The sequence below is a fragment of the Sprattus sprattus genome, assembly GCF_963457725.1.
Source record: "Sprattus sprattus genome assembly, chromosome: 5".
NCBI classification, from domain to species: domain Eukaryota; kingdom Metazoa; phylum Chordata; class Actinopteri; order Clupeiformes; family Clupeidae; genus Sprattus; species Sprattus sprattus.
Genome location: NC_137924.1, coordinates 14,379,594 through 14,495,843, shown reverse-complemented (window position 1 = coordinate 14,495,843; position 116,250 = coordinate 14,379,594). Strand labels below are relative to the sequence as shown.

The 116,250-nt window shown below is 43.1% G+C and overlaps 2 protein-coding genes across 4 annotated transcripts; both read left to right on the top strand.

Annotated features, from left to right (window-relative positions):
- Positions 1-8,751: 8,751 nt before the first annotated feature.
- galnt13 (polypeptide N-acetylgalactosaminyltransferase 13) lies at positions 8,752-40,167 on the top strand (the record flags this gene model as incomplete). 3 transcript variants are annotated; one of them, XM_080838185.1, is made up of 12 exons in its annotated part: positions 8,752-8,893; positions 15,716-15,884; positions 17,562-17,728; positions 19,863-20,070; positions 22,232-22,402; positions 24,528-24,645; positions 24,934-25,114; positions 29,266-29,405; positions 33,002-33,100; positions 33,203-33,337; positions 33,705-33,734; positions 35,410-35,595. In XM_080838185.1, 12 exons carry the CDS (start codon positions 8,752-8,754, stop codon positions 35,593-35,595), a joined length of 1,746 nt encoding a protein of 581 aa, XP_080694311.1. The 3 variants fall into 3 exon arrangements, with proteins under 3 accessions (XP_080694311.1, XP_080694313.1, XP_080694312.1); XM_080838187.1 differs by lacking the exons at positions 33,705-33,734; positions 35,410-35,595 and adding an exon at positions 39,818-40,167; XM_080838186.1 differs by lacking the exon at positions 33,705-33,734.
- A 12,557-nt stretch (positions 40,168-52,724) lies between these two features.
- kcnj3a (potassium inwardly rectifying channel subfamily J member 3a) lies at positions 52,725-68,930 on the top strand (the record flags this gene model as incomplete). The annotated part of the gene is made up of 3 exons (XM_080839888.1): positions 52,725-53,402; positions 53,924-54,140; positions 68,323-68,930. The coding sequence occupies 3 exons, from the start codon at positions 52,725-52,727 to the stop codon at positions 68,928-68,930; spliced, it is 1,503 nt and encodes a 500-aa protein (XP_080696014.1).
- Positions 68,931-116,250: the final 47,320 nt, after the last annotated feature.

Here is a 116,250-nt window from a genome sequence, read left to right as displayed (position 1 = left end):
AATGTGAAGCGGGCACTTCTACCCACGACAACACCATATGTTAATTAATAAGAAAAGTGTTTGAGAATAGAGAGAAGCCAACTCAACTTATGATGTTACGCCAAGTCAAACATTTTCAAAAGATGGAGTTACTATTGCCTGTTGGTGTACAACTGGTGCAAACATATATACATTTGAAAGGTATCTCATATTTCCCCTGCAATAATTAATTATAAAAGGCTTTTAACAATGGTGTCATTAGAAACCTTCATGTAGACCCATCTGAAATCATCCTACAAGAGCTGAAGTTAACGTCTCCATTAATGATGCTTTTACACTCACAACCAACTTGCTCTACAACAGCATGAACCTTCTAAGATGTTTCATGGTTTGACGTGAGTCCTGTGATTTGACTTGCGAGTTTACATTCCTAACATATGTGTTTTCTGAGTAAGGGAAAATTAAATGTATATATTTCAGTAAAGTGATATCATTGCCTCCTGAGAGCACATAAACATGAATGACTACATTCTGAGCTAAATGCGTAGCTCTGTCTAAGTCATTTGGTGTTGCTTCTCTTGGTCACAGTATTTGTTCACTCTAACACACCATCTTACTCTCTCATCATGCCATCAGGAACAATGGGCAAGAAAACAGTGACGGACCATCAGATCGATTTGTCCACTGAGGCACAGGCACAGGCGATAACTTGGGACAATTTAACTGTGCACTCACCGCAGGTGGCGTGTTGGCTGGCAACAGATGTGCTGTCGATATACTGCTACCTCCACCACCTTGCATTCAAAAGGCAAGTCATACATGTGAAGGTTTTAGAGAAAACAGTGATAGTGTAATATTTCTTTTTCTGGAGAAATCAGAGCCTCTAATAAAGTGTAAGCTTACCCCATGGTCACACATGGTCATGCAAGTTTATGTTAACATTTACAAGGAGCATTTTAAAAATTGATTGTGGACTAAATATTTAATTGTTTGTGGTATGCCAAAAAACAGTCAAATGACAGCAAAAGTATATTATTTTATACAACAGTTAAATGTAATCAGCAAAATGAATGACCTTAAAATTAGGAGAGCTCAGAGCTGGCTAAAATACAACCAAAACACTGTTTAATTTCTGTACACCTGTCATTATCAACACTCTCAGTCTGTGAGAAAGCAGCAGTGCAATGCTAGATTGCTTGCGTGAGAAGTCGAAATACAAATTAATATAATGCTATATTTAAATGAACAACAAGCTGAATGCCTAGGCTATATTACGTGACCAAGTTCTTAAAACAATCATGACAGGTTTTATTAACTTGAACATTTAAAAAAATCCGTGCTGTGCGCATTTACAATTTTGAAACTCCTACATTAAAAAACGTAAACTTATAACAATACGCTTTACATATTCAAACATTCATTAGTTAAGGTATTGTTTACAAATTAAATGCTCTTGAGAAAAACGACCTCTTGGACAATTGTGAGACAATGTCCGCGCGTGCACCTGTGTGTGGTCGGCTTAATAGAGTGGTCCTCCATGTCAGCTGAGTTTGGCAGTCATGGGTGGAAGATAAGAGTAGGCTACATAGCCTTGATTAGTCCACATTAATTACTCTGAATCAACAAGCTTTGGCCAGAAAAAGTATGGAAGTTCAACACGTCCTCCGCATTAGTAAGGCGAATATCAACCTACAATGTTCAAAGTAGGCTGATAGGCTCCGATCTCTGGACCTCCCATGACCGACTGCCGGAGCGATTAGAGTGTCACATCCACAATATGATCTCGCTAGTATGTTCCCACAATTACGGCCTCAACTTCTTTGGATGGTCTGCGGTCCGAAACTAAAAAGTTGATCATACCTTCAGACTTGATGAGGAGATTGCAACCCAAAAAGAAAATACCAAAAACTACAGTGAGTGAGAGAACGCACATTACTGCGATTTGGACAACTCGCATATAGAAAAGATTTTTTTCATCCGGAGCTGTTGCCACAAATCCATTGTCAGTTACCACTGATGTAAAGTTACAACATGATATTATTTCCTCAGTGCGGTTGGACAAAAATCCACCATCCGTGTAATTGAAAAGTGTTGAATTCATCTTCGTCTCCAAACTCTTACGCGACTAGATGACTTGGTCGTTCTTAGTTTTCACGAATTTCACCAAGATTTATTCAGTAAACATCATTTCATCTTCTTCGTTCAAATAGATCAAAAGATGCCAAGCAAGTAACAAGTGTCCAAAGTCAGTTAGGCTGTGTTGACTATCTTGATCTGCGTTCCTTTATCCGGATTGAATCGGCAGGGTGGCGCAAACAGTTCAGCACTGAACTTATGGTGTAGCAACCCCGTTTATTATACCTGTTTGGGTGAAACCATTCCCAGGTCTAGGGAAACCGATGAGGTCTGTCTGTAAATTCAGACTGATTCGGTTTATGTGTTACAGCGCCACCCAGAGACAATATGGAAGTTTGGCACCGTTGTCATGAAAGCATGTTGAAGTTAATTTTAATCTTGTTCATTTTATTACTCTTCACTGTAGATCCCTCTACAGTCAGTCAACATAGAATAGGTGTTCATGTTAACTTACTGTTAACTTAACCTCAAATTTATACCACAATTAACATTTTAATTATTTATCATAGGAAAAACAGTGAATATAAATGTCCCATTCTGTTGCACTGCTCAATATTTATCAGGGCTCTCAACATGCAAGTTATTCTCAAAAGAGACTGACTCTGCAGACTATTATGTGTTCATCAAACTGGCCGCTTTGCCCTAACTCTTACTGTAACAAACAAGCTCAGAGCTAGGCTATTTTAACCCCATTAAAGAACACCTCTTTACTGCCTGCCATTTACCTATGACGATGTCAAAGTCCTCTATGCCTGCGTGTTCTCTCATTTATAAACCCCTTTGTATCTGTGTTTAGTGTAGGCTATACATTTTTGCATCTTCATGTGTTTTCACTGGCAAAAGAATCAGAACAAACACGTATCACTCAAGTACAATATATATCTACTAGTTTCTATTGCGTAGTCATGTAGTGCTTTAAAATGTAAAGTCTTAATTTCCAAAGCAAAAAAAGAATATTGTATAAGGTGTAACTACATGCTAAGCTGAATCAATAATGTGTGAATGCATTAACCTATAAAACTACAACAGCCATAGGCACATCACAACAGGCGTTGACCTATTCCAGATAATAGCTATGTGTAACCATGTATTTGTTGAGTATTTTAGTCTATTATGCGTTTATACAACCTGGCTAAGATGGCTTTGTAGAGCAATTAGTGATTGAGGATGAAAAAAGATTATGGCTTTAGTGCTACACTATAGTGTATTATCATGGTATGAAGTATGGCATTAAAACAAAGTTAACAGAGGTAGGAGCACTGAGTAAATTAAACCTTCATGGCTCCTAAGGGAAATTGTGTGGTAGTGACCTATATATAAGATAAAGCATCATCATAAATACCACACCTACATTCACTAAACAATCAGTAGAGTATACAGTAAATGTGACAGTGCTAAATCTTTGAGTTTCTTAAAGGGGCATCATTTGTTTTGTTGCCCCGCACAAAAGCGTCCTCAGACTCACCATAATGCTGTCATTGTGAAAGGTTAGTGAGGTTGCACTTCACAGTGTTTTAATACTTAGTTTTATATTTTATGTCAAGAGAAATGTAAAGAAATGTAGGCCTCATGAAAAGAATCAGATAGGCAATCAAGATGTAGAGCTGGAAACATTTGTGTTATTAAACAGGACTAAATTACATATTACGCACCTTTACTGGAGGTTTTCACTCTAACATACACAGACAGACAAACATACAGATAGATAAACTTATATTTGTTCTACGTCCATACTGCAGAACACCCATCCTTTGCTATTTGCCAGTTAATGAACAGCAGGGGGCAGTGTTGTCTCTTTTAAGGACCAACTTGATTGACTGAATTGGAAATTCAACTCTCTCTCTCTCTCTCTCTCTCTCTCTCTCTCTTTCCGTCTGTCTGTCTGCCTGTCTGTCTATCAGTATGTGGTGGGTTTATTCTAAGACACATGTACCCTAACCATATAAAGGATAGATATGCGGGAAGATTGCAAACATTTGAAGGTATAAGTAGGAAATCAGTATTTTCTTGACACACTGTCGGCTACGTGTATCTTTTAACTTCTACGCCAGTTTTAACTTCTTATACAGGAAGACCTAGCCTATATCACTGGTTTGCATCCACAGAAGGATCACATAACCTATAGGCCTAACATGTTTTTTTTATGGCTACATGAAGTTACATCGAAAGCTCCATCCCTGATATAAGGACATAATTCTGTGGGTGTGTGTTTGAGCTTTCATGTTAGAAGTCTCTGATGAATGTCCCAGTGCACAAGTAGCCTTATCTCTGAAATCTAATGAACGTCGAAGGTTTTTGTGATTTTATCTTCATCAAATAGGCAATATAAAAAAAACATTAGTTTTGCATTTATTCACCATTCATTCTTAATCTAGGTTACACAATGCAATGAAAATATTGCAGCCTTCTAGTACGATGAAACTAAGAAAGCTCTATTTCTGATTTAAAAAAAATACATTGGACCATTTGTGCAATTGCTCAGGAGAACAGCCTACATTTACCGACTATCCGTAGCTCCTTTACGTGAGCAGTCTCTTGATGGACACAAAAACCGACCAATCAGGTTTAATTATACGAGTAGAGTGCAGAGCTTTCAGTAGGCTCTTGCTACATCATCTAAACCCGTTAGATGTAGCAAACCTACACTGGGGGTAGAACAAGTGCTGGGTGATATCTTTTTTTCTATTACATATCCAGCCGAAAAGTCGGCGACAGGCGATTACAGTGCCCTCCAAAAAGGATAGTGAGAAGAAATCGAAATCAATCGAAAACCAAGCCTGAGGAAGTGCAAGCAATGAAGCTGGTTTGGACACAGACATCATCATCTTGAAACATAGCATACTCTGATAAGATAGGACCGATGGCTATAGTGTAGCGGTGCGACCTGACGTCGAGGTACATTTCACTGATAATTGCAATATAGCAGACCAAAGCAGCGCTGTTCGTGAATGTTTATGCGATGCACATGATTCCACCGGGGTGGAGAAAGATCCAGCGACCCCTTAAAGTGAGGTGTTAAGGATATATTTGGGCTGCTAGCTAGCAAGCTACCCTATGCAACACGTTGCTGACAAGCAAGACTTCAAGGTGTCATTCATACGCTACCTTTATTCAGTAAGTAGAACCGTCGTTTTCATAAAGAGTCTATCCTCCGTTGATTGATCTGGCCTGTCAACATCATATCGTGTGATATCACCAACCTAGCCTGCTGCAGTGAAACTCCAGTCATCTCTGAAACCATTTCTGCCCGAAAATAATGCGGTATACGTTGTCAGGGATGTCATTAGAACTTGGCCGATCGAAGTGGGGTCTTGTCATGACAGTGTTGTGAATCAATTGTTTGCACTGTTGTTTGCACTGCAATGTTGTGGATATAGTTCGACTTTGTGTATGTGTGAGAGTGGTAAGCCCCTCAACCTCTTTAAATAGTGTAACGTGTATGCCTGATGCTTGGGTTGGAAAGTTATGGCATAATGCGTTTTGATTATGTGTGAATGATGAGAACTGCAGCGTCTTGGAAGTACACGGTTCATTTGAGGAATATCTCTTTTAGTTTCTTTACCAGTCGTGATTTTGCATTATCATTGGTGAAAAGGTCCGGTTTTGTATCTTGGTGCGTATCCTGTTTTGTGCTTGACGGGACAGTAAGCCTTGGAGGTTGACTGGTTTTCTTGAGTGTTGGACGGTGTTTCCAAAGATTAGACTTATGCCAGAATGACAGTAACCTACTGTTGACCATTCTATTTAAGGAAACACAGTGCTTCTTGCCCAGTGTTGCTTTCAAGTGTAATCCTTTATTGACCACTGCAAAAGCTGTAACTGAACTGAAACTTTAACATCAAATAGCAGAAGTAACCACCACAGCAGAACTAAGACAGAAACCAAGCACAGAAATGAAGTGACTTCCTCTTTCCCTACACGCCTCCATTTAGAATTCCTACACTTTTATCATTTTAGATTCAAATCAAATCAGATTCAAATTTTTAGATTCCCATGTAATGTAACGATTAACATCAACTTAGGTGTGCATTCCTTCCTGAGGACATTACTATTTAAAAGCTTACAAAACATTAGGTCCTGCTTCAGAACAGTTATCAACACTCTTGTCATAAAAGCAGGACATCGTTAGGAGTCTGCAGATATTTTCACAACTTCGAAAATAACCTGTGTAGGGGATGTTGTTTCTCTGGGACGGTTTGTTACTGCCAACCTTTGTTTGTGCTTCCTGTGAATGTGGGAAAGCCAGCCACCTTCCTCACGACAGCACAGTCCTACTAGGAAGCCCTTTTCTTATCAACACAGCTTTGATAACGAGGGTGCCCATGAAGTACAGACGCTAGCAAGAGCAAAGCCTGGAATGAGGATGTCTGGCTGTAAAGTGGTCAATAGTCTCTGATTCCTCTGTTGATTTTCGATCGTGAGGGGAAGGGGAAGGGGGCGACCTTGTGTAGCTCGCCGCTCATCAGACAGGAAACGCTCATCCTTGCAGATGGCTGTACTAATGACCCAGCTTTTGCAGAGGAGACTGCAGGTGCTGCCCTTGGCTGTTGCGGGGGTACTGAACCCCAATGGCTCTGCTCCTCAGAGAAGCCAGATGGCCCCCGACCACGGCATCAGTCGAGCAGGAGTGTGGGGTTTACACCCAGTTTGGTCTTAACATGACTCCAATATTGTAATTTTCCCCTGGGATCTTGTTTTAGGATAGAGGATGTGAAGGTGTTTTAAAATGGCTTTTCCTGCCTAAGGAATACTAATGCCTTTGTTATTGGTATGGCTCAGTGGAACTTATTCTCTCAGGATGTGAATTGTAATTGCAACCACAGTAACACACGGATAAGAATGTGCTGAATAAAGTTGTGGTTCTGTGAATATGCAGCAGCTTATGTCCTTTCGGTTCTCTGACAGGAAAGAGGCGGCTGCATTGTTTCACTTAGACTGTCATTTGTGGCCCAAGTCTTGGGTGGTAAGGGCCTCTCCTGCAGGGGTGGAGGGCTGGGGAAGGGGGGGTGAGGTTAAGCACGTGGTGTGATGTGGTTGAATGATAAGGAAATCAGATTAATGGTCCACTCCGGCAAACCCTGGGGAGAGAATGGGAGAGTAGGCAGTGCAACAGCAGCAATGGCTTACTGTTCTCTCTGCATCCCTCGCCTCGATGTTTTCTGTGTACCCCTGATGCATCGTCCGCTCCCAATGTGTTTCAAAAAGCCATCGTAGAAATTTCTAGGTTGACATATTATCTCGGTTATTTTTTCCTCAGGTACGTTTTAAGGACAGGAAGCTCTTGTTTGGGTTTGGCCTGGAATTATTTCATTTTTAATGAAGGCGGTGAACTTGACACAGTCTGGTCTGATGGGAAATCTCCAGGTTATCAGTTATAATGAAGGCACTCGCTCAACCGCAGTGAGGTGGAAAAACACATTTTCTCCAACTGCAGGAATAGCCATGGCAAAGTCTTGAGACAGTTTTTCAGTCTCTCACAATGAAAGCGAAACCCCTTTTGTGGTTCTCTGTTGTGGCCACAGCGGTCGGGAGTGCTGAGAACAGCCAAATCTTTTTGGCAGCTGAGGAGAAAAAAATAAGACTGGAATTAGCTTTCCTGCATTGTTTTTTCCCTGATCTTGTTAAATAGTCTCTAAGGCCCAATCCCATTTCTCATCTCTACCGCTACCCTTACCCCTACCCCTTCGCCTTCGCTTTTTCAAACGGAGCGGTAGCGGAAGGGGTTGAAACGCTAGCCCTTCGAATTGGGATAGCACTTCAACAATTACGTACGTCATCAGTACGAAGCGTTGGCTGTTACGTTACCGGAGAGCGACAGCTGTCACTCACCAGACATAAACAAACATGGCGCCTGCAGCTGTTATTTACACAATGCAACATTTCATCAAACAAGTTTTAAAATCATGAATTACAAAGAAAATACTTTCATTTGTGTGATGCTTTCCCTGCTGTTTCCGACATTTTTAAATGGACTCGCGCGATGTTTGTTCTTTAATGATCACGGGTTCGCAATGCATTGAGGGAAATCAGTCTACCCCTCCGTTTGAAGTGTGCCCTCGGAAAATCTCCGTTTGGAGCGGTAGAAAGCGCTTCCCCTTCCCCTACCCCTCTGTCTTAACGTGAATTGGGACAGCCCTACCGCTCCACATGAACGCGCAAAACGGAGGGGAAGGGGAAAGACGAAGGGGTAGCGGGAGAAATGGGATTCAGCCTAAGTGTGTACGTTTGATTTTTCTCTCACTCAATTTTTCCTCTGTCTCTCTATCCTCTTCCTCCATCTCTGTCTCTCTCCTCTCCATAGTGGGATGACGTCGCGGCGTCGCCTCTGTTCTCTCGCCCCGCAGCAGCCTCTCCTCTCCTCCTCCAGCCTCGCCCCCACTCCTGAGCTCTCCCTGGGCTCCTGACGCCACTGGCTGGCCAACCCTCCTCTCCTCTCCTCTCCTCACCTCTCCTGTCCTCTCCTCTCCTCTCCTCACCTCTCCTGTCCTGTCCTCTCCTCTCCTCTCCTCTCCTCTCCTCTCCTCTCCTCTCCTCTCCTCTCCTCTCCTCTCCTCTCCTCTCCTCTCTTCTCCTCTCCTCACCTCACCTCTCCTCTCCTCTTCTCTCCTCTCCACCCTTCTCCCCCTGAGCTCCAGCATGCGGCGCTTCGTCTACTGCAAGGTGGTGCTGACCACCTCGCTGGTGTGGGTGCTGGTGGACGTCTTCCTGCTGCTCTACTTCAGCGAGTGCAACAAGTGCGACGACAGGAAGGACCGCTCGCTGCTTCCTGCCCTAAGAGGTCAGAGCCCCCCGCTTGTCACGACATCCCGTGGAGAATTAAACCCCCCCCCCTCGCGGGCCACGAGGCCTGTTTACTCAGAGCAGGTCGCATGAAAGGGGGCAGGGAGTACACTGATTTGCCCCAGTGTACAAAGATCAGAAGTTCAGAGCAGTCATGTAATAGGGGTTGGTTGTTTTTAGTGAGGGGCCCCCCTAGGCTAAACAGTGGTGGTAGTTCAAACAATGATGTTATCATTTAAGAGGGCCCTTTGAACGCTTGACCCTGTCCTTGGAGACCTTTTATATGTGCCAGAGATGGGAGGATGGAGTCATGATGGCAGTAGAGTGATACAAGTGATGACTTAAAGCGGGAGACCATTAAAGTGGAACATGACATCCAGGAAGCATCATGAAGGAGAAAGGAGAAGAAGAAAAAAACACACACTTCTATTGAATTCATTTACAAAGGAGGTCTCCTAGAACTCCTTTATTTTCATAAAGTCTTTTTCACATCCATTACATGTCTATTGCAGCTCGCTGCAGGAGCACCGGAGCAATGGTGTCATTGCAGCTGTCTCCGCTATTAGTAGAATATTACTTTCATAAGCTACGTAACAGCATCATGCAAAAAAGTGATACGAGCGCATAATCATATATAGTTATAAATGCAGAGTCAGAAAGACCCTTGAGGTTGTGCAGTACATGTAACATAAATAGTATGCAGCTCTTGTGCAGTACATTTAACATAAATAGTATGCAGCTCTTGTGCAGTACATGTAACATGAATAGTATGCAGCTCTTGCTTTCATCCTTTCCTCTCTCTGTCTTAAACCGAACGGCTGGCCATACTCTCTGATTACCAGTGTAATTGGTATCTTTAAGTATCCGCTCTTGCAGGTAAATAGGATTAGGAGGGTCAAGTTAAGCTGCTTCCAAGGTTAGGAAGACAGAATGTAGGTAGAGGGTGTTGTTGATGTTTGTTCTTGGTTTTCTTGTATGTTTATATGTAATGGTAGCCAGTCTTATTTGAAAGACTTCCCATTATGTAAAAGGGAACTCCTGTTTGTTCTCTGAATCTCACACACTGCAATGTGGCAGTTGAAATCGAACTATGCCAGTGAAGCTTTTAGGGAATTAAATGGTCAACTGAGGTCTAAGTAGTCATTCTGCCCAGAAAAGCAAGGCTTTAGCCGTCTGTGACAGTCTGTCAGCTTTTCACAATTTCGCTTTGTTGTGCATTTGTACATGGCTGAAATCTTGTTGAATTGTCATTGCGATAGGTTATTTAATCATGATGCACTTATTTGTGCTGTCTTGGTTTCTTGCGGAGTTAGGTGTTAGGTTAGCTGTTTATGTGAAGGCACTACCTTAACCATTCTGGGACAGGGACCCACCGGTGGGATATTTTTTTCACATTGTCAAAACTCTGCAAGTTTTTGTCCTACAGACATATAAAGACAACCCACATGAACCTTGGACCCTTTTCTTTTAAAATATATAAAGTTCGAAAATAAAATATAAATAAGTACTTTGTAAGAAGAATATAGCTGAGCTGATGCACTTTTCAGTCTGTCAGTGAGTTTTCTGCTCCTAAGGACCCACCCATTAGCAAATGACAGCCATTCATATGATAAGTAATGGTGATTCAGTGATCTCCATTGGGCCATGGTGTGGCGTGAAAACCTTTGGGGGAATTGAGCCACAAAGACATTCCAGGGCCATTATGCAATGGCCATTGTCTTTGTCTGAGGTCTGCCAGGTAACTCATCAATATGCATTTGTAGGGAGACACATTTGGGAGAGAAACAGGTTACTCTGCTATTATAAATATGTAGTAGTAAAACCACACACAGTTTCTGAATGCTAAACTCACATATGTATAGCCAACACCTATGTTTACAAGTTTCAGAGTTCAAAGGTCTTAGCTCGAAATCTTTACAATGTTTTTTTGTACAAATTCTGAGCACCTCTGAATAAAGGTATTTATAAGGGTGATTTAACATTTGATTTAAATACAATTTGATTGTACTACATTCCTTTTACTCTAATGTTGTTATTGCTGATGTCCTCTATAACATAGTCATATAAGCCACTTGTGCATCAATACTTTTAGCCAGGGGAAATATACAAAAACATCAAGGCATGTTAGACTTCCTAAAAAAGTCAAACCGGCCTCTGTCCCTGAAGGGTTAAAGCAGCAATACGGAGTTCTGTTCCAAAACTAGTAAGATAACTAACTAAAAGGCATGCAAAAAACACCACCACCAGCTGACACTGATAGAAGCTTTCCAAAACACTAACTGGTGTCTTTGGGCAGTTCAGCTGGCAAAGACATTCGTGTGAAAGCTGTTCTTCAATTTTTGCAGGGTGTACCAGCCCGTTACAAATAACTACTTAGGGCATATCCTGGATGGCTAGGCGGGAAGACACAGGTGTTTATCTGTCCTTCACATGAACATATGCTATCAAAATGAATTTGAGGATGGTACCTAAAATAGTTGCCTATAAAACCATATCTCAAAATGTGTCATTGTTGCATAGTGTTACTTTAAGATGTTTGGATCCAGATACATTCAGATATGTTCATAGTTTTTAAATAATCTGACTTGCAACTGTGAGCAGTTAGTTAAAATACTGTTGATTGTTATAGCATTAATACTTCTAACAACTAGAAGGGCACTTAAAGAGCAGAGACATCCACCAAGGCCAAATGCCGTATGTCACAACATTACTCAAAGTGAAGCTACATTTGTGGATCCGCCCCCTGATTTGGATCCGCTCCAAAATATAATGGGTTCTTCCTTGGCCCAAGCAACACCTTTCCACCAAGTGGAAGCAAGACAGACAGACAGACAGACAGACAGACAGACAGACAGACAGACAGACAGACAGACAGACAGACAGACAGACAGACAGACAGACAGACAGACAGACAGACAGACAGACAGACAGACAGACAGAATTATTTTATCATTCACATATCTTTTAACTGCATAGCAGTAAAGAAATTACCATCATCGTCTCTCTGAGTGTGTCTGTCTTTAATATGAGACTCGAGAGTGTGAATTTGGTGACCCATAATTTCTTTTGACAGCATCTTGATGATTTCATAGAAACAAAATAGTGCCAGCACAGCCTCTCAGTGATGTGCTTTTTAAAATGAGCACTCCGTTTCAGATTAATCGTGCAATCTTACGCAGTGTAGTTGAATTGATTGCACAGTTGTGGAAAGGTAAGAGTCTCATTTGCAGCATGTTTCATTCTGGACTGAATCGATACCCTCTCTCCCCTTATTGCTATTTGTGTGGGTTGATGGATGCTTCAACTCCCCAGTTGTCTTATTTATTTTTGAGCAGTTTAAAGTTTGGGTCTGCTTAGTTTCACACTGATGTGGGATCAGTGTGCCGGGGAAATGTTCATGGCTGCGGGCCAGGGCATGACATGACATTAACTTTTACAATGTAGCCATATGCCTGTATAGCCTCCTCTGACGTGGACTCTAGGAGACTGAAACGTTTCCATCGCTCGATGAGAGGAGCTCTCGCATTAGCCATTAGACATCTGTATGTATGGCTTGCCATTTCAACCATAATTACCGCCATTACAGTTTTTTCATGCATGCTGCTGACAGTAAAAACCTGTGTCTGCCCTTCAGGACATCCTAAACATTCCTTTCAGGATAACCAGGAAGATGTTCTCCCTGATTTAACTCGGAGCATGCCCCTGTTTTTTTTTGTCTTGACTGCACCATGGGCATTGACTTTAGTACCCCGTCTTGTCACATTTTCTCTTTGTCATGTGGCTACGTGGTGTCGATGTTTGCTGTTTTTTTGCATATGGCTCACACTGTTACAACTTGCTTGCTTTTGCTTTTCTGTGCTGAGCTGTGCTGTGCTGCGCTGTGCTGTGCTGTGCTGTGCTGCACTGTGCTGGGCTAGGCTGGGCTGCGCTGTCCTGTGCTGTACTGTGCTGTACTGTGCTGGGTTGTGCTGGGCTGTGCTGGGCTGTGCTGGGCTGCGCTGTCCTGTGCTGTACTGTGCTGGGTTGTGCTGAGCTGGGCTGTGCTGTGTTGGGCAGCCTTTAATGGCACTGCAAGGACTCCTGGTGAGATCAAACCATTCCTGCACAGTGTGCTGCAGCGCTGGGGCCTGACTGATGAGAAGAGGAGTGGAGAGCCGTGTTGGTCGCTGCCACGTTCACACCACCCAAGTGCTCATGAGTTATTCCTCTTACAGTTCACAGTCAGCTTCACGAGGGGATTGTTTAGAGAGATACAATCTCCTGCATCCCATTGTGTGTTTATGGCCCTCTTGTGTCGTTAACCGGCCAGTTGGACACTAGCATTTATCTGAGTTGGTGACTTTAATTTTTCATGCAGTCAAGACTTTGTGCTCTATTTTTAATTCCGAGCTCCTTGTAGTCCAGACGTAAAACACTTGAACTAGATCTTGGAGAAAGCGAGCTTGCCTCCTTGACTGATGTGGCTGTTCGCTTCGAGAGGGCCAGGTATTTAAAATGGATGCAGTGTGAGTGTGTTTGTCACAAGCCAGGGAAGGAGAAGTCAAAGGGCTGAAATGTGAGAAGAAAGGCCCAGCACGCGCCACACACACACAGACACACACAGACACACACAGACACACACAGACACACACAGACACACACAGACACACACAGACACACACAGACACACACAGACACACACAGACACACACAGACACACACAGACACACACAGACACACACAGACACAGAGACACACACACACACCAGAGAGCCTGACATTTAGCAGCTACCGAGATCCAATGATCAACAAAGGTGTCTCCACCACGGAACAATGCACACAAGTGAACAGTTGTCATAGCAGCATCACACCAAGACCGCTTCAAAAGAGTACGGGGAAAGCAGATTTAATCTGTAAGATATATTGCCCTCATCTGAGTATTATTTGTGCTGATGGTTTCCCCCCTCACATTCACTACCCCAGTTACATTAAAGCACCATTTATCTTCAATCATTACCATTCCACGTTGACTGGTTGCCGTGGCCTTGTTTGTCACCTCATTGTTCAAGTGTGTTTGTGTGTCGGTCTATGTATATCGATTGTTGGACCTGCCATGTTGTATGTCTTTGTAATTACTCTGCAGTGGTTTGAAGCTGGGTTGAAACTTTCTGCCCTTGCTACCATTCAGCGTCTCTCTCAATCTCCGATCCACTTTAATCCACAATCTGCGATCTCGGAGGCAGCGATGTAGATTAATATATGACCTGTCAGGAGTGCCGTCTCCTTGAAGGCATTATCAAACATCGGCAGGCAGCGAATGCATTTTCCGTCAGGGACATATACTGTCACGTTTATCACAGTGATGATGGAGCAAGACCTCAGCATTGTTCTTCAATATGTGCCTGTGTACTAGGAACTGCTTTAATCCACGATTGGAAAAGACTGTGCTGCTGTAAGTCTGTGACAAACCGTTAAGCCTCCGATGTGTAATTGTTGTGGATTTGGGAAAAAAAGGAACATGGCACAGATAGATTTCTTTTTTTTTAAGCAACTGTTATTCTTTTTTCATGTTTGAGGGTTTGATGATTTGGCCTGGTTTACAAAAATCTACTCCCTGGAGGCCTCCGCGGCCTGTTGTCACACAGTGAATTAACCCAAATAAGAAGAAGTCTGCGCTCTCACTGATATCGGCCCATTGTCCAGTTGTCAGCGCCGGCTTGTGAGAGCGCCTTGCAATCTTCCTGAGTAATCCCGATCATCCCGTGCCCTCGGACCATGCGGTCTTAAGCCAATGTCCTAATGGAGAGGGGGCCGTCCAATCCGGCTGCGCTCCATGCGTTGCACCCCTGTGTCAGGTCCCCTGTTGAATCCTCTTAACCTGGACCTGCCGCCAACCTGCACGGCTCCCCCACCCCACCACACCCCCCCACATCAGCCCCCACCCCCTTCACCACTATGATCTCTGCTCATTTAAGGGATTGCTCACCAGCTACAGCCATCAATCCATCAGCTATTTCTCACTGGTTTTAACATACATACATACATGCATGCATGCAAACATACATACATGCATACAATTATACATACTTACATGCATACATACATGCATACACACAAACATACATACGCATACATACATACATACATACGTACATGCATAGATACATGCAAACAGAGCCAGTATGATGAGTGCAGTACATCTGTGGCACACAGGCACACAGCCACAGATGTAATAGATTCCTCTTCTCTCATTACGCATAGCAGCAGCAGCTTCTTGCTGTTGCTCTCAAGTTGACCCGACTCCACTGGTCCAACCTCCATCTCCAAGGCCTTGATTTAAGAAACTCTTGGTATCTTCTGTCACAGTTAGATCAGTCAACGGGCCAGGGATGTACCCAGCAGCTGTTTTTTTTTTTTTAATGTCGAGAGTAGTCGTTGCTCGCTTCTCTGCTGACACTGTGGGCTACAGTAAAGATGTACGATACTGTAAGTCTCGGCCCAAGGACGTCGCCACATTCTCGCTGACACATTCTATAACATGGATCAGTGGTTCAGAACACTATTCATTTTTTACTTCAAACCCATGTCACGACTCCTCATAATTTATCCTCGAGAGGCCAGAAGCCATCTCTCTCTCTCTCTCTTTCTCTCTCTCTCTCTCTCTCTCTCTCTCTCTCTCTCTCTCTCTCTCTCTCTCCCTCTTGCTGAATGTGACTGTTTTTGTTGGAGTAAGAATAAGGTCAAGCCGGGGTCAGAATGTGTTTACATACAGCAGAGGCCTACACAAAATGCACGTCTTACATAAAGTCTTGCTGATGGCATTACGTTTTATGTTCTGCAGCTGTGATATCCCGCTCCCATGAGGGTCCTGGCGAGATGGGCAAAGCGGTGGTCATCTCTAAAGATGACTCGGAGAAGATGAAGGAGCTCTTCAAGATCAACCAGTTCAACCTGATGGCCAGTGACATGATCGCCCTGAACAGGACCCTGCCTGACGTGAGGCTGGACGGGTGAGTGCGGCAAATGAGGCAGGGCACCCTCAGACGCAGGAACGTCTCCGAGAACCACAAAGCCACAAGAAAGGGAGTGAAGAGAGTCTAAACAGAAAAGAGAGATACAGAGTCACTGTTGTCCAATAGTACTTTCCTAGTGTTTGACAGAACTTTGCAGAAATAGTTTTTAATGATCTTTTAATCCCTTTTTTTACTTACTGCAATCCATATAATGTGACTCATATAGACGATGGGTAAACTGAAGGAAATCCACAATGCACTAATGCACTAAAAGTTTATTCCCAAAGGCATTCTTTTTTTAGATGCCACTTTCATGTACAGAATGCCTTTTAAATATAACAAATGAGGTGTAATGTGGCACATGGCACCCCATTTTAGTCCTTTTTGAAAATGTCTCCCGACACATCATAAATATACGCAGTGCGTCTTAAAAATGTTCTCGTTGTGCTTTCATTGCGACGAGCGTAGGGGCAAGCATCTTTTATCAGTCAGTGGCGCTGGAATGGGAAAGATCTGTTGTTTTCCGAAAAACCTAGGCCCCATTTGAGCAACATAATGAAAAGCCGGGGAGCTATTTGGGTGAAACATTACTACATTCATCTTGCCCCGCTGATTTACAGAGACCCACCCCGCCCCCTTCCTGCGACACACCACTGTGATTCATTTTTATGCACTCCCTTAGAAGCATTTGTTAACATCTGTTTTCAGAGGACGGTGCACACCCCACCATTTTATTGAGGATTTCTTTGACCACAATTCACCCGATTCATCACTAGCTTCCATGTTTTGGGACCGTGGACTTGTTGGAAAAATACCCAGGCAGCACATTGTAGGTAATCACAAGCGATAAATCCAACTCGTTGTTTTGGTGAGAAGCTCTTACGGCAAATAAATGGCGAGTCTCAGGAAGTGATTCCACCGCACCCCGGGCAAGCGGGGGCACAGAAGAATGGTGTCATTGCAGATCTAATCTCTTCCCGTGTCTGTAAGAATCAGTGGGTAAAATGAAATCAAAACTGAAAGAAAAAAGAAACAAACAACGCTACGAAAAGGTGTTGTCAAAGCACAGTGAGGGAGATCTGTCATTGGCTAAATCCGTTGGTCCATGGACACAGAGTGAAGAGGTGTGGTGATACAGAGGTTGCCCTGCCGACCCCATTCTGTCATCCAGGTCAGCCATTTTTGGGATGGGGGGACAGGGCAGCGTCGGGGGGGGGGGGGGGGGGGGGGAGGGAAGAGAGAGAGAAAGTAAGAAAGGAGCGCCACTGTCCTCCTCCTCACTCCTTGCTCCCTTGTCCCCTCACACATCCTTGGTGGCAGCCTCTTCTCCGCTGCTAATGCACTCTCATCCTTTATTCAGCAGCTGCTGGCGACAGGCGCCCCCTGCTTTGTGTCTGGGTGGTGTGCGGAGGATGGATGCACCTCCATCCTCGGGTTGTGGAGGCACAGTTGGTGCCATTAAGTCAAGACGTAGCTTTATGGCTTTGTTGTTTTGTCCCCAGATCCTCACAGTAGCCCATTATATGCTCCTCTCAGTGTGTGTGTGTGTGTGTGTGTGTGTGTGTGTGTGTGTGTGTGTGTGTGTGTGTGTGTGTGTGTGTGTGTGTGTGTGTGTGTGTGTGTGTGTGTCCTGAGGCTCACTTTGAACTGTTGTTGTTCTTCTTTTTTAATCAGCTGCAAGACCAAGGTGTATCAGGACGATCTGCCCAACACCAGCATCGTCATCGTGTTCCACAACGAGGCGTGGAGCACGCTGCTGCGTACGGTTCACAGCGTCATCATCCGCTCTCCGCGCCACCTGCTCGTGGAGGTTGTGCTGGTGGACGATGCCAGTGAGAGAGGTACTGTCATGCTTAAAAGTGACCGGGTGCCAAAAAGACCCCGGGTGATGTAATGTTGAGTTTCGAACGGCTCTTGAGTGACAGTTGCTATGCCAATGCTAGCAATATGTCACCCGGGCTCTTTTTGAGGGCCACAGGCTGGCGCTGCATTAAATTCATCATAACGGGATTTACTTCAGGGCATCTCGCATTGTACTTCGCTACCTGAGACCACCTTGCTTGTATTTGATAAACCAACCAAAACCACCATGTGCTTGATGTTTGACTGTGGTAGGAAAGTTGTTGAGTCGCTAGTTTGTTATAGTATCGCCTCCAGGCAGTTCCTCTCAGCCACCCCTCCTTTATCAGTCCCCTTGCTAGCATTACTGAAACTGCCCTCCTCAAAATCACTAACGACATACTCCTCTCTGCTGACTCTGGCTTCCTCACCATCCTCATCCTCCTCGACCTCAGTGCGGCATTTGACACCATCAACCACTCCATCCTCCTCTCACGTCTCCAGCACTCCCTTGGCATAACTGGTACTGCCCTCTCCTGGTTCACCTCCTATCTCACTGACCGACACTGATTCATCTCCATAAATAACTGAAAATCCTCCACCTCCCCTGTTACACACAGTGTACCCCAAGGTTCCGTGCTCGGCCCCCTCCTCTTCATCATTTACATCCTTCCCCTTGGCCAGATCATCCGCCGCCACGGACTTGATTTCCACAGCTATGCTGATGACACCCAGCTCTACCTCTCTTCAAAGGCCATCACCCCAGTCACTCACTCCACTCTCACCATCTGTCTAGCTGAAATAAAATCATGGATGCAAAAAAATGTCCTCAAACTCAACTGCAACAAATCAGAAATACTTATAATCGGCCCTAAACACCTTACCCACTCAGCCCAGTCTTTCTCCCTCAACATTGACGGCTCCATAATCACCCCCTCCACACAGGTCCGTAACCTTGGTGTCATCCTTAATCCCACCCTCTCTTTCTTGCCCCACGCCAACCACATCACCAAAACCGCCTTCTTCCACCTCAAGAACATTGCACGCCTCCGACCCTCCCTGTCCCTGCCACCACCCAAACTCTCATTTACGCCCTCATAACCTCCAGACTGGACTACTGCAATAGCATCTTTTACGGCTCCCCAACCTCTGTCATAAATAAACTTCAATATGTCCAGAACTCTGCTGCTCGTCTACTCACCTCCACACGCCGTTATGAGCACATCACCCCGGTCCTCCAAAACCTTCACTGGCTCCCGGTCAAACACAGGATCATCTACAAAATACTGCTCATCACCTTCAAAGCCCTTAACAACCTGGCCCCTCCCTACCTCTCAGACCTCCTCCCCCGACACGCCCCTACCCGTTGCCTCAGGTCCTCCAGCGCAACCACTCTCAAGACCATCAGGACTAAGCGCCGGACCTGGGGTGACAGGGCTTTCTCTGCTGCTGCTCCCTCCCTCTGGAATGACCTCCCCATCCACATCCGTCAGGCCCCCAACATAACACTTTTCAAACAGTCCCTCAAAACTCACCTTTTCAAACTCGCCTTCACCTTATAATTTCCCCTGCTCCCTTCCCTCCCCTACTCTTATGTCCAGTTTTTCTTTTTTTTCTTTTTTCTAACTTGTAGTTGTCTGTTTGTTTTGGTTTGATCTGTTGTCTTTCATACTTTTCAGTTGTGTTGTGTTGTGTTGTCTTGTTTGCTTGCCTTGTCTTGTCCTTTTTGGTTGCTTTGTAAAGCGTCTTTGAGTATTTAGAAAAGCGCTATAGAAAATTGAATTATTATTATTATTATTATTATTATTATTATTATTATTATTATTATTATTATTATTATTAGCATTAGTTAGGAATGTCTTTAAATCAGACCCCCTCTGTGTTGAATACCGTGCTGACACCCATAGCTATGACTCGAAACTTTGATCTTCAAAATACTTACTTAATCCTCTTCGCCCCTTCTGGAGTATAGGGCCTCAATTAATTGTCTCCACCTCTTTCGGTTCAGAGCAGTTTTCTTTGCCTCCTGCCAGGAGGTGATCTTCAAAATAAAAACACATTTAAAAGGGATTGATCGTGGGCATATATTTGCTCTGCCACCAACCCTGTCTCTCCCTGCTCTATCCTCTACCCCAGAGTTCCTGAAGAAGAAGCTGGACGACTACGTGCGGAACCTGGAGGTGCCGGTGCGGATCCTGCGCATGGAGCAACGCTCGGGCCTCATCCGGGCTCGGCTGCGGGGGGCGGCGGCCACCAAGGGCCAGGTCATCACCTTCCTGGATGCCCACTGCGAGTGCACCGTGGGCTGGCTGGAGCCTCTGCTGGCCCGGATCAAGGAGGACCAGTAAGTGGGCTGACCTTCAGTTAATATCAATGGCTGTAAAAAAGATTAATGACAGTGTGGTGTCATGCACGTACATTCTGAAGAAATTAAGCCAAACTTGGTGGGCCACATTGGAAAAATTGGAGCTAGAGCATGCAAACCAAAAAGAAAAATCGTCTAGTTCTGCCCAAGGATTGACTATATTTCGGTTAATTCGGCCCCCTTTCTAAATTCCCTCTGGTGGCTTCACCACCACCATTACAGACCTTTTGACTGAATGTACACGGTCCATTGTTTTACAGTCATAGGTTCAAACCTACACAGCAGAGTTGGATGTGGGGAATACAACATGGCACTGTCCTTCTTTAGATTAAGTGGGATAACAGGGAGCTAGCAAAGCTCAGGTAGTGTGCTCACTTTCTCAGTTGGCTGCAGTATGCAGTATGGACCACATAGCTTAGCTGCCTTTAATACACCACTGAAATATATACAGTCCTACATGTATGCACGGCTATAGTAAAACACAGATGCCCCGCAGTTCTTCAGTCTTTTGGAGAAAATGTTATATAATGGGGTGGTTTGTGTAGGGTACATTATTTGCCGTGACTTCCAACTGTTGGAAGAGGACATTCTGTGCCTGCACATTATGACTGGTGCAGGTGCAAAGAGTACATAGGGAGATTTATTACTCCCCAATTACCCCACACAGGAACAGCTGGAGAAGTTGACTTTGGTGAAATGCATGTCAGGCTTTTGTGTGAGCAGCGTATGGGTAATTTGCCTCTGTCCCCTTTGTCTGCCAGTGATGGGGATTTGCATTTCTATTGTGGTTCTTTCAATTTAAAAAGTTGCATGTCATTTTAGCAGACACTCTGTGGTGCAGCCAGCTGTGTGTGTGTGTGTGTGTGTGTGTGTGTGTGTGTGTGTGTGTGTGTGTGTGTGTGTGTGTGTGTGTGTGTGTGTGTGTGTGTGTGTGTGTGTGTGTGTGTGTGTGTGTGTGTGTGTGTGTGTCTGTCTGAGGAAGCGTGAGCGTGAAAAGAAGGTGTGTGTGTGTGCGCGCGTTTGCACACATGCAAACGATTCTCTTGCGGAAGAGCTGTCCCTTTCTCTCACAGCTGAAGGTGAAATGTGACAGCCTGTTTTGTCACGAGAGCATCTAAACACATCATTACAGACCAGTGAGCAAACAGACTCTTGGTTATTGTGATTCATCTGTCGACGGCTACTTCAGAGGCTGCAAGATACAAAGAAAAAACCCAAAGCTGTTTCCCCCCCACTTCCTATTGTGCGGTTTGTGAGTGTTCCAGTTTATCTCTGTTTGAGACTGTCAGCAGCTTCTGATCCTGTTATCCATCATAGTGTGATGACGATTGAGGTGGTGGGGGGTGATTGTTACGAAGATGATGATGATGATGATGATGATGACATGAAATGAAGTGCAATATGGCCGTCTTATCACACTCCCGTCAGAGAACTTGTAAATCTGCTCTGAGAGTGACATAACGGCAGAACATTATGCCAGGCACGCCGCGACTCTGCCATACATAATCCCATAGGCTGGCTGACGGCTCCAGTCATCAGTCTGTGGGAAACGTCTGCTGAGCCCAGATCAGGCTGAACAGAGTGGAGTTGGGCCGCCTTTAGATGAAAGACCACACCATTGCACACTTTGAGCTCATTTGTGTAGGGAAATATGCAAGCCAGCCTCCCTGATACGGGCAGCATCAGATGGTGCTAATATTAGCTTTGCATTGATTGCAATCAGGCGCTTTGGGGGTATCGCATCCTACCTCAGGTGTCAGAGTAATTGGCATTCCTGTTATGAAGTTTTAGCAGAAAGACGAATCCATAATGGTTGCCATATGGGCATTGTACAGGCAACTGTAGCAATGTTCATAATGAATAGGAGAATTATGCCAGTCATGTATTGTGCGGTCAGCACTTAATGATTTTCTCATTCTTTCCTTCGTGGTCTAGAGAAGAATAGTTTGCGGATTGTCTTCTCTATGAATGATTCAATCTGTTGGAGGAATGGGGAGGTATACCTCACTTCACTGGAACAGAAAAACTTTTTTTTGTTAGGAATTGATTTACTGTGACTGCTTGCAGGGTGTTTGTCAGCGTGTCTGTGAGTCCGAATATTAAGCTGTTCCTTCTCTTGGTTCTCTCGTGCTGTTTGCAGGAAGGCTGTGGTGTGCCCCATCATCGACGTCATTAGCGACGAGACGTTCGAGTACATGGCCGGCTCGGACATGACGTACGGCGGCTTCAACTGGAAGCTGAACTTCCGCTGGTACCCCGTGCCCCAGAGAGAGATGGACCGACGCAAAGGGGACCGGACTCTCCCAGTCAGGTACGATGGCCGTTCCCGAACCGCACCTCCACCGCATGTCCTCTCCGTTGAGAGCCGAGATGACTCCACAAACGCTGGGCTGGAGGGAGATGGGGATATACTCATAAATATATATTTTATAATATTATATAACTAATAATAATATATATAAAAAATTCAGTTGTGGTGCTACACTAAAAAAAAAGTCCTCGACAAAGTCTGAGTTGGGAGCTCACATTCAAAGTAAACACTGGACACCTCTCTAATTCACCTAGAAATACTTCTTTAATGGTTAAAAAGGAAGTACTAAAATGACTAGAATTTTGTATGTCATTGCACTTAACTGAGAGGGTCAATATATTTCGTTGACTGTAAAACACTGAACAGAGAGCTATAGAGTCGTATCCAAAGAGGATTCTGCAAGGAATGTCAGCCGATCACCTCCTCCTGACCCGGCGAGGTCCTGGAGGACAACAAGCGCACGAGAGCCTGCTTACTCATCCCACGGCCCAAAAATAGACTTTCCACTGGAAGGGGAAAGTTTTTATCAGATTTCTCCAGACCGTCTCCCTGTCGGCTGTACCATGACAACCTAGTATCCCTTTGGGACGCAAAACAAGCCGATTGTGTCATTTTCTGTCCAATAAACTCGGACGTCCGCCCGCCAGAGGGCTGGCATTGTTTGCACAGAGACATTGGACTCCGCTTAACAGATGTGGTTGTTATACTCCAGCACAGCTTGTTACAGGGGCAGGGGGGAAGCAGAAAATAAACATCAGGCAAAGTGATGGGAAAGGAAGATTAGATTGGAAAGATTTACCTAGGCCCGTGTGCACGTGTGTGTTAGCAGCCACAGGGTGCACACATTCAAGCATGTCTGGACTCATCCAATCCACCTAGATTAATTAAGATTCACTGAACCAGGGGAGAAATCTCATCTTCAGTTTCCTGTAAATGTTCTTTTTTCACAGGCAGAGAAAAAAAATGGAACACATTGTAGGTGTTACTTTATAGGAATATGGCTCCTGAGGCCCAGCTCACTGTATCTATGTCTGGCGGGGAAAGGAAACTGGGCTTAGCACTAATCACTTATTCCAGCAGCGGAGTTAGAGTGTAATCACCAGCCGAGGCAGCGCTTATGCAGCAGAGACTTCTCTACCTTCCAGGGATCCTCAATGAGATTAAAATACTCTCTTTGTGTTCTTTTGTACGTGTGTTTGTGTTTGTGTGTATGTGTTTTTGTGTGTGTGTGTGTGTGACTGTGTGTGTGTGTGTGTGTGTGTGTGTGTGTGTGTGTGTGTGTGTGTGTTCATGTCCACATGTGTCCATCCTTGCCGTTAAAAAAAGCTCATGCTGATTCCTCTTGAAGTGTGGCTGCGGCGGAGCGAACAAAAGAACAGCGCACCGTTTGGTTCAACATCATTAATCTCATTCATCGTATGTGGCAACTAGCGGAGAGGCGCGCCGTCGCCCCCAACAGCCCTGGCCACTGTGATGTAATTGTGCTCAGCACCTGGAGCAGCCAATCACTCAGCTGTACACAAATCAGATTTCGGTAATGGCCACGGAGAGAAGAGGAGCGCTTCATTTCGGGAAGACGCCGCTCTTCATGAATCAAACGGCGACGACACGACCACAAAAAGAGATAAAAAATGGCTCTCCAGATGTGAAATGGCGTAAAAAAAAAACGTCGCCTGCGTGCCCGGCGGCTTCAATAGTCCTGCCGCATCAGCAGAAGAGTCTGTTTGTTCCGTGGGACGGCTAGCAAAGTCACGGCGTGATTGATCACCCTCCGCTGGAAAATTAACATTAGCTGTCCATCAGAGGAGAGCAGGTTAGAGATTATAAGTCTATCTTCAGAACCCAGATAGACCGAGCCCGTCACAAAGGGCTTCTTGTCAAGTCCCAGTGGCTAACAAATATACACAGGATTTAATTACTTTTGAAATCCATTAAAGGCTCAATGGCAGACCCTGTCACACTTGAAGACCGAAGGCCTGTAATGCGAGACATCGCATAATCTCTGACTATCTATGACTTTTCAGTCGTTTTATTTCTCCTCTCTCTCTCCCTCTGTCTATCACCCTATTTTCCTCCCTCTCTTCCCCCCTTCTCACTCTCTCTATCTTTCTTCTTTCTCTAACAGAACACCTACAATGGCTGGAGGCTTATTCTCCATTGACCGCACGTATTTTGAAGAAATTGGCACCTACGACCCAGGAATGGATATATGGGGAGGGGAGAACCTGGAGCTGTCTTTCAGGGTAAGCTGCACTACCTAGCCCACCTCTGGGGATTGGGTCATGTATAATAATCGCTGAGGTCAGGGGTTAACCTCTCAAATGGCGTCTGTGGGGTGGGTTATGTGAAAAAATTTGCCAAAGGTCAGGGCAGCTTCAGTAGTGTGTCTGTCCTCTTGGGGGATGGATCCCTGTAGACGAGGAGAGGTCAGGTTGTAAAAGAGCTCTGCGCTCGACTACTTCTCCCTGACGATGTCACCGAGATGCCATTCGCGCGTCTCTTGACCCCTGGTTGCCCCCGTTTCTCCACAGATTTGGCAGTGCGGGGGCTCGCTGGAGATCGTCACCTGCTCCCACGTGGGTCACGTGTTCCGCAAGGCCACGCCCTACACCTTCCCCGGGGGCACTGGCCAGGTCATCAACAAGAACAACCGGCGCCTGGCTGAGGTGTGGATGGACGAATTCAAAGACTTCTTCTACATCATATCACCAGGTACAGTTGCTTCTCTCTTATTCAGCGTATTGTTTTGACTCTGTTATGATCTCTGTGCTATGTTCAAACTACTGAAGACAACTCATTTAAATAATCGGAATACATAAAAGTCCCACAAGCTCTTAAGATGCCAAGGGCTTCCTTTATGTTGGGGTACACCATGTGCCTGTGAAAGAATGTGGAGAAGCGCTGTAATTAAAACAGAAGTCAGGCTTTATTCACTCTTTGCTTGATCTCATTCCAAATTAGTTACCTCATTTATTTGGCTCAGTCGAGATTCAATTATGAATACCAATTTCTGTTTTGTTGTTGTGGTGTTTGATTGCGTATACAGTGAGGTTAATAGCCTTCGTGGAGGTCCCTAAACACACATAAACACGTATACCCACAGATCGGCCTCAGCCTGTCAGAGAAAGCTTTCTGTTGCAGTGCCAAGAAGTTAAAATGTGTGTTGACAGCATCTGTGTATCTGCTGGGGCAAATTGAGTGTGTGCATATGTCTGGGAGTCTGTCTGTGTGTGTGTTCATTTGTGTGTGTGTGTGTGTGAGTGTCTGTTTGTGTGTGTATGTCTTATAGAGAAGGAGAAAGGGATAGAGTGTGAGAGTGAATGAGTGTTAGCAAGCAAGTATGATGCGGCGGTGTTGTTGTGTAAAAATAGCTTTTTCAGCTGGGCAATTTACATCTCTGAAGGTGCAGGCGCCAGAGCCTGTAATTGCATTAGCGTTTAACCGCCTCTCTCTCTCTCTCTCTCTCTCCGGCCCTGTGAGCTCCAGTGGAGACCTCCGGGCACGTGACCAAGCCTGCCTCCATCCCGGCTCACCTCATCCAAACAAAAACTCTAGAACTTTCCATCTCGTTCCAGCTCGTTTGTTTGTTTTCCTTTTCCTTCTCTGTCCCAAGGCTCCTGGAGTCATCGCCACAGAGGCTTGCGGAGGGGGAAGGGGGGGTGATTTAAAGGAAAAGAAATGTCCTCCTCTTGGAGGTCTTCCCTCCGGCTTAGGCTGCATGGCTCAGGTTGATGGACGTGTGCTGCCCTGGCCCATGCATGTCTCCCGGCGGGTCCATTTCCTCTCCGCGTTTTTCCCCGCTGGAGAGTGTGTATGCATGGGATGCACTCAGTGGCCTACCTCTGCCTCACCAATGCCGTTTGTCATGTTTACACACATAGGAGCCAGCGAGGTGGCGAGAGAGCGAGTGAATGAGACAAGCTTTCAGGGGATGGAGGTGTGTGTGTTTTTGTGTGCAGGTGTGTGTGTGGGTTGGGGGATCACAGCCGTTCCAGGCTTCAGTCTTTCGGCACAGGTAATCTTTTATTCATGGCAGGCATTGTGCTAAAGTATCTTTTTTTCTGAGGGAAGGGATGGAGTAGTTGAGAACTGCCGCTCACATATTCATGAAAGGCCTCTTTTATGGTCTGGTCAGGGGCCTCACGGGAGCGGCACACATCACAGTCCCTACAGGCCACTCTTCTAGAGCTCTCTCTCGGGGGGGTGTGTGTCTGGTGTGTGTGGTGTGTGTGGTGTGTGAGTGCGTGTGTGCGTGTGTGTGTGTGAAATAAAAAAACACTGGCAAACCGATAAAGAATAAAACAAACAGAGATACAGAGTGAGGGAAACAGAGTCGAGTGTAGAGAGAGATGGTGTGTGTGTTTGTGTAGCGAGAGTGAGAGTGTGTGTGTGTGTGTGTGTGTGTGTAGCTAGAGTGAGAGTATGTGGGGAGAGGGGATAGAGAGAGAAATAACGAGAATGCCAGCATCCTCTTCCTACTAGCGGGGTAATGTAATTACTCTGCCCATTACCTCTGCCATATCCTATCAGGGGGTGTGTGTGCGTGCCGGGGCGTCCTGTGCCCAAGTCCCGCTCTAATCTGGTCAGCCGGTGGAATTGGAGTGGCCAGAGGGCAGCTCTGGTAGTTCCTGAAAGTGCTGCGCCGTTGAGCTTGGGAGACCCACAGCGGCCTGATGGATGAGGGGCCCAGAGAGGCGTGTGGAGGGAAGGGGGGGGAGAGGCTGGGGTGGCTGGAGCTGGATCGGAGGGCATGGGGGATGAGAAGAGGGGTGGAATTGGGGTGGCAGAGGGGCACGGCACCTGGACCCGCAGTGCTCCTCTTCAAGGCTGGAGTCAGCTGCACCACAGGGGGGATACTTTTTTCACTCACACAGGCATCAGAAGTTCTCTCTTTCTCATACGCACACTATATATATATATATACACACACACACACACACACACAAACACACCTACCCACATACACACCTTAGGGATAAATGAGGGATTTCAATCAAGCAAATTACCTGTGTAATGTGATTTCCTCCTACAGTTGTCATGCTAATTATGGAATGAAACAACTGTAGGCAAATCTTTCAGGAAAATGTGCACACTGCCTCTGATGTGGTCCTAATTTGATACCGTTTCATTTACTTAGGCTTGATGTGTTGTGATAAGCAGCAGTTTTTCAAACCTGTCATGTACTGACAAACAAAAAAATACCCTGCTGTATCTCTACAAAACGGGGTCTTTTTGCTTCACCCTATTGCATGGCAAGATTGGAAACTGTGGTGTGGGCTCCTGCAGACGGTTTGGCTAGACCGCGGGAAATGCTTCTGTAACGCTCTCATCACACGGTTCGCTGCAGATCACACAGCGTTTCGAAAAAAAAGAAAAATGTTTTTCTGATTACGGCTGGAAAGATCACACCGCAGGGTTGCGGCATCTCAGTCCCTGTAACCTAGAAAACAAAACCACAAGGCGAGCTGGCGAACATCGTCGGTTTCCCCCCCTGCCGGTTTCTCAGGCTGCAGCTTTAACAGATAGCGGCTCTGGCCTCGTCCTCTGTGTGCTGCTGGCACGCAGCTGTTTTTTTTTAAGGTGATCTCTTTTTCACTCTCAATCCATTTGCTCACCTGTCAGCTCTCGCAGCATGTCCTGCACAGACGCGAGTGCACTCTGGGACTACTTGAAAGGGGAGCCGACAGTGTTTTTGATAACATTTTTCATTGGAAGTTGAGTAGGGTGGGGGTTGATGCCCCCACTAGCCACTGGCATGATGTACAGGTGTAACAAACCTGAAAACGGAATAACCGGCAGCACACTGCTAAGAGTTTTAGCCCTTAATCATTTCATGATAAAGAGGGTCCCTCTAGTGTTCAGTTAAGGTATTACATCTTTGCAATCTGTCATGCATTTCGCATACACAGAGGCTTATCCACATCCATCCACTCGGTGCACACTCTCTCCCTTCTCACTCAGGTAGAGTCTTGTTAATGTGGATTGTGTGGAGGTTTATTAAGCAGCTGTATCTCCCACTGCTGGAGCACTGGAGGGCACTGAAGATGACTGGCTATCAGATACCGACAGCTCATCCCAAGGCTGCACTGTGAGTGAGTGATGAAGGTGGAAAATGGCCGTTTGCAGCAGGAGAGAGTATTCTTCCCCATCCCGACGGTGGCCCCAGCGTGAGGCTGTAATAGCTTTTGGCAGGTCGGGGGATGGGGGGGCGTAGCGCTGTGGAGCCCCAGAACGTTGCATTATTCATTTACAGGTGGCGCAGTCAAATGTTTGGAGAAGCCTGAGAGGAGCCGTGGTGGTCGACAGCCACCTGAGCTCACCAGGAGACGAGGCTAGCCGTGAAGCGCCCACTCTAGTGTGTGAGGCTAATCCCTCTCTGCTTTGGGGAGAGCCTTCAGCCTACAGCCTCTCTGCTTTGGGGAGAGCCTTCAGCCTACAGCCTCTCTGCTTTGGGGAGAGCTTTCAGCTTACAGGATTTTGGGGTGGGCCCATAAGTAAACATTCACGTCACGTAGTGGAGGCAGCTGAGAATCATGGCTAGTGTACGTAATGCAGTCTCACAGACTTCAGTTCAATTCAGTTCAGTTCAGGCCCCGAATATGATTGCATGCTCACAGATGCTCTTGAGTGAAAGAGTGTGCATATGTTTGGCTGTGTTTGTGTGAAAGCACCTGAGGTTCAGGGTTTACAGTGTACGTAATGCAAAACTTACAGATCACAGGTAAGTTAAGGCCCTGACTATGAATGCAGACTTTAACTGAAAAAGAGTGTGTGTGTGCCGTGTGTGTGAACTGCGCTTGTGCAGTAGCCGCGGGCCTGGACTACAACCCTAACATGAATGTTGTGGTGTGTTTCCCCTGCAGGCGTGGTGCGCGTGGACTACGGAGACGTGTCCGCCCGCAAGGCCCTGAGGGACACGCTGCAGTGCAAGCCTTTCTCCTGGTACCTGGAGAACGTCTACCCCGACTCCCAGATCCCCAGGAGATACTACTCACTCGGAGAGGTACGCCACCGCCACCGCCACCTTCCCACAACCCACCACAGCTAACACGCTGTGACATTACGGATATGTTCCACACCAACACACACACACACACACTCACACTCACACACACAGACACACACTTACACACACACTCACCCACACACACACACGTGGCCCCAACGCTGGGCGCTGGACACGCTGTCGGCCATGCTAGCCGAGATTCATCAGGATCAAACAGCAGTGACGGCGCACGCACAGAGGCTTAGTGAAGCAGTAGGTGTTTAGCCATGGATTCAATGCCAAGGTCAGCGCTTGACTGAGCGAATAATCTTCAGTGAACACTCAGTGGCACGCAGCTCAAGAGGTAGTTGACTATGGGCCCCTATTTTTACAGTGGATGTTTTTCTGCCCTAGAATGTAATTTGTCCAAACATGCGTAACGTGTGATACAGTTTCAATGTAATAAGCTAAATTGGTCTAATAAAATACACTTGCAACTTCGACTAGAGGTCAGCTATATTTTAAAATAAAAGGTTATGAATAAATGTAAAAGGAATAAATAAAGGAAATAAAGGTTTTTGGATGGAAATCCAAGTAGGTAAGTTTTGTAGGCTACTTTCCATCTCTTTCCCCAAATAGCATATGTACGGTGTGGTGATGCAAAAGGAAGAACTTAAGCTTTTACTGCAACAGCATATAGGGTTTGTCTCAGGTAACTACAGTGTTCGATGTTAATTAGATTGAAATTCTATCCTTTTTTTTTTTTTTACTTTTTACTCCCAGAGGCCACTAGTGACTGTATGTGTAGGTATACTGACGTTATGGGATATCCCAGAGGCTACTGGTGACTGTATGTGTAGGTATGCTGGTGTTATGGGATATCTCAGAGGCAGACAAAGAACCTGATGCGTACAGGGGCAGCAGTGACTGGACAATTTTATTGGCTTGATGCTATAGAAATAAAATCGATTGTATTGTATTGAATTGAATTGAATTGAATTGAAGATATGGGAGGTTGCAAGCTTTGTTTATGTTAGTGAATTTGAACACTTGGCCCAAGCTGGATGCAATCTCTTTCTGCATACTATAGTGACTAAGAAAAGAGTTCTTTTGTAGAAAATGTGCGTAGCATTTCGTCTTCTGCCTTAGTATAATTGGACTAGAATAGAAATAACAAATGTCCTTATTGTGTATTCAAATAATAGATGACATTTGTGTACTGCTGACAGAGCATTTAATTCAAGTCAAACAAATTAGACGACCGCTTCCAAGATGCTGGAGACTTTCAAGGGGTTTACCAAAACAAACATTTTTATTCTTTTTTTTTTTTTAAAAGCCTGCCAAGATGTGTGTTAACTTCTGGCATTTCTTCTTCTGCCTTAGTCTAATTAGACTATAATCTGTGAATAGAAATAGCAAATGTCATTATTGTGTATTTACATAATTTTTATAATGCTGACAGAGCAATTCATTTTTATGACAAATAAGACTGCCTCTTTTCAGATGTTTTAGTGTCTTAAAGCCCCATTATGCAACAATTATACTTCAGAATTAAGGTTAGGATAAGCAGTTTAACCTTAAAATAACAGCTTAAAAAAAATTGGGTCGCTACAATGACTTTTAATATGGAGAATCGCCTCCGTGCCATTGCGATACAAGGGTGCTTAGGCATATAACTGCGTTCTGTAGTTTTGCCTGCCGATGCTCGCCGACCTGACTTTGATTACCTTCTGCCGATCTAGTAAGTAGCTTATTTGCCGTCTTGCTTTGTCTTGTATTGCACTTGCTTGATGTTTGATTGTGTAAGGACAGTCGTTGAGTAACTAGTTTGTCATAATGTCAAAGTCAGCACATTTCAAGAGATTTCGTTAGTTTTAGCTGCTAGCATGCCGTTCGCGAATAGCTATTGTTCCGTTGTGCTGCTTTAAGGGATTTAACCCTTTTAAAACAGATGTTTTTTTAATTTTGAAAAACCTGCCAGGATGTTTTAACTTCGAGGATAACTGAAATAGATGAATTGCATTTAACCATAACACAGGTTTGCTCCTGGTTTCTTGCTAATACAAGAATATACAGGCATAACTCTTAAAGGGAACGTAATATTTTTTGGCCAGATAGATAAATCAGTCTTGGGCAGTGATTGTATGATATTGGTTCATTCAAATGTTGCTAATCAGAGAACAATGTCACCACGCCTATATCCAAAATTAATTCCAGAAAGTTTAATTTATCACCCAAGTTTAAGACTGTTTACATTTACGCCAGCCGCTTTTGCCCTCAAAGAGACGGAGGGAGAGAGAAGGAGGGTCTATGTGAGAGAGAGAGAGGGCGTCAAGAGAGAATCAATTGAAAGAGAGGGGGAGAGGAGAGAGGGAATAAAGGAGAATGTGTGTGCTGGAGAGAGAGAGAGAGAGAGAGAGAGAGAGTGTGTGTGTGTGTGTGTGTGTGTGTGTGTGTGTGTGTGTGTGTGTGTGTGAGAAAGGGGGAGATAGAGTGTGTGTGAGAGAGGGAGTGCGTGTGTGAGAGAGAGTGTGAGTGATAGGGGAATGAGGGAGAGTTATAGAGGGACAGAGAAAGATGGTATGTGAGAGAGAGGAGGAGAGAGGAGGGGAGGAGAGAGAAAGAGGGTCTATATGAGAGAGAGGGTGACGAGAGATAGAGACTCTCTCCTTAGCGAGAGGGGGAATGAAGGAGAGAGTGAATGAGAGAGTGAGAGTGAGAGCATGGTCATGATTAATGGTGAGTTTTGAGAAATGAGCCTGTAATCCCCTCGAAGTTAAATTCTGCTGAAGCGCCGGGATTTTACAGCCTGCAACGTGCCGCAGTAAAACCTGCTCATTGCACTGCAGCCACTGCAGTCTCTCTCTCCCTCTCCATCTCTTCATGCTTCCCTCCCTCCCTCCTTCGCCTCTCTTTCTCCTTTCTCTTTCATTCTCTGTATGTCTGTCCATGATTCACTCACTCCACGGCTCACACCACATTCCCTCTTTAACACAGAATCCATTACATTTTTATACTATTCAATTTGAAATGCTGCTGCCGCAAGATAATAAGTGGGGGCATAAAACACAGGGCATGCCCAGCATTTAGGCATATATTAGTTTGATATTTAATGGCCCATTGGAGGGAGGATTCATTAAGTAACAGACCTGTTGGAGTTGGTCACCGTGTTATGGCTTCGTGACGTGACTATGTTCAGTCATTTGTACTTCCAAACAATGGTTCCCTCAATTAAAGGCTCCGTCACTGTCTCGGCTGTGAAATGCTCTTAATAGCTCTGAATGGGACGTTCCATTGAGCAGGAGTTCAATTATGTATTACATATCTGTTCATCTGTGAAGAATTATTAGAGTTGAAAGTGAAGCACAGGTGCCTTTTTCCAAATCCATTCTGCAAGGAAACTTTTGATGGCCTGTCCCCAGAGGCAGACTGACATGTTGTATGTCTTTGACTGTATCCGCTGGTACTGATGTAGTGGGTGGATGCTACCTATCTGTGTTCTCCTTTGTACGTCGCTTTGGATACAAGCATCTGCTAAATGACTACATTTAAATGTAATTAAGTTTGGAGTAAGATCCCACCTCACAATCCGTCCTGTTCCTCTCTGCTCCTAGATCAGGAATGTAGAGTCGAACCAGTGTGTGGATAACATGGGCCGCAAGGAGAACGAGAAGGTGGGCTTCTTCAACTGCCACGGCATGGGGGGAAACCAGGTGAGTGACCCCTGTCGGAGCGCCACGGAGGCAAGGGCAGGCAGGAAATGTGTTGTTCATAACCATCACCCAATGCTCTTCCGCTCTTTTGCCCCTCTGCAGGTGTTTTCTTACACCGCCGATAAAGAGATCAGGACCGATGACCTGTGCCTGGACGTCTCGCGCCTCAACGGACCAGTGGTCATGCTGAAGTGCCACCACATGAAGGGGAACCAGATGTTTGAGTATGAAACAGAGGTATGGCTTTCTCTCTCTCTCTCTCTCGATATATACTGTATGTATATATACATATCACAGAAATACAGCCACTATATGAAGTGGACCCACTCCACTCCATTCTGACTGTCTGAAGGACTGTCTGCAACAAATGAGGGTAGCAACCTTGTTGCTTTGGAGTGTTCTCGCTATGATAGGACATCACAGGATGATATCATGAGCATCACTCATGGAGCTGCAAGGCTATTTTAAGCCACCAGGTGGTGCCAGGTGCCTGTGGCTTTTCCTCAGGCAGACTCAGGCAGACTCGAGCCTTTGTTGTGCAGAATTCACCTCAGGGTGCCCTCAAACTTACCAGCGTTTGATTCTCTCTCTTTTCTGGGCTCAGTATGTGGGAAAGTGGGAGTATGATTTCGAGGTAAGTTGTGCAATCTGAGGTTTTGTGCAAACCCCCTGTGTTCCTTGACTTAAGTGAGCAGTTTTAGTCGATGTCTTAGTTTGACTTGTGGTAGTATGTAATCCTAAAGTGTTTGTGAAACGGGCTCAGTTTGTGGACAACTGGGAGTATAATTTTGAGGTAAGTTGTGCAATCTGAGGTTTTGTGCAAACCCCTGTGTTCATTGACTTTTAGTGAGCAGTTTTAGTCGATGTTTTAGTTTGACTTGTGGTAGTATAGTATGTAATCCTAATGTGTTTGTGAAACGAGCAGCTCCATATGTTTCCATGGAGGTATAGGCTTACGATTATCCCCTAGTGTCACATGACTGTGGTCTGGTTGTCAATAGTCTATGGTGGTAACTGTGAATAGAGTGTAGAATGAAAGCGTTTGTATATCTCTATCTTGACATGTATTATCTGTGGATCCAGTGGCAGATGATTCCTTCAAAAGCCGACATTGAGAGAAATGAGAGCTGTCTGTGGGGCAAAGGGAGATGCATGAAGGTAGCATCAGAAGTCCAGAAATAGCCGTTGATTTTAATAATAGATTATTTACTACAAGGCGAAAGGGAGGGAAGGAGCGTTCTATTGGGACATATTTTTTTAATGTAGAAAAAGCTGTATCGCCTCCCAGTGATTCTCTTATCTCTGTCTCAGGGGCTCTGAACCTGCCTCCCCTTATTTCCCCTTTTCTAATGCAGTGTGGTCTATTCATAGGCTGGAGAGAGGGACGACTGAGAGTGAGGGTGAGGGAGAGAGCAACAGGGAAGATTGGGGGGTTAGAGGGGGAGCAGAGGTGAGAGAGAGGCAAAGAGGGGAATAAAGTGAGGGTGAGAGAGGCAAAGAGGGGGAATACAGTGGGTGTGTGAGTCTCTCTCTTTTAGACACACACACACACACACACACACACACACACACACAGAAAGAGAGACACAGAAAGAAAGAAAGAAAGACAGATATAAAGACCGAGAGAAAGAGAGAGAGTGAGAGATAGATAGAGAGAGACACACACACATGCAGAGAGATGTAATACAGTGAGAGGGAGTGCGTGAGGTCCTGCTGCAGCAATGGTGGGCTTTTTGCTCCATGGAACATGTGACATTAAATTATTTGTGGATAAAGAAAAATGTCTGACTCTCATTCCTGCTGTGCCCTCACGCTATGAGGGACTATTTTGAGCCGTAGGTGGCTGTGGAGGCGGCGGCAGCTGCGGCACAGGTGACAGCCACTCTGCGGCTTTTATCCCATTTGCGCCACATTCAGCCAACGTTGGCCCTGCCTGCCACTCAGCTTCCAGTCAGTCATGTCCCTTACCTGTCAGTTATCTCCCTGGCCTTTGTGCTCCAGTCATTATCCATCCTCCAGCCTCCCAGACACGAGGCTCCAAGCCTGCCAAGCACAGACACAGCTGGTGTTAGTGTCTCTGAACTCACTCTCGGCCCATTTTCGATCTCATCTGGTCCACCCACCATCGGCACTAGCTGGATATTGTTTTCTTCACAACCATTTGGTGCTAGTCTAGTTCTGAGTAGCTCATTTGTTTGGTTGTATCATCTCTCATTTATCATTCACCTCCTCCCACACCCCCATCCCTCTCCATCCACTCCACCTCCATGGTGCCCTGCTGATGGTCCCACGCTCCATCCCCGGCACAGAAGCACACTTTCATGCACATCATCACGCAGTCGTGCCTGACCATCAGCCGCCTGGAGGACGGCACCTACGGGCCCACGGTGGAGTACTGCAACGACAGCCCCCTGCAGACCTGGATCCTGCGCAACTTCAGCCGGATCGAGGTCTTCAGAAAGCTCTATTACAGCCCCACCGACTACTTCCTGTAGCCGCCGCCATTCAGAGCGTGGCAGGTACAGTGGGAGCCTAGCCGCAGGGCAGTAGTTGGTTTTAGCAAGCTAGTCTTAGCTAACTAGTTCAAGAACGTTTCTTGGCAAAGAGTGTGAGTCGGTTCGTTTTTTGTAGGCTTGTCTTGGCAGACTAGTTGTCAGAGTGTATCAGTTTGATTCAAAAATGTACTAAAGAAAGGTTTTGGACAAACTGTTTGAATGTTATTTTCTTGCAATGTAGCAGTTTTGTGTTTGTAGTGCACTCATTAGCTTTTATTTATTTTTGTGAGGCTTTTTGCCTTTTTTCAAATAGGACCGTAGAGCTTGACAAGAATTAAGTTGGTAAGAGATGGCAGGGGGATCAGGAAATTACCCCAGGTCTGAATCGAACCTGGGTCCCCGTGGACACTTGGACCCGTACACAGTTGGCATGCTCCCTTGTGCCCACAGCTCCCCTTGCTCATGAGCCTAAACATCTTTGATCGACATGTCAGTCACAGCTGTCCAGTGTATTTATTTACTCCCAGAGGATTGTGAACGTGCCCGTTGTAGGGCACTTGGGGGTTGTCCTGGTTGGTGAAAGTGAGCGTGCCAATAAAGCGGGTCGTCGGCTGTTTACCAGCTATTACCGCTGACCTTTGGGGATGAATGCGGGGAGACAGGAACACGGGCAAGTAAAGGGAAAGCAATAACGGCCGCTCTGTGACAGGCTCCCCGTGCCTCTGTGTTTACGTACCTCACTATCTGTCAGACCTTTCCCGCCGCCCCCCCAGCCAGCCTCAAATTAAATTTCATTTGACATTTATTCTGTTACGTAAATATTTCATTTTTTTTTATGTGAAAATTCGGCAGCGGCGTTGTGCGGTGAGTGGCGGTGGCAGGGGTACCTCGTCTGAATGGGGGGCTGCAGACAGTTTTTAATATTTATTTGTAGTTGATTATCAGCGAGGACGATTGGAGATGGGGCTGGCCTTTGTTTACGAGCTCTTTTGAAGTGAGCGCTTCATTGTCGGCGGGCTCTTTCATGGTGATGCCCTCATGGAGATGGAGGGCGGCCGGGTGGACCAAACCCGGCAGCTGCAGCGCCATGTGCCGCTCAAAACAAAAACAACAAGATCTCTCCCTCTCTCTTTCTTTCTCTCTCTCTCTCCTCTCCCTCTTTCTCTCACACACTCTTACATTCCCCCTCTGCCTATCTCTCTCTCTCTCTCATACTCATGCTCCCTCTCTCCCTATCCCTTTATTTCTTTCTCTCTCTCTCTCTTATTGTCTGGCGCCTGGATCTCAATTACGCCCACTCTCTCGCTCATTCTCTTTCGAGGCTTTTGTTTGTTTGCTTTCAACCTGTATCTCATCATCTCTCATTTTTAGACTTTTCACTTTGATTTTTTTCCCCTCTTATTCACTAAGTCACTTTCTCTTTTTGTCATGCAACACACACACACACCCTGTCTGCTGGTCTGTTTATTTGTGGCAGCCCGTTTCATGTGAAAGTACCCTGCTGCTGGGTGTAGGTTTCAAACCCATTGTTATTTGGACTCGGGCGGATATTCTGTTATTTCCCTTTGGAAAATAATTACTGTGGGTTATATAGCAACTGTGTTTGTGAAGCTAATGTTTCCATCAGGGTTTTAGAATGTATATCCCGCAGTATGACGTTTTACACACAGAAACTAAGTGACACAGGTGTGTGGGATCAATGGATGGCGTGCAGTGGATGGATGTCCAACTTGAACTTCATTACTACACAAATGGGGCTCGTTATGAGAGTCGGGCATGTGTCATCAGGTTCATTTGAGTTCGTGAGTATAGGAGGTACAAGTGCTCTTGAGTGAAGGCCCAACGTATTGAAATGATCTCCATTTAATTAGTCAGATTTCAGACACACGCATACAGACATACACACACAGCTGTGTCCAGCTTTGTCCAGGAACACAAGCACATAATGGGACTTAGCTGAAAGAGCATAAAAATCCTAATTGCACACTGACCCAAACCCTGCACATTTTAAAATCTCATTAAAAAGGGGGCTTCATATTAGTCCCCCCCCCCCTCCTCGCATCCATCCTTACTTTCCTATGTTGCTGGTGTCCCAACTTACACAATAGCCTTGGCAGCTCTTAGTCCTCTATAATGAAGGCAGTGCAGGGAGGAAGCATATCGCTGTCATTATTTCATCATTCCAGCCAAATAGCACGAGTCACCCACCACCATAATCGGCCCACTCTCTCGCACACCGCTGAGCGTGTCTCCATGTGATTTATGAGAGCTGGACTGAGGCAACTACATCACTTCTGACATGTTTTGTCGGGTATGACGGCTCTAGTCAATACGGCTACAATTAATGGCGCCAACTACGAGGCCTGAAGGCATAATTGGTTTAGATGAGAAGGACGTAATAATGAGTGTGCTTAGCGTGCTCGCTAGCCTTTCGCCCAGTATTATATATATCCATATTTTCCTAAAACAGCTTTCTTTCAAAGCAGGCATTACAATCATGGGCTATAGAAATGCATTGTAAAACATGACTCCGGTTCCCTCTTCTAATGTATTTCAAAGCCTAACCTGTAGCTTTCTTTCCTGCTCTCAGACAGTGGCGGACTACTCATGTAGAACCACTGCAGGATGCTGCAGTGGAGCGCCCTGTGCCGCTGCTCCCCAATTCACTCTCTCTCCGCAGCCTGTGTGGTCCACGCAGCATCAGCTGATGGGGTGGGGGGGGGGGTGGAGGGGGTGGAGGTGTGCTCCGTCTGCACGGATCTGTTTAGGGCCAGGGCGCAGTGATGGACTGCCCTGCCCGCTCTGCAGCTGTCTGGCCGTGGCAATGGTGCTTTGTCATTTCTGTGCATAGACAGTATAGAGGAGTTTGTGTGTGCGCGCGTGTTCTTGTGCTTGTGTGTGTGTGTGTGTGTGTGTGTGTGTGTGTGTGTGTGTGTGTGTGTCTGTGTGTGTGTGTGTCTGTGTGTGTGTGTCTGTGTGTGTGTGTCTGTGTGTGTGTCTGTGTCTGTGTGTGTTTGTGCTTGTGTCTTCCACACTTATTAAACATCATCCTCTGTCAACACGCCAAAACATGGTGGCGTTTTCTTTTCCGTGAAAAATGATCTCACTGCCCCAAAAGCAAACAGCATAAATATCCCTATTCACACACACACAAACACTCTCTCACACACACACACACACACACACACACACACTCTGCTGCTGCTGCTGTCCCTCAGTCTCATCTGTGATGAGAGGCCAAGAGTGTCTCGAGGCCTCGCAATCGCCACAGCTGCGTAAAAAAAGCATTAGCAGCGTATTATGTTCCATGTCCTTTTATGCGTCTCTCCAGGCAGCGCTCTGATAGGCGACTCTTAATTATTGCCACGGTTCTGGTGATTAGCAGTGATCCTTAAATTGAGGGGCTGCCGCATTCATTACTACGGGCCTCCAACTTTTTGATGAGCGCAAAAAAAAAAAACGAACGCACCCGTAATATTTGACATTTCGTTGTTCATGCATGCACAGAGAGTGATTACTCCCTCTGTGAAACCATTAAGAGTAATCATCGCTTGACAGTTGGCTGTTGCTGTGGGGTGCATTATTTTATTTATTTATTCTTTCCTGAAAGCTTTAGATAATGTTACAATTGCGCGTGCAGACAGAGGCCACTCAAGACAAAAGGCCGTTCGAGGCCATTTTGAGAAATCAAAAGAGCCTTCACATCGACTGTGTTTCCAAAAAGATGCCAGTCACCCCACGGTTGGACGAATTACTCACCAAAGTTCTCCATTATCATACTGTCACTCTGAAGGGTGTACACATGATGTGGCAAAAACCTTTGCTCCAGGGAAGGATGTGATAATATGTTTATTATATGGAATTAGGTGAGTTCTATCAAATCGTAAGAGGAGGTTGATTTTTCAGCAGTCTGTTTATAGCATTCCAGCCAGCTTTAGCCAGAGGTGATCTCAGTGTCTAAAAATACATTCAATGTTTAAACCAATGTCTGACCAGAAAAAAGGTGCTGTTGTTGAAGTGATGTGAAGTGTTGAAGGCCCTCCTCTTTCACTCAAGCTGCCCCATGTGGACTGGACCTGTTGACCTTTGTCATAGCCTCAATGTCTGTACTGCACTTAATCCGTTGTTTGCGAAGTGTTGTTGTTGTTGTTGTTGTTGTTGTTGTTGTTGTTGTTGTTGTCGTCTTGTTTGACCCTTGACCCTTCCTTCACCTCCTTTACAGAGGCTGACCCTCCTGCATGTGAACAGCAACCAGTGTCTGGACATGCCCTCGGACGAGGACAAGATGGTGCCCACCCTCAGAGACTGCAATGGCAGTCGCTCGCAGCAGTGGATCCTAAGGAACATGACCCTCAGCCAGTGAGCCGCTCTCACTCTTCATGACTACTCAACCCTGAACTCTGACCTCCAGCCTAAGGCTGGCCTCCCACCCCTGAGGGACAGCAGGCCCTCAACGTGTCTACGATGGTGACTCCACATCAACCAACCACACACCCATGATGCCATTAGTGCTGCTGCTGCTGCTGCTACTGGGACCTGTATCCGTATAGGAACAGGCCAAAGTACCTTTTCCTTTCCCCCCTGTAGTGCATGGCTTAACCAGCCTATGTGTGTGTGTGAGTGTGTGTATCCTTGCGCGAGAGAGTTTGTGTGTGTGTGAAGAGCTCTCGTGAGGACTTCATCCTGCCCTGCCTGCTCAGAGACTGTTAGTCAAGCCCTTTGTGCTCTAGTCACCCGGAGCTGACCAAACAAGCATCTGTTGACACTCACAGGACTAATGCTCTTCTCCAAAAACCCACAGCAAGACTGCATTACCCAGAGTGCTCAGCAGATCTAGCTGTGGGACCTTTTGCATATCTAGGGATCATGCATTCACCTTGCATTCTGCACATACTTTTCACACAAGTACAACAACAGCAAGGGACCTATCAATTAATATCACACCTCACTTCCCTTGTCCACATCTGTGATTATCAGACATTTACAGAAATGTAACTAATTCTACTGTACACATCAACTTAAGGATTGGACTAATGTTTGGAAACCGGTTGTCCGACTTCGACTTGTAACCAGATGTTTGCAGAATCAGTGGGCATATTACAGGAGAACCGGCTTCTTGTCTGCCTGTCCCTTCTGAGAGACAAACCAACAGTACAGCAGCAACAATGTTTAAGAGCGGAGTTTATGGTGTGGGAAGCTATTACTGTGGAGGTATTGACTTGTGCTGTATTGATTTTGCCTTAAGGAAAGTTTTGAGTTATCGTATCATAAATAGGAGCTCATTGTGAGGACCATTGAGAGTGGAGGACAGAGCCACTGTCGCTACATAGAGGTACTAGACATATCTCTAGCCACTGTTATTCAATTTTGTTTGTTTGTTTGTTTGTTTGCTTGTTTTTTGGTCATTCATGGGTCAGCTAAAAGAGCTGTCAATTTACATTTGGTTTTAGTATGCAGATTTTTATATTAATCCTGTTCTATTTGTGTCGTTATTGTTTGTTTGCAGAAAAGATGTATTTCCCTAAATAGTTAAGTAACATATTTATAATGAAAGGTCACTGAGACTTAAGAGATGTAAAGATTGAATGATTTTAACAGATGTAGGTGGGAGAAAGTGAAGGCTCCATGATATAATGTAGAAAGCTGCTGCCTCACCAACCTGACATTGCTACAGTTCTTATAGCCACTCGCTCAAGCACATACCAGACATTCAGTATACGAGACATTTCAGTATGACTACCTGGAGAGAATATCCTTGTTATTCAGCCCTTGGCATTCTAGCCTTGACTTCAACTTCTACTGTACTTTTATTTATTATTTTTGTCATTGTCAACCATATGGTGCAGCTGGCATATTGTAAATAATATAACCAAAAGTTTTTGAACACCATTGTACATACACAAAAAAGATTATTTTTTTAAGATGCGACTTAAAAGCCCTATTGAAATTTAGAGTGTAGACCTTTGCTATATTTAAGTGCACTGGAGCATTCTGTCATTATTAGCAGTTTGGTTGAATACACTGTATCACTGTAAGAGAAACTGTCTTTAAAACCCCTTTAGTATAACATTTCATCTGACTATTTACAAAATTTCACTTCACACAATATTTTCCATGCATCAGCAGTTCTTGGTGGCTTTATGTAGGAAGATGGGATAGATTTAATCAAAGTTGTATTGTTTACATGTAGTTAATTTGAGCAGCTAATTTATTCTGATTAAGATTCAGTTTATAGTCATTACATTCAAATGGACTAAATTGAATAAACTAAATAGAATTGATAAGGGGGCGTTGCTACTAAATGAATGAGGAGGAAAAGCACTCAATCAAAACTAAACTATGACCCGTGCTATGGAATGTGAATATTTACAAAGCGGCTCTCATGGGGTTTTAAGTGCATGGTACAAAAAACATAGCAACATAGATTGCCTTTCAACTTTGAAATGTGTAACTTTGTATTAGTCTTGAAGTGATGTTAATCTGTTTGTACATTTTTTGTAAGGCAAAAGAAAATAAAAAACCCAGGAATGGATTGAGTGTGTACTTACCATGCACACTCCAATGAATTCTACTAACAAACTGAACTGTGAGCTACAATAAATCACTGTTGATGAATGTAAAGACTCAGTCGATTCTTTGTGGTGACTGAAAAGGAGGCGGTTGAGTATGCACTACTGTTGTGTTGTTATTACCTTCGGTTTACCCACACCTCTTTACTGGGCATGCCTCACGGCCATGGGGCCCAATAACCGCAAAAGGATCGGCTACTGAAGAGGTGATTCTTTCTTGCTCTGATTAAATGCCCTTCCAGGGTAATCAGTGTATTGAACCCAAGTCAACACAGTGACCTAGCTAACAGGCCATACTTGATCTAGAAAAAGGCCATTAATTGTATTCTGTTGGCTCCTCATTGCTTCAAATCCAAACCTCAAGTAGATTGATTTGATTTTTTGAGCCTGTAATGTTTGCAGACACTATTATGTGTGTATGCACTTTGTCTACAATATGCCAGTCCACTCAATTTTCACTGTTTATTTAGTAGGTGCCACTGGGTATACATTCATATTAAACCTGTGTCACGCTGATGGATGAGAATTAAATTGCAAATATAGACTTTCTCCTTAATGTGTCCCTCTCTCAGTAGGTACCTGTCAGCAATGAATTAAAAGCAAAATTGCACACAGGTTCGACTTAACACCTGGCTTTAATTGCATTTCATCCTTAGTAGTTTGAAAGCATGTGTGTGGGGGGAGGGGGGTATTTTTCCCTAATAAATATTTGTAAACCTCTCCAAGGCAACCACTCCAGTGTAATTAATGACTCCTCACAGGGCGTGATCTCACTCAGTCCGCGGCGCCCTGCAGCACCTCTGCGCTGTAGGGGCACAGCCTGCAATCAGCCGTCATCACACCGCAGGGCACAGGGACATGGGCACAGCCAGCACACACACACATAGGCACACATGGAAATATGGGGGAACTTCACACATATACACTGAAGCACGAGCCAAATACACACACAGATGCACACACACACACAGATGCAGAGAACACTTTATACACACATAAGCACAAGCAGTACATACATACACACACACACACAGAAGCATGAGACACATTTATAGAAAACATACACAAAACTGTGAAGAACAACAAGCAAAAGGAAGTCCTACACATAATCCCAAGGGAACATACACACACACACACTCACTCACTCACACAAATACACCTCACATGGGCACATTGACACCTGGTCTGGCAGCCCATTACGGGGCAGGTGGTTTAAAATAACACCCTAATGGTGTCCTTATCTGATGCTGCTCGCTCCTGCACGGCTGACCTCACTCACCATGGAGACGGAAAGTTAACGCTTTGGAGTCCTGCCACGGCACACCGGGGCTAGGGACTAATCTCTTTCGGTGACAAAAAAAAGGAGAGAGAGTGAGTCGGGGGACAGGGCAACCTGGAGGAGCCCGAACGGCAGCCAGGCAAAAGGCTTCGCACTGATTTACACAATGCCACATGCTCGGATTTCTCCTCCGAGTTTAATAAGGCTCCTCATGCTGAGGTGATTTTTCATCCTCTACCACAGGACCTGTCTGCTCAGCTCCAGCCACAGTAGTAGGTGCCCAATAACAGCACAGGCAGGCAATCTCTAACTTCTGGAGAAGAAAGTCAAGACTGGCTCGTTCTCTTGCAGCAAAACTCTCATGCACACAACTTTATTAGACAGAAAACCTTTTTCCCTCGCTTGGAGAAATTCACCCTGCTTAGAGCCTAATTCCTACAGAGCCAATTATAATTGAAGAGGCTTCCATCAGGGCTCAGTGCCGCATAAACTCATATAGAAAACCAATTTAAAACAGACACCCTTAGAGACAGACTCGATGTGCTTAGAGCCCTTCACACCTCACACACTTCTGTTGTGCTTGTTTCTTTTCCTTTCTATAAACAACACTAGACAACAAGACCTTCTATCCTTGTGTGGCGGGCAGAAGAAAGGGTTGGAAAGAAAAGGGGGAGAGAAAAAAACACAAGTGGGAGTTCAGGACTCGGTGCACAACCTTGTTTCTCATCTCCCATGTGTTTGACCGTGAGTGGATTTGACTTCGTGCTCGCTTGCATTTTCTGGTTTCATTGTACCGGGCCGAGAAGCCCTGTAATGGAGTCTAGGGATGGTAATCAGCACCCTGGATGGCCCTGTATTCCATCTCCGTCTGCCGCTCACACACACCCACAGGAGGAATCCAAGCCTAATTGTTGAGGGGGCTTGTGCCTTTCAGATACCGGCGCTTCTCAGAGACGGGTGCCTCTTTCCAGGTTTCACGCATGGTAGTTCCAGGTGACGGATTATGAGGGGCGATATCCACGGCTGCCTCTTCACGATTCTATATGGCATCTGGTTGAATGGAAAGAGTCACAGAGCACGTATGTTAGGCCCCCACCCCCATCCCCCACCCTCGGTGAAAACAAACAGTCACCGTCACAACCATATTACTACCTTATTGTGACCGTTGGGGTTTCAAACTGGAAAACGTGCCTTATTTTGAAAGAGAGATTTATTGAGTATATGTATCTGTGGCAGGGGTAGTCTTCTAACAGTTGATACAATATGCAGCATTCAGGGATAACTACACAGTAGGCCTACTGCAGCCGCTCAGTGTCATTCCATGTCCACTACATTTCTGAGAGCTGTAGAGATCGACCCTCGGCAAAATTACACACCAAGGCCGCCCCAGTGGCATCTATCTCTCTTTGCCTGAATGTTTTTAGTACTCTGAACCTTGCTTCATTTCTGCTAGCATTGTAATGGCTTTCCAAAGCCAGCAGATGTAGCTGATTTCCTCTGCCTTCCTGGTGTCTTGCTGTCCAGTTGGCCCTGTCAGGAGGCAAGATGGATTCACTTGTCAGCAGCTGCTCGTTATCTGCTGCTCACGCAGCGAGACTGAATTACATTACAGATAGACCTTTTGGTGTCCTCCCATGTTTTCTAGGACAGGACAGCTCATCTGCGGGTGGACCCTGTGCTGGACTTGTGCTGGGGGATCAACACCAGGAGACAAGCCATCACTCATCACATCAGCCCTTTACACAGCTCCATTCAGTGATTGGAAATCAGTAACTCAACAAATAACATTCCTGTATGGTGGGTTTTTAGGTTTTTTTCCCAAAGAAATTCCCTGAATTTTCTTCAGTAAGTGAGATTAATGAAGACTCGACGTTTCTAAAGGCTGATATAAAAGTTGGCCTCGTGCTGGGCCTCTGATGGCAGTGATTACGGAATGAGATGGCAAATTAGGGATGATCCCATGAAATGATTGGCTGAGCGTCTTGGCGAATGACCTCAAGTGCCATCATTGTGGCAGAAATATAGTGCTCAATGATTGCATTTCCTCTGTCTCTCTCTGATTAGATTAATAAATCAATTCAAGCTTCTCCATCCATACCACCCCCCAACCCTCCAAACCAGGTCTCGGGTCTATTTTTATGGGTTACACAAGAACATCAAAATCCCTTTCATCAGTGTCTGAGGAGGAACTGTATAATGGCTGGCGCTGAGGCTGGGAAGGACTGTGGCATCTGCTCTCTGGATTTGTCAGAGATAAGCGCAATTTCCCCCCAGAACGGCAACAGCAATCTTTCAAAACAACGTGGACGTTATCATCATCAGATTTCGATCAGATTTGTGGGTGAAAATTGATACTCGCTCTATTGCTGTTGTCCGCCGAAGATTGAAGACAGACAAACATTGTTCTTCTTTCCTGTTTGCCCTTTTCTCTGACAGTATTAGCTCATAATTGCCATGCAACCAAGCTCATGTGGTGTGCTGCGCAAGAATATAATGACTTAAATGCTTCTGCCACTAATAGTTTTTCTGACAGGCAGAAAAGAGAGAAGTGAATATTCCCAAACTGCTGGTCTGTGAGTAAGAGGGCTTGCTCAATTAAAGCAATTGTTCCATCCGGGTTATGGAAGTGTCCCTTGTCACTGATCTTGCCGGAGGCTTGCCATAAATAGTGTGTTCCCTTGTACCATATGCCACTGTGTACAGAACAACAGATCGCCTTTGATTCTGCCTTCATTTGATGCTAATGAGGGAAACAGTTAGAGGACCCTACTCTGTTTCCTTTCCGTGATCTTAAAATGATCTGAAGTGAGAGAGCAGTGACCCTTGTGAGCAAGCTCGAGGAAATGTGGTGAATATGAAAAACAGAAGGAAGACAGCGTTCTGTGCTTTCTAACTATTCTGCTTTCCAGTGCATGATGTCTTCAAGCGCACAGCATTCAGACTGTCATACCCTGACAGCAATAACTGTAATTTTGCCATTACCATGTATTGGGACAATTGACATTAAGGCACACTGGGATAGAAGTACCAGTCGCTCTCTCCTGTGACTCATCTGCCACATGCGCACAGACTGCTTGTACAGAGACATGGTGTGAAGAACATATTTACCTACTGTGCCAAATATTTAATGTGATTGCTCAATGCTGTACTGTTAAGTCTTATTATGTCCGCCGCCGCACCGCAGGGTAGTCATATAGTGTCAAAGTTCTTTTTTCTTCCATTTTCTTTTCAACAACATCTCAATAATATATACTAAGGCTGTGTCTTATATCGAGTACTTTACAAAGTACACTGCAATACAGTGCGTAGGGCACACTAAGCACTTACATATGTAGTGTGTTCTGAGACTGATTGTTGTGTTGTCTCAAATGGAATACTGACGGATGCAAATGTGTGAGCCTTTTACCCATAAATCTGTGTGCCAGCTCCCTCCTGGCCAACTGGACATTTTAAGCAAAGATGGCAGGCCAAATTCCGATGAAGGCCGTGTTTTGTATGTATATGTTAAAAAAATGGCGATTTTTCGTTTCAGTTATTGTATCCAGTAATAATGGTTGAAGTGATTTGCGAGGTGCCAGTCAGCCAACTGTCCGAAACTGAAAAGCTGCCAAAAGGGCTCCTCCTCTTCCGCCACGTAGCCAAGATGGTAACCGTTTAGGGCTAGAAGAGTCCATCGTTTTACACTGCATTTTTGGACCGTTTACATTGCGCAATCTGGGTACTGGTTGTGTGAGTGTAAACGCTCTACCTATGCCCTGAAAAGTCAGTGTTTGAAGTGCACAAGTGCTCGATATGAGACACGGCCTTAGACTTCACCCATCCACTTGAAACTTGGCATGATTGTAGCTTCACATGACTGGTACGGAATATACCATATATTTGTTTTCAACAGGTTGAAGATTGAATTTTCAAATGTCTCCGCTGTAAAGTATGCAGGATTTAATATTCGGCCATCATCAGTGGAAATAAACTTGGCAAAGTGCCGTATCTCGAAACTTTACTGAAAGCAAAACTAAATTCATGCTGATGCCCGTGAGTCAGATCTGCTCCAAAATGTAAAGGGTTCTTCCTTAGCCCATGCTACACCTTTGCACCAAGTTTCATAAAAAGCGTAATACTGCACACCAACAAACAAATGTACTGGGGTTAAAACACAACCTCCTTGGCAGAGATAATTATATTTGCAGTCTTGCACTTGACTCTTACTTGCCACTAGAACGACCATACATGTAACTTTACCACTCTAAAGTCCCACATGCTATTTGAGACAAGTGACACATTTACATTTTCATTTACATCAGTCATTTAGCAGACGCTTTTGTCCAAAGCGACGTACAGGGGAGAGAACATTCAAGCTAAGAGCAATACATACCTGCTGTAACAATAATTACTACTTTACATTAGAAATAGAAAAATGAAATAGAAAGGAAAAAAAGAAGTGCAGGAATGTAACTGCTGTATGTGCAAGTTAAGCACTAGTCAAGGTGCCAGTTAAGAAGGGAGGTGCTCTCTGAAGAGTTGGGTCTTCAAAATCTTCTTGAAGGTAGAGAGGGATGCCCCTGCTCTGGTAGTAATACGCAGTTCGTTCCACCAACGTGGAATTTAAAATGAGAATAGTCTGGATTGCCGTACTTGCACAGACAGCAGAGCCAAACAACGCTCACTAGACGAGCGCAGCATCCTGGGTGTAACATTTGCCCTTACAAGAGCATTTAGGTAGGTGGGAGCAGAACCAGCAAGCACTCTGTAGGCAAGCATAAGTGACTTGAACTTAATGCAAGCAGCTACAGGCAGCCAGTGGAGTTCAATAAGTAGCGGGGTGACAGGTGCCCTCTTCGGTTGGTTGAACACCAGACGCACCGCTGCGTTCTGGATCATCTGTAGTGGTTTCACCAGGCAAGCCGGCAGGCCTTTTAGGAGGGTGTTGCAGTAGTCAAGGCGGGGAACTCACCTAGGTTTGCACCAGCAGCTGGGTGGCATACTGGGTTAGTTACGGCCTGATCTTGCGGATGTTGTTTAGCCCAAAGCGGCATGACCTGGAGACAGAGGCAATGTGGGCCGTGAAGGTCAGTTGGTCATCAATAATGACCCCGAGGTTTCTTGCTGTCTTGGATGGAACAAAAGATAAAGAGTCAATATTGACACATAAAAGTCCGTCGACAGTTAGTTACAAAAGACCTACTAATAACTGTAATTTAACACACCAAACGGTTTGCCTAGGTTTTCTACTGGCGTTATTTCAATCACATTTTCAATCATCACCAGTCACTGTTATGCATGGTCCACAGTAGGCAACATGCCAGCTCCACAATTCACCTGGCACACACTAGGAAGACAGAAAATAGATGTTGATATTCCCTACAATAGTTTTATTGTCCAGTAACTAAATCCATACACAAACGAATAGATTGCTTGGCAAGCACAAAAAAAAAAACAATAACCAACCATAGCCAAATTAGAACATAAATCATAAATCATAAATCACTTTATCCCTGTTGGCGATGAACAGGAGCCTAGCACGCCTGCCATACAGGTTGCAAGTTTGAGTCGGTGAGGAACTGTGCTCGCTATACTATGTAGGTTACATTGGTGCCACAGTCCCAGAATGAAAGTGTGGTTTAGGGGGGTGAGTGTAATGGTAAAATGCAGGTCCACTGCTGTGCAGTAAACCTCACTCCCTGCTACCTGCCTGAGGTTGCAAGTTTGAGTCCAGTGCAGGGCTGTGCTTGTCTGCACAACAAAGGGTTCCTGTGCAGCCCTATCCCTACAGAAGAGATGCTGAAGTGGTGTTAAGTGACTGTATCAGCATAGCATAGTATAGAAATGTCTCTGTTCATCCATATATGCGTGTTCTTTTATAGTTTGTTCAACATAATTATGTCAAAATTGCCTGTGCGCAGCTTTTATTCCCATGCCTGATCCATGTTGTTATTTTAGAAGACTCTACTACTGTTGACCAATCACACTTTCTTGCGGAAATGCATCTCGAGTTCAACTTTTCACATTGTTTTGCAAAAGGCCATTAAGTTGGAGTTGGTGGAAAACATCTGAGCTGCCCGCTTCTCATTAATGAGGGACAAGAGCACCGACTCCATGACCTCCATCACCTCAGACTCATTATAAAATCCCACTGACGGCAGCAATTGCCCAGCACTCAATGGTTCTTTTTTTTTTACGTGGCTGTAATCAAGGTCTGGCAATTGGCAGTGTGCGCTCTCCTGCAGGATGTGAACAGAACAATTGGAATGCTTGTAATTGGAGATTGGAGGTGCACCAGAAAAGAGAAAAGAGTAAGAGAGAGAGAGAGAGAAAGAGTCACATCGTTATAGCAATTATCTTATCCAGTATTCATCTCTAGATTCTTTAGCACACCTGGCAAAGGGCTGATCGTTAGTATCTGTGCGCTTTTTTACATCGCCGCTGCTGGCTGAATGTTGTGTCAGAGGTGAAATGTCATGAGGTGACAGCCTGTAGACAATGGCTTAGCTAAGAGTGACTGTCTGAGAGTGAGGGCAATTTCAGCCGCCATCCAAAACAATTATATAGACTTTTAGAGGCCTACTTAAAAAAAATCAAATTGTTTGGAAAAAATGTCAACATCAGGTGAAATACAGAGAAAATCCTTGAAGGTTTAGAAGGACGCTGTACAGTGTGGTACCTTGGCATGAATTGTGCTCAAACTGTGCTCAGTTCAGCTCAATTCTACAAAATCATACAGAAACAACTCCTTAAATCTGAACATAAAACATCTCCAAATTACTATCTCCAAATTATAATATTCTGCTGAAAAGACACACAATTGCCCACAACATTGTACACACACACACACACACACACACAAGGTACATGTGAAGATGTGAATGTGTGTAGATTGGCCACAGCAGATTCCCTTGGGCTGGCAGACAGTGTGCCACGAGAGCCATGAAGAAGAAGAGTGTCAAGGACCGAGCCAATCTTCCGTATGCTAAGGGCCAAATCTCATGCAATATGGACAGGATCCATGTCATGCTCTGTCATTCCCTTAGTGCACAAGCTCTCGTGGGAAACAGAGTTTGCAATATGTGTTGGCCGGTGTGTGTATGTGTGGGGGGGGGGGGGGGGGTGGTGGTGGTGCTGGGGGGTTAAGATCAGTTAAGATTATGAACAATATCACCCCGTGGGGAGGAGAAAAGCAATCTCGATGTAAAAGTGAAGAAATCCGGGCGGGAGGGCAGCGGAGAGGGGGTGTAATACCCCGTCAATGGATGTGACCGCGAGGGATGGTGGGACGCAGAGATTTCAATCACCTTCACCCCGGGCTGTGACACCCAGGAATCGCTCGGCCCTTAGCACATGTGCTTAAACCTTCTACCTCCACTTCTTTGTGACATTTCTCAGCTTGGTTGGCAGTTGGATGTTGTGGATGAATCATAGTGTTGGATGAGAAATCAGGGCACACAAACAGTGAAGCCGATGAACTATTAGAAACAATAATAATACTCTGATTGCGAGACCAATGTGTATTTCATGTCCGAATTGGTGTGATTACACTTAAAGCCATTTTGTTTTTTATTTTGTACCTGAAATAACTAGAATTCACCACTCGGTCCTCTTGAGAGTGCTATTTAATTAGGTGTCATTACATTCCCAACTGTTTTTATGATTACAAATAACTGATTAATCTTAAGTTAATTTAAGGTGACCTGCTTTCATAACATGTCTATCACTTTGGTCTATGAGTTGTGACATACTGTTGGTTACAGATGAATGATCACAGCCAATGAAAAATCTGCAATTAGAGAGAATCACTATGGCATGTATTATGCCAGGTTCACTTCACACACAAACACACACACAGACACACACACACACACACACACCTTTACAAACTATGCTCAATTTTTTTTATTGAGAGAGCAGGATCAGCATTTAAAATAAATACAAAATATGTAGTTTGCCCTTTTACATATAGTTCTAGAAAATGCCATATCTCAAGAAATAGGATAGCCAACTGTCATTTTACTTATCTTAAAAAGAGGAAACCTAAAGTGTTTCATTCTCCTGTTGCCAAGGTCAGCAGATAGCCTATCAAATTAACCAGGTGGCCAAACACAAAAGCAGGTGGCAGTAGATGAAATTGCTTTTGGAATATCGGATAATACATAGTATCAAATGTTAAAAGAAACAAACCCTCTAATCACCTCAATACAAATAAATAGACAATGGTTTGTCTTTTGTTGTCTATTGTTTTAATCTGGATTGATCTGACAACAGCAACTGGGAAACTAAAACAGCATTGTTCATGTGTATGAGTCATATATGGCTAATTGTGATGTGATTAAATCGTCAGATAGCAAAGAACAGCTAAAATAGAAAACAGAATCTTGACTTCGCCCTCCACCTCTCCGGTCTAAAACTGTATCCCACCCCCTTCCCGGGAAATAGTGTCAGTAGGTAGGCTTCGACTGAAACCACAGACAGCATCGCATCTTTGTATGAAGCGCACATTGCGCAGAAGAGGAAACCTATGGGAAAACACAGCAGCCTTTCGCCCTCCCTAGATATAACATATTTCCTGCGAGAAGACTAACGCCTTGAGCGACTTGAGAGAGAGAGGAACTGTGGAATCAACCGGACAGTATTTTTTTCTTTTTTTTTTCCAAAGTCTATTATGTTCTTCAGGGTGGTTTAACTGTATGCAGATCCTATCTCATGCGGACTAGACAAAGCAGCAGGAGGATGTTTGTGAACTGAGTCCTGTCCGACACCAACGGTTTCAATCTTACACATGTACGGACCTTTTAAAGAGCATTTTATGTGCTCTTTCAACACAGTCCAGTTATTGTCTAATTATTACGCAGCAGCTACATTGGATATATGGAGTGCTGAAACAGCTGCAACTTTCAACTCGAGGTCTGGACTTCTCAGTGAATCTCTAATGCCTACCTGCGTCGTTCTGAGCTGGATGAGAATTGAGCATCGCACCAAAGAAGAAGCCAATTGATCACAAACTATAGCCTCCTAAATTACGACTGGCTTGTCACTGATTTACACCTGTTTTTTCACAGCGTTAATAGCCTACCTATTTGTCACAAAATCAGTTCCGTGATAATCTTGTCATGTGTCGGTAAGGCTATACTTGTGGCAATATATAGCTAGGTATTCGGATCCTTTCGACTGAAATAAATTCCGCATAACAGTGAAACAATTGAAGGAACCACAATTAACACTCTGTAGACCAATTTAGTGGACTGCAGATATTAATCTTCGAGATTAATCCTTTCTTCCGTTGTCCTCATAGTATGTCTGCACTGAGAAAGAAATTTGGTGACGATTACCAGGTAGTGACCACCTCATCGAGCGGCTCTGGCTTTAACCAGCCAGCCCCAGAGAAGAAAAGGAAGAGGCAGCGCTTTGTGGACAAGAACGGGCGATGTAACGTCCAGCATGGAAACCTCGGTGGAGAAACCAGCAGATATCTCTCAGACCTCTTCACCACCCTTGTAGATCTGAAATGGCGTTACAATTTGTTCATTTTTATCCTTACTTACACTGTGGCTTGGCTGTTCATGGCCTCAATGTGGTGGCTTATTGCCTACATAAGAGGAGACCTCCACAGAGCTCACGATGACAAATACTCGCCATGTGTCGCCAATGTTTATAACTTTCCATCTGCGTTTCTTTTCTTCATTGAGACTGAAGCCACTATAGGCTATGGCTATAGGTACATTACAGACAAATGTCCCGAGGGGATCATACTCTTTCTGTTTCAGTCAATTCTTGGATCAATAGTCGATGCATTTTTAATCGGTTGTATGTTCATTAAGATGTCTCAGCCCAAGAAAAGAGCTGAGACACTGATGTTCAGTGAACACGCGGCCATTTCTATGAGAGATGGAAAACTCACTCTGATGTTCAGAGTCGGTAACCTGCGCAACAGCCACATGGTCTCAGCACAGATACGCTGCAAATTGCTCAAAGTAAGTTTAGTTCCTATATCTTAGTGAAATGTGCAGTTTTTAATTAAATCAAATGCACTGATGAACTGTTTATTTATGTAAAGGCACATCAGTTTTGAAATTGAAATACCCAAGTTACATTTTGCTCATGATAACCCTTTCTGTATTTCAGTTTAATTATCTGAACATTATAATGGACAATTAATATATGAAGAACACATAGGCTACATTGATTAAAGGAAATGAAGTAGGCCACAACATGGCCACACATACAGTTGTATGCCAAATGTCAAAGTTTTGCATAACATTATTAGGATAAACGCACTTATTGATGTGTGCGTGCACTTTCAGGAAGGTTAGGTAAAGAAACTATGTTCACTAGTCTCAGCGTGTGATATTAACCTTTAATTGAATTATCTCCCTCCGTCTATTCATTGATAATTGATTGCTGTGATTGCCTACAAAGACAAAAAGCTGTCACCACACTTCACTGAGTTGCAGGATTTCCACCGATATTTCATCCTTTCTGTACGCTTCCCCAGTCTCGGCAGACGCCCGAAGGCGAGTTTCTTCCGCTGGATCAGTTAGAGTTAGATGTGGGCTTCAGCACCGGGGCGGATCAGCTCTTTCTCGTGTCACCGCTCACCATCTGTCACGTGATCGACACTAAAAGTCCATTCTACGAACTCTCCCAGAGATCAATGCAAACGGAGCAGTTTGAAATTGTTGTCATCTTGGAAGGCATCGTGGAAACTACAGGTAAGTCAAGTCTCATCTTAGATATCACTTTTGAGTGCCAAATGATAACAAGTCTAAACACTAAAAACAGGAGTGGTTCCATTAGCAGTCAATGCATTGAAAAGTATTTAAAGGGCTTGAAATGAAGCAGATCTGTTTGAGGCCTGGTGTTTATTTTTGGGTACTGACTGATATGATTATACCAGCCAGGGCATTACATTGACACTTAAATGCATTTCATTGATCTGTTTTTATTGATCTATGATTGAGGGTACTGTCAACACATCATTCAGTATGGAAAGACTAGACAACAGCCTGATGACATGTTGTTCGAAAGGCTTGGACAGTTTGTCAGGATCCAAAACTTTCTCTCACAAAGTAGATTGCACAATACAGGACCCTCTGTTAAAATAAAATGAAGGTCCTGTTCTTGGTGGCCAATTAGTACTTTATGGATGATATTTTTGGATAAAGGGTATATGTGAAAGGATATTTTCATCTTTCAACTTTAAGACCCTCAAAAGTTTTACCACTTCTTTTATCATTGCCAGTGCTGCTGTTAGGACAATGGCTTAGAGTCTGACTGTATAATACCAGAGGTAATGGAACAGAGAATCTGCTGTCAAAATGAAGCCTTCATAAGGGAGAGATTATGAGCACTGTTTTCAGAGAATGTCACCATAGGAGTGAGGGCATACTTTTACACCACTGAAATGGCACTAGATCTTAGTGTACCGAATAGACACTGGTGACAGGGAAGACACTTGAAAGGAATGAGATTTTTATTATGATGCCATGCAAAGATAACCTACTGGGAGAAGCTTTGATGGTAGTTCACAAGGTTTGAAAAGGCTTCATAGCCTTCTGAGTAAAGTGTCATTGCATAATTTGGGACGACTGGGCATACTATGGTAAAGTAAAACACTCCAGACTTATGTGCCAAAAAAGAGGACATACAAAATAGAAAAATGACAAATTCTTAATGTTCAAAGCATCAAAACAAAGTATCAAACAAATTAAGAACATGTATCAAACAGGTCTAAATCCGTCTAACCAACCGGAAAAATGGTCCGACCTCTCACTGAGAGAAACAAATCAGCTCTCCTCATTTCATGCAGCTGTTAGCAAAACCTCCTGACCCCCACTGACATCCATCCTGCATCATTTAGACATTCAGCCTCTCCTCCCGACACAGGAGCTAATCTTAAGGCCAATTACGGCCCAACTCTATCTGGCAAAACCCGTTCGGAATGAGCACCGCTTGAAACGGTCAAACTAACAAACAAACAAACAAGCAAACAAACAAACAGACAAACAGACAAACAGATCACTAAAGCACACAAACAGAATCATTATACACATACTGAGAATACATTTAAATCAAAATCAATCTCAATAACATCGTCCAGACTTAATTATAATACTCAATAATATCTAGGTTAAGTCTAAATGAAAGTAAATCATTACCTAACTAAATCAATACAGTGCGATGTGGGGTGTTAGAGACCCGCATCACCACCACATCATGCAAATGACAAGGACAGTGTAGTCAGTTTTTTATTAAAAGAAAACAAATGTATCCTTCAAATAAGAATACATGTGTGAGTAGTGCTATTCTTTATTTTGATTTGTGAGTTGTGGAACCAGTTGGAACATGTATTTGTGAGACTTTGTCATATTACTTCCCCGGCCTCTGTCAATTGTAACTTACCAATCTTGTGTGAATAAAGAATGAAGAGGCTGGTGGCACGCGAACAGTATAATGCTCAAGCCTGGGTTCCAAGACTTCGTTTCTGGTCATTGTAACTCTGTTTCCATAGCAACCTCCCCCTTTTTCCTTGAGCATTCAAGATTTCAAGCTGAACAGCTAAACTTGGATTTATTTAGAAACCCAACGAAACCCTGGCAAGTGTTCTGTGTCTATGTGTCTATGTGTCTATATGCAAGGGTATATATTTAAGGCCTTTAAAAGACAGGCGTGAAGCCAGCTTGATGTAATGTGACATTTTCCCTTTGATGGGGAGGAGGACAGCTTAGGGAGGGAGGGAGGTTGTGGAGCGCTGCAGTGCAGGGCTGCAGGCTGGCAGCTCAGACACAGAGAGCTTGAGACAGCATCGGAAACGCGCAGGTTCTTCAAAGTGGCATGGCGTTTACAGGTTCATGATATCTGAATTTTAAGGGCAGCTTGTACTCAAGCAGAGATCAAATACCATTTAAAGCAGGGGATTTTATTATTAGGGAGTCTGGAGTCACATATAGTGTATAGTTTTTTTGGAGTATTTTGTCTTGTTAAATTAACTTCACATTAGCTGCAATCCAGCTCATTATAGGTGTTCCTTCCCAGGGCAATTTGAACAATAGCCTATTTTCTTCATTCATACTATCCTTTAGCTTACAGCTGGTGACCCATCAAAACTAAGCAGGTTTCAGACTGGTCATTGGCTGAATTAGAGACTAAGTATGGGCAAGCTGAGGTTGCTGCTGAAGGTGCCTAGTGTCAGTGGAGTACATTTAACCTTAACCTGTCTGGGTGGGTAGATTGGCAACTGGTTGCTAGCCCTCGGAAGAGGTGTAAAACTGAAATCCGAGCTCTCCGTGGTTGTAGAAGAACACCTCAAGATGCCTATTGTAAAGTGTGTGGGTGGTGTCCCTGGTGTTCTGGCAACACTTCCTTCAGTGGCCTCTTTCATTATGAAGGCCTCCTGGATCATCTCTAGTGCAACCAGTTGGCAATCATCGTGTCATCTCTCACCTTCCCACTTCCCACTTCCCACTTTCCCATCCAATGTGTGGTGAATGTAGTGGCACACCATGGCCGCCATGGTCCCATCCAGGTGGGTGCTATACATAAGCTTCGGGGGTAAGACTAGTCTCCCATTACATTATATATAGCCCTCCCATATGATGTATCACTTTGGTTATCAAGAAAGCTGTGACACAGGTGTAACCATACATTTCATTCATGTGCTCCTTTGAGTCACAGAGGCTCTTCAATAGGGAGGGCTTGTCCAAACCCAAGTACATAAAGAAGCGCAAGTAGGAGTGAAAGCCCGGATAAATTATTTTGCAGGTGATAAGACTCTGTCAGCTGTGAAATGTAATGCAGAGCAACATTATTGAATCACTCTGGCGAGATTGCGATCATTTCTCATTTTCGGAAGTTAAATTACTTGCACTGCAATTGAGGTCCCCCGACTTTGAATGGCATGGCAATTATATGCATCTATCATGCAGTTTTGTGCTGTGGTCTCATCCCTGTTCCCAGCAGTGTGATCCACTTGGTCGCTCTTTTCTCTTTTCTTTTTATTGCGAAGTAAGCTGGGTGTGTGGATCTGACGGATGTACTGAGAGGTTTGTCAGCAGCATGAACGAACCACCCTGCTCAGCAGTCATCAGTGTTGTCTGTCACTCTGTGCCATTTTCCCCGTTACAGCAGAACTCCCGACACTTTTACAAGGCGGAGAATCTTTTCATATTGATGTGGACTGCAGTCGGCAGGCCGTGTGTTGCTGAAAGTGCTACGCACATCAGCAGAAATTAAACTTTCTTTGGCGTCCGTCTGTGTGACCTCTCTGAGGATGGTGTAGTTCTGTGAATACAGTCAGAGTGCTGTGAATTGGGTTTTTGCATATCATTTGCATAAGTCTGCATCGGCATTCTTTTTTTCTTCGTTCGTTCCCTCGCTCCCTCTCTCTCTAAGTAATTATGCAGCAGAACCACCATAAATGTTTGATTCTAATAACTGCTCTGTAGCCACTCATTTGTGACAGAGTGTGTCCCACAGTTGATTTTTTTTTACGAGGTGCTGACACGACAAACACATGAATAGTATAGCTGAGCTCTTCAGAACTTCTTTTCATTTGATTACATGTTTACAGAGGCGTGACCAAAAGGGCTCCCAACCTATTTTCACATTTGTAAAATTGTTGGGTTATTCTTTGGTGGTCTCCCGGCTGTCACTCTTTTCTTCTCTTCTCTGCTGTGTAAAGCCATAAAGAATCGGAGAAGCAGACGCTCGAGATAAAATGTAGCCGACTACAAAATCTTGGAGTTAACAAAGAGACGGTAGCACTCTGATGCTTTCTGAGAAGGATTTGTAGAACTAACAGAGTACTGACAGGGTACATCCACCTCTCGTTTGTCTTAGGCTCAGTGGACATGCTTAGTTTTCTTTCAAGTGTAAGGCTTCTCCAGTTAGTTACAAGAGAATATGCTTGTTTTTTGCAAAGACTGATTGTCTGACTATTATTTTGTGCGTGTGTGTTTGTGTGTGTGTACGTACGCGAATGTTTATGTGTCTTATTTTCAGCCAAGATTTGTGTGGGTGGTGGGATTCTATATACAGTACTCTTTGCTGGAATGAATTCAAAGGATTTTTCCTGTTAATATGTCTGCATGTGTCTGCAAGGTTGTCCGGTGGAGCGTGCATTTTGGACATACTTCTTTGCTTGCTTTAATTGGGAAATTTCGAAGAAGGGGGAGTGAATCCTCATTTTAAATGCAGTACATTTGCATCAGCCTTTCCTGTGAAAAAATAACTAAATGAATTACAGCGACTTGTCTTTTTTTATATGATGCAATGAAAACACTTGCATTTCAGTCATTTAAAAAACCATATGCTTTCTCCTTCATTATGCCACTCCGTTTGCATTCTGGACTGTGAATTCTGACCTCCCCCGCATGTGGTAATCCTATGAAGAACTCTGCTCTGCTCTTTGCTGTCGCACTAAATTAAACTGGAGCATGATGGTTCTGAATGCCCACCTGCGCTTTGAGGAATTCTAAAGCAATATGAATCTCAAATCTCCATGGGTATCAGAGCTTCAACCAGCTCTGCTCTCGCAGGGGAGTATCTAATTGGAGTGTCTAATTTGGGCTCACACCAATGCCCAAAAGTAGTCCCTCAAATTAGAGACAAGAGCACAAACAACAAATTGCAATCTGTTTATTGTATACAAGACGTGTATTATGTCTAAATAATGCCTTTTTCAGAAACAGTATGGGAAATGTTTATATTATGTCTAAGAATGTGATTTTGTTCAGACGTTGGGTCTATATTTAGCTGCATTGTTTTGTCTCTGGAGGTGGACTGCTGAAACATGATCTGACACCCTCCCTTGGGTCGAAGGGCGAGCTCTGGCTTCTGCCTCTCCATCACTGCCTGCCTGCTCTGACAGTAGAGTTCCCTGGACGATGTGTGAATAGCACTTTGATTGCCTGATGAGACATGCCTCTCAAAGTGTGAAACCTTATTTTAGGGAATAGCTTCTCTCCCTCCTGGATTGATACAGGTCCTGGTCCCCAGCACACGCACGCGCGCACACACACACACACACACACACACACACACACACACACACACACACACACACACAAACACAAACACACAGAGTCTCATCTCTCACTCCTCTATAGCTTTCACAATCATTCAGACCCTCTTTTCACTCTCATGATCCAAAATCAGTTTATATTTCTCTCAGCAGATGAAGGCATTGGAACACTCCACAAGGCATGTCGTGGCCAGGGCTTGATAAGGGCTCAGCCACAACTGAATCCAAAACAACAAGGCGCCGGGACAGATTTAGCTGGGCCATGCCCAGGAATCAGCATGCATGCCTGGTGTCAGGCCAGCAGACCCGGGGTAAATAGCTGTGCAGTTGAGCCCGTGATATGGCTGGGGACGACAGAAAGAATAGACTTGCCCCTGGACAGAGAGAGCGTGAGTGACTCTAATTCATTCTGAATGATTACACTCAGAGCGTGTCCTCCACTCGGCCCAGCAGTTCAGGGAGGTTAATGTGGGTTCATGGGGGGCGGTCAGGCTTCTGTGCAGGTGAGGACGGGAGACTCCAATTAAGTCTAATGTGCGGCGGGTCAGAGCATGACAGAGCTGCGTCTCTCCTCTCCAAGGAACAGAGCCACCGTCTTCACATCCGCTTGGTCCCCTAAGCATTTTAAAGTTCACAGATATCTATCCAGGTTTTCAGTCATGTATTTATTTACTTATTAAGTTAGTAATTTTGTCATGTGCTGTCTGCTTTAAAAAGATAAAATCAGCCCCTGCATTAAATGTTTAAGGTCCACGTATTGGCTCTATGAGAGATTACAATGCGAGGAATATTGGACACCGAAGTCATTGCTTAATCAAACAATACGTCGGCAGGAAATAAATATTATATGAAGGCACACCACATCATTAAGGCAGGTTCCCGATCCAAAGGTGTGTTATCTGTGATTGACCGCCATCCTTGGGCTATACTGGGAAACGAGCCCTGGTGTAGTTCCCTGAGGGAACCAGGCGGTTGGCATGAGAACAATCGAGCGAGTGTCCTGTGCCATAGTATATGCTGCTGTTTCAGGAGCTGCTGGTAATGGCTGCCCAGGTTAAAAGAATGACCAGAATTAAACATTAAACAGAGCTGTTTGTGCTGGCACACCACTCACAAACACTTGCCCCAGAAGGCCACGGCCTCTCTCTCTCTCGCTCTCTCTGGGTCATCACAGTGGCCGGCCTGCGACACACATGTACAGGAGCTGGTGGAGTATTTTTATGGCCTCCCTCCAGTAATTGTGCTTTGGGAGACAACTCCTCATAATTGACATAGCGATGAACTGGCTCTGGCATCAAGGATTCATTACACACTCTGGATGAACCATTTGCTGTTCCCAAGGGGAAGGGGGGAGGTAATTGTGTCTTTAGGGATTTGTCATGACTCTGCTGAGTGGCAATAAATCAGGTCGTGGAGTAGTCGTCGAGCTACTGTGAATGTTTATTTATATGTGCATTCACATTTGTAGTATTGTTTGTATATATATATACTGTATATATATAAATACATATAGAGAGAGAGATAGATATATAGATAAAGATGTATATTCTGGGTGTTGTAGCCAGCCCAAAGCAAAGGAACCACACAGCTGCTAAGCTCGAGGACTATTCAGAAATAATTGGACCCAGAGTGTAGGTGATGGTTAGAAAATCCATAGGCAATGGTCCACCAACAATGCTTCTTTGAAGTGATGGGGAAGAATTGCCTCTTCTTAGGGTCATGAAGACCATATTCTGATTGTTTTGAAATACTGCCATTTTCTTTTTTCTGGTTCATATTACAATAATTGGAGTGAAGAAAAGTTTCATTATATAAACTGGAAAGGAAGTGACAGTGTTTTTTTTCTTTGCAGTTATTGTGTTAGATGAAGAGTATATATGTTTTTACAGAAAACAAAAGTAAAAAGATGAAAATTGAAATGAATGATAAAAGTCAAAATAGTAATGGTAGTTCAATGAATGACAGTCAAAGGTGCAGCACTCTCAGGCTGACAACGTTTCTAACCTTAGGTGAATACACAGTGTCAAGCCCAGGGGATGTCTGTTTGGGGGGAGGTCTGTTATCATCCAGTGATAAAGGTTCTGCTTTGCTTTTAGCGTTTGGTTCCTGGCACTATTGATTGATCTTGTCTGAGTGTCCCTGAAGTCTACATTAATCGATTGCAGTCTAAACACACAGGCACATGAACGTCTTGTTCTCAGGAGATGCCTCTTGTGAGATGATCCTTAGAAAGTGTGTGTTTGTGTGTGTGTGTGTGTTTCTATTTCAGTCTCCATGTCTTGCTTCAGACAGCATAGTCTTCATGACAGACTGTGAGGCACTCAGTGGTCAGTCCTATACTTGTACCTATTCTTACAGGCAGCAATCCACCCTTGAGTAGCGATGCAATTTCTGCCCCATCTCTAGTCTTCCACTGGGCCTTAAGGCTGATAATCAGAGGGACTTTAGGTAATCGCCGTCCCCGTTGTACTTGCCATTTTTTTCTTGTGTTATATCGCCTCTCCCTCCCCCCTCCTATTTCTTTCTTTCTTCCTTCGTCTGCAATCATGACTTCATCCAGACCTATAGCGTTGCCTCTCCCTGATACTCCACTAGCCTCTTGCCTGGTCTACCTCCTTGCTTGTGTTATTGCCGGAGTCCCTTAGAAGCTCCCCATCCCCCCATACTGGCTCATCTGCACGCCTGTGGGGCTCCTCTCAGGCGATGCATTTCCTTCTACGTGTAGCCCCCTTACTTAGGGCGGAATCCTGTATTTGCAATTCCCCCATAAGGGGGCTGCAGTCTTTGGGTGGTGCCATTTTGATTGAGGACTTGGGTGCTATTGATTAAAGGCGAGACTGGTATTGTAAGTGGTTGATCTGAATGCTTAGCTGGGGGAAGGAATCCAGCCAAAGCAGGTCTGTGAGAGGAACCGGATTCCAACAGCTAGGCGATGGTGGTCACCATAGAAACAAATGATTGCCTTTGGAGATCTGAATTGTGGGTGTAATGGTAATATTGGTAGGGGGGAAATTACTCCTAATACACATTCATGCGCAAGTGTCCCAGAGTAGTTGCACTTGAGATTTCTCCATAGAAATGTCTTTTTACTAACTCACTGTAAGTGTTTTTGCAACGTGGTGGATTTTACAGACTCATTTCCATTTAAAGACCTTAGGAGTCCTCACTCTCCCACCCTCCCTGTCGCTCCTTCGCTCTCCCTCCCTCTGTGTCTCCCTCTCTCTCTGCTAATCTTGCACAACGCTGCCTTTTAATATTTAATTTCACAGAGGCATGGTTTGGTCAACTCTGAATGTTTTTTTCTCAGCCGCTCTTCAGTAATAACTTTAACGAACAAGAGCTTGTTGTTCCTGTGGAGGAAACAGGCTTTTCCTCAGGGCTAGGCAACAGAATCTGCTTGTGATGGCCGCACACAGGCCACGCTGGTTTGCAGCTGTGCGCAGAGTTGATCGTCCAGATCCACGCTGTCTCTCTCCTCCCTCCTTTTCTTATTTATAACACTAGAGCCCGACCCAGGGTGTCTTTCAGGAATATGCGCTGACAGCCTCTTACTGTTGTCTGTGTGTGCGTGTATATATGCATGCTTGTGTATGTGTACTGTATGTGTGAGCATTTCGACGTGTGAACATGTATGTGGAGATGTCTAACAGCCACTGATCCCTGTGTCATAAGACTGAAAGGAGAGGTCATACATGACTCTAAAAGCCCACCACGGTTTCTCTCTCTCCTTCACACTCTCTCTCTCTCTCTCCATCTCCCTCACACTCTCCTTCTGTCTTTCTATCACACTGACTTGCCTTCAGGAGTTTAAGCACAGAATTATGGTAATCTCAGTATCACCGGTTAGCCTTCACTCGCAATGGGATCTCACGCAAAAGCACATGTACATCAGGATTAGCCTCATGGGAGACAGTGTTTTAATTGTTGTAAACATGAATTCAAATCAGGCCCTTTTTTAGTTTGGGTTGGGATGGGGGGGGAGGGGTCGGGGGTAATGCATAATGCATGGGCCGAGCATTGGAGCAGTGAGGTGAACTCACTCGGTGACAGGCGTGAAGGATGTCAAAGCCATGCTGGAAAAATGGATATGAACCTCCACGGTTTCCATCAAGCCTCCGCTCTTGGAGAGCCCCCAGTCAGGCTCTCTCTCCCTCTCTCTCTCTCTCTCTCTCTCTCTGTTTTTCTCTCTCTCTCTCTGTTTCTTTCTCTTCCATTCTCACGCGCCTCTGTGTGCCAGTAGTCCTGCCAAGCTGCCGCAGAGAAACCCTGCCAAGTCCCCTCCGTTCTCTCATCCCTCCTCCACTCCGATGTATATGCAATCCTCGCCGCATACTCGCAAATCACATATGGCGTATGTCGTCTTCCCGCTTTACGCCCCACCAACCCGCATTAATGCCAGCTAATGCAATTGAAGTGTTGTTGTCCATCTTGCAAGTGAACGTTTCAAATGTGATTATTTCCAGGTAGTGGCTATTTACGAGCCATTCAGGGAATCCTCCCACATCGGTCTTTGCCGTGATGGTAACACGAGAGGTGCATCCCCTACTCTAGTATTAAGTCATCAGTCACTGGAGTAATTCTAGACATTATACATTGTCTTTTGAACAGAGGCTTTGGCGATGGCTGCAAGAAGTGCTTATGTGAGATACAGACTGTGCAGATGGCAGCATCGTTTGTTGCTGTTTGTGCGTCTCTAGTAGTAGAGGAAGAACCCCAAAAGGGTTTTTTGTCTTCCTATAGACCAGTTGGTGTTTGTATATGCCTCTATATGTGTTTGCATGTATAAATCCATGGGTTTATTTGTGTGTATGAGTGTGTGTGTGTGTGTGTGTGTGTGTGTGTGTGTGTGTGTGTGTGTGTGTGTGTGTGTGTGTGTGTGTACAGTATAGTAGTTCAGTTTTTATTTGTCTTTTGATATGCACACAAGTGCTCTGAAATCCCATTTTTGGCGTGGTCTTATATATGATAGGTGCCTGCTGGGAGAATTCGTTGTCATAGAAACTCTCCGTTGTAGTCAGGTGTGACTTATAATTACATAACACACAGGCGTTGTTTATTTTTCTCATCTTATATTATCATATCATTGCCTTTCTGAATTGCACCTCGATACGTGAATGAGGATTTAAAGCCATTTTGTCATTTTAAAAGTCATAGTGAAAGTTGAAAATCAGTACATCCTTGCATTTGAGCTCCCTCATTATTTTTCCATATTGTAGTCAGATATAACTCAAAAATAAAACAGAATGTGGACGACTCTTCATAAAGATCATAAGCAGTTTTAATCATTTTCTGTGACTCCATTCTGGAAACATGGTCAAAAGTTTCTCTTTGTCTCTCAAGGCAATGCTTGGAATATCGCGGTTCATAGCAAGCAATAACTGCTTATTTGTTTTGCAATATATGGTATATTATCTATAGTATAGATAACCGAGTTTCAATTTCATGTTATGGAAACAAACTAAATCAACTTTATATAGAATTTCTCATATCCTCAATGTGTCAATCCCCCATGTATTCTGGCTCTTCTCTTCTAATGGTATTTTTCTGATGTTTCTCAGTGGTGCAGTGTACCCAGTGCTATTAATATTGAAGAGCTGAGTAAAACATGGCTGTGTTGGCAAATACTGAAATAACAGGGACGCCGGGCCTCCTGCATGGCTTTTAAGGAAACAGCAAGAAGCCTCTCTTCCAGCCGGCAGTCTGGAGTCGAGGAAATCGGCATGATACAAATGACCACGCACAACTCTCCCAGTGCTTATCCTCAATTGGTTTCTCAGCCCTGAATTCTTATCGGCTCACACTGCCTTAGTCATGGCGGGAGCATATTTCCATATGCTGAAAGCACTCACATCTAGCTCGTCCAATAAAGCAGAAATCATCGGCAGAAATACCCTGGCAGCACTCGAGGCTCGGTCGCACACACATCTGCAACTGTCACGAGCTGTCATTGCCACATTGTTTCGTGACCTTGAGAGTATGGTCAGGCCAGAGCAGGATGTCTATGAAGCCTACTGAAGCACAGTTTGCTGTCTCATTACCAGACACTTAATTATATGGACCCCTATTCACTTAATACCACTCAAGCATTATTGACTAATTACAATGTTTGATGTATGCATTCCAAAGCCTCTTTGTGGCTAATGGGTATGAATGGTCCTTGCAGCTGCTTGAGTGCCGCTGGCTTGTAGTTTTTTTCCACTGAAGAAAGTGAAAGGTGGTCTGAGGTTTGTTATGTTGACATTTGCGTGGTCCTTGTGGGTCAACGAGTATATTATTTGAGATGCACCGACACGGGTGTCTAAAATTAGCAAGCTAACTACATAACAACCAGTAGATTTTTCCAATAGATAAGCCAATAGAAACAGCACTTTTGGAAAAATGTTTGATGTGCTCTTATTTGTTGTTACATTTCCACAAGGTTTCCAACCCCAAACACATTATGAATAGCCTAGTTACCATAAAAAGCTCTTAAAAACGGTAAAAACAAGCAACAGGCTTTAAATATTGAATGAGGTTGGTGCAAAAGAGCTTCTTCAATTACTTTTTCAGCCTTGCAGTCAGTGGTTGTAAATTCTGTTACAATTCTGAAATGTTTTTGATCAAGTCACTTCAGCTTGTACTTGCATGACAGGTGTCATGCTCACATCAAAGTGTTTTGCATTTGTTTGGCAAGTGGGAGCCAAAAATAGCATGCCAGGCCCTCTAATTTAAGCAATGCTGAAAGTAGTGTCCTGGCTTGACACCAACAGCAGCACAACTGACTGTTTGTACTTAGATGTAATACAATTCAAAGTTCACACTGTGAGGATCAGGTACTGATAGGTCAGTCACCAATACTGACCTAATAATATGCAAGTATGAATAACATAATCAGAATTATTACAATTACACGCATAACAGTGATTTGTAAATAAGTTGCTGTATTTCACATTAATTTAAGAACCACAGATAGCGAATAAAGAGCGGCTTGTTCTTAATACAGTGCGGTAGACGGGGTTATGCCACTGATTTTGTGTTGCCCCTTTATTAGTTAAAGAGCAAACTAATCTGGTGAAAACCAGGAAACCAAAGACACATCCCAAAAAATCCCAAGAATTCCCAATACGTTATACAAAGTCAATGACACTTCTTGAATCTCTATTGCTCATAGCTTGACTGTTCTCTCCCCTGTACGTCACTTTGGACAAAAGCGTCTGCTAAATGACTAAATGTAAATGTAAAATGTAGTAGAGTAGACCAGATAACCTTGTAACTCTGATCCGGTTGCATTGTCATGCTTGCTAAAGTGGCTCTTAAGGAGAATCGAAGGTATCTTCACCGGTAGACAAAAACACGATGCCCCTAGCTAATTCACTTTGTCCTTGTAATTTCTTAAGCACCCCTTTTTCAGTTTCTACTGCATGTGCACTGTGGTAATGACTGGTCTCCACATGAAGGGTTGGAGTCAGACTATTGGTCCGTTGACAGTGAGTGAGTCAACAGAGAGTTGAGACCAAGGGGTTGTTGATAGGTTTTTGCTGGCTTATAGATGATAATACTTACTGTCTGTTTTTTAAAACGTGCTAAAATGTGCTATCCAAAGAAAAGTGCAACCAAATTTGCTGAACCACCGTCAACTGCCTGATTTAGCCTTGCCTGTTCTCTTTTATTGGCTGATCCTCTAATTCATAACTGTCAGATTACCAACAGGGAATACAAAGACTGCATTGAGACTTTTTGTAAAGACACTTAACAAATGGCTTCAGGCAATGTCCACTCATTTCCGGTCTGTGAATACCCAGCGGGGTTTATTCTTGAGAGTAAATCATTATCTTAATCTGTTGTCTTTTGTAGTGACTTGCTGGGGAAAGGATATGGTCAGAACTAAGCGCTAAAAGATTAAAGACCTTATAATTGACCATAGTCAATGCCAAACACATCTTACTCCCAGCCAAATAATAGCCTATTATGGATCTCTATTACTATACTGTGTATATATATATAAACATACAGTATAACTTTAATGTTTAAGTTGATTTATCGTTGACTTATTCAAATGAATGAGAATAGTGTAATGTGGCAGTCCAATACTGTTTTAAAAACACATTTAATTGAAATAGCATGTTATCTACAACATGCTGTACCTATGGTTTACTTTCATTATGGTGGTTTCAAAGACCTCACTCAAAAGACCACCACTTAATATGCTATTTTAATTAATTGTTAATGCTATAGAGGGGTCAATAGTACTCTGTTCTTTTTCATTACCCAAGTGTTTGTTGCCATGCCTTTTTCTCAGTGGTATTAATTAATCGATTAACCGCCAGTGTTGGAATTGATTTTAATTAATTATTGATTAGGCATTATCCAAGTGTTAAACCAGGCTGTGTCTTTTTTATGAAGTGATTTTCCTAATTATAACATTGCATGAGTGTTCATTTCTCTGCATTATTTTTAAACACAAAAATATTTGTTGTGTTGACTGGCACTCATCCAGTTGGGAAGTAGATCGGCTCTTTAGTTCCATTTTCAAATCAGTTCACAAAGAAAAACACTCAGTCTCTCAAATTACAGCTTGTTGAGTTGAAATGTAGAGTGAAGCATATGACATGGAGAAGCCCCATGCAACAGTGTGGAGGAAAATGAGAAACTGATTTAGTCATTTGTGTGATAAATAGATTCATGCATGTAAATTATTTATTCACATAAACACTAGATTAGAAAGCTGTCTGCATATTGGAAATGACTGAATGTGTGAGAGAGGGTCTGGCAAAGGTCTGGATGATGAATTAGAGTCATTTCAACAATTGATTTAATTGAGCTGTTCAACAAACAGAGTATTTGTTGTTGTTTTTTGTCTCTTTCTTTTTGTCAACTTTCGACTGTCTTGACAGGCATGACTTGCCAAGCGCGGACGTCGTACACGGAGGACGAGGTCCTGTGGGGCCACCGCTTCTACCCCGTCATCTCCCTGGAGGAGGGCTTCTTCAAGGTGGACTACTCACAGTTCCACGCCACCTTCGAGGTGCCCACGCCGCCCTACAGTGTGAAGGAGCAGGAGGAGGCGCTGCTCATGTCCTCGCCACTCATGGCACCCTCGCTGTGCAACAGCGGGGAGCGCAACAGCCTGGACTGCCTGGAGCTCCTGGAGGACTCGGAGAGCGCCACCAAGCTGCCGGCCAAGCTGCAGAAGATGACGGGACGCGAGGGGCTGCCCAGGAAGCTGCTGCGCATGAGCAGCACCACGTCGGAGATGACTTATAGCCTGGGCGACCTGCCCATGAAGCTGCAGCGCATCAGCTCCGTGCCCGGGGTCGCCGAGGCCGACAAGCACATGGGCTCGGCCAAGACGGCCAGGATGGGCGCAGACCCCATGAGCCAATCGGTGGCAGACTTGCCGCCCAAGCTGCAGCGACTGGCTGGCGGTGGCGGAGGAGGAGGCCGCATGGACGGCCACTTGCCGCCGAAACTGAGGAAGATGAACTCGGACCGCTTCACGTGAAGACGGGACCTAAAGGGGTAGATGCACTCCCCTGAAACACTTCTAAAATATTATCCAGGACAATGTTCTTATTTCCCAAAGTGATGCACACTCTACATGCACACACAACATAAACCTTATCTGTAGTAGGGTCATTTACTAAAGCACCATGTTGTTCCTGGATGCATTGTATGTATCTATGCGGTGAACAATTTCCTCTTGATTACTTCAGGTTCCATGTAATTAGCACAATCTGGCATGTATCAAACACTAAGTGCATGTTGTTTATATTATTATAATATTTCTGTTATTTATTTCTGGCATGCCTCTTTTGTATATATTAGTTCACAGAGATTATTGCATTTAGTCGACGAACTTGCCAAGAAACTGGGGATCAGAGAGTATACACAAAATGTTGTGTTTGCAGCAGAAGAAAATCAGTCCGTGAATAACACTTTTTCAATCCGTGATTATATTGTTTATCATGAACATATTTTCTGATGTTTTGTTCAATGCATGTTCTAAATTGTCCTAGCTAGACAGAGGTAATATGTACAGATGTTTAGCCTTAAATATATGACATTGTTTATATTATATGCTGGTTTCCACAGTTTCTTCAAGGCAGATTTTTTTGGTACTCCATTTATCAGTGATAAACACAAAAATATTGTTTGAGGTTCAAAGAGAGGACAAAACTGTTCTTGTTACAATTCAACTTGCATTCTACGTCTATTACACTGAACCTCACTGCACAATATGAAACGAATGCTGAGGAATATTACTCATACTGAACACACAGGATTCAAAGAAAGGCCTCACCTCTTCGGCTTTAATCATTCCAAAGCATGAGCTCTACTTGCGCCCGGGATCAGATCAAATGCGTGAAATGTCATTGTTTGATCGACAGTGTCGCCACAGTTCCCTCCCTGTTATTTAGCATTCCACTAACCAACTGCCATACCAGAAAAATCACAGGAAATGAAACTGTGCTAAGGATTTGCCCATCTTCCCATCTTTATTTAAAGAAAGCAATAATGGCAAAAATATTTATTTATGTTGACATACTACAGCGGGGGGGGGGGGGGGGGGTTCTGCCATCACAACCACAGCTTACCAGTAATTCTTCCTTCCTATACTGAAGTAACTCTGTTGGATTGACTCAGTTCACATACTATCAAGTTCTCATGTGTTGCCTTGTTATTTGGACTTCCTGACAAAGGCATATTTGCCAGTGCCATTTCCTTGGTGAGCCCCATTATGAAGCCGATAGATCTAAAAGGAATGTATATACACCCCATATAATAACATTCAGTAAACAGGTGAGGTCCATACTCTTCTTTGTATTTATATAACTTTCCCGAGGCTTGCTTGAGCAAACCAATGAGATGGATCAGCATATTAGCGCCCCTGAGTGCTGTTATCCTCCGAAGGCTTCAAGAGGGGCTTAAATCCCGTAAATGCACCTTGGATGAGTGCTCCCCTCCCCAGAGCCAATTTCTCTTTATCACCAAGGAGATCTTTGCAACCAGTGCCACTCGCCATTATCATCTGCCTGGAGAAGGCTGCTGCTGCTGCCTCTGTTTCTTGCTCGTTCGGAGGCCTGCATCTATCAGAGCCCACAGCAGTAAATCCCACAAACGCCACGGCTGTCATATGACACATGAGGTGTGTGGAAATACCAGTGGACCCCCCCCCCCCCATTTCCCTTTCTTTCGTTGTCTTTTTTTTTGTTCCAATGTTCCAAATGAATAAATATATAAATAAATAAAAAAGCCATAAATATTTGTTTGCCAGGAGACAGAACTATTTAACACCCATAAAACAACCCACAGCAGTCCTAGATTTTGTCTGTATATTTTTCTGGTGAGAGGCTTCAAGGCAAGTTCCACAGCTGGCCTGTGGTGGGTTGTGGTGTGCAAAACAAAAAAGCACAAGGTTTGACAATGTAGTTGTTCTACTCGACACGTCAGTAAACTAACCCTTTATATCTTCTGTAGGCATGAATGTCAACTTTATACAAGGACAGCATACCTAACTGACTGTCTGATGTACACTGCATAAGTACTTCTACTATACCATTATACATCCGTTGATGAACCTTCCAGAGCAACATTAGGTTTTCTGCGTATTACGTAACCTGTGACCTGCTGCTGTAGCTGAAGTCTACTGTATATAAGGTTGTCTACCCAGTTCCCAGAGAGGCAGTGTCATTTTACTGATGACTTGTAAATGTACTATTTCAAATAAACACCTCTATTCTCTAGTCTCCCTGTGGCATGGAACATTTTTTCTGTGGTGGTTTTCATTCAGTGAGGTGATGCTATTACATTAGCATGCATGTGACACACTTGAGTTGATCTACTTTCACATTTTGTAATTCTGTTTTACCCATTAATGTTATTGACTCCTTTTCCACTTGTGAATATTTTCATAAGGTGTTTGACTTTCACACTATAATCCAAACAGACTCTGATAGCTTTGCACACATTATGCTCACGTAAACATCACCATTGACACCCCATTGTAATTAATTAAAGTTTCACGTCCATACGTGAAACCTCACGGGGCCCAGACAGCACTTAAACAAACAGCCTGTCCTCGTTTTTTTGTTGTGTGCGGAATGGCAGATATGTGCTCTCACTCAACTGTTTACAATTACGTGTGGTTTGTTTTCATATCACGAAAAACTGAAGGCATTGGCTAGAATATCAGCAGCTAAATTTAGACTATTGACTTATGTCAGTCCAGTGTTTGCTCACGTCTCTAGATTGGTGAATGACAGATTAACAGGCACAGCATGAATGCCAAATAGCTGCATTGCTGATGTCCTAATTCTCTTTCACTCTGTGTCTCGCTTATATTTGCTTGCCCTTGAATTAAATACTCAAATCCGGGCTAACCAAAGCTCTAAAATAACTTTGATCCAGATATTAATGGCCTTCTTGAGGACTTGCGTGTCCTAGCTCTCCGCTCAGTATTGACTTTGGTCGGCATTTGCTCCTGACTAAACAAGACTCTCAGCCAGATTAAGAACCAAACTGCCTGATGCATGTAACAGTATTTCATACTCTTCAAAGTTGACCTTTAGTCTCATCTTTTGTAACGAAATACACCTACAGTACATCAAAATTCAACTTTGTCCCCCTCTGGTGTGCCTGAAATCTTTTACCTCTGCTGAGGCTTTTCAGCATGTTCTGTTCTGTGTTGAAAGGGGGCCCCAGACCACATGCGAGTCCTGAGTCCTTTGCTTATCTGTGCAAAGATGATCTGATAAAGCCTATCAATCGTGTGAAAGCACGGCCAATTCTGCCTCTTCAGAATGCAACCCCTTCATACTGGCCATCGCATATCCATGCCACATCTTTCCCTGGATGGCCAGGGTAGAGACGATATAAATCAGACTCGCGGAGTCCCCTTTTCACCCATGTCTTTCGTACATAGATGGATTAGGACCTGGCGCAGGGGACATTGAGTATTTATTTGCGTTAGAGTGAAAGCACTGGTCTCAAATTAACCAATGCTGCTAAGTAGACTGCTAAGCCCAACAAGAGTGAATAATAATTAATGAAGAGCCGCCAATCTTAGCGGATAAACACACAGCTGCCGGCACACCTACAGCGCACACAATCATGCACGAGCACACAATCATGCACGAGCACTCACACACACACACACACACACACACACACAGATGTTAGTCTGGAAGAGATGGAACCAGCTGAAACTGCCTTTCCAAGTAGGCCTACTGGAGCGGCGAGGCGTATGGCAGGCATTTGAAGACTAATTTGAAGCCGTGTTTGCATATATTCCTCCAGCCTGAACAATAAACTGTGCACGTGCATATGTGTGCCTCCTGAAATGTACCGTGCCATTTTATTAAAAAAAAAAAAAAAACATGAACACTTTGAAGACGGCCATTATTTATCCTGCTGCTTTTGTATCATTGCAGCTTGGATTGAACACTCATGAGTCATTTGGCATGAATATGAGTAAACACAATGAGAGCAGGAGGAGGAGAGGAGAGGAGAGGAGAGGAGAGGAGAGGAGAGGAGAGGAGAGGGAGCAGAGGGCTGTTTGTTGATGCCCGCGGCAGTGGCATTGCATAGCAGGTTGCAGGTTCATGATACCTAAACACGAGACAAACAAACTCCCGCAGCATCAGAGTGGCAGTGTGAAGGGCTTTTGTGTGTCCACTGTCGTCAAATGTCATGCTGGGTAGATGTCCATTCTAACAGCACCTATTAGGATGAATGTGGGGTCAGGGCAATCCATTTAACGTCTTCTCATCTTAGCGAAGGGATGCATTTAGTCTGGAATGGTTTTATATTTAGTTATTACATTTCTTTTGTAATACTTTTGAGACTGCATGATGTGCCTATGAAGAGAGGCACAATAGTGCGCTCTACATTACAGAATTTAACCCTATCACATTTCACACGACACGATGGAGAGCCATAATACATTAAAATGAACAACAAAGGGATGAACGGAAAGAGAGCATTTTAGCCTTCTGTTGACAATGTAATGATAAATGACATTTGCACAGCTCAGGATAAATATTGGATAATTTGGAAATTGTTTGTTTTTTCTGCCCCTGTCTAGTTCACTATTGTGCATCCAAGATAGAACAACCCACACAGCAAGAGAAAATAGCTTTATCCATTACTTTCAGGCCATAGGCCTCATTTTATCTTCTGAATGCTAAAAAATAAACAAAAGGCAGAAAACAGCAATATTTGAATTAGTTTGTTGCGAATTACCCTTCTTAAAATTTTGTAAAGTCTATTTTAAAATCTATTTAGCTCTTTATACATAAATGTTTGCATACAAAATTATGAAGCAGATGAAGCATACATAATCTATAATAGGAATAATGGTATGTGTCTGTAACTATCATTATGTGCTTCATAAGCCCAGGCTGGCAATGGGAAGATAAGACACAAAACACATAATCCACCTCAGCGGCCTGGCACAGTCTAAGACATAATTAGAAACAAGGTCAAAGGGATACACACATATCCATACGCACCAAGGAAAAACATTGCTTTTTTCCCATGCTCATTTCTGTCTTTTTTGACACAGCGACGCAAACACACACAAAAACATTCCCCAGACACACGTACAGAGCCAGATGCACCCTTGCCTCTGCGGTGTGAGAGGGCTATTGTGTGTGTGTGTATGTGTGTGAGAGAGAGCGAGGGGGCTATTGTGTGTGTGTGTGTGTGTGTGTCTGAGAGGGCTATTGTGTGTGTGTGTGTGTGTGTGAGAGAGAGGGCTATTGTGTGAGGCACAGACTGCACCTGAGTCAGGCTGGCGTCTCAGCTCTAATCCCCAGCTGACCTGAGCAGCCACAGACGGAGAAGGACAGGCCACACACACACACACACACACACACACGCACACATGCACACACACGCACACATGCACACACACATACACGCACACACACACACACACACACACATACACACACACGGGCACACACGGGCACACACACACACACACACACACACACACACACACACATGCGCACACACACACACACACACCTCTCTTTGGAACTCACTGGCCCCTGTCTGGTTCACACCTCTGTGTGTGCTTTCTCCATATGATGTACTCTGCTTCACTTTATTGGATTGCCGTGTGTGTGTTGGAGTGCGAGGGGCTTGTGTGTGTGTGGCAAGATGGAGAATAAATACAGGCATTTCACTCAAAAGCACACTCTCTCCAGGGCTGTTCTTTCAATAAGTCACACTTTTGTGGATGTCTATGTATGCATTGTGGTTCATCCTTGGTGCTTCTTCTTAGAAAACAAAATGGGAGGTTTAAGCTGTGATTTTTCACCCTGACTGTTTCACTTCCATTTTCTTAGATGATCCATGCAAGCACACAGTTGTGTATTAAGCTGATTTCCATTTCCATTTCCAAACCATTTCCTCAAGCCAGCAAAATTAGGACAGGCCTATCATATCTGTTGCCCTTAGGGAGTTTTTTTGCTGCTTGAGTCCACAGAAATGACATCACTTTTGTTCACCCATCTGTTGGCTGTATTCTTGGGGAAATGTGCTCGTTCGTTCGCTCGCTAGCATACTGCATTCTACATTCTGAGAGCGCCTTGTAATTGAGGAGATTCAAGCCGCGCCACCAGGACTGAAATAAAACAAGCTCACTCGCAGATAATCTCTGCTTTCTAAAAATAACCCCCTTTTTCATATGGGGGTGACTCCGACGCATCTCCCGCATCGTTTGCTGAGCGTTTTCAGAGATTACGTGGAGCTTCACCCCTATAGTGATTTAGTTGATAGGTTCAGACTCGGCATTCACCTGAAAGAAAGCACCATGTTTACACATATATATTGCTTTGGACCAAAGCAACCTTTACATTTTTTCATGTTTGTCAAAAATCAGAGAATGACATATTTTGCTGGCTTTACGTGTAACCGGCCTGTTTTTTTTATTATTCGAAAGAAGAAAAATGAGTAATTAATGATGCATTTTAAATACTTCATGACAGGGTTTTTTCCCTAGTTACCTAGCAACGGGAAGCTGCTATCTCATTAAATTATGTTCTCAAACTTATGAAAGGACCTGGAGTTATAGCCCCTAATTATGATTTGTCAAAATGTCAACAGTGTCCAAATGGGACCTTCCAAGTATTTCAGCTTTGTACATCCAATGAATCACATCTCTTTGCTCCATAACATCAGATGCTCTGAACAGCACCGGAGGCTTTGTGCATCTGTATTTTGTTCTCTGCTTGTGGGTGAACAAACACTTGAGACGCTGTTCTGACTCCGCTGTAAATGTACTGGTGTCTGCGACCACCTCTAAGATGAAAATGTTTCACTGGTTGACTGACACAGAAATCGAGGCTCAGTATAATCCTCCCACCAGAGTGTTGCCTCAATAGGCCTGTGTATCCAAACCACTGGTCCCCCGCATCCTCTCATCTCTATATCTTCCCTAAACATTTCAGCATCTATTCTTTACTTTGGCTTGTTGTGCTTTAAACGTCTGGTATACTTACAAATAAAGATACAATCTTAATGGTCGTATTTTTGCCTTTCTCTGAACACAGCCTGCACTGAAGGCTGCTGAGCTGCTTCAGCAGGCTGAGGCTGAAAAGCAGAGTTCCACTGTTGCCACATCAACCTTACGAGTCATGACTGCTCACAGATCCCAAGGCTGTCCCTCTTTTGAGAATACATCATGTGTTACAGACTGCTAAAAAAATAATGAACAACGGTTCAGTCACTGGGGCCTTGTGCCTCCTTTAATGGGGGAGCCGTGTGCTCTTCAGGGGTTAAACTCTCATATGAGGTTGGGTGAGTGCTCGGCAAGAAGACCCGGCCTAACCCCACCTGGATGCAATTTTAATGCCATCCAAAGGGAGGGAAAAGGAAAAAGCACAGTGGATCCACTTTACCTCACCACAGGAGGAAACTTCCTGAACCTGTGTCAGTGGGGAGCTAATTAAACATCATGCTTTTGCACAGATTAGCGCCTCCTTTGTCTCATGCTCTGCTATTCAGGGGGAAAAGCGACAGGAGGAAAGAAACAGTTGTGTCACCTGCCATGCAGTCAAATATGGAGTGACTAAAAAAAGAGTTTCGTTAACCTCTGAATACAAAGATACACTGTAGGCTCAAATTGAAATAATCAGTTTATGGCAGACCAACCATACCAAATTTTACAACAATCAGAGAATCATAGAAAATCTAATATTTATAGTGATTATGAAAAACAACTCTTTAATAATAATACCTGAGAAGTGTCTCATAAAGCTTGTTGTATGATGAACGTTGCCCCAATACTGCAACAGAATAGCATCTAAATTTAGAGGTCAAAATGCATTTAGAAACAGATGCCTATTCCAGTTTCCAACTCTGTCCTATTTTTATATTTAGAGTGGTATTTTTAAACCTGGGCAGAACAGCACTGGCTGCGTGGTGAAACAGCCTTAATGAGGGTGGAATTAGGAGATAACTTGGAGAGAAAATAACTAGCTTGTTGCCGGTGACACATTGCTGTCAGGCACACACAGGAGGTGATGAGCTGCTTGTCACAGAAAATTAATAGTCGGGTTTCTGTAAATTTAATTTCAGCGGAGTTGCGGAACCCAGGGCATGCATAGACCAATTCATAATCAAGAATTTCAATTGGAGTTGTTCCACATTGTCAATTCCCTCTCCTGGCACATGCGAACGTCACAAGGCGTCTCACCCCAAGGTGCAGCGTATGATTGAACATGTGAATAGAAAATGTGGCTGATTAAATTTCAGTAACATGGCCACCGCACTCAACTCAACTGCTGCCTTCAGTGGAATCAGGTGAAGGAAATGCTGGCGGTGGCACGATCCCAAAGGAATCGTTCTCGTTTGATTGCAGAAATTGAGCTTACTGATGCAAGGTCACTATTGATGTCTTGTCTCACACCTGCACACCTTGCCGCCGAAGCCATTGATGAGGCATTGCCTCTGTCGCCGTCAATAAGAGACAGGACTCTGAGCTCAAAGGAGGCGCCACTGACAGAAACGTCCAGAAACTTCCAGAACCTTTGAGACCCACAGGCATCCCCTGGGTAGTGCTGGGTCAGTGTTTGTTGTGCAGATGCACTTTGCACAGAAGGAAGAAAGCTTAAGATCTCTGTTAAAGCAAAGGTACAACTTCAATTGTCAGCGCAAGTTCAAGGGTAGCTGAAAATCTAAAAATGTTTTGAGAACCAATATACATGAGTTCTCTAAATTAATCAGCATCATGGTAGCATAATTCACTAAGGAACACATTCTCATCAATGTTTGCTATAGATTATATCATGTGGAACTGATGGAACAACTGAGCAACAGCTGTCGTTTAAAACAGGATATTTGGCATTGCATAAATCCATAAAGGTTTAATTAGTACCCAAACACGTCCATTAATAGGATCCAGATCAAGCCAAACTGGGCCGTGTTCCCACACGTCATAAGGGCCTGGTGAACTAGATCGGGTCAGGCCCATGGAACTGAGCAACGGTGAGGATGGCCACTCTGGCTGAATCATCTGCCGGGGAACTGATTCACTCAGAGTCTGCCCAGACCATGCCAACCATCTGCTCTATTTACCACCAGGTCTCCAATGGCTTGCTCGTGTTTTATTTATCTGTGTTAATCACTTCACGGCAACACAGTGGACCATATTTATTGAGTGAGTGTGTGTGTGTGTGTGTGTGTGTGTGGGGGGGGGGGGGGGGGGCATGGGGTAAAGGGCATTAAGGGCAGGGGCTGCCCCCGTTTCGGGCCACTGTAGATAACCTGTTTGAATGAGCTGCGGCATAATTCTTCGTTTGACATTTCAACCGAGCGCTCTTCCCCAAGTATCACTGATACAGTGGGTTTAATTGACACAATAAAGAACCTTGAAATTAGTTCCTAATCCAGGCTCAGAGGAGAGGTGCGGAGTCAATTTAGTTCACCCACACTTTGATACAGCTGAAAGACGCGGGTCGAGGAGCAGTCTGAGGACACAGCCGACTACATATTTTTTTAGGTTAATATTGACACTGCTTTATTCTCTGAGCTCTAATATCATTTCAGCTAATTCAGAAAGCAATGGGAACTCATTTAATCACAGTATTGCGGGTCAGAGTGCACCTGCATTGTAGTTCAGCTATTGATTACATTCTACCGTAAGAACATTCCAGTTAAATCTAAGGCGAGCTGAAGGGCAAAGCAAAGTACAAAAAAAGTCTATTAGAATGTAATGAAGACAAAGCCTTGGAGTGTTTTACGGGACAAACATCATAATTTATTTTTTTCTTTTGGATAACACTGAAGGTCACTGATGCTAATTTGGAACACCTCTTTGTAAAATGTGCCTATGTTTGCTGCCATCAACACAGGATGTTCGCTAAGGAAAAACTGGGGTCCCTGTGACTGCCTGAGCCTCTGGGCTAGGGGGTAAAACTGTGAGTTAAGGTGCAACCAATCAGGATGAGGAGGCACCACTCAACCAATCAAAACATCAATGACTATCAATGATGTGCCTAATGCACATCCGCATGCATGCAGAAGCTGAGGGACTGCAGGGACTGTTACATGGGAGGCAGGAGATAGAGTAGAGGATAGGGCCAACAGCGCAGTAGACCTACTAGTGCTGGCATTTAACACAGCCTTACTCTGATACTCTGCACAGACACTTGTGAGCAGTGGTGTAGTCCAGGGTATACGCAGGTATACGGAGTATACCCACCTATTTTTCAGTCAGCATTGAGTATACCCACTTCTCAAAACAGGGCGTTTATCCTGTGCTGTATGGGCTGCTTAAAAAAATTAAGAGTATACCCACTTCTCCAGGGACCACTACACCACTGCCTACTAGTGCTGCCGTTTAACACAGCCTGACTCTGATACTCTGCACAAACACTTGTGAGATGAAGCATAGAGGGTCAGCAAGGGCAAGAAGACAGAGCAGTCCAACAGAAATGAGCATCCTCATACCAAACCAAGGACCATGTTACTTGCTGTGTATTTCTTGCTGTCAGTTTTTACCTTGAGAGACATAATGCTCGGCCATCTGGGAGGATGGCCTCCAGTTCATTTCTGAAAGATCATTTGTTGCAAAATGTTATGAATGTGCAACAGATAAAGGATATAACCCGATTATGTAACCTCTCAAGATGGCAAGGCTCCTTACTCTTTACTGACTTAAAATTCCCTATAAGTCCCTATCCAACTTACAACAGGAGAGATGGAGAGAGAATGTTCCATAAGTCAGCCTTCCGTATTTCTGTTAATGGTTATATTACTCCAACATCAACCACAGTATCGGAATCATCAAGACTGTGCAGTGGAATATCAGCAACCACATGCTGTCACCTCTATACCACGTTCACCAGGGGGTACGTTCTCCTGTGTGTGTTTTTCCTGTCTCTCTAGAAATGGCATGGAGAAGGATAACATCCCAATTAATCCTTCCGCTGGCTGCTTCAATGTGATGCTAAACTGTGCTGTTTAGAAACTGTCTCCAAGGCAGAGATGCGATCCTGTTCCAGATCAAAGCCTGCATTAACTTTTTGTGTCTTAAAAATTCTCATTGACGGGCCGATTCTGGACGTGTCCTTTATTTTATAGTACCTTATTCAGCAGCAAAGGATGTACCTACAACCCATTTGTTGTCAAATCTCCATAATGAGCTTGACTTGAAGCTGTTTGAGATGTTCATATGTCCTCTGTGTAACAGTGCTGTGTGTGTGTGCAACTAGAAATGGGCTAAATAAGAGGTGAAAACTGCTGTCTTTAAAAAAGAACCGAATAAGCGTTGCCTTTTAAATCTCTTTGCATTGCACAGGGACTTTAATGTCACATTAGACCACCTGCTTGTGATTTCCAACCTCAGATCCCGTCAACTGACCAAAAATAGAGCAGCCTGTCCCCGTAGATAATCACAGCACTTTTAATGTCACACTAACGCACCACGGGGGGAGAACTTCTTCACTCGTTTTGTCTGGCCCAGATACGTTTACTATTTAAGTTAGCCCTCCCCAAAGCCAACTGTGAGAAACACTCTGTGAATTATTTACATGATATCCATGATCAATTTATTTCTACGATCAGTGAGCAGCTAACGGGTCTCCGAATGAGGAATTTGGAGGTCTGCTGTCATACATGAGGGTTTTTAACAAGGAACAGACTAAAAAGACAGAGGAGAGAATAGAAATGTCAGTGTCAGTGTTTATGTACAAATCTCAGACTTAGAGATATATGTATAGATAGTCCTAATTACTGGTAAGTATAATGTATGGGTAAAGCATCTAAACTGTCGAGCGGAGAGAGTAGTTCATGTGCTTTCAATGTCAGATATCTGTTTTGGGCTCTTCCCAAAATGTTTCCACGTGCTGGATTTAGAGCAGCAGATTTGCACAGTGTTAGAACACTGGGGGTGGGGGAATTGCCACAGAGGCAACAGTGCGATACTATCATGATATTTGGGCCACGATACAATATGATTGCTATTCTTTACATTTTACGATACACCACGAATTGCGATCCGATTCTGCGATAGATTGCGATTTATTTCTCCCATGTATTACATTTTGTATACTGGGAGTCTCTGCAGCCACCATGACATGGTACATTTGTTATTGACTGGGACATCCTTTCAAATGTCCGAGAAGAACAGGACTGTGGACTTCAGAAGCAATGTAACAAAATCATAATATTAAAAACAGACAAATATGATCGAGAGATTAAACTGTATCCATTTTTTCTCCCCCCTCTAAAGAACGTAGTGCAGAGTCAGGTTACATTGTCATACAAAGATGGGCATTTATAGTTCTGTCGTCTGGTCATTGTGACGTGTGGATAAAGTATCTTAAGTTTCTCATGTTGTCCAAAGTGCTAGATTCTGGAACAGTAAAGTGCTAGATTCTGGAACAGCAAAGTGCTAGATACTGGAACAGCAAAGTGCTAGTTTACGGAAGTCACAAAGATCTGGTTTTAGATTCTTCGAAAACAAATGTTCTCTTACACTCTGTTGGATGAAGACCAAAAGATATTTCATTTAATGCTGTACACTGATGTAGAACAACCTAGAACATACTGACTTGACTTGCGTGGTATATTTTTTGTGTGTCAAGGGCCACACTAATCCTTTCCAAGAGCTACTGCAAGGAGAACTGTCATACCTTAGACAGGCTGTCTCAAACCTCAATCGTGCTGGTCGGCCAGAAAGACGGTCAAACCAGCAGGATGGATGTCTGTGGAGGTGACACTGACCATCATTAAGGACACTGAGGCAAAATGTCTCAGCTTCTTTTCCACAGAGCTTTCAAGGCTCCTGAGAAACCCTGGGAAAACCACAGGAGCCAACTATAATTTGAAACAGGGTCAGCCTTTTATGTAGACACACAGGGAGGCGCATGAAAAAAAGATCTCTGTTGAATTGTCTCCAAGGGTGAGTCTATCACGAGGACATATGGGCAAAATCAAAATGTTAGCTCTCATTGGGAATCAGTACATAGACTCCCGTAGGTTATCTGCTAACATTCCAATAACATGGTTACAATTATTATCTTACCACAAATATCAAACAATATGGCATCCATCTTGGGAAAAAAATGAATATACCATCATGGAATCCTAGAAAGGATGAACGGTGTATTCATGTCAGACTGATGCTGCAAGGACAGTCTACCCAGTCCTCCTGGTGCTTAATGCCATGCTGCAGAATGCTCATGAATTAATTCAGAGCTCCTGGCAGAGGGATTTGTGCAGCACGCAGAGTCAGGGGAGAGTTGAGAGCATGCTGTCTGTAGTGAAGTAAACCAGATGGGGGACATCTTTCCCACCTCAGGGAAAGAAGTATATATTAAAAAAAGACTGCCCCAGAATGAAATGGGCAGAAACATAAAATAATACACCATGGTTGACATTAGCAGTTCGACACTGCAGTCAAGAAGCAATCAGCAAGCTACCGGATGTGAAAGCATGAATAAAACAATATGCGATTGTAAAATGCTAAAGGCAGAAATGATATTATGCTATAGAAAGTGGAGTATCCCATAGTGTAGTGTGCGCTACAAGCACAGCTAATTGCTCTCTGAGTTTACAGGACAATTTGTACAGTATGCCCAATGGATACCTCTCTGTGTCTTCTCTTTGCAATTAGAAAAGTCCTTGAAGTCTGGATTTTGAACAACCCATTAATCTGAGAGAGATCATGCATAGAGAAACGCCAGAACTCAGGCTATTACAACCACAGGGAATGTGCTGGCCAAGATGCTGACATGAAAACCATTAGCAGTGATTGTCTGTAATTAGCATCTGCATTGGGGGCTATGTGAAAGTGAGAGACTGATACTATAGTAGCAATGCTCTAGTGATTAGCCTGTGGTGCTACCTGCTGCTAAGCGCTCAGCAAGCTGCATCTGAGCTGTGACGAGACTGGATCTGCCCTGATATACACACAGAAGGAGAAAAACACACTCAGTCAAGGGAGGCAGAGGAGAAAAAACAAAGAGGACCTCATTCACTTGATAAAGAATTCTCCCAAACAATTTATGGACCTGATACTCTGGCCGGGTGAAAGATCACGAGAACAGTTAATCTGACAGATACATTGCACCTCCTAGCATATCAACCACCAAAAAGATAAACACACAAAGGCATTCGATAATTACCATTTGCCTTGTGCTGATAATGCCATGTTCATGATACCATAGAATAGCACATTCCACTGGGAGCTTCCTCCTATATTCCCACTTGGCAGATGTAGTGAGGCATAAAGTAATGTCCCTAGTCGATCTGGATTCGTAGAGTATGACCAGAGTCTCTGTTCACATAAAGGCAAAGTCATAATTCAAACATTCCTGTCAATATTTCCTATCCTCTGAACGGAGTGTGCTCATGCAGTGCAGAATTACGGATTGGGAACCCTGAATTGAAGTATGTTGTGAAAAAGATCCACTTCCTCTCGGCAGAAGCACATTTGTACCTGGTCAGATAGCAGCATCCACTTAACTGAATACAGGGGTTTTCATTTTCATTTTCAAAGATCAGCCTGACCAAACAAACAGAACATCCATTCAGTACTAATGTACTAATGTTCTCACCAACCTTTCTGAAATGAAGTATGGTTTGTCAGTAACATTAGGTGTACCAGGTTGGGTCCAGATCAGGCCTAAAAGTTAATAAGTTGCTGGGCCTGAGATGTGTAAATGTAAAGCTCATCTAATCTTCCCGTTTTTTAACAACAAAGTACTAGAGACGTCAAATTAAGGTCTAAAATGGTCATCTACTGTCCCCACATCCCTTTGCCACGCCTATGTATCAGCACACCAATCTGGGCTCTGTTCATGTTAATACAGCTACTTATGTATACAGAGAGAATACGACACGACTGTTAACAGAAGGCAGATGATGGTGAGGAGTGTATTACGTGCTCCTTTGAACCTCGACTGCTGCCTGCAGCATGCAAAATGCACGCGGCACTGCGTACAACCCCAGCTCCGAGTTTGAGCCTGAAATCTCAGTGGCAGAGGTCCAGGACAACAGACGTCACCGTCGTGCTGTCAGCACGAGCATACACTGCCTGTCAGCCACATGATAGGCCTCCTTTTTATCTGACATAAATTTCACAGCCTGACCCGCTCAGGCAACAATACGTGTCACATCAACATCCATCGCCAGAAGGCGGCCAACCTTTTAGTGCTCTCAGCTTCACTGAACACCCCCGACAGTGTCTGATTAGATGGTTTAGCTTTATTTATTGTCAAGCTGACCTGGCTCATCTGTCTTTGCGCTCCATTCATACATCATTCAGAAACAATTGAACCCCTCCTATTGGGGATAGGGGTGGTGGTGGTGGTGGTGGTGGTGGTGGGGGTGTGAGTGTGGAGAGAGCTCCTCTGCAGCAGGTGGAGGATAGAAGTTTCAGAGACACATCTGCGACCCCCCCCCCCCCCCCCCCCCCCCCATCTCATCCACCATTTATTAAAGCAGTCCTGCTTGGGGCATAGCTCAACTAATGGAATTATCCAGGTCAACCCCATCCATCAATACCCAATTAACATTGCAGAGGGCTGATCTTAACATAAACAGAAGTGCCAGGTAACCTGCAAGTCTGCAAGAGATCATGCCACCAGTCACCACTCAATGTGTTCTGCTGCCGGCTTAAATCCCACCACATACAGTCCCTTTCTGACATGCAATGGCCACCTCTCAGGTCAGAGGGCAATAGTGGGGGACAAGGGAATGCTAATGAAATGTGGGTAATAATAATAAAAAAAAACATTAAAAACCACACACATTCTTTCAGATGTGCATGAATCTTATAGCAAAGACTACATGGAAATAGCTGTGTTGATTATTAACAGCACCCATGAGACGCACAAGTACAGTACATTCAGGAGGCGTTGCTAGGAAACGCTACTGGCTGGTGAGTCAATGAGCGAGCCACTGCTGCTCAGGCAGTCACAATGGAACAGACAGCACAGCATCCGCGCAGCAATTGCAGCCCGGTCACTGCAATTATGCTAATTAATACAATCTTCACTGTCACTCTGAGCAGAAAGAAAGATGTCACAAAGCAACACCTCCCACTTTAATCTGGTGGATGATATCTGACTATAGGCCACTGCTTTTGTGACACACATACACATATAGACAAACACACAAACACACAGCTGTTTGTGCACATACTCATATGAATATAAACTCTGGTCGAGACTATAGTGGTAAAAATGAGATTCAGTTCATGGCTGAGTTGTACTTTATTTTTGCGCAGTCAGAGCACTTTGGATTTATCTACAATTTCACAGACATGGTTGTCCTGAATAAACTGACTTCCTCCAGCAAGTAAGAATGACAAAACTACTTTGCAAATGACTGTGTTATGAAATGGATTGTTGACCGTCTTGCTACATTACAGAAAATATTTTTTTAAGAGATGCTCACTCCACACAGCTGTAATGTACCAGTTACTAAAATCAAACTATTGTTACACATGATTAACATTCCATCAACAGATTGACCCAAGCGTTCACCTGAGAATCGCAGCTCCCTCTTCCTGAAACTTTACTCTGTAATGACACCTGTTTAAATGAAATCACATGCATGCACACACACTAGAGGAAAGTTAAATAGGAGAGGCATGATTGAAATCAATTGTGGAATTGTGTTTGCACAAATGGATGACTAACACATTGTCACATTGTTGCAAGATCAATGTTACACAGAAGTGCAAGATTGGAAAGCTTGAGCAGCTGTTCTGTGGGATCAAGCTTGTGATGAACAGACAAACCTATCAAGTGTGTGGGTACTCGTGAACCCATACGTGTGTGTTGAGTGTCCTGGGCATGTCAAGGTGTGCCTCTCTGAATGCATGTGTGAACAGTGTATAGGTGCTTACATTTCACAGACGGATTCTGTGTAGCAGTTAATGGAGCATTTCTGATGAAGCATTGCTGATTAGGTCTGACAAGTGTTGCAGATGTCGCACCTGGCGTACAGGATGCTGAGGTCACTCTCCTGTTTGGGTTTCTCACCTCTCTCCACCAACCAATGAAACCTCAACGTGTGACACCAGAAACTTGCTAGATTATCATCGAGCAAAGGCTCCAAATGTGTTGTTTTGGGAAGTACATTGAAATGACAAACTTGTCTCACATTTTCTTCCTTAAGCAGAAAGATTCTCGCATTTGCAACTTTCAGTCAGACAACAAATGACCCTGTTCAGTGGAATAAGCAAAATGGCTATTCATACAGGACTGCAAGTAATTCACAAAATCCTCCCTTGGACGTGTCTATGTATTTTACTATAGTCAGATGCTCATCTTCAGCCAACATTTCCAAAGGCCATCGAGTTCCAGAAGAGATAAGGTAGATAATACCTCAGCTCAGATAGAAGCACTCCCCACTGCTTGAGCACATACAATGACCTCAGAGTAGAGTGCCACAATAGCACATCCAATCACACCAAAGTAGAGGCGATTCCTCATAGTGTGCTCAGCCATTAATTGTGCTGTAGTCTCTGGAAATACAGTTCTTGGAACAGCTTCAGAAAAGGTAGTGGAAAGAACATGTGGCTTGGTAAACATACAATGTGAGCGAAGACGGTAGCAACCTGAGAATTCTGCGGACAGAATTAATTAAAATGTATGACGCGCGACGTGTAAACAAACGCTGGGCAGTAGCAGGTGGCTTCTCGTTTTCCCGGTCTGCAATATTTTGTTTCACATCTGGGGAAATGCACTCCGCAGAAGTGAAATGGTTGGGGCACTAAGGGCCTATTACCGCACCTGCAGATTGGTCCTTCCCTGTGCAGCAGACTCTGGGATTTACACTCATGGGAAATAAACTAAAAGCACAGAAGAAGGCCATCTGAGGCATTAATTATAATATTAATTTCCATATTTTCGCTACTAATACAATACGTGCCATTCCAAACATTGCTTTCATGGACTTATTTACAACTAGCCTTAGTACAGCGGTTCCAACGTGTGGGGACCAGTGCCTTGTGTTACAACCAGCTAAACAGCTACAGGACAGAAAAAACACTGAGGGACACAATTACATTATAGGCTACAAATGAATACCTCTGCATAAGCCTATACCTAACCTAAATACTAAAGTTAAAGTATCAGCTAGCTAACCACTCTAGTAAGTTCCAACTCAAGGCTTTCTTCTCTTCCTTTCCCCTGCTCTGTAAAGCCTCTTTGTGGGGAAAAGAGCGTCTACTTAATGGCTAAATGCAAAGTGGTCTTAATGAGTGAAAAACTGTGAGTGGATGAATGCGCTGTCTCGCTCAGCGCCAATCTCATCTCGTTAATAACTAATCTCTGACACAGTGACTCTGACACGTTAGGGAAGATCTTACATTGTGTGGAGCCTGAAAAAAATACTGTGTACATATATAAATAAATATATAAATAAGAACAGGTAATTAAGATCACTCTGACCTACGCTGTGCACTTCCCTACTGATGGTGAGCTCATAATGCTGTCAGAGAGGCTCCCTGGGGAACGTGGGCACGAACCAAAAACGCACGACGGAAAGGCTGAACGCTGAAAAGTATGTGAGAATTTTCATCCACACGTGAAACACAGGGTATAAGCCAGTTACCGCCACCATTCTGTTTCTCTTTTTGCTTCAAAATGCAGGACCTCTCATGTCGGTTCAGAGCGCTGGTCATTTTTTTTTTTTACAGGGAACAAGTTGAGATATTTTTGTAAATCGCAGGCATTGTTTGAATTAAAGCAGTCTTACTCTATTAAGCAAACTAACATAATGATTTAGACAAGACTTATGATAGTTGAAAACCAACTTTCAGTTCTTGTCACATTTTGAAGGTCACAATACCGTACACAGCACAGTTTATTGTTCATTTCAACCCCATGAGCAATGTGCAATTGGAGCTGGAAGTAAATCTTTAGCCCTCTTAGAAATTGGGGTTTGTTAACACCAGCTCAAATAAATAGGTGATGCTTACTAATAAGCTAATAAGCCAATGCTTATAGGCATGAAATGATGCATACCATCGAGGTGCAAGATTTCTGTATTTTCACACACTCAGAAGGAGTTGATTCATTCTTTGACATGTACAAAGGACAGAATTATCTGAGAGATTTTTCCAGGGCCTTCATAACAGTGTGACAATTTCACCCTCTACTGGGCAACAGAAGAACTTTCTTTTTCTACGGTGAATCAATCACTCTGTCTGGAAATGTATTGGAAATATAATGGTGACTAATTGTAATTGTACCAAATTAGCAGACTGGTTTGATTTCAGTAAAATTATTATATAATTGGTCCAGGAAACTATTATGATTCCATTGTCTGTGATATAGCAAACTGGACTCAAGATATTCATACGGACCTATTCAGTGTTCATTGTTTTCAACAAGTGACATCTGGTTTGACAAATAGGGTTGACGTACATTATTATTACTATTTAGGCTCAATTAAATGCATTGCATTACATTAACACATTTCAAAGGAAGCATGAAAGCAAGACGTATGCCTTAAAGATTAATTAGAGAGTCTGCAAGCATCACAGAACACATCATTCTATAACTCATAATTCAGAGAAATAGAATGTTGTATCATGACATATACTGCCCCTAGTGGCTCCCAAAAGTATTCCATGTCAAACGATTGCATTGTTTCTTACAAAGACACCCATTTTAAATGCCTTTAGTTTTTTGACAAATTATAGTCTGGACATTTTTACTATGATGAATTTGGTCTGCCAGATTTATTGAATGAGCTATGGAGAGAGGCTGATGCAATTACATTCATGCAGTCATACAGTCATGTAATTTCCAACATGTATTCAAAATGCCCAGGACACACAAATGAATCCCTATGAAGGATCCCCAGGTAACACATTGAGCTAAATAAAAACACAACACACTGAACTGAATGAATCATAGGGTTGAAGAGTCTGATCAAATGCCCTCAGCTTTTGTTATTTAGATTTGTTTATTTATTTATTTAGTTTGTATGCTCTTTTTCTTTTAAAAATCCTTTATTTTTCTATGTTTTTAAATGCACTTTACCCATTATGTTCTTTTATCTGCTCATTTGTAAAGCACTTGGCATGAATTGCAAATATTAATTAATTGAGCTATATAAATGAACTTTCCTTGCCTTATCTCAACCTGCAGGCAAACCAACAGTCACCTTCTGGTGTTAAGCAATGACTGAAGGCCCTGTACACAGAAAACAGTCACTTTTTATAGACTGTCGACATCCAGCTTTCACAACAAACCAGATGAATTCACCTCATCTGTTACCAGGCAACTGGTACTGTTAAACATTTTAAACATTTAAATACCTTCCTTTCCCCCAGCATTCTTCTAATTTCTTCAACCCCCTTTGTCACTTTTAACAAATCATGTCTTGACACCTTTGTACATACTCAGGATGGGGTAAGTGTAAGGCTGTATTAATGTCAGGAAACTAGCACTTTAAAGCATGCCTTCTTCTCTGAAAAGGGAGTGAAAGAAATACTAAGTAACAAATTAAAAATATATGTTTGGTATAAAGTACATACTTCTCAGAACAATAAATACAAGTCTTGTTTAAAAAGAAACACTAAATGCTGAAATTATACTGCAAGGTTACATCAGGACACCAAGCCTCTAACTTCTACTTTTTTGCTGACGGCTTTTTTCCTGGCAGGTCTGTGAAAAACAAGATGCTCAGCTTTTGGCCTTTAGAGTCAGGTGCTTGTTACTTGCAGGATTGATATCGAACGCGTTCCCATTTCCACCCTGTCCCCTTACGTCTACCATAATTTCCAGACTATTACCTGTCCACAGTCCACAGCTGCCAGCGAGGCTAAGGAGCAGAGGGCTTAACAGAAGAGGCGGCGCACCAGCATCGGTCAATGGACCACCAGCCCAACCACGGCCTCCGCGGGAGCCACCATCAGCATCGGTCAATGGACCACCAGCCCGGCCACGGCCTCCGCGGGAGCCGCCAGCTGCAGAGGCAGGCCCAGCACACCTGTGCCGTCCTCAGCCCCATTGGACACCACCGCTCACCTCACTGTCTGTCTCCTTCATGGCCAGGCCAAGCCACCCAGCCAGTGCCTCCTCCTCCTCATCTTCCCTCCCCCTCCTCATCCACTTGTTATTACCCTATTTCAGTATCAATAGTATCATCACTCTTCATTTCTTACTTTCTTTTACAATAGCAAATAATATTAAATGTTAATTTAGTTCTTAATATGATCTACCCATAGGAAAGTAGACTGTAGCTGTCCAAATCAATAGCTGTCCAAATCCAAATTTTAAAAAGTATTTTCAAACCAGCCAGAAGAAAAGGGAAAAGTAGCTGGGGGGGACAAATATGCACTCATGGCACAGAATGGAGGTAGAAGTTTTTACCATTGAAGATATTATGAAATTACAAAATGGGTGAGTTGAGAGTGTTTCCTGTTTTATATTCTTTCTGTTAGACGTGTGACAATTGAAGAAACACTAACCCACCAGGAGAGGGCGGTATTGTGCCGTGGGTGTTCTGTCCCCTGTGTGAGTTTGGTGCACCCGTGCCTGCATCATGTCCAGACTTGCCAGTTAATGCTGATGTGTGTGTGTGTGAGTGTGTGTTGTTTTGTGTCATTTCTGTTAAATAATTTAAATTTAAATTATCATGTCTTTGTCATATTGTCTTTGTTATTTTTATTATTTAATTATCTTGTAAATATTGTAAATAGCTGTAAATACACACTCAATTATATACACACATATCATCTAAGAGTTACAACTAAGAATTATTATTTATTAGTATTACTTTCAAGGGAAAGAAAAACAGTATGTAATAAAGATAAAGTGGAAATACAGAAGAGGAATAAGAGAACGCCGCCTTCGTTGTAGTTCATTCTGTTTTCGTTCATGTAGAAACTAAATTATAGTGCTTTATGAGTGCAGTCATTACTGTGTAAAAATTGTTACATATGCTTACGTCAATCATTATGTGGCATATTGAATATTTTGTAACCCTAAATTAATGTGTTTATACCAAATTCTTTTTTGAATAAGTGTTTTTTGTCTCTCCTTGTTTCATATTACTCGTTACTTCACCTTACCCCTCCACCCTTTCAACATTTACATGCAATTTGGATGTTGACTTTTGGGGGGCAACTCCCACTAGTGGTGTACTTAGGATCCTTCATTCTCAACGTTCAATGTAGGGTCATCTTCCTTTATCATCACTTTGTTCCATTTTTATTATTATTACGTATTACTTAGGGTCACATGGGCAATTTAGTTTGCTATTTGTGGTTTCAATTCACTTCCCGGTGGTTTAATAATTTATATTATGGCTTTCAGCCATCTATTCCTCTCAGTGGGTGTATACTGAGAGTACTAGTATAATTTCAAAATAAAACATTTGCATATTCTTTACAGAATTTTCTATCACTTTTTAAAACTTGTTTTACTGTTTATTCAACAGAATAAGTTACGCCTTCTCTGCTTCACTCACACACATTGCATGCTCATTCTCACACCACTTACTCAACTATCATGTTAGACCATAACAACCAATTTGCCCTGCCTTCTGCCACAGTTAGTGATTTTTAGTTTTGCTTAAACATTCTCATTCTGTGTTCACATTGCATAGATATTGTTGTTGGTTTTTACTTCCATCTGTCTTGCTCAGGCTTGTAGGACCCTTCACACATCACACATACATTACATAAAGGCACATTTTCCAACATTCATCTTCACATTCATGTTCACAGCAGGAACGAGACTATCTGGGGGGGAAGAGTTCAAATGCTACAGGAGAACCTGAATTCTCAAATAAGCCCTTTGAATACTAATGAGTTATGTCTCAGCTATTTGCTCTTACTGAGACAAAGACAGAGTACATAACCAGGGACATGGGTTACAGAGTAAGATTATACAAAATAATGTCAGCACTCATGTCTGACACAACCGGAAAACAGTAATATTCATTTCCATCACTTGTCAACTGTCACACTTGTCAACTGTCAAACACATCATCAGTCTCACAAAACAAAATCGGCTGCCTCAAGGTTTATAACTTCCTTCCTCAAAGTCTCTCAGGATAGCAGAGAATAGCACGACCACCACCGTTTTTCCTATACTCACACCACCGCAGACACACATGGGTCTGTTGTGAATTACCTTTTAAGGCAACACTCTACTTTAATTATTAGCCCTCAGGTTATCACAAATTCAATAAAGAACCTCAGTCTGTGATGGTAGACTGGAAGACTTTCCGTTCATTCTTCCTTGCCTTACCCTACCCTGCCACCTCACATGAAGGGTAGGTTGTTTGTTTCTGACACTTTCTTCAATGTTTAAATGTGCTGAACAACCCATTTTCAAACCATCAACCCTAGGAATGCTTAAACTCTACAAACAATGAAGACATGCTCTGAAGCAGTTCTCAGCTGGCAACCCTCATCAGGGGATGGACGAGCCAATTTCCCAATATACATACTATTAAAAGTTTTTTTTTTTTCCATTTGCGTCACACCTGTATGGCCCTGCTCTGCAGAGTTGAATTGATTACGGAGATGAGCGAAAGTATGTTTGCTTGCCAATAGTGTGTGCTTTTTAATAGCCTGTTTTAGATTGTTTTCTTTAACTATTTCCGGTCCCATTCATTTTGTTCATTTGCCATTTTCTGACATACATGAGCCCGCTGTAGGTAATAATATATTGTACTGTATGTTAGGTTTGTGCAGCAGGCTTCCTATACTGATCTGATTTTCCTTTATTTTTCGCCAGGATGGCTTAATGGCAGCTTCCCCTCTTCCGGGTTTGTGTTCCTAGACCTTGACTCACACAGGTAATATGGGTCTTGAAGTTATGGTGGTGCTTTACTGGCCACTGGTAACATTTCTATCAATATCTAGGTTTTTGTGTTATAAGTGTGGCCATACATTTGTGGCTGTTTTACTGGGCTAACTGGTAGCTCTCCTGCCTATGGTTAATGGGTCAACTGGTATTAAGTCTGATGTAGTCTCTTTGGACCTGTTTCCAGCGACAGTAAGTGTAATAGCCTGAATTTCTGATGCAACACACTGTCTGGTGGTAGGGGGTGATTAGCTGCTAGAGATCATTTTCACGGTGTGTGTGTGTGTGTGCATGTGTGTGTGCATATGTGCGACAGAAGCCACACCTTATTCACCGATTTCTCATATCTCGCAGTTGCAGTGTACCGCACGGTGTGGTTAATCCTCTGAGCAGTGTCTGAGTGAGTGGCTCCAGTCGGCTTTTAACTGATCAATTAAATACATCTTTTGTTCAGTATTAATCATGTCTCCCGTCTGTCTGCTATTGTGCCTGCTTTTGTGTAGCCTAGGTGGTAGATTTCTGATATGGTAGGGGGTAAATGATCCAAACCCCAAGACCACCCAATAACATACTCAATTTTAAGGATTGCTCAACCCAACAAGCAGTTTTAGCAATATTTGAATAAAAAAAACTATCTTCCAACTGGACAGGTTGGCAGTGGATTCTTCACAGGTACAAAGTGATAAAGATCCCAATTAATCATTGCTTAGAACACTATCCATGTTAAAATTTTAAAAATCAATATTAACGTCAGATATCATTACCTTTTTCACCAATGCTGCCCCCTGCCCTACATGCCACAAGCGGCCAAGTCCCCTGGGGCTGGATGGTGTAAACCCCGGAGGGACTGACACATATTCTGCTCCCTCTGCGGTTTGAGAGGCCAGGCCAGCCCAGTCCCAGTGAGGGTAATCACCTCAGACGAGTATACCATCCTCCTGCAGGAAAAGAAGAGGAAGAGAAGAAACAGCAGAAAAGACTTTCAGCAGTGGCCACAGTTGTGGAGGACCCAGAACAGTATTTTTTGAGTTTTTACAGTGTGTTACATGTTTGTATTGTGTATATGTAAGGTCTTTTAAGAAAATTATGTATTTTGTTAATGCCTTTTTTGTATTGATATTGCTATGTGGTTTATCCTGTGTGCTGTGTGTTTCTTGTAAGTATCTATAATTAATACCATGATGCCTTTTCCCCTTGTTTGGTTAAAATGTAGGCTATGTTTCCTCCTGGAGTTTTTTTTCAATGTTGTAGGCCTACCCAATCCTGTGTGAGGAGGAGAAGTAGTTATTTTTATTGAGGCTAGTTGGATTTTATGAGGCAGGAATTGGAAGTCTTCTGCCTGCAACAGAGAGGATGATCAGAGTTGTTCACGATAGACTGGCAACGACGACACCTGGGACTCAGCTCATTTTAGTAGCAAGCGTTAGCTTACCTATTAAACTTCGTCTATGGTGCTTGCTGAAGAGAGGCTCGAGGGGAGTTTTGGCGCTAATACTAATTTCACCGTCAATAGAGCTGAGAGCTGAAGTTATTAGCGTCCGTCCAAGAGCTTCATCCTGTCTGTCAAGCGCCATGGACTAGCCTACTGAATTCGTGATTAGCCTGGTACGAGGTTTACGACTGTAATAGCGAGAATGAACTTTTTTCCCCATTTTTTTTTGGATTTTATTCTCCAATGGAAGTACAAAGAATTCCGGATTTCTTCACGTGCACCAAGGTAATGGGCCCAAATCTAGTCTTGCAAGCTTGCTAACCTGAATAGAGACTTACCGAACTGGTTTTTGACTTGTGTTCAATAAATGTGTTTTTACATTGTATGCAGTGTTAACTTCAACTTACATTTTATAATCTTTTTTTTGTTTTGCCTTTCCTTAGCGGAGTTTATCACGCCATTTGCGTTTATTGGGTTGCTTAAATACAGGTGAAGAGCATTGGGTTGCAAGAGTTCTCTGATACTTTTCAGTTAATCACGTAAATGTGTGCTAAGGTGACAGCAATTATGTTAAACTTCTAATTTCATATTGTATGTTTCCATAATGGCTAAACTTTCACTGATATACATTTTACAGACACTTTTTTTTTTTTTTTTTTTAAATGTGTACATTAGAGTAACACTATGCAACAAGTAAACACTTTTTGAGGTATGGTTTTATGGGCAACTAGTTTTGATATAATCCTCAAATTAATTTTGATAGCATATCATGTGAAGGACAGATAAACACCTGTCTCTTTCCCACTAGCCATCCAGGATATGCACTTTGTAGGCCTGTGTTTCTTGCAAAAACGAAGAAAAGCTTTCACAGCATGACTTTGACAGATATACTGCCAAAAGACACCAGTTAGTGTGTTTCTATCTTTGACAATTGGGCTGTTGGTAGTGTTTGTAAGGTTTTTGCATGGCTTATTGCTGCTTTAAAGGGAAAATATATGTCGCTGCCGCCTGCAGAGTGTGCCATTGAATCACTATTGTTTAACTAATGTTACTGGTAATAGGAGCTCCTTTTTAAATTCTAACAAATTCAAACTCATTCAAACAAAAAGTTCAGCTGTGTTGTCACTGAATATTGAAAAATGACTTGCCCTCTGTTCCAGGATATTTTTGGTGTGGCTTCTCAGACTCCAACGTCATGATCCGACCCTCACAGCAGACCGTCCTCTTGGATTAAGGTAATTTTGTTGATGCCAAACAACTTGCAATGTATATTTGCATTCTTATCACATAGTCTGGAACACATGGAAACACACTTTTACATGGAAATGACAACCATTTAAACGAATGAGTGTATTCAGTCAGACTTAATAGATGTTCCCCCAAACTACCAAGAAATAATCAACATAATAAAACAATATAAGCATAAAAACAAACAGAAATCTGATGTGAGGCAAACGGTAGTTAGTTCCACTTGCCTTCAGGGCCACAACAAAACCTAAAATATACATAGACCTGCAAAGTTCTGCAAAGAAATATAAATGGGGTTTCTTCCTGTTATGTGGCTTGAAAAGAAGAGATAATCAGAAATCAGAAGACTTAAAAAAAGAATCAGAAATCAGCAATTAGAAAAAGGAAAAGTGAGTGTGCTTTGGTGGTGGCTCAATGATTGTGTGGCTTTCTATGTGATGCTGCAGTAATACTGTAATATCAAACTATAAAACTGTTCTGTTCGTTATGGCTGTGCATTATGTCTATCTATGTTGGGTTCAAGATGCACCTGATTGCTTATTCCAAACATCTGGATCACACATGGATCTTTGACTGAGGTATTAGTGTGTAGAAGCCAGCAATACTTACCACTACACAACAGAACAAAAAACATCCCCAATGAATTCATTTTCAATGGGAAAAAAGTCATTAAAATAAAACCAGCAGAAATATCAATTAGTTGAGATCAAGCACATTACAATGCATTAGGATTGACCTGTTAGCACTGCAATGGAAACCGTGGGAGTTGAAACGGGTCCAAATAAAACGAAATGATAATAACTAGAGATGCAATTCCACAAGAAAATGCGAAGTGCGATTGATCAACAGCTGCAGCCCCTTGCCCAGCAAATGACAGATTATACAGCTCCAATGCTGATTATTATTATAACTGAGCATACAGCACACACTAGGCTTTGTGATGAATTCAAAATGAGTTGACAGTCTTCATTTATTAATCAGTATGTTCCACAGATATATCAGAGAGCTTGACAGATTACATGGTTAAGAAAACAAGACTTATTTTAGTTGAAAGATAACAGTCATGCCAATATACAGGCCACGAGTGGGGCAAGTGAAAATAACATATTCCTTTTTAAAGTTTATTAGACAAATATCTGACAAAGATATACCAGAACAAAATAAGTACATACATAGAAAAAGTAAAAAGAAAATGGTAAAACAAGAACTGTGAAGATCCACAATGTTAAAATATGTACATTGTATGTGCACCACTTCCATAATACCATTCCAGCTGCCATGGGATACATCATCTGGATATTTGGACAACATGGACAGGTTATGTGGAAAACATTTACACATTCCCTGAAAGATTTAACATATGAAGTCATGCTTAATGTGTACAGTATGTACAATATTTAATAAATTAAGGCTCAAGATTGAGGAAAACATCAGAGCAGGAATGTAAAGAATTCTTACTGACACTTTATTCTCAATTACGATTATAAGTTGTTGACTGTCAGTTGTTGGCTGACAATACATTTATCACAAGGGTCAATTTACACCAACAAAATATGTTTAAAATATTTTACGCTCAGTGAGGGCATTCACCATAAGTTTAACATTGGAACAATCCTTTGCACATTCGTCTGCGTTGGTGATGCCGTCAAGTAAATGTTTCCAGAGACTCTCTGAAATTTGATAAAGGAGTTGGAAAAATATGTGGCCACTGAAGATCCAATGAGCAACATTCTTTTGTGAAAAGATTATTTTAGATGAATCTGCCTTGATTTCAGTCAGGCTGCTCACAGTTGTTTTTCAGAATTAGAACTAGAATTATCTTTTTACTTTTTTCTGCGTTGTTGTGGCCGTTGGGAATGGGAATGGCTGTCCCATTGTAGTTTTAATGTAGTTATTCGCCATATCAACTAGTGCAGTTATTCTGACAAATCGAACTAAATTCTTATTTATTGGTCTTCTGCATTGCTGTGGCCTTTGATGATCCAATCGTCGTTGTTCCCTAGTGAAATCATTTCTTCCACATGGCATACACAGGATTGTGGTAACTATAATGCGAAAACACTATTCCTTATAAGCACATTCCTGGCTCAGAGGTAAAGATGAGATCCAGCGTTGTGTCGTTGCCCCCTGCTTGATTTCTGCACAATGCTTTTGAGGTATTCACTCATCTTATGCTCAGCCTTGGTTAGGTACAAGAGCATGAACATTATGCAGCTGTAGGGATTCAGAATGTACTGAATGTCCATCTTTGCATTCCATGCTCTCAACAACTGTGGATTAACACAGCAGCCTTCAGGGTCACGGTGCACCATCACAGCAATGCCATCTGTCATCGACTCAAGGTAACAGGAAAATTCCTTATAGGTCATGTTGCACTTTGCCAAGATGTCCTCTGTACTTCTGAAGGAAGCTGCTGGATCATGTTATAAATCCCAAACAGACTTCATCTTAGCTCTTGCTCACGCTTTTGGGTTTGGTCCATCTGGTTCAGATTCAGGTGGTCTAGTTGTAAAAGTACACTTCACGCGTAGGGATGAGTATCGTTTGGGTTTTTTCCGATATCGGTACTTAACCGATACTTTTAAAACGATACCGGTGCCTAAACGGTGCCAGAACCCATCCTTTTTTTTTAATTAAAGACATTAAAGGCTTATTTATTGCCAAGGCAAATAGTTTTCTTCAAATTTAACAATATGTTAACTGTTAAAGGTATACTATAAATGCAAATAAATACAAAACACTTGGCTTCAAACCTTTTAACTTCAAACTATGAACAATATATTATCTTTTAAAAACTGTTTACAGTATACCTAAATAAATATAAATAAATACAAAACACACTCTGTACACACACTTCACACTTCAGTAATTCTTTTGCAGAAATATGAGCATGTTCGCCTTCAGATTAAAAAAAAATATTATTTTGTTTGCATTTATTTAAACCCACTGGTTTCGTGAATGTGTACTGCCCCTTTATGAGTTTAGGTTCAGGGCCTCTTGCCTTCTCTCCCCCCCTTTACACGCAATTTTGTTGTTGCATATGCTGCACGTCGCGTTGTTTGAATCTTTTTGTGCGAAATACAGCCACACTTTTGATCGTTTACCTTTCGGCATTTTCTCCGTTATATTGATGGCTAGCTCTGTTTGTGCTTGCTCTGTGCAAGGCTGTCTGCTCTTCGCTGTCATTAGACTGTTGCAATGTTATTGTAGCGTCCGAGTTAGTGCTCTCTTAAGAACTCACATTGAGAAGGAATATCTTTGGATGAGACGGTAGCTCTCCGTTTAATAAAGCGTATCCAACTTCTGCTTAGAACAACCACACTTATCTTGAAACCTAAACCACACACAAGTCAACCCATTACCATGGCAACTCCTCAACACAAATCCCGTTTCCACTAGTCCCATATGGAATGCTACATTATCACCAATGAGCGTGAGCGACACAGGCGAGAGTCTACATTGGGAGATGGAGCAGTTTTATACAGTATGTGCCCCACGAAATCTGTTAGCAACCCAAAAAAGTATACAGATCGTACTCAGAAAGATCTACGCCACTAACGTTACTTCTCGTTAGCTATCGCTAGTTTTGTTAAATTATTAATTTTTTAATAAAAACAATAAATAAATAAAAAATCTGCTCAGGCACCGAAAGGAAGCACCGAAATCTGCGTTGCATTTCGGTCCGGGTAGGTACCGGTTGTATGGAACCGGTGCCGTATTGGTACCAGTTCTCGGTACCCAACCCTATTCATGGGTGGCTTGGGAAACCCTAAGCCACATTTCTTATTTCCTTTCTTGCACGACTTTGTGTGATTGCACTTTCTTCACAATATTGTGCAGTTCAGGATCAATCTCGTCACCAGGCAGTTGGCATGATGTAGACTTATTTGTGGATGAAGCAACAGGATCATCATCAAACTTAGGTGAATCTTAAATCTAAAACCTGCATGGCCTGACCCTCTGACCTGGCATCACATCACCAGTGGGTTGAGCAGGTGATAAAATCAGATATAGCTCATCGGAGGGCCTCCATGCTCTTTTCGAACATTCTCTTGACCGTCACAGGGTTGCTTAGTAGGATGTCATATTTGGTGGTGCAGTCCAATTTAGGGAAGTTCAGAGTTTCTCCTTGTTGCTTCTTCATGGCTTCAATGATCTGTGGCCACCTCTCAGCAGCACTGAAAGTGCAAAATAACCTGGCAGGCACAATTTTCTCAAACATGCAAAGAGGTCCTTCGTTGTCTTTTCTAAAAAAGCAGGTGTCCCTCTCTCAGGTGTCTGCATGAATCTTATGGCTTCCCCATGTCAAACAAGTTTCTGCCCCTCGTGTTGGTTTTTGCAAAAATCGTGTTGTAATTCTTCATCAGTCCTTGGAGAATACCTTCCCTTTCTGCAGCTGAATGGAAATACTTGAAATAGCATGATGCATCTCTGTCACAAACTGATCAAAGAAAATGTAATTGGTGCCCATTACAAAATTATTGTCAGCACTGAACAGCCTCACATTGATATATCTGCTTGAGATGATCTTGGGCTGGACAGCTTCATCAAAGGTGTTCCTGCCTGTACTGAATTGCCCAGTAAATGCCATTGACTCCAATTTGGAGTCTTGAAAAAGGTGACTGGTTGATTTCCTTCAGCTGGTGCAATTGAGTAAATATTGTGTCAGAATTTCTTGGCCAACAATGGCTGGCTGTAGACATGAATTTAAAGCAATCTCATATTTTTGTGCAACACTGTCCTCCTGTTTCATTCAGAACCACCCTCTAGTAACTGTGGCCATTATTGGCCACATTTTCAGCCTTGTTCTCTCCCCATGCCCTTTCTGTAGTTTCAAGGTCCTCTGTATTCCCTTCAAAGAGACTTCTCTGTATTCTGAATGAATGTCCTTGTCAGTAAGGCAGTTTGCACCCTCTTCATGTCCAGATTCTGAAACTGACCTTCAGAGGTCAAAACATTTTTAAAAAGCAGACAAAAGAAAGTTTTGATGTCATTGTGCCATACTTACTTAATAAACAAACCATCATTTTGAGTCACAATTACCTGTGTTCTGATTGGTCTTCACACCAACATACAGTGACAATGTAAGAGTGAAAGCATAGGCAACAGAATGGACATCAATACTCGAGAATTCTATTCATTTATGTACTACTTTATGTTTCATTTTCTTTGCCAGCCATGCAGAGTGCAATATGAAAGAAAACACACACATATATTTACATACAATTCTATTACATTTATTTTAATGTTCTTAGTCCTTTGTTTTTCGGTTCTCCAGCCTCCAAACCCGAGGCAGTTCTGCCAGTTAAATGTCACAGTGCCAGTACTACCAGTACTTTGAAGGTCACAGTGACCTGCGAGTGGTTTTCCGTCTGTCCAGGGCATCCTTCATGCCCTGATGGCAGTCCCCAGCACAGAGATGTGACCACGGCTAGGGACCTGTCATTGAGCCCCTGGACTTCCTATTTTGGTTGGCTAGTCCTATCACGTTATGGCCAGGGCGTTCAACGTGCGCCGAGCTGCTCTCCACTGGGCAGTCCACAAGACCAGCAGAAAGGTCCTTGGCTCTCCTCCCCCAAGTCATCCACCCTCCATCTGAGGAGGGTTCGCTTTACTTGGGTGCAGGCTTTGCATGTTTGGCCAGCTCAGCAGACTTTAACTGGGTTGTTGGCAGCGTTGATGGCTGCCACATCCGTGCGAATCCACCACCACTTCTGCACCGTTGGAAATGGTGGCTACCCCTGCCCCAAACCACCCATGACCCTCATGACCCCTTACAGGCAACCTCTCCACAACCAACTCCAGGTTCCCTTTAACAGTCACCGGTCGAAAGCAAGATGTGTTGCGGAGAGAGCTTTTGGCTTACTGAAGGGGAGGTGGACGGAGGTGATCATCTGCTACAGAGTCCTGAGTCCTGCACAACATCTGTCTGAGCAATGAGGACTTACTGGAACAAGACCATGTTGATGTGGAGGGAGCAGCAGGGAACCATCCAGAACCAGAACCATTGCTCCAGGCCCCATCTGTGGAGCAGAGGACAGACACGGGACGACGATGCTTTGTTATGCACCAGAGCATGACTGCTCATTAATTGATTAAACCAGGGGTCTTCAACGTTTTTCAGGCCAGGGACCCCCAAACTGATGGCGAAATGTGCATGAAATGTGCATGTGAAATTGCATACAATTTTGTTTATAATATAATAGGCCTAGTGCCAAATAAACATATCTACCCTGTTATTGTGTATTCAATACTATATAAAGGTTAATATATTCAACATTTAAATTTTTCAACATTGAATTTAATTAAACATTTAACAACATGAAAAATACAGGGTGGCCGTGCCACTGCCATTTATACATACATCTTGCAAACAACTCTGAGCTAACAATTAATAACAACTTTTTAAAATAATTCAAAGATATATGTTTTTATTTCATCATACATAAAAAAGGGACAGTGAATCTTCAAGCATCTGTCGATGGCACACATCCTCCCACATTAGTGAGATGTATCTTCTTTTCAATAACTCCTGACTGACATGATCCAACGGATGACGTAGGAGGAGTAGTCTGGCGCATGGAGTTGACAACATAGATGTTATAGTGAGATTGACAGGTCAACAAACCAATCACACCGCTAGCAGGTAGTAGCATGCTAACATTAGCTAGGGGGCTCATACACCTCGCAAATCCTCTCAGACTTATTTTTCAGTTACAATTAATGTTTTTTTGACCTTGTACAGTGTCTATTTCTCTTTATTTATTTTTTGAAATCTAAGCAAAAAAATGTCAAACTAACAATTTATAGGTACAAACAAGACCAGCTATGGAGTATGGTCCGCCATCTTTTATTTTTGATCTTCGCTCTCTTTAGACTTGAGCAGAAACGCGATCTGATTGGCTAGTGCCTGTGCTGTCGTATTTGCATGAAAGGTGCTGTGAGTGAACCGGTGCCCAGCTTGAGAACGCTCCTGTGGGTAGCTCGATGTGTCGATTGGACTGAAAGATAACGTCTTCTCGATCAATTTAAACGTTCGTTATAATATGTTGGAATTATGTTAATGTGACTTTAAAGGGAATACATACAATTCTGATTCGGAAGACATTAAAATTTGTGGAAAAAAAATTAGTTGATTTTTTTATTTTTTTATTTTTTTGGAAAAAAATTGTCTTATCAATCAAACATTTCGCGACCCCCCTGCAGTACCTCCGCGGACCCCCTGTTGAAGACCCCTGGCTTAAACAAATAATTTGGCTTAACTGGAACATGTGTACATTTATTTGTGATTGACTAAAGATCTGGAGTAACAACAATGACAGATAGAACAAATAATGTGTTATTATTATTATTATTATTTTAATACATTTTGAGACTGCCAGCAGTTCCCCTGTCCCTCATGTCCTCCCTCTCACTCATCTCTTTAATTATGTGAATCTCCCTCCACAGCTTTACAAGGCCACCTCTCCTCCCTCTCAGCTGCTTCTCATCTCTCTCTCACCTCTGCCTCCATCTGTCTCACCTCCAGCTTATCTTCCGTCCTTCTCCTGCAGATGCCTAATCATCTCCATGACATCCAACCCAGTGTTAATTTAGTAATTTGTCTTTCAGATAAAAATGCAAATTGTTGTTTAAAACATTCTTATTTTGATTTTTTTTGTCAACAAAAATTCTAGTTTTACTCAAGAAAGACTCACTGTAATTTAGTGTACTTTTAATCATAGGCCTATTTTGATGCAAATCAAAATGCAGTAAATGTATTGAATGTGTGGTTGTGATATTAAGACACAATATAGGCAAAATTACATTGTATATTTTCAGGAACCAAAACATATTATTATTATTATTATTTTAAAGGAGCCTAGTTCTTGCCACATTCTTGCGTGTGGCTGTTCCTAGCGATGTAGGTGTACCTTGCAGTACATGGAAGCTGCCATCTAAACCAAAGTGTGAACATGAGAGTCCTCAACACATGTGTCAAACTTGTATGTTCAACTCTGGGAACAGATTATTTTCAGCACAATCACAGAACTTTACTGACAATGGTTGAATGATACAAATGTTACTTATTTTCCTTGAGGAGTCCAAACTAAGAGAGCAAATGAACAGGGCATGCACAGGGATGTCTTTTTCACCACAAATCTAGTTATGTTATGTTTAGTGGCTTCCTTAAATTCTCACGCAGACTTCACATCTGGACAGATGCTGTAATCATAGTCAGAATCCAAAAGTGGTACTGGCATAATGTCAAATCACCGAGAAGCTGGATCAGTTTCCCGTGCCATTCTCCACCAGAAGATATTTATAGACAATAGGTTCCAGCCTCACACGGGCAACCTTAATGTAGGTACCTTACCTTGTGGACAGCGCCAAATAAATGTGGGTGCAATTGTGCATAAACTTTAATAATCTCCTCATGAGGACCATCAAGATAATGTTGGTACTATCATGTTTATAGCACCAATAAAGTGTTGGTGATCTCACCCAATTAGATAGGCATCAACTATTCAACACAAAAGCAGATTAATTAAATTGAACACATTGGTGTGGTTTCTACTATAGTGGTCAAAATAAATATCAGTCACAAATCATTCTCATACTAAATATACTAAACTATCAATTTGGAACTGATTAGCTATTAAATGAATAACTACAACCAAGTTATCATATCAATAGCTAGTAAAGGTTGAGGTATTCACCCTTCTGCGACTAGCCTATAGTATCAAAAGCATTTGTTTAGAAAACGTTTAGAAGTAAAACACACAATAAATAATGTAACTTGATGTACCTTACTATTGAACTAAAAGGGGAGTGTGTGTGTGTGTGTGTGTGTGTGTGTGTGTGTGTGTGTGTGTGTGTGTGTGTTTGTGTTTGTGTGTGTGTGTGTGTTCGAGTGCGGCTGTTGGGTAACCGTCAGAGAGAATGTATGTGTGTTTTGTTGTTCACTTGTTTAGTCCAACTTGCAGAGTTTGTGTGTCATTTTCGCGATAACTTGCTCCCATTGTAGAGTTATTTAGCAGACTTTCTGTTGCAGGTGCTCTCGTTAAACTTGTTTAGCGATGCGTTCTTGGTTATTAAGAGAAAGAGAGGCAGCTCCCCGTGAGAGTTTGGAGAAAGAGAGACTTGGCTACTCTCCTGAGAGATCAGGGAGAAAGAGAGTTAACTATAGGTGATTTGGGCTCTTGGTCACCAGGTCAAGGTCAGGGGGTGCATTTCAGGTGACATCAGGCTACAGTTACTGTTATTGATTGGAGGAGAGGCGCCTACCGTTTACACAAGTTCCTGATTAAACCATACATATTTACCAGATTAAATCACACAATGAACAAATTCCAGGTGGACCAACACAGTACATTAGTAGTACCTGAATTACACATGTGGTCGACCAATGTTGGTGTATGTAATCACTTAGCAATAAATAACATAAAGTCACACTAGGACTGAGATAACGCAAATCACAAACACAAATATTCTGTGGGTTTTCTACCATGGTTACTTTAGCTAACTATTTAGCTAACACGAGCACCTTCACACACAACCGTGCAGACTGTTCATTTGGTCATTGGGTCGGCTTCTAAGAGGGCCTTTGTGTTGCTCAGAGAACTAATTTGAGCCGGCCAATCATGTTTGCCATGAGCACCGTGTTTAGATGGACACCATCCCTCCGATAAACAGGCAAAGAGCGGCAGATGTCATCGTGCTTCAGGCTGTTCATGCCGATGTCCTGAAGAAAGAAGTCCACCGCTTTATTAAGGTGGCACCAGTCAAACACTTATCATTACATTATGAGCCTGTAAATGGCTGGGGAAAGAAACAGTTTACACGGATGCATGCCCCATAGGATTGCATGGTATAGCTGTTTTGCTGTTGGCAGTTATGTTTTTCTAAATCAATACTGGATTGTTTTTGTTACTTGTAAAAATGTTGCCACAAAAGATGGGAATATAGGTAGAAACTGGTTAAAGAAATCCGTGGAATTCTCTTTGTCCAAAACCTTATGTACTTAGTATTTACTTTGCTTTTGAACACACGGAATGAGAAATAGAAATGTAGTAGAAATTTTCATGATGTGCTACAACACCATGGTTATTTAGGCAGTACCTTTCTGTACTACAACAACACTGTACAGTTTATTAACTTTATGTTATGAAATAGTTCCATTTGAAATACATTGCTATACAAATAAATGCTTGCTCTTTAAATATTTGGTGCATTTAATCATTTTGAATAGTCTTGTTCACCACTTTCCACTAGATGTCAGACTTTGCTTAGTTATAATGGTGAGAGTCTATACTGTGTGTTTAGTTAGATTAGGTTGGTCTGTCAAAAGATAGTAATTTGATCACTAGTTTTTTTTTCAGATTTCATAACATCCCTTTGATATATGTGATCAGACTGTATATAGCTTCTTTTTTTTTTTTTTTTTCTCCATCATCTGATACATCCAAGCTGAACTGCAGAATAGCTTTGTCATAACCACTAAGACTGAGTATAAATGTTGTATTCAAAATCAGGTATTTCTCTTTGTGAAAATCAAAATCACATGTCATTGAATGCCACTTTTATGTCAAATCTTACCTGTCTTTCATGGGATTTTACAAACAATTATGCTTGATCATTTTTGATGAAAACTGAATCACTCGTCACATCCTTTAACATGTAATTTTTTAGAATGTATAGTGTCTTTTATTAGTTCGAGTGGTTGAGTGAAACTTGGTCAAAATTCCACGAGACCATCCCTTTTCTAGACAGTTTTTTTTTTTTATGGCCAAATGAGGGAGACATTGAACAGGAAACAGTGGGAGACTATTTGTTAGGTTCAGTGACACCAACATATGAGGATCTCAGTCTTTGTAGATGCCATCATGGTATTGAGGTCTCAAAAGAATGAACAGATATTGCACTCATTTTACTTTCATACATTTTGACGTATTAGACACTTGAGTGATGTATCTGTTATATTTGATAATATTTCACCATTTTTTTGATTTCTGTCTTGAATATGGTTTAAATGTATGCAGTTGTCAGGCTCAGAGAAAAATCAGAATGGTACACAAAAGCTTGAGGAAAACATTTCTGCCAAGTACCTTCTTGCCAGTACTGGTGGACATTGTTGACAGACACAGCTCTGTGTGTGTGTGTGGGTGTGAGTGAGTGTGTGTGTGTGTGTGTGTGTGTGTGTGTGTGTGTGTGTGTGTGTGTGAGCAGGGCTCTGTTTCGCCTGCAGGAGCTCTTCTATAGGGTGTCTGAGTCAACCCCACGCTGCTCTCCCCATGCCGGCCCCCTTCACCAGCTTTCACCTAAATCTGTCACACAGATTTGACACTGCGTCACTCTAAACACGCTCTGAAATGACATGTATATAATGTGGAATATTGTGCACATTTACAGCCTGGACTTCCCTTAGAGCATTCCGTGTGTGTGTGTGTGTGTGTTCGTGTGTCCTGTGAGTCAGTTTTGTAATGATTAAAAAATGATTGTTCATAAAATCATAATGTTAAATTAACTGAATCACATCAAAATATTGTACACTTTACATAAATGAACCATAGGTGGGTGCAGTAACAATGCAATAATAACAAGAATCAGAATAGCCTCATAAACTTTATAGCACACACAAAAGCAAACATTTTCACTGGTATTAGACTAATTCTGTTTGAGATTTGTGGTTTCAAATTTCAGTGGCTGAGTGCTGCCAAGTGGATGCTCTGCCAACCCGCATGTTCTCCTAATGACTACAATACAGTGTTTAAAGCTTGGCACTGCCCACATGCCAGCATCTACGACCATGTGTTTTGTGTCTTTAGGTCATTGCACAGTAGTCAGAATAGACTGGAACAATTTTTTTTTTGTAGTTATAAAAGACTTGATAACCTAATGAATTTGAATATCTCAGAATTAAAATGTGTTTTTGTTGAAGAATTTTACATTTGATGATATATTTAGCAGACAATAGTTATATTGATGAGTTACCAAATATTCACTCTGATCACACAGCATTTTCAAAATATATCAATGTCTTTCCCTCTAGTCCTCCAGAATTCTGTATTGATGTGAAATTAAATAGGTTATAGAATAACAATTATAGAATACAATACTAGTTGTAATTTTTGCAACAATACTACTTGTAAATTCTGCAGTTTGTATGTTTTTGTTTTATTTTTGCAAAACCTATACAAATACGAGTCCGTATGCCCCACATTGTAGAGTAATTCAACAAAGCTGTTGGAACAGACATTTAACCGCATGAGCCTTACTGTTTTGGTATTTGGGCTCTTAAGCTCTCAGGGTTGGAAACCTGAGTTAAAACGCATCAATTTTGCCATTGTTTGGCATCCATCTTCGTGCAACACCAATAAACTATCATCCTGTTGTTTTGCATCGACAGCTAAATTATTTCCTAGAGACATTTACTGTAACGATTGGCTAATATTTTTCCAATAAATGAAAGGTCTGTGTCTGTTCAGGCTTATCAGGGCCTGCCCTCTGTAGGAGCTCCTGTTCCAATAAGAACCCTGAGCTCTGCTGAAGTTCTGGAATTAGAGCCGTGGAGGACTCTGGGTTCTGCTGTCTGCTGACAGAACAGAGGGAGACTGCTCATCACACAGAGGGTTCACAGATTTAAACCACTGCAGCACTCCCTCTCTGTCTCTCTCACTCTCTTCTTTCACAGTATTTACTGGATCAAGTAGCTGCTACCACTCCCTATGGTCAGTAAGCTGGATTCTCTCTCTCTCTTTCTCTCTCGCTCTCTCCCTCTTTCTATCTCCCCCACTCTCTCCATCCATCCACCCTCCCTCCCAGTATTTCTGTTGTTTTCACACACGGTTTCACTGCCCCAGCTTTAATAGTTTCTAATGGCATACGCTTATCCTAAAACAGAGCTTTAGAGGCAAATCAATGCTCTAATGAAATGGACTGAATGATATTTACATTTTGGTAACAGTGAAAGCCAGGTAGTTTCCATATTGGTTATTCAGAAAGTACTGCAGTCCTGCTGTGCGTGGCCGCTCATCGCACTCCCTCAGAGCCCAACTCCCAGGTGGACCTTTAAAGCGCACTTATCGTACCCTCAATTAAAAAGGAGAGGACACCCACCCCATGAGAATCTTTTGTGCTTTGAAAAGAAAACAGAGGTTAAAATGGATGCAGAGACGGTTAGCTAAAGCCAGGAGGAATCCACCCTCTTCCACAGGTAATGAGCTTGATTAATACTTGACCTTTGGAAACTTTTCACTCCTCTTAAGTAGTCTTGCCTCTTTTTTTTGGCCTTCCATGTGATAACAAGGTATGTTGCTCTATATCCTTCACTGGAAGCTCCCCTTTCACAGAGAGGAGTCAAAGGACTTCCCCTTCATCTATAATTCTATAGTTATGTTAGTATACACTATATGCATTTATGAGATTCAGTTTGTTTTACAGTAGGGCAAGGCTGTGTGGATTGCAGTATTCTGTCTGTAAAGTGGAAGAGTATATGATTCAATCTTACTCATTGTATGTATCTGAAAGAAAGACGAACGCTCGATGCAGAGGTCAGGAAAGCACATTTAGGATGCACTCTTCAGCCCTTGTTTCCCCTCTCCGGCCCTGGTTGCTTTGCCAGCAACCTCCTTTGTCTCCATCCTCACTGCCTTTCCCATTCCTCTCTTCTCTAAAGCACGTTGCTGTCATAAGTGCCACAAAATCATTTGTCAACGTTTTGCCTTGCCTGAGTGACTGAGGCTTTCCGCAGTGTATTTTTTCATCCTTTGTTATTGATTGGGTGTGGAATGCCACACAGGAACGAAGATGAGTCTCTCCCCTCCTGTTGACAGGCCGTTTGTCAGGGTTGCGTGCGATAAGGGCCAAAGATATGGGGGAAAAAATGAAACTTTTTTTTTTGTAGAGGGGGAAAATAAGGTCTCCTGTAGAGTTTTCACAGGTGTTTGGGGCGGCCGAAATTTCAAGTGGCAGGCGCTTGCTCGATAAACCGACTGCCACGTGTCCGCGTTATGGTCACGCTACAAGCCGTTAGTAGAAGCAACAAACTGAAAGGCTCTGAATGTCAGTGTCCCCTTTGTTGTTTAATTTATTTCCTTTTCAAAGTGAGGGGAGGTGTCCGTGCTGAGACTGTTAGTCATTGATGTGGCTATAGTTAGTCCCTCCCCTGCTGGGACTGTCTGGAAGAGGAGGACCCGTTCCTCCTCTCCCCCCGAGTACTCAACTTCACCGTTTAAACGTGTGGCTCCCATCTACTCTCATCCCTTTTTTTAATTCTGTGTGAAGGTGCGTTTGATAAGAGCCACCAGAGAAGAGAAGAGGGAGCGTTCACAGTGGCTTTGAGAAGTAGGCTGTACAGAATCTTTCTTTCTCTGAAGTGTTGGTTTTGTGTCTGTTAAGCCATACACACACACATCAACCATTCTCCTCAGCTTGCTTAAGGTTCTGGAATGATTTTTTTCTTGAATCATAGCGCTTAATGGAAAGGTGTATGAAGCTGTTTGTCTGTGTGGTTTATCCCTCTCTCGTCTCTTATGTCATTTTGTGAAAATATATAATAGTTTCCTACGCCAGGCAAATACACACAGAGAGCCCCTCACACCTACACACATCACCCACCTTTTTGTAGTGTACACATTTATTTTTTGTAAGAAAATTAAGCTTTGAATTTTTTCAAATAAAGGATTTCAAAAACAACTTAAAGCAAATCCTAGCTCCAGCCCTCTTTTTAGATTATTGGAAACCACATTGGTACATTGTTTAATCACCGACTAATTACCATCACCATAAGCACTTGACGAGCATTCGTCCTTCTAAAGCGGCCGCTAAATGGACTGTATTCCCCACAGGATCTATTAGAGAGGCAGAGAGCCCTTTATCAGAGCTGTCTGAAATATTGGCACATACAGTCATTTATCCTCCTTTGGTATTGATTGCGTGTTGTGTTGTCGGGTTATGGTGTAAACAGAGGAAATGCTGACAGATTTGATTGTGGAAAGATTAGCTGGCTCTCCTGTGTAAATCTGTGTGGTTTGTGTGTGTGTGTGTGAGTGTGTGCGTGTGTGTGCGTGTGTGCGTGTGCGTGCGTGCGTGTGTGCGTGCGTGCCTGCGTGGAGCCATAAGGAAAAGCCACAACTGAGCCGGCTGATGGACTGTAGTACTCCAATACCACAGCCATATTCCATGCCCAACTTGCCATTACTATTGGTATGTATAATCAGAGTTTTAATATATGTGCTAATCAGAGTGCATGTGAGTTTGATCAAATCCGTGGAGAGGACATGTCAGAGAACAGTGCCAGTAGGAAAACAATACAATTAATTTTGTTAAAAATAGATTTTTTTTTAGCATATGGATTCAGCATCAACATAAGAGCCATAGGAATTCATCAAAATAATAATGTTATCCCTTGTGTGTGAAAATCCAGATGATAATAGGTTTAATGGATTTCAATTCATCATGTTGAGTACTAGACATGGTTATAATATTTTGTACCACAAAGGTTGGAGAGAGTCATAGTGAAATTGTCAACTTTGTTACATTTGCTGCTGAAAATTGTCTGTATGAAAAGTTTTGTCCTGGCACGATATTTTGATATGCCACCACTTCCTAAAACCCAGAGCGTAATCGCTTCCATCACTATTAACCGGAATGCATGGCTAAGCCTGGCCACCAAGGGCTTCCATTCGAGGCCTTTCCACGCAGGGCTTTGTAGTGTGGATGAAGAAGTCATAATCCTCAAACAGACTCAAATTCCTCCAGAAAGACTCTTGATCCTGAATCTACTCATTTTCTTCAAACGTCCGTCCCATTCCTGCCCCTGGAAGATGCAGGGGGGGATATTCACTATGGCAGTACCGCGATCGAAATCTGCTACAAGTGGGTCTCCCGCCCCCTTCTATCCACGTGCCAAGCCAGGCTAGGCCTACGCGAGAGGCAGCCAGAGCTTCTCATTAAAAGGTAAACTTCTTGGAGGCCTGGGTGTCACGTCAATCACCGGCAGTGTTTTCTTTTCCTGGCTTCGCTCACTGTCAGCGGCTGTTATCATGTTCAAAGCCATATCAGAGGGGCTATTTGTTCTGCACTGCACCCGCTCCCACACGGCGTATTCTGAGAGGCATGGCTCTATTTGAGAGGGGTATATTTCAGTATCAGCTGGAGAAATTGTGTTTGTCTTCACTTGTTTGTCAGTTCATATTTGAGCGTAGGGGTTTCTATTAACACTAAATACCCATATCCAATTGAATATTGCTAGGCTTTTTGATTCATATACTTGGGGAGAAAATATGGTCTATTGCTCTGCTGTATGTAGTGCAATTGTCTCTTGACAAAGGTAGATCATCTCTCAGATTTCTCAGCGGATATACAGTATGTTAGTAAAATTTAAATACAGTGATCAGAATTTATTTTTTCTTCACAGAAATGAAAAGATCTCATTGTTATTGCCTTTATTTAGGTGTTGTGGGCTCTTTGCTGTGAAGGTATCCTCATTATTTATTGTGTATGTGCCACTTGTCTAAATTGTTAGAGGTTGGCATCATCCCTTCACTAATGTAGGGAGGGGGTCAGCAGAAGTTTGTATTACATCCTCTCACAGTGGGCCTGGTATGCGATTACAGTTGACACAGGTAGCTGCAAGATGTTGCTTCTTTGTTCGCGCAGTCAGGAGCGTGTCCTCCAGGTTTGGGAGGCTAGCAGATAGACGCTTCATGGGAAGTGACTGGCCGATTTGTCTGGGCTCCCTGCCACTCCACAGGGAGGCTGGCCCTGCACTGACGGGGGTAGTGGTGGAGGGGGTTTGGTGGAAATAGATTCTGAAAGATATGCTCTGTGCCTGGGCCTGGCTCTGTCTGGTTTCGTTAGCATATTAAGCACAACAGCTCAAGGAGTGCTAATGATTTTGCCATGCAGGACCCAGGGCCTCTAAATGATAAATATGGAGTCTAGTGTGAGCACTTCAGCCCACCAAAAATATTCTGGCTTTAAGCAATTTCAAGCCTGTACACACAGCAGTGACATTTGTGTCACATTGTGATACAGTGGATTGTACGTGACTTTTTAGTGCTTTCACTAATGGTTTGTAGTGTCGTTGTGATATGATGAATTGAAAAAAATATTTTTAAAATGAAAAGCCAATTGTCTAGAAAAATATGACTGCCAGGATAAAATCAGATGAAGGCAAATCTCAAGAATGCTTTAGATTTGTGACAACCTGGGCAAGAGATAGTGTCTGATTTATGATATAATTATAAAATCCTGTAATCCACATTGATTTAGAAATTATTATTAAACAATTGGGTTCTAGCGCGTAATTTAGCTGTTTCTGATTGGACGAGAGACGTTCCATGCTATAGGTTATTCTTCAACATACCTACAGTTACGGGACTTTTCACAGCTAAAAATAAATCACTCCGCGATGAAACATTCGCATTGATGATAATCGTTAATTCAAAGTTTTTAAAATTCCAAACCAAGACGTTGACAATGGAACTATTTTTTGTTGCGGAGAAACAATGGCGAGATAAACTATTTTTAATCAATAACTTCGTGTTGAAATGTTAATTTGTTGACTGTAGAATTGTTTTATAAAAGCAATATAGCACTCGTGGGAGTGGGGTAGGTAAGGAATAATCCCACGGGTGTTGTTGCCTACGCCACTCGGCCTGGCGGCCTCGGTGGCTACGGCCGAACACCACCCGTGGGATTATCCCTTACCTACCCCACTCCCACTCGTGCTATATTGCTTAAGTATACAATTATAAGTATAGCCTATTTCTGGCATGAAATGAAATTTGAAAGGTGCTACATAGGATTTCACAGATGTTTGTATTGTTTAATTGTCGATAATTGTTTAATTGTTTAATTGTCGTTTATATTGATATTGAGATTTTAGTTGTGATATTTCTTTTCTCAGAAAGAAACTCCCAATTGTTAGATAAATGGTCACAATATCATTATCAGATCTAAAGCATCCTCTTCTTTACTTTGCAGAAACCAGCTTCCATAGCGATGTCATGTTCTACATCTTGGTTTAAAAAAATACTGATCAGTGGCAGAGCTGCTGTCCATTTCACTATTTACCAGCCAACTCAATAGCCTAAGGCAGAATAGACCTTTAAATATGTTCCGAGTGATCCCCTCTGTCATTAAATTAAACACATCCTCTTGCAGATCCCTCACATTGAGAAAGAAAACAATAAGGGACGAACAGGGCCAGCCAAGTCATTTGTAAGTTTGCTGGACAAACGGCCAGATCTGGCAGCGTGTGTGGCTGGGGAAATAAAAGAGGCACTTCAGGTCTTATGGACCCTGTATCTGGGTCTGTCAGTGTTTGCCGTGAAGCCTTGAAGCACACACACCATTGTGTTGCGGTGGGGGTGGGGGATATGTATCTAACTGGTGCGCAAATAGCACAGGGCTTGCACCACCGATATTTAGTGCCATTATCATTTCAGCCCCATCAAGGGCCCATTTGAGCAGCTGTGGCAGCACCCCTCTAATTCTGCAACGTTTAATGACGCTACCATTTCTTGAAGAAGCTGGGATGATAGGAACACACTTCAATAGCACTATAGCAGCATGTTTTACCCTTAAGGTGTATTTATAGTCCAGGCGACAAGTGTCGACAAAAATGAAGAGGGTCTGGCGACAGACCAGCACCTGTGATTACAGAGGGGGCAGCGTCATCAAAATGGTAACGCCCTTTTTTGGGTCAAACAAAGGGCTTCCATTCAATAGAAACCAGTGGTGGTGCACCTACATAGGAAGAGAAAAAGCCTTGAAAGGTTACTTTAAATCTTTAAGCAAACATGAATAAAAGGCACAAGATAGGGTTGGAGGGAGAGTTGCCACAGAGGGATGTAGACTAAAATGTAATTCCTAGCTTTTGCTTTTTCCAGTTAGTCACAAACTGACTCATGGAACTGTTGTCAATGGCCATCCAACTGATTGTAACAAGCTAAACCTTATGTCATAGAGTCATCCACACATACGTCAATGTCCATTCAATCGTATTTTCAACAATTAAGGTCAGAGAAATAGCTATGCTTCATCGAAGATCTATAGTTAGTTAGTTAGCTAGCTAGCAAGCTAACGCTCTTGCAGTGAAGCTAGCGTTAACTGTAAGCTACCAGCCAAATTCATCCTCAAAATTGTGAAATTGGAGGCAAATGTGGTTGGTAGTTTACATATGTTCAACATCAGTCGGTTAGATTTACTTATTTTTTTAAAACCATATTGGTTTTAAACAAGTGCAATGCCCTGTGAATTTAAAACTAAGTGTAAAGTGTAACTGCAATTTTTCTCGCTGAAATCAATGGTATTCTTCTCATTTATTTGAGCTCAGAAAGGATTGTTTGCTTGTTGATGATGCAACGTTCATGGTAATCTATACTCTGTGGCTGTAGCAAACTGGCTCTTAACAGAACATGTCATTTTTTATGGCAACTCAGCTACCTAGCTATCAACAAGGTCTGTGACACCCTAGTAGGCACAAATTCATGTCTCTTTTATGTCACATATCTGTTATATCATTTTTTGTCAAGCGACACTTGTTGCCTAGACTATACATTGGCCTTTACCTCAGTTCTTATATAGTCTGAAGGCACATTTGATTTGATCTGATGCTGATGTAATTTTAATTTTGTCTAAATATTATTCTTTTCATAATTAAAAAAAATCTCAGGTGATTTAAACCCTAAATTTGGTCCCCGTGTAAAGCCGCTCTTTTTAGAGGGGCTTTTGATGAAGCCTCTTCGAAATGAAAAAGCAAACTCTGAAGTAGACTCCAGCTGATTAACATATTATTGTAATTCATCACAGTGCGTGCAGCTGGTGACACAACACCACACTATTTCTGGTGGAGCCATGCAGTGTTTCTTCTTTTTTTTCTTGACAACGCAAAACAAACACTTCTCAATCTGTCAGTACATTTGCACAATATGAAAAAAGAGCAACATGCCTTGTATGATAAAAATCAGTCACACTGTTAAAGTGAACCCACTCCTCTCTCTCAGCGCACCAACTCTTTTGAAACTCTCATCGGGCGCTCTTTCATGTTATCGAGCTCTTGATGCATACAAGCACCAGATCGTGTGGGACATAAAGTCCATATGGTCGAATAGGCTTTAGTTAAGAGCGGGCTTTGTGCTGGAGTCGGTGGCTGAAGCTCTGATTTTTCTGTAGCCGGCTGATAATGAGAGCTGAGCCCACGGGGGAGAGTGTGTGTGCGGGGGAGAGTGTGTGTGTGCGGGGGAGAGTGTGTGTGCACACACTCTGGATGAAGACTGACAGAAGGGGAAGTTGGAGGAGAGAGGGCGCCTCGGCGAGCAGTCAGGAGAACCGCTCTCCATCAGCGGTGAGAGTCGTGGGAGGAAAGGCTCGGCTGTCCCCAATGGCCTGATCAAAATAACCCCTTCCGCTCGCGTGTGGCCGCTCACTGGGGCCCGGGCCGTCGAGGTGGCTGCTGTCGCTGTGACGCCATCCCAGAGGCTGGTTGTTTCATGTCGGAGATGGGATTGAACCAAGGGGGGTCCCGGTTCATGTATACAGGAGACTGCCAGCGTCCCTCTATTATTTGGGAGAATCACTCGTCCATGCACCTACTGGAGACTGGACTGTTTTCATTCTGCTGTCTTTCACATGATGAAATACTATGAAGACTGAATGAAACACTTTATATTCTCTCACAAAGGAGGGGTGGTAGTCATACACAAACAAATGGAGAGATGAATATATTCATATACATTCTACACATTCTTTATTTCTGGGGTGATTTTGTGCTGTGGGTGATTCACTTTGTTTAAAACCAGTGTCCCAAACCATTGTTGCGTCTGCATTTTACTCCCTGTCCTTGTTAAAATAATTTG